This window comes from Simochromis diagramma, unplaced genomic scaffold, assembly GCF_900408965.1.
Source record: "Simochromis diagramma unplaced genomic scaffold, fSimDia1.1 OVJJ01000271.1, whole genome shotgun sequence".
NCBI classification, from domain to species: Eukaryota; Metazoa; Chordata; class Actinopteri; order Cichliformes; family Cichlidae; genus Simochromis; species Simochromis diagramma.
The window spans coordinates 1,950,397-2,080,148 of NW_024386909.1; the positions used below are offsets into that span (position 1 = coordinate 1,950,397).

Below are 129,752 nucleotides of genomic sequence, written 5' to 3' on the forward strand. Positions count from 1 at the left end.
GTTAGCAGTGTATAAATGGATGGTTTAGCATATTAGCACAGGTATCAATAAAGGACTACCGTATTAAACACTTTTACTAACCTCAGGCAGACGGACAGGCGCTCTGCAGGTGGGATTGAGCGCCTGTAATTGGTGTCTGGGCGGGCGATGCTGGGACCGACGAGGGAAAGCAGGTCCTCAAACTGGCCGACGGTGATAGCGCTGGAATCGGCGGTCATCCAGGCGCAGCTCCTGGAGCAAGTGGTGAAACTCACCAAACTGCTCACACCTCTGGAGGACCTGATGGACCCAGGTACGGCGAGGATGTCCTTTACGCCGCTACTCTGCTCTCCACAGTAAATAGCAAAGGGAGACTCTCTCTTCAAGCGCTAGCTCGACACCTGCCATCTTGCAAAGATACCTGTCTGGCAAAACTTCCTCCCACATCCCTCCCACATTTCCGGTTCACGCGCGTTAAAATATGATATTTTGGGGCGCGATGGATTTTTCTTGGACACGCGTAGAGGTGCGAATGTGCACGCGTCAAGTTAGGGGCGTTTGGGGCTTTTTTCACGCGCCCATCGCGTTCGGTGTGAACACACCGTAAGAACTGTTTTAGATGTGGTTCAAACAGTCATTTAGCAAACTGTCATCAGTGTCCCGCTGCCAAAGCTACTTGTAAACTGTATCATAAAATTGGACATTTTGCTCGTGTCTGCTGCTCATCCAAGATAAGAGATGTACGGGAAGTGCATTTACCAAAACTCACAGTCCTTTACTTAACAGATCCTTCTCATGCATCAAAAGGATTGCAATGCAGCATAAATGTGAGCACACCTACCTCATCAGCTAAGGACATTGCACTGATTGTGGACAAAGGTTCTGCAGTTTCTATCCTGCCTAACCACATCTACGAAGAGTACTTCAGTGATATGCCACTAAAACCACCTGACCTTCAACTAGTTACATACACAAAGAAAACAATCCCTGTGTCAGGCTGCCTGCAAGTCACAGTGAGCAGAGGAAATGCATCTGCCTCAGCTGTGTTCTTTGTTGTAAGAAAAGGAACTCCTCTTCTTGGAAGAGATCTGATGGAAGCGCTGAATGTCAGCATTGCAGGCAATACTGTTCTACCTCCATGTACTTATCCTACTGCTTCTGTGATGTCTACAAACCCATCACCTGCTTCTTGCATTCCTGCTGCCCGAGATATTGGCTGTGTGCGTGCCTTTGTGCATAAAGTGAAAGTTGACCCAACAGTCAAACCTGTTTGTCAGAAGCTGCGATGTCTCTCATTTGCTGTGAGGGCTTCAGTTTCAGCAGAACTGGATCGTTTACTCAAAGCTGGTGTCATTGAACGGATTGATGCATCACCATGGGTATCCCCAATTGTTGTGACAGGATGGAAAACTGGTGGAATAAGGCTGTGTACAGACCTCCGTGAACCAAACAAAGCTGTGATCACTGATTGCTACCCCTTACCACATATAGATGAATTGTTTGCCAGCTTACAGGGTGCGAAGATGTTTTCTACAATTGATCTTGCAAATACATACTACCAGCTGCCCCTGCATGAAGATAGCAGAAACTTGACAGCATTCATTACTCATGATGGACTCTTCAGATTCTGCAGAGTACCTTATGGACTGGCCTAGGCCCCCTCAGCTTTTCAGAAAATGATGGCTGAAATCCTTAAAGACCTCCCAGGTGTTCAAAACTACCTGGATGACCTAATTGTCTACAGTAAAAGTGCAGCTGAGCATGACCAAAATTTTAGCACTGTCCTGCAGAAGCTCAAAGATGCTGGACTTGTGCTTAGCGAAAACAAATGCCATTTTAGGAAGACATTGCTATGCTTCCTAGGTCATGTTGTCGCTGCTGATGGCATTCTTTCTGATGAGGAGCATATTGATGTTGTTTTAAGCGCCCCTCCCCCATCTGATGCTGTTGCTTTGAGATCCTTCCTGGGCTTGGTGTCATGGTACTCAAAGTTCTTGCCAAACTTTGCAACTGTTGTAGCCCCTATGGGTGCCTGTGCTAACGACAAGAACACCTTCACATGGACTTCAGATGAAGAAGTAAAAAAACTCCTGGTGAATAGTCCTGCACTGGCACTGTTTGACCCTGCCTTGCGTGTTGTGATCTCTACTGATGCAAGTGACTATGGGCTTGGTGCTGTATTTGCTCAAGTGCAACCTGATGGCACAGAAAAACCTGTGGCGTTTGCTTCCCGCACACTGTCTGCAACAGAACAAAAGTACTCAACTGTTGAAAAAGAAGCTGATGCTTGTGCGTGGGCTGCAGAGAAATGGAGAACGTATTTGTGGGGCCGACGTTTTACTCTGCAGACAGACCACCAAGCTCTGACAACGCTGCTGAGCACCAAAGGGATTAATAGGGCTGGCATGCGCATTGCCCGCTGGTCTGCCCGCCTCCTGTGTTTTGACTATGATGTTATTTACCGCCCAGGTTCTCAGAACTATACAGCTGACTGTCTCTCTCGCCTGCCCCTGCCTGTTTCTTCCCATCCCACATCGGATGCAGATCATGAAATGGTAGCCCAAGTTTCTGCTGCAATGTCCTCACTTCCAGTTGCGGACTTTGACTCTCCCTTTTCAACTTGCCCTGAACTGGTTGCTTCGCGTTCACAAATACAAAGTGGCTGGCCTTCCTCAATCAAAGCACTTGATGTCACACTTGCACCTTACTACAAAATCCGTAATGAACTCTCAACCCCAAGTGATTATGTTCTCAGAGGCTCGAGGCTCATTGCACCACTTTCAGTGAGACCTAAACTGATTGCACTGGCACATGAAAGTCACCAAGGGATTGTGCGCACAAAACAACGATTAAGAGATCTCTACTGGTGGCCAAAAATGGACTCACAAGTTCAGTCTGCCATAACCTCATGCCTCCTTTGCCAGTCCAATGACAAATCTGCACATACTAATCCTGCTCCTCTCCAACCCGTCCCACTGCCTGATGGACCGTGGAAAAAACTTGGTCTTGACATTGTTGGGCCTTTTGATACTGCAATACCTGCTTGTAGATACGTCATAACATTGACTGACTACTACTCCAAATGGCCTGAGCTTGCCTTTTCACCTTCTGCTACTACTGATGATGTCATTCAGTTCCTCTCATCTGTCTTTAGTCATCATGGCAACCCAGAGAACATCGTAACTGACAATGGTACACAGTTCACCTCTGTAATGTTCACCTCATTCCTTGAGAATAGAGGCATCTCTCACAGCAGAACATCTGTCTACTACCCAGCTGCAAACGGAGCAATCGAACGGTTTCATCGTGCCCTCCGCACCTGTATCCAGACAGCAATCCAGCAGTCAAAACCATGGAAGGTGACTGTGCTGGATAGGCTTCAAGTTTACCGTGCAACACCGCATGCAACTACTTCCCTCTCTCCCTATGAACTCCTGTATGGCAGGAAGATGCGTACTAAACTGGATGTCCTCCCTTTGCCTCCTGCTGTGTCTCCACTGGATGACGTTGCACGTCACTCAGTTCAGAAATATCAGTTGAAAATGCAACGTTACACTGATGGTAGGCGTCATGCACGGAAACGGAGAGAGTGTGAGGATAAGGAAACCCCATCATGTTCCCAAAGAACATCCCAGATTTACCCCTCCTGTATAGGGATGGGTATCGAAACCCGGTTCTTGTTGAGAACCGGTTCCCACTGTTTCAATTCCTTGGAATTGTTTGCCATTTTTGCAAACGATTCCCTTATCGATTCCAGTCACCCCGAATGACGTCACTGCGTTGCGGAGCGTCATTTACCTGGCAGGAAACACGGCGCCTAAGAGGCTCAAACGCTCAAAAGTTTGGTTATACTTTACGAGAACGGATGACAACAGGGCAACTTGCAATACTTGCAAAGTAGAGATTTCATTTAAGGGAGGAAACACTACGAATATGCAAAAGCATTTGCTCACAAAACACGCGATGACCTTAAATGAATGTCGTGTTTTTAAATCCGCTCCGGACTCGTGAATCTCAACACAGCAGCAGCGGTAACGTTGGCACGTCCTCTCCCGTTAATGCGGCAGGTAAATAATCAACTAACAGTGCATATTATGTTAGCGCGATCTGCCTTATTACAAAACCTGCCATTACTGTGCATTTAGGTGACCATGATGAGAGAGACAGACAGAGTCTGGCTCAGATGCTGGCAGTTCTCGCTGCAGTCTACCAGTAGCGTCTCCTTTCAGGCCAGGATAGACGAATGTCACCGAGCAGTGACTAAGTTTGTGTTAAAAGGCTGCCACAGCAGATGCCCTCGATTTCACTTTGGTAAGTGAATGTGTTTAATTGTAGGCAGGGACATTACTGGATATTCTTGTGTAATTGCTACAGAATAATTTATGTTACACTTTGTTATTGCTACAGGAGAATATTTATTTTATTATTTTACATTTACAATTTTTTTTCCTGGGGACCCTGTGACACCCCATTGAAGAACCGTAGGCTGGATCTCTTAAGATCTCACTGTTGGGTTTGTAAGGCCATGTTACTCCTAAATTTCTATCTTGTTCAAAGAGAAGATATAAAACAAAGTTCTAAGCTAATCGACTTTAGTGTTCTCCTTTTTTAAAAATAAGAATCGATGAAGAATCGAATCGTTAAACAGAATCGAAAATGGAATTGGAATCGTGAAAATCTTATCAATACCCATCCCTACTCCTGTAACAGTAACAAAAGCCAAAGGCTTGAATGCCGTCTTGCTGAGTGATGGAAAGATTTGGAATGCCACTCATCTAGCACGCTGTCGCCCAGTGACTAAAAAGAACGCTGACACTGCTAGGTTGCACCACACTCAGACTGGCTCACCTACTGCCAGAAGACTGCCAGGCGTTAAGTACAAGCCTCGCTGGCACAAAGACTATATTGTACCATAATAGGTTGCTTGGAAAAAGAACATTAGAGAAATGTTATTACTTGTTCTATCTTGAGTGTAAAAAGAACTGATTTTCTTCCACCAATGCACTAAGAAAAAATTGTCATGGAAAAACTGGAATAATAATTTCTTTTCATTTTACGTAGGTGTGCAATATAGTTTCAGGCTTATTAAGCTTTGCTAGTTGTAGTATTCTGATGTTATAACTATTGCGAAATTTAAGTTCACAAGTGTATGTGTGACTTGCTAAACAGTGAATTACTTTATTTCTGGTGAACTCTTTTCATAGAGAGGAGATGTTGTGTCCTGTAATGATTGTACCATATTGCACCACTAGAGGGTGGTGTCGTGAAATAAGAATAAAGTGGAGTTGGAAAAGTTTTAGAGTTAGAGTATAGTTAGATGACTAACTGATAACTTGTTGTGTCTCCCTGTTACCTCTACGATGTAAAGTCTATGCTGAATTCATTAAAGAGCACTGTTCCTTTATGAGGACTGGTTTATTACCAGCCACTACTACATAGACCTTAGTGCAGCGTTCGATACTGTTGACCATAATATCCTTTTTAGAGCGACAAGAACATGCTGTAGGTATTACAGGTACTGTGCTGCAGTGGTTTGTATCATATCTATCCAATAGATTTAAATTTGTACATGTAAATGGAGAGTCCTCTTCACACACTAGGGTCAATTACGGTGTTCTACAGGGTTCAGTGCTAGGACCAATTCTGTTTACATTATACATGCTTCCCCTAGGCAGTATCATTAGAAGACATAGCATACATTTTCACTGCTATGCAGATGACACCCAGCTCTATCTGTCCATGAAGCCAGATAACACACACCAATTAGCTAAACTGCAGGAATGTCTCAAAGACATAAAGACCTGGATGGCTGCTAACTTTTTGCTTCATAATTCAGATAAAACTGAGGTTATTGTACTCGGCCCTGAAAATCTTAGAAATATGGTATCTAACCAGATTCTTACCCTGGATGGCATTACCTTGGCCTCCAGTAACACTGTGAGGAACCTTGGAGTCATTTTTGACCAGGACATGTCCTTCAATGCACATATTAAACAAATATGTAAGACTACGTTCTTCCATTTGTGCAACATCTCTAAAATTAGAAATATCCTGTCTCAGAGTGACGCTGAAAAACTAGTTCATGCATTTATTACTTCCAGGCTGGACTACTGCAATTCATTATTATCAGGATGTCCAAAAAACTCACTGAAAAACCTTCAGCTAATCCAAAATGCTGCAGCAAGAGTCCTGACAGGGACTAGAAAGAGAGAGCATATTTCTCCTGTTTTGGCTTCCCTTCATTGGCTTCCTGTTAAATCCAGAATTGAATTCAAAATGCTGCTCCTCACATACAAGGTCTTAAATAATCAGACCCCATCTTATCTTAATGACCTTGTAGTACCATATCACCCTATTAGAGCACTTTGCTCTCGCACTGCAGGCCTACTTGTTGTTCCTAGAGTATTTAAAAGTAGAATGGGCGGGAGAGCCTTCAGTTTTCAGGCCCCTCTTCTGTGGAACCAGCTTCCAGTTTGGATTCGGGAGACAGACACTATCTCTACTTTCAAGATTAGGCTTAAAACTTTCCTTTTTGCTAAAGCATATAGTTAGGGCTGGATCAGGTGACCCTGAATCCTCCCTTAGACTGCCGGGGGATTCCCATGATGCATTGAGTTTTTCCTTTCCAGTCACCTTTCTCACTCACTATGTGTTAATAGACCTCTCTGCATTGAATCATATCTGTTATTAATCTCTGTCTCTCCTCCACAGCATGTCTTTATCCTGTTTTCCTTCTCTCACCCCAACCGGTCGCAGCAGTTGTTAAAAGGGAGTTTTTCCTTCCCACTGTCGCCAAAGTGCTTACTCATAGGGGGTCATATGATTGTTGGGTTTTTCTCTGTATCTACTGTACAATAAAAAGCGTCTTGAGGCGAATTTCGTTGTGATTTGGCGCTATATAAATAAAATTGAATGGAATTACAGTAAGGCGTTATGTGTTACTGCCCATATCTGGTTCTGGGAGGCTGAGGGGGGTGGCGATTTTGTTATCTGCAGCTCTGAGTGATGAACATTTATTGGAGCATAAAGATAAGGAAGGTAGATATATAACGGTAATGGGTAAGACTGAAGGTACTATGATTTCTCTCTTAAATGGGTGTATTCCCCCAGCAGAGAAGACTATACATAAAATAAAGATCCCTTTTAATAGACAAATAGGCAAGTAGAATAGAAATAGAAACTGAACTGGGGAAAATTAAACAATGCTTTCAGAATTATTATAGAAGACTCTATTCCCAACCCCAGCAGATAACAATACTGATGTCAATACCATCTTGTCAGTACTAAAGTTGCCAAAGTTGCTATTATCTGCAATAACCAAAGAAGAAATGTATTTGGCAATTAAAAGACTAAAGGGAGGGAAAATGGCAGGGCCAGATGGGTTTGGTCCAGAATGGTATACAATAATGCAGGATTGTTTGACTACCACCATGCTAAAAAATGTAATTGGGGAATGGAAAAGAAAATTATCCCTTCTTCATGGAGGGAAGCAATAATCTCCATCATACCAAATCGCCCAATTAGTGTACTGAATATTGATTATAAGTTGTTCACATCCATCATCTCTAAGAGACTAGAAACAATATTACCTGGGTTAATACATAATGATCAAACGGGTTTCATCAAACAGAGACAGGCCCAGGACAACATCAGAAAGGTTTTGCACATAATGAGGCAGGTTGATAAACAAAAACTAGAGACCTTAGTGTTAAGTCTAGATGCAGAGAAGGCATTTGATTCAGTGAGGTGGTCCTTTTTATATAAGGTGCTTGTGAATTTTGTTTTTGGTAAATCTATGATTGATATTATTTCAGGGCTATACAATAAACCAAGAGCTAAAATCAAAATCAATGGAGACCCCACCGAACCATTTATATTGAAGCGCGGGACACGACAGGACTGCTGCATTTCACCACTGCTTTTTGCTTTGATTATAGAACCATTAAGACAATGGATCAGGCAGAGACGGGATATAACTGGAGTAACAACGGCAGGAGGGAAATCGAAATTAGCACTATTTGCTGACGACCTACTATTAACTGTATCCTATCCTACACAGGCACTCCACAAAATCATGGAAATGCTACCTGAGTATGGTTCTTTTTCAGGATACAAGGTTAATGTAAACGAAACACAGACATTAACTTTAAACTATGATCCACCAGTCGAAATTAAGAATAGCTATAAATGTAAATGGGACGCAGATAGCGTAAGGTACATAGGGGTGGTAATACAACCTTATGATTTCACCAAAAATGTTCATTGCCAACTATGCCCTGTTAAATGAATCTATAAAATCTGATATACAACCCTCCAACTAAAAAAAGATAGGGAAGGTCATGGACTTCCTTGTCTATGAGAATATTACTGTGCAGCTCAGTTAAGACCATTGCTCTGTTGTCTAGATTACACCGTGGGATAGAAAGAAGGTAATCTGACAATTACAGAGGAATGTTGGAGCCACGCATGCAAGATACAGTGGGCTACCACCGGGTCTAATGTTTGGTGTGAATTTTGCTGGAAAAGCATCATGACAATTTTCATCACCCCTGCTCAGAAAAGGTATCGGGGAACTGGTGACACTTGTTGGAGATGTGGGGGAGATGGAGCCAACCATTTCCATGTCTTTTGGGATTGCAAAAAGTTATTTGCCAGTACTGGTCTCTAATCAATGAACATCTACAAAATGTTTTTTCATTTGTTTTCCTTTTAGCCTTTGAGACAATATTTTTGTGTGACACACCAGTGGATAAATTAATCTCTAATGATAGAAGACTTTTCTAAATCCTACTGGCTGCGAGTATTAAGGCCCTCATGAGGAGATGGCTTAAGCCTGAACCACCAACAATGGAAGATTGGATACATTCTATACAAAAGATCAATGGAAAAATAGATTTTTTTTTTCTTGAAGCTCAGGGGGATACCTTCTACAGAATATGTTCTAAATGGATGGAATATGTTAAGCCTGTGAGGTGTGAATGAACCATGCCACTTTTTATGTTGATGCACTGATTTAAATACCCATGTCAATAATACGAGCCTAACTTGTAGCCTCGTATTATTCAGCTTGTACATGTGTGTATACTTATGTGTTTGTATATGTATGTATTTTTTTCTTATTGTTATTGTTATCCACTTTTTTTTCCTTCTATATATATATTTTTTTTTTACAAATACAAGTTTAAAAATGTGAAAGCAAAGGTAATGTAGAAAGCCATACTACTGTTATGTTCAACGCGCTTTCTTAATACAAGAGAATGTTAAAAACACAAAATATTTGAGGATCAAGTCAAGAAAATTCTGATTTAAGGGTAGGGGACTGATATTTTATTTACAGCTTCTGATATACAGACATAATTTTTTAAACAGTCTAAATCATGTGAAATTTCACAAATACTGGAACATAAGAAAAAGTCAAAACACATTTACATCAATTCCAGTGTGATATTCCCCAGGTATGATACTGGTATCAAGTTCAAAGTTGTTTTTTTTGTTTTTTTAAGTTTCTCTTAATATTTTATACAAAATGTGTTATGTGTTCTCATTTCAAAGAATAAATTCTAATATTTCTATAATCAATGGGTTTTAAGATAAAGGGCCTAATGTTCACCCCATACCTACCATTTACTAAAAGTACAGAAAACAGAACAGATCAGAATCCTGATATCCTGTCAGCTCAGTCATTGATACTAGCTACTATTTACAATATCTGTGATATTGAACATTAACTGTTGTAAGGCTCTCCACCTTGGCTGATGTGTGAAGGAGAAAGCACACACCCACCTGTGATGAGAAACCAAACATGAGATTTCATTACACTTTTTAACACCAAATATGTTTGAGACTCAATAAAAATGACGCATGGAGAAAGTATTTTGTTTTAGCAAAGTCCTCATTTATTGGAAGAAAAATCATTACAGATTCATGTTGACTTTACAACAGTTACACCATATAAAAAGTGGACTTTATCAGTCACTGACACAAGCCTTAATCTACCCCACCAACTATGACCAAACTAATTTTTCCTTGTTTTGTAAAAGTGTAAATGACGAAGAAGTTCACTGAGTTTTATCAAACCTGCCTCTGTGTTAACTTTTAAATAACTTTACATTAAAATGAAAACATAAAAAAAAATAACATTAGCGTCCAGTATATCAGAAATACCCATCTTAAGGCTTCAGAATGATAGTTGAGAAATGAAAGAGAGATGTAACAGTAGCTACAGCCATCTTTAGCTGTTAGCAAGGCTCTCCGCTTTCTCTGTAAAAACTTGCACTGTGAAGTCCAGGGTCGTTCATATTCCATGCAGTGCTTAAGACACCAGTGTTGCAATCATAATGTCCGTTGCCTGGTGGCATCGACCAGCCAAACATCTGGGGTGAGTTGTGGAGGGTCCATTGAGGTCCAGAGACAACATTGCCCACAGCATCAGGATAGTGGGCCTGATTATTTGCACCCTTTCTCATGAAGCTGATGTCCAGTTGTTCGCTGAGTGAGGATGCTCCCTGAAACTGAATCACAGACAGATGCACAGTCAGTAAAACCACAATACAGAGTTCTTGTTTTAAATTATAATCAATACGCTTCATCTAATTAAATGAATTCCCCAGATAGTGACTGAATTAAAAACAGTTCTGTTTAATAATTGGAGATACTTACATGAAGCGGGACGCCCTGATTGAGATGCTGAGAATCTGGAATCTTCCTAAACTTTCTTCTTCGGTTTTGAAACCAAGTCTTCACCTAAAGATGGAGGGAAACAGAAGAAATTTAATGAGTACAATAGACCCAACATTCAAAACGAATTCAGTTCCTTGTGTTCTAGTAACCTTGAAAAACACTCACCTGTTTGTAGGTCAGTCCTGTCAGCTCTGACAACTCTGTCATCTCTTGTGGGTCAGGGTAAATTTTCTGATTAAAGTGATGGACAAGAATTTTTAACTGGCTGTCTGAGAACAGCCCTCGGGTCCTTCCTTTGAGCACCTTGGCCTTTTTGTCCTTCACACACGTAGTACTTGTGACAGTGTTGCTGCCCTCCTGGCTTCTTGGGTAAGCAAAAACCAGTTCCTCCTCCGTGACGGAGCTGGAAACAGCTTCAGCAGTCTCAGACATGTTGTTGCTCATCTCCTTAGCGAGAGCTGCCTCAGCCCATGCTGCAAGTTCTTCCAAGGGAAGACTCCCTTGCAGGCTGCTGCCAGAAATCCACAAGTCTGTGAGGACAGAAAGACAGAGGCTAAGTAAGCACAAATATATATGGTCCACATGGGTCACCGTGGCTACTGATATGTTTTGGCACAGTTGAGTTTTTTAACAGAAAATAATACAAAAGGGATCAACTGATGAGCCTTAATCAATTTCCCACACACAATGTCACTTGATTTTAATTGCTGAATTATTAAAATGTGCCACCAGATGTTGCCAATTAGAAAGTTTAAAAGGTGACTCAAAGCCCAGATGGTCCTGAAGTGGACTCTCTGTTCAGCTGTGGAGGGAGAAATGGTGACTTCTGCCATCAGGACTTACAACACAGAGTGAAAGGGTATTTTTGCTCAAAGATGTCTTCGAGGTTAGCCAACTCTGTTCACATTAGCTCACTAGACAACAATGCTGAGTACATACCTGGAGAAAAGTGCATCCCATAATCTTCCATCTTTGAAATCCCAGTGATTAAAACAGGAAAGCTGGAGAAAGTATATCTGCTGAAAGAGCTCCAAACCAGGCAGGAAGGTGCTATGTGTTCTAAGACTGACTTAAGAGCAATTCTGGGCTTTTAAGGAGGTTTGTGGGTGTGGGCAGGAATGTGGGGGGTTGAGCTTCTTCTTTTGTGAGTTACTTTACAAAGCAGTCAGGCAGTTTCTACCAACTGGCATCATTTACATTTCTTTAAAATACTGTTTCTCAGGTCTGAAAAAAAGAAAGTGCAGTTAGAATTTTATTATTCTACACATTGTAAACCAGAGTTGTATTTAACTCCAGTAGCATCATTAGAGTGACTTAAGAACAATACTCCTGAGTCAGAAACTGTACAGTTCTGTTTTGTTTGATGAAAAATAGATAAGAAGTTTAAAAAGTCACATTTTTTATACTCCTATGTAAGTTAGTTCCAGCAGGTAAAGGTGTGGGACTTTTATTGGCTGAATCAGTTTTGGGTTAATTCTATAGGACTAGATTGAGCTACATGAAGAGAAGAACGATTTCTTTTTTTTTTACTAAAAACTCACAGAAACCTGATATGCTGTCAGACATACAGACATACATTACATGTTATTTCTTTCGTTCTCTTTTTTTTATCCTGATCAAGTTCTAAATGTTGTGGGACAAAGATTTGTTTGTTGCTTTATAAATTGTGTGTAGAGGTCTGAGGTCAACCAAGTCTTTAAATTTAAGAGTATTTAATGAAAAGGCTAAAAAGTGGGTTTGGTGGTTCTGTTGAAGCAGTTTTATTTACGATCGTAAGTCTGTTATTTATCATCAGTTTATTAATGATAGAATTTTTACAACTCCAACATAGTATGAGTTTTGTTTTGCTCATATCCAGTGAAATATGATTGCAGAAAAACTCTTCAATTTCTTAAATTGATTTTCTAGTTCATTCAGAAGTTGTTCCATGTTACTTCCACAATAACTTTGTATCATCTGCAAACAATATGACTTCTGTGTCTTTGCAGTTACTTCAAATTAAGACATGTTAACACAAACACCTTTACCCTCACTTATCTCTCATGGCCCTGGTGCCAACTGTCTGCATTGACTTGATAATTAATCAGAGGTAGCAGGGTGTGATACAGGAACTCTACACGACACATTAGCGTATGTTTAGTGGTCACTGGGTGAACTAGGTGTGTCTCTAATTCTGAATAAGCCAGAGGGGGCCAGATGCATGTGTCTATGGGGTTTATGATGGGCGTTGGTGTGGCTCATTGGCCTTGCTATTGTTTTACAATGTAGAGGTGAAACTACCATTTGCTACCTTATAAACTCAGTAATGTTCTCTACATGATCACAAAGATCTAAATTAGATGTGTAAGTCATTGTTTGTATGTAATATTGGTTTAATTTGGCTTATTTTAAAACATTTTTATACATATCAGGTTTCAATACTCACTGAAATAATGCAGATTCCATGCAAAACATATTTAAAACTGAGCTGTATTTGCTCTGATACATTTGAAATTATAAACTATGTGTACAAATTTTCTGATAATAGAAAGTAAATCAATCATCGGTGCAAAGATCAACTTGGTTGTTTGTCTGAAACAACCAGAGCAGGAAATTAAATCAAAATCATCTAACACAGATCTAGTTGACATGAAAGCAGAACAAGCAAAACTGTTCTCAACTCACCAGTGAGAAATATCCATAAAAATCATGATATACACCAGTTTGTCCTACTGAAAACGTTAGGTCCACATGAACAGAATCAACTTTTTGGGATTTCCTTACCTGGATGATTGAGCACGCATCAAGGTATTTACAGAAGCCACAGATTCTATTGAATTCTAATATTTCTAAAATCAATGGGTTTTAAGATAAAGGGCCTAATGTTCACCCCATACCTACCATTTACTAAAAGTACAGAAAACAGAACAGATCAGAATCCTGATATCCTGTCAGCTCAGTCATTGATACTAGCTACTATTTACAATATCTGTGATATTGAACATTAACTGTTGTAAGGCTCTCCACCTTGGCTGATGTGTGAAGGAGAAAGCACACACCCACCTGTGATGAGAAACCAAACATGAGATTTCATTACACTTTTTAACACCAAATATGTTTGAGACTCAATAAAAATGACGCATGGAGAAAGTATTTTGTTTTAGCAAAGTCCTCATTTATTGGAAGAAAAATCATTACAGATTCATGTTGACTTTACAACAGTTACACCATATAAAAAGTGGACTTTATCAGTCACTGACACAAGCCTTAATCTACCCCACCAACTATGACCAAACTAATTTTTCCTTGTTTTGTAAAAGTGTAAATGACGAAGAAGTTCACTGAGTTTTATCAAACCTGCCTCTGTGTTAACTTTTAAATAACTTTACATTAAAATGAAAACATAAAAAAAATAACATTAGCGTCCAGTATATCAGAAATACCCATCTTAAGGCTTCAGAATGATAGTTGAGAAATGAAAGAGAGATGTAACAGTAGCTACAGCCATCTTTAGCTGTTAGCAAGGCTCTCCGCTTTCTCTGTAAAAACTTGCACTGTGAAGTCCAGGGTCGTTCATATTCCATGCAGTGCTTAAGACACCAGTGTTGCAATCATAATGTCCGTTGCCTGGTGGCATCGACCAGCCAAACATCTGGGGTGAGTTGTGGAGGGTCCATTGAGGTCCAGAGACAACATTGCCCACAGCATCAGGATAGTGGGCCTGATTATTTGCACCCTTTCTCATGAAGCTGATGTCCAGTTGTTCGCTGAGTGAGGACGCTCCCTGAAACTGAATCACAGACAGATGCACAGTCAGTAAAACCACAATACAGAGTTCTTGTTTTAAATTATAATCAATACGCTTCATCTAATTAAACGAATTCCCCAGATAGTGACTGAATTAAAAACAGTTCTGTTTAATAATTGGAGATACTTACATGAAGCGGGACGCCCTGATTGAGATGCTGAGAATCTGGAATCTTCCTAAACTTTCTTCTTCGGTTTTGAAACCAAGTCTTCACCTAAAGATGGAGGGAAACAGAAGAAATTTAATGAGTACAATAGACCCAACATTCAAAACGAATTCAGTTCCTTGTGTTCTAGTAACCTTGAAAAACACTCACCTGTTTGTAGGTCAGTCCTGTCAGCTCTGCCAACTCTGTCATCTCTTGTGGGTCAGGGTAAATTTTCTGATTAAAGTGATGGACAAGAATTTTTAACTGGCTGTCTGAGAACAGCCCTCGGGTCCTTCCTTTGAGCACCTTGCTGCCCTCCTGGTTTCTTGGGTAAGCAAAAACCAGTTCCTCCTCCGTGACGGAGCTGGAAACAGCTTCAGCAGCCTCAGACATGTTGTTGCTCATCTCCTTAGCGAGAGCTGCCTCAGCCCATGCTGCAAGTTCTTCCAAGGGAAGACTCCCTTGCAGGCTGCTGCCAGAAATCCACAAGTCTGTGAGGACAGAAAGACAGAGGCTAAGTAAGCACAAATATATATGGTCCACATGGGTCACCGTGGCTACTGATATGTTTTGGCACAGTTGAGTTTTTTAACAGAAAATAATACAAAAGGGATCAACTGATGAGCCTTAATCAATTTCCCACACACAATGTCACTTGATTTTACTTGCTGAATTATTAAAATGTGCCACCAGATGTTGCCAATTAGAAAGTTTAAAAAGTGACTCAAAGCCCAGATGGTCCTGAAGTGGACTCTCTGTTCAGCTGTGGAGGGAGAAATGGTGACTTCTGCCATCAGGACTTACAACACAGAGTGAAAGGGTATTTTTGCTCAAAGATGTCTTCGAGGTTAGCCAACTCTGTTCACATTAGCTCACTAGACAACAATGCTGAGTACATACCTGGAGAAAAGTGCATCCCATAATCTTCCATCTTTGAAATCCCAGTGATTAAAACAGGAAAGCTGGAGAAAGTATATCTGCTGAAAGAGCTCCAAACCAGGCAGGAAGGTGCTATGTGTTCTAAGACTGACTTAAGAGCAATTCTGGGCTTTTAAGGAGGTTTGTGGGTGTGGGCAGGAATGTGGGGGGTTGAGCTTCTTCTTTTGTGAGTTACTTTACAAAGCAGTCAGGCAGTTTCTACCAACTGGCATCATTTACATTTCTTTAAAATACTGTTTCTCAGGTCTGAAAAAAAGAAAGTGCAGTTAGAATTTTATTATTCTACACATTGTAAACCAGAGTTGTATTTAACTCCAGTAGCATCATTAGAGTGACTTAAGAACAATACTCCTGAGTCAGAAACTGTACAGTTCTGTTTTGTTTGATGAAAAATAGATAAGAAGTTTAAAAAGTCACATTTTTTTATACTCCTATGTAAGTTAGTTCCAGCAGGTAAAGGTGTGGGACTTTTATTGGCTGAATCAGTTTTGGGTTAATTCTATAGGACTAGATTGAGCTACATGAAGAGAAGAACGATTTCTTTTTTTTTTACTAAAAACTCACAGAAACCTGATATGCTGTCAGACATACAGACATACATTACATGTTATTTCTTTCGTTCTTTTTTTTTTTATCCTGATCAAGTTCTAAATGTTGTGGGACAAAGATTTGTTTGTTGCTTTATAAATTGTGTGTAGAGGTCTGAGGTCAACCAAGTCTTTAAATTTAAGAGTATTTAATGAAAAGGCTAAAAAGTGGGTTTGGTGGTTCTGTTGAAGCAGTTTTATTTACGATCGTAAGTCTGTTATTTATCATCAGTTTATTAATGATAGAATTTCTACAACTCCAACATAGTATGAGTTTTGTTTTGCTCATATCCAGTGAAATATGATTGCAGAAAAACCCTTCAATTTCTTAAATTGATTTTCTAGTTCATTCAGAAGTTGTTCCAAGTTACTTCCACAATAACTTTGTATCATCTGCAAACAATATGACTTCTGTGTCTTTGCAGTTACTTCAAATTAAGACATGTTAACACAAACACCTTTACCCTCACTTATCTCTCATGGCCCTGGTGCCAACTGTCTGCATTGACTTGATAATTAATCAGAGGTAGCAGGGTGTGATACAGGAACTCTACACGACACATTAGCGTATGTTTAGTGGTCACTGGGTGAACTAGGTGTGTCTCTAATTCTGAATAAGCCAGAGGGGGCCAGATGCATGTGTCTATGGGGTTTATGATGGGCGTTGGTGTGGCTCATTGGCCTTGCTATTGTTTTACAATGTAGAGGTGAAACTACCATTTGCTACCTTATAAACTCAGTAATGTTCTCTACATGATCACAAAGATCTAAATTAGAGGTGTAAGTCATTGTTTGTATGTAATATTGGTTTAATTTGGCTTATTTTAAAACATTTTTATACATATCAGGTTTCAATACTCACTGAAATAATGCAGATTCCATGCAAAACATATTTAAAACTGAGCTGTATTTGCTCTGATACATTTGGAATTATAAACTATGTGTACAAATTTTCTGATAATAGAAAGTAAATTAATCATCGGTGCAAAGATCAACTTGGTTGTTTGTCTGAAACAACCAGAGCAGGAAGTTAAATCAAAATCATCTAACACAGATCTAGTTGACATGAAAGCAGAACAAGCAAAACTGTTCTCAACTCACCAGTGAGAAATATCCATAAAAATCATGATATACACCAGTTTGTCCTACTGAAAACGTTAGGTCCAGATGAACAGAATCAACTTTTTGGGATTTCCTTACCTGGATGATTGAGCACGCATCAAGGTATTTACAGAAGCCACAGATTCTATTGAATTCTAATATTTCTAAAATCAATGGGTTTTAAGATAAAGGGCCTAATGTTCACCCCATACCTACCATTTACTAAAAGTACAGAAAACAGAACAGATCAGAATCCTGATATCCTGTCAGCTCAGTCATTGATACTAGCTACTATTTACAATATCTGTGATATTGAACATTAACTGTTGTAAGGCTCTCCACCTTGGCTGATGTGTGAAGGAGAAAGCACACACCCACCTGTGATGAGAAACCAAACATGAGATTTCATTACACTTTTTAACACCAAATATGTTTGAGACTCAATAAAAATGACGCATGGAGAAAGTATTTTGTTTTAGCAAAGTCCTCATTTATTGGAAGAAAAATCATTACAGATTCATGTTGACTTTACAACAGTTACACCATATAAAAAGTGGACTTTATCAGTCACTGACACAAGCCTTAATCTACCCCACCAACTATGACCAAACTAATTTTTCCTTGTTTTGTAAAAGTGTAAATGACGAAGAAGTTCACTGAGTTTTATCAAACCTGCCTCTGTGTTAACTTTTAAATAACTTTACATTAAAATGAAATCATAAAAAAATAACATTAGCGTCCAGTATATCAGAAATACCCATCTTAAGGCTTCAGAATGATAGTTGAGAAATGAAAGAGAGATGTAACAGTAGCTACAGCCATCTTTAGCTGTTAGCAAGGCTCTCCGCTTTCTCTGTAAAAACTTGCACTGTGAAGTCCAGGGTCGTTCATATTCCATGCAGTGCTTAAGACACCAGTGTTGCAATCATAATGTCCGTTGCCTGGTGGCATCGACCAGCCAAACATCTGGGGTGAGTTGTGGAGGGTCCATTGAGGTCCAGAGACAACATTGCCCACAGCATCAGGATAGTGGGCCTGATTATTTGCACCCTTTCTCATGAAGCTGATGTCCAGTTGTTCGCTGAGTGAGGATGCTCCCTGAAACTGAATCACAGACAGATGCACAGTCAGTAAAACCACAATACAGAGTTCTTGTTTTAAATTATAATCAATACGCTTCATCTAATTAAACGAATTCCCCAGATAGTGACTGAATTAAAAACAGTTCTGTTTAATAATTGGAGATACTTACATGAAGCGGGACGCCCTGATTGAGATGCTGAGAATCTGGAATCTTCCTAACCTTTCTTCTTCGGTTTTGAAACCAAGTCTTCACCTAAAGATGGAGGGAAACAGAAGAAATTTAATGAGTACAATAGACCCAACATTCAAAACGAATTCAGTTCCTTGTGTTCTAGTAACCTTGAAAAACACTCACCTGTTTGTAGGTCAGTCCTGTCAGCTCTGCCAACTCTGTCATCTCTTGTGGGTCAGGGTAAATTTTCTGATTAAAGTGATGGACAAGAGTTTTTAACTGGCTGTCTGAGAAGAGCCCTCGGGTCCTTCCTTTGAGCACCTTAGCCTTTTCTTCCATCACACACATAGTACTTGTGACAGTGTTGCTGCCCTCCTGGTTTCTTGGGTAAGCAAAAACCAGTTCCTCCTCCGTGACGGAGCTGGAAACAGCTTCAGCAGTCTCAGACATGTTGTTGCTCATCTCCTTAGCGAGAGCTGCCTCAGCCCATGCTGCAAGTTCTTCCAAGGGAAGACTCCCTTGCAGGCTGCTGCCAGAAATCCACAAGTCTGTGAGGACAGAAAGACAGAGGCTAAGTAAGCACAAATATATATGGTCCACATGGGTCACCGTGGCTACTGATATGTTTTGGCACAGTTGAGTTTTTCAACAGAAAATAATGCAAAAGGAATCAACTGATGAGCCTTAATCAATTTCCCACACACAATGTCACTTGATTTTACTTGCTGAATATTAAAATGTGCCACCAGATATTGCCAATTAGAAAGTTTAAAAAGTGACTCAAAGCCCAGATGGTCCTGAAGTGGACTCTCTGTTCAGCTGTGGAGGGAGAAATGATGACTTCTGCCATCAGGACTTACAACACAGAGTGAAAGAACATTTTTGCTCAAAGTTGTCTTAGAGGTTAACCAACTCTGTTCATATTAGCTCACCAGACAACAATGCTGAGTACATACCTGGAGAAAAGTGCATCCCATAATCTTCCATCTTTGAAATCCCAGTGATTAAAGCAGGAAAGCTGGAATAAGTATCTCTGCTGAAAGAGCTCCAAACCAGGCAGGAAGGTGCTATGTGTTCTAAGACTGACTTAAGAGCAATTCTGGGCTTTTAAGGAGGTTTGTGGGTGTGGGCAGGAATGTGGGGGGTTGAGCTTCTTCTTTTGTGAGTTACTTTACAAAGCAGTCAGGCAGTTTCTACCAACTGGCATCATTTACATTTCTTTAAAATACTGTTTCTCAGGTCTGAAAAAAAGAAAGTGCAGTTAGAATTTTATTATTCTACACATTGTAAACCAGAGTTGTATTTAACTCCAGTAGCATCATTAGAGTGACTTAAGAACAATACTCCTGAGTCAGAAACTGTACAGTTCTGTTTTGTTTGATGAAAAATAGATAAGAAGTTTAAAAAGTCACATTTTTTATACTCCTATGTAAGTTAGTTCCAGCAGGTAAAGGTGTGGGACTTTTATTGGCTGAATCAGTTTTGGGTTAATTCTATAGGACTAGATTGAGCTACATGAAGAGAAGAACGATTTCTTTTTTTTTTACTAAAAACTCACAGAAACCTGATATGCTGTCAGACATACAGACATACATTACATGTTATTTCTTTCGTTCTCTTTTTTTTATCCTGATCAAGTTCTAAATGTTGTGGGACAAAGATTTGTTTGTTGCTTTATAAATTGTGTGTAGAGGTCTGAGGTCAACCAAGTCTTTAAATTTAAGAGTATTTAATGAAAAGGCTAAAAAGTGGGTTTGGTGGTTCTGTTGAAGCAGTTTTATTTACGATCGTAAGTCTGTTATTTATCATCAGTTTATTAATGATAGAATTTCTACAACTCCAACATAGTATGAGTTTTGTTTTGCTCATATCCAGTGAAATATGATTGCAGAAAAACTCTTCAATTTCTTAAATTGATTTTCTAGTTCATTCAGAAGTTGTTCCATGTTACTTCCACAATAACTTTGTATCATCTGCAAACAATATGACTTCTGTGTCTTTGCAGTTACTTCAAATTAAGACATGTTAACACAAACACCTTTACCCTCACTTATCTCTCATGGCCCTGGTGCCAACTGTCTGCATTGACTTGATAATTAATCAGAGGTAGCAGGGTGTGATACAGGAACTCTACACGACACATTAGCGTATGTTTAGTGGTCACTGGGTGAACTAGGTGTGTCTCTAATTCTGAATAAGCCAGAGGGGGCCAGATGCATGTGTCTATGGGGTTTATGATGGGCGTTGGTGTGGCTCATTGGCCTTGCTATTGTTTTACAATGTAGAGGTGAAACTACCATTTGCTACCTTATAAACTCAGTAATGTTCTCTACATGATCACAAAGATCTAAATTAGAGGTGTAAGTCATTGTTTGTATGTAATATTGGTTTAATTTGGCTTATTTTAAAACATTTTTATACATATCAGGTTTCAATACTCACTGAAATAATGCAGATTCCATGCAAAACATATTTAAAACTGAGCTGTATTTGCTCTGATACATTTGGAATTATAAACTATGTGTACAAATTTTCTGATAATAGAAAGTAAATTAATCATCGGTGCAAAGATCAACTTGGTTGTTTGTCTGAAACAACCAGAGCAGGAAGTTAAATCAAAATCATCTAACACAGATCTAGTTGACATGAAAGCAGAACAAGCAAAACTGTTCTCAACTCACCAGTGAGAAATATCCATAAAAATCATGATATACACCAGTTTGTCCTACTGAAAACGTTAGGTCCAGATGAACAGAATCAACTTTTTGGGATTTCCTTACCTGGATGATTGAGCACGCATCAAGGTATTTACAGAAGCCACAGATTCTATTGAATTCTAATATTTCTAAAATCAATGGGTTTTAAGATAAAGGGCCTAATGTTCACCCCATACCTACCATTTACTAAAAGTACAGAAAACAGAACAGATCAGAATCCTGATATCCTGTCAGCTCAGTCATTGATACTAGCTACTATTTACAATATCTGTGATATTGAACATTAACTGTTGTAAGGCTCTCCACCTTGGCTGATGTGTGAAGGAGAAAGCACACACCCACCTGTGATGAGAAACCAAACATGAGATTTCATTACACTTTTTAACACCAAATATGTTTGAGACTCAATAAAAATGACGCATGGAGAAAGTATTTTGTTTTAGCAAAGTCCTCATTTATTGGAAGAAAAATCATTACAGATTCATGTTGACTTTACAACAGTTACACCATATAAAAAGTGGACTTTATCAGTCACTGACACAAGCCTTAATCTACCCCACCAACTATGACCAAACTAATTTTTCCTTGTTTTGTAAAAGTGTAAATGACGAAGAAGTTCACTGAGTTTTATCAAACCTGCCTCTGTGTTAACTTTTAAATAACTTTACATTAAAATGAAATCATAAAAAAATAACATTAGCGTCCAGTATATCAGAAATACCCATCTTAAGGCTTCAGAATGATAGTTGAGAAATGAAAGAGAGATGTAACAGTAGCTACAGCCATCTTTAGCTGTTAGCAAGGCTCTCCGCTTTCTCTGTAAAAACTTGCACTGTGAAGTCCAGGGTCGTTCATATTCCATGCAGTGCTTAAGACACCAGTGTTGCAATCATAATGTCCGTTGCCTGGTGGCATCGACCAGCCAAACATCTGGGGTGAGTTGTGGAGGGTCCATTGAGGTCCAGAGACAACATTGCCCACAGCATCAGGATAGTGGGCCTGATTATTTGCACCCTTTCTCATGAAGCTGATGTCCAGTTGTTCGCTGAGTGAGGATGCTCCCTGAAACTGAATCACAGACAGATGCACAGTCAGTAAAACCACAATACAGAGTTCTTGTTTTAAATTATAATCAATACGCTTCATCTAATTAAACGAATTCCCCAGATAGTGACTGAATTAAAAACAGTTCTGTTTAATAATTGGAGATACTTACATGAAGCGGGACGCCCTGATTGAGATGCTGAGAATCTGGAATCTTCCTAAACTTTCTTCTTCGGTTTTGAAACCAAGTCTTCACCTAAAGATGGAGGGAAACAGAAGAAATTTAATGAGTACAATAGACCCAACATTCAAAACGAATTCAGTTCCTTGTGTTCTAGTAACCTTGAAAAACACTCACCTGTTTGTAGGTCAGTCCTGTCAGCTCTGCCAACTCTGTCATCTCTTGTGGGTCAGGGTAAATTTTCTGATTAAAGTGATGGACAAGAATTTTTAACTGGCTGTCTGAGAACAGCCCTCGGGTCCTTCCTTTGAGCACCTTGCTGCCCTCCTGGTTTCTTGGGTAAGCAAAAACCAGTTCCTCCTCCGTGACGGAGCTGGAAACAGCTTCAGCAGCCTCAGACATGTTGTTGCTCATCTCCTTAGCGAGAGCTGCCTCAGCCCATGCTGCAAGTTCTTCCAAGGGAAGACTCCCTTGCAGGCTGCTGCCAGAAATCCACAAGTCTGTGAGGACAGAAAGACAGAGGCTAAGTAAGCACAAATATATATGGTCCACATGGGTCACCGTGGCTACTGATATGTTTTGGCACAGTTGAGTTTTTTAACAGAAAATAATACAAAAGGGATCAACTGATGAGCCTTAATCAATTTCCCACACACAATGTCACTTGATTTTACTTGCTGAATTATTAAAATGTGCCACCAGATGTTGCCAATTAGAAAGTTTAAAAAGTGACTCAAAGCCCAGATGGTCCTGAAGTGGACTCTCTGTTCAGCTGTGGAGGGAGAAATGGTGACTTCTGCCATCAGGACTTACAACACAGAGTGAAAGGGTATTTTTGCTCAAAGATGTCTTCGAGGTTAGCCAACTCTGTTCACATTAGCTCACTAGACAACAATGCTGAGTACATACCTGGAGAAAAGTGCATCCCATAATCTTCCATCTTTGAAATCCCAGTGATTAAAACAGGAAAGCTGGAGAAAGTATATCTGCTGAAAGAGCTCCAAACCAGGCAGGAAGGTGCTATGTGTTCTAAGACTGACTTAAGAGCAATTCTGGGCTTTTAAGGAGGTTTGTGGGTGTGGGCAGGAATGTGGGGGGTTGAGCTTCTTCTTTTGTGAGTTACTTTACAAAGCAGTCAGGCAGTTTCTACCAACTGGCATCATTTACATTTCTTTAAAATACTGTTTCTCAGGTCTGAAAAAAAGAAAGTGCAGTTAGAATTTTATTATTCTACACATTGTAAACCAGAGTTGTATTTAACTCCAGTAGCATCATTAGAGTGACTTAAGAACAATACTCCTGAGTCAGAAACTGTACAGTTCTGTTTTGTTTGATGAAAAATAGATAAGAAGTTTAAAAAGTCACATTTTTTTATACTCCTATGTAAGTTAGTTCCAGCAGGTAAAGGTGTGGGACTTTTATTGGCTGAATCAGTTTTGGGTTAATTCTATAGGACTAGATTGAGCTACATGAAGAGGAGAACGATTTCTTTTTTTTTACTAAAAACTCACAGAAACCTGATATGCTGTCAGACATACAGACATACATTACATGTTATTTCTTTCGTTCTCTTTTTTTTATCCTGATCAAGTTCTAAATGTTGTGGGACAAAGATTTGTTTGTTGCTTTATAAATTGTGTGTAGAGGTCTGAGGTCAACCAAGTCTTTACATTTAAGAGTATTTAATAAAAAGGCTAAAAAGTGGATTTGGTGGTTCTGTTGAAGCAGTTTTATTTATGATCCTAAGTCTGTTATTTATCATCAGTTTATTAATGATAGAATTTCTACAACTCCAACATAGTATGAGTTTTGCTTTGCTCATATCCAGTGAAATATGATTGCAGAAAAACCCTTCAATTTCTTAAATTGATTTTCTAGTTCATTCAGAAGTTGTTCCAAGTTACTTCCACAATAACTTTGTATCGTCTGCAAACAATATGACTTCTGTGTCTTTGCAGTTACTTCAAATTAAGACATGTCAATACAAACACCTTTACCCTCACTTATCTCTCATGGCCCTGGTGCCAACTGTCTGCATTGACTTGATAATTAATCAGAGGTAGCAGGGTGTGATACAGGAACTCTAAAAGACACATTAGCGTATGTTTAGTGGTCACTGGGTGAACTAGGTGCGTCTCTAATTCTGAATAAGCCAGAGGGGGCCAGATGCATGTGTCTATGGGGTTTATGATGGGCGTTGGTGTGGCTCATTGGCCTTGCTATTGTTTTACAATGTAGAGGTGAAACTACCATTTGCTACCTTATAAACTCAGTAATGTTCTCTACATGATCACAAAGATCTAAATTAGATGTGTAAGTCATTGTTTGTATGTAATATTGGTTTAATTTGGCTTATTTTAAAACATTTTTATACATATCAGGTTTCAATACTCACTGAAATAATGCAGATTCCATGCAAAACATATTTAAAACTGAGCTGTATTTGCTCTGATACATTTGAAATTATAAACTATGTGTACAAATTTTCTGATAATAGAAAGTAAATTAATCATCGGTGCAAAGATCAACTTGGTTGCCTTTTCTGAAACAACCAGAGCAGGAAGTTAAATCAAAATCATCTAACACAGATCTAGTTGACATGAAAGCAGAACAAGCAAAACTGTTCTCAACTCACCAGTGAGAAATATCCATAAAAATCATGATATACACCAGTTTGTCCTACTGAAAACGTTAGGTCCAGATGAACAGAATCAACTTTTTGGGATTTCCTTACCTGGATGATTGAGCACGCATCAAGGTATTTACAGAAGCCACAGATTCTATTGAATTCTAATATTTCTAAAATCAATGGGTTTTAAGATAAAGGGCCTAATGTTCACCCCATACCTACCATTTACTAAAAGTACAGAAAACAGAACAGAACAGAATCCTGATATCCTGTCAGCTCAGTCATTGATACTAGCTACTATTTACAATATCTGTGATATTGAACATTAACTGTTGTAAGGCTCTCCACCTTGGCTGATGTGTGAAGGAGAAAGCACACACCCACCTGTGATGAGAAACCAAACATGAGATTTCATTACACTTTTTAACACCAAATATGTTTGAGACTCAATAAAAATGACGCATGGAGAAAGTATTTTGTTTTAGCAAAGTCCTCATTTATTGGAAGAAAAATCATTACAGATTCATGTTGACTTTACAACAGTTACACCATATAAAAAGTGGACTTTATCAATCACTCACACAAGCCTTAATCTACCCCACCAACTATGACCAAACTAATTTTTCCTTGTTTTGTAAAAGTGTAAATGACGAAGAAGTTCACTGAGTTTTATCAAACCTGCCTCTGTGTTAACTTTTAAATAACTTTACATTAAAATGAAAACATAAAAAAAAATAACATTAGCGTCCAGTATATCAGAAATACCCATCTTAAGGCTTCAGAATGATAGTTGAGAAATGAAAGAGAGATGTAACAGTAGCTACAGCCATCTTTAGCTGTTAGCAAGGCTCTCCGCTTTCTCTGTAAAAACTTGCACTGTGAAGTCCAGGGTCGTTCATATTCCATGCAGTGCTTAAGACACCAGTGTTGCAATCATAATGTCCGTTGCCTGGTGGCATCGACCAGCCAAACATCTGGGGTGAGTTGTGGAGGGTCCATTGAGGTCCAGAGACAACATTGCCCACAGCATCAGGATAGTGGGCCTGATTATTTGCACCCTTTCTCATGAAGCTGATGTCCAGTTGTTCGCTGAGTGAGGACGCTCCCTGAAACTGAATCACAGACAGATGCACAGTCAGTAAAACCACAATACAGAGTTCTTGTTTTAAATTATAATCAATACGCTTCATCTAATTAAATGAATTCCCCAGGTAGTGACTGAATTAAAAACAGTTCTGTTTAATAATTGGAGATACTTACATGAAGCGGGACGCCCTGATTGAGATGCTGAGAATCTGAAATCCTCCTAAACTTTCTTCTTCGGTTTTGAAACCAAGTCTTCACCTAAAGATGGAGGGAAACAGAAGAAATTTAATGAGTACAATAGACCCAACATTCAAAACGAATTCAGTTCCTTATGTTCTAGTAACCTTGAAAAACACTCACCTGTTTGTAGGTCAGTCCTGTCAGCTCTGCCAACTCTGTCATCTCTTGTGGGTCAGGGTCAATTTTCTGATTAAAGTGATGGACCAGAGTTTTTAACTGGCTGTCTGAGAACAGCCCTCGGGTCCTTCCTTTGAGCACCTTGGCCTTTTCTTCCTTCACACACGTAGTACTTGTGACAGTGTTGCTGCCCTCTTGGTTTCTTGGGGAAGCAAAAACCAGTTCCTCCTCCGTGACGGAGCTGGAAACAGCTTCAGCATCGTGTTGATACATGCTCAGTCATCAGGTAAGTAAATCCCTAAAGGTTGATTCAGTTCACCTGGATGTAATGTTTTCAATGGAAGAAATGTTTTGTCACTCAAACGAGTGACTTCTTCAGTCTGAGACCTTTTGGGATTTAAGACTTATCAATTTAACTTTTGTTTATTATTTCTATTAGAAAGTCAGTCGTGCCAAAACATATCAGTAACTGACCCATGTGGACCATATAGACGTGTGCTTACTTGTCCTATTGTGTCTTTACCCTCACAGACTTGTGGAGATACAGTGGGGCAAAAAAGTATTTAGTCGGCCACCGATTGTGCACGTTCCCCCACTTAAAATGATGACAGAGGTCAGTAATTTGCACCAGAGGTACACTTCAACTGTGAGAGACAGAATGTGAAAAAAAAAATCCATGAATTCACATGGTAGGATTTGTAAAGAATTTATTCGTAAATTAGGGTGGAAAATAAGTATTTGGTCACCTCAAACAAGGAAAATCTCTGGCTCTCACAGACCTGTAACGTCTGCTGTAAGAAGCTTTTCTGTCCCCCACTCGTTACCTGTATGAATGGCACCTGTTTGAACTCATCATCTGTATAAAAGACACCTGTCCACAGCCTCAAACAGTCAGACTCCAAACTCCGCCATGGCCAAGACCAAAGAGCTTTCGAAGGACACTAGGAAAAGTATTGTAGACCTGCACCAGACTGGGAAGAGTGAATCTACAATAGGCAAGCAGCTTGGTGTGAAAAAATCAACTGTGGGAGCAATCATCAGAAAATGGAAGACATACAAGACCACTGATAATCTCCCTCGATCTGGGGCTCCACGCAAGATCTCATCCCGTGGGGTCAAAATGATCATGAGAATGGTGAGCAAAGATCCCAGAACCACACGGGGGGACCTGGTGAATGACCTGCAGAGAGCTGGGACCAAAGTAACAAAGGTCACCATCAGTAACACACTACAACGGCAGGGAATCAAATCCCGCAGTGCCAGACGTGTTCCGCTGCTGAAGCCAGTGCATGTCCAGGCCCGTCTGAAGTTTGCCAGAGAGCACATGGATGATACAGCAGAGGATTGGGAGAATGTCATGTGGTCAGATGAAACCAAAGTAGAACTTTTTGGTATAAACTCAACTCGTGGTGTTTGGAGGAAGAAGAATACTGAGTTGCATCCCAAGAACACCATACCTACTGTGAAGCATGGGGGTGGAAACATCATGCTATGGGGCTGTTTTTCTGCCAAGGGGACAGGACGACTGATCCGTGTTAAGGACAGAATGAATGGGGCCATGTATCGTGAGATTTTGAGCCAAAACCTCCTTCCATCAGTGAGAACTTTGAAGATGAAACGAGGCTGGGTCTTCCAACATGACAATGATCCAAAACACACCGCCCGGGCAACAAAGGAGTGGCTCCGTAAGAAGCATTTGAAAGTCCTGGAGTGGCCTAGCCAGTCTCCAGACCTCAACCCCATAGAAAATCTGTGGCGGGAGTTGAAAGTCCGTGTTGCTCGGCGACAGCCCCAAAACATCACTGCTCTCGAGAAGATCTGCATGGAGGAATGGGCCAAAATACCAGCTACTATGTGTGCAAACCTGGTAAAGACCTATAGTAAACGTTTGACCTCTGTTATTGCCAACAAAGGTTATGTTACAAAGTATTGAGTTGTATTTTTGTTATTGACCAAATACTTATTTTCCACCCTGATTTACGAATAAATTCTTTACAAATCCTACCATGTGGATTCATGGATTTTTTTTTTTTTTTTTTTTTTTTTTCACATTCTGTCTCTCACAGTTGAAGTGTACCTCTGGTGCAAATTACTGACCTCTGTCATCATTTTAGGTGGGGGAACTTGCACAATCGGTGGCTGACTAAATACTTTTTTGCCCCACTGTATGTCAGCGGCCCTGAAGGGAGTCTTTCCTTGGAAGAACTCGCTACATGGGCGGAGAGTGCTCTACAAATGGAGATGATCAACAAAACTACTGATACCTCGGAGGCTGTTTCCATCTCAGTCTCAGAGCAGAAACAAGATTTTGCTGTCCCAAGAAGCCAGGATGGCAACATCACTGCCACTCTGCACCATCCCAGCACTGCTCCAGAGAAACCTAAAGGAAAGGCCCGGGTGGTGTTCACAGAGAGACAGTTGATTATTCTTGTCCATCACTTTAATGCGAAACATTACTATGAGCCAAGGGAGATTAAACAGCTGGCAGAGATGACAGGACTGACCTACAGACAGGTGAGTGTTTTTCAACTTGTTAGAATCTAAGAAATTGAACTTTGGGTCCATTGTACTCATGAAATGTTTTCTGTTTTCTTCCATGTTTAGGTAAAAACTTGGTTTCAAAACAGACGGAGTAAGTTTAGGAGGAGGTCACATTCTCAGCATGTGAATCAGGGCGTCCCACTTCATGTAAGTATCTCCTATTATTGAAAAGCCCTGTTTCTGATTCTGTCATTATCTGGGGAATTGATTGTATTTAATGAAATGTAACGTCAATAATTTAAAAGAAGTATTCTGGTTTTACTGACAGTGTATCTGTGATTCAGTTTCAGGGAGAGGGACAGCCCCCACTCGGGGAGTCGTATACTCAGCACCTGGAGGTAAACTCAATCACAAATGGTGCAAATTATCAGGGCCCCTATCATCATCCTGTGGACAATTTTGCAGCTGGACCTCAATGGACATTCCCCACCTCGCCCCGGATGTTTGGCTGGTCAATGCCACCAGGCAACGTCAATAAAGGAGGCTGGAAGTATGACTAAACACTAAAGTTCATCTAAAGAATCTGGACCTGGATCAAAGATTTTCCCAGGAATACCTCAAATAACATCCCTAGCTCAAAGCCATAGCTTTGAATACTTCATCTTAAAAAACCCGAAATGATACATTGAAAAGTTTCTGCCTCTGTGATTATCTTCCTAAGACTCTAAATGTTGGGTTTGCTTTTAATTATTCACAAGTCTGATGTTTGGAGTAAAGCCTCCAAAAAGCATTTTATTGTCACCTTTTCTACTCTCTGCCCTATGAAACTGAAGTCTTGAAATGAAACATGCAATGTTATTAAATCTTCCCCTTACTGAACACCTGAAGTCAGCTCAATTAAAGTGTAGGATGCTGCTGATGGACATGTATGTTTGTATCAGGGCTGTGTTGGGATCTGTCAGGGGATGTTACGGATGGGGCATGGTGGCTGGAGGTTGCCAGGTTCTTGCTCACAATCCCACCGATGATCATGACTGGGAAGCGTACCAGCAACCAGGCACCTTGCAGCAGGAGCACGGTGGTGTCCAGCAGAGCCTGAGTGGAGCTGTCTTAACAGAGGAGCTGCAGGAATGAAACATCAAGTTAATAAATGAGCAGCACTGAGTCTAATAATCCATGTAATGTTGCCTTTGAGAGTTTCTGAAAAGCATTATGCCATGAGGTGTTTTTCAATCTCCTGAATGTGAGCAAAGAAATTCAAAGTGAATACAGATTAATGAATAAATCATTAACTGAATGAACGTGGATTGATATTGTACATTCAGCTATTAGATGATGATAACACCAGAGGTGCCCAACCCAATCTAACACTGTATATCTGAAACTATGACAGGCACGAAGTCATTCATGCCTGCTCAAATACTTTGAGTTTATCATCTAAATGTTACAAACAAACTTGGTGTGTTCGATTACAGTGCCGTCAACCTCTGAAGAAATTACAGCCAGAATTCCTGCTGATGATGTCACATTTTCAAGAAATGTTATAAAGAACATGGCAACTTTATTAGTCACACTTTGGTAGCACCAGGTTGGATCTTCTTTTGCCTTCAGATCTTCTTTGAGTCATGATTTACATTCAACAACAAGCTTAAAACACTCCTCAGACATTTTCGTCCTCGTTGACATGACAACATGGCACAGTTGCTGCAAATTAGATGGCTGCACATCAATCATGTGAAACTTCTGTTACACCACATCCTAAAGCTGCACCATTGTATTTGAGTTCAGTGAAGTCTATGGGCTCAAATTGTGGTCATAAATATTTTGTACTTGTAAACCAGTTTTGTACTTGGCACACACAAATTCATTTTAAACATACAAAATTGATTTACAAGTACAAAATATTTATGACCACAATTTGAGCCATAGAAGTCCTTGTGATGTTGAAGAAACCAGCTCCAGATGGTCAGAGCTTTGTGACATGACTTATCCTTCTTGAAGCATTCAGCAGAAGATGGCATACAGTCAGTTCTGACCTTTCAAATGTTACATCAGAAATTGAAACTCATCACACCAGAAAACATCTCTCCAATCTTCTGTTGTCCAACTTTCCAAGTTTTTTTGACCTGTAGCTCGAGTTTCCTGTATTTAGCTGACATGAGTGGTACTTGGTGTGGTCTTCTGCTGCATCTTGCTGATGTGCATTCAAAGATGCTCTTCTGCACACCTCAGTTGTAAAAGTAGTAATTGTAGTTTCTGTTGTCTTCTTTCAATTTAAAGCAGTCTATCATTCTCCTTCAGGGATTCTAAAGGCCCTAAATGTTCTCTCAAGATCGCACTTTGAATGTTGTTTATTGGCAAAAGAAGAGACTCACTTATATTTATCAGACTGAGACCTGGCTGCCATGGATTCATGAGTGGGCTGGCTCTCACAGGAAAACACCAAGATGGCAAATGTGACTATGGCAGCACCAATACAGTCAGAAAAATCCTGAGTGCAAAAAGTATTTCCATCAATGAAGAAAGTTGTTCAGAGAGCTTGGATCAGCTGGAGAAACTGTGTTCAACATGCACACACTTCTGAACCTGCACTGCTGCACTAAAACAAAGACAGTTACAATATCTACACAGTGCTAGTCTATATAAGACAATGGAGGGATCTGAGGCTGACTTTGTGCTTCTAGCTTGAGTCCAGCCTTTTTAATCAGAAGAAGACTGACTTGGGAAATAATGAACAGTAGTTGGCAGTAACACACCAGTGATGCATCTAGCCTGCCAAACCCAAAGAAGAAGAACATGGCAGCAAGATTTCTGAAAGATTCACTCACTTTTCAACAATCCCACCAAATCTTGTAGATCATGATTGTAAGAGGCCTGTCTGAACTTAATATACAGATTTCATGCTGTAGTTAACTGTGTGATTTCTGATGGTTATGTTTAAGAGGTTTGTATTGAAAGTATTTTGTGATAGTTTATGGTGGGTTATGTGATTTGGGCGGTATTGATTGCTTATTTTAGGCACCTGTTCATGCAGTGTCAGTTGGAGCAGAGAGGATTGCTGAGTTTTTGGTTCTCTTGCGTGCTTTGCTTTAGATTTGTTTCTCTTAGTTTTCTTCTTTTATTTATAAAGATTTAAAGTTTCTTTCTGTCTCAGTGAGTCACTGTTTTTGGAGAAGGCGGCACACAAGTATTCAGGCTCACTCTCAGCTCCTCAGCAGCCTTTTCATTTGATCCTGAAGTTGCTGAAATTTGCCAACAAAAATCCATCTATGGAAGAATCTCTACATGGAGCATGGCATTAAGGATGGAGAGGATAAAAGTCAGCAGACATGGATCCAGACACGGAGGTAGGCCCTTACTGTTAAATGATTGCTAAATGACATTAGAAGCTTCATTTACTGGTGGATGTGCACAATAAGCTGCCCTGTTAATTGAAAAGATTTGGCATGCATAGCCTGTAGGGGTGCAACGATACACAAAATTCACGGTTCGGTTCGGTTCGATACTTTGGTGTCACGGTTCGATATTTTTTCGATACAAAAAAAATGTTCATGCCTTTTTAATTTGTCATTTATTAAAATTATAAATATATATTTTAACTCAAAAGTACAGTTTTTAAATTTAACCCTAACCCTTGTGCGTGTTTTTTATTTTGACAGCGAATGCGCACCTGCGGACCACTTATGTGCACCCCTGGTTATTTAGCTCGTCATATTGCAGCCACAGAAATTCTTTTGTCCATGAAACCATAAAGCTGCACTTTCTTTTTGCCTTATAGTCTGATTTGTCATAACTTCTCCGTTTTGTGGTAAGCTTTTCTTTGGCTGTCACTTCTTCACCCTGACCTGTCTTATTTGGCTCAGCAGAACTAAAATATATATCTGTCTGTGAAGGTTCTCAGTCATCCAGGTCATCGTAGTCAAATATATATCCTGCTGCTTTTACACACGCACTCACATAAGCTCAGCGATTCTCTGCACGATCAACCTCTCACATGTTTAAGCTTGCTGCGGGAGATTTCACTTGTCATGTTTGCATAGTAAGCTAACAATTAATAAGACTATGTCAGAGGAATTGGTGCACAAATTATCATCACTCACAGATCAGTGCTGTCGCTCTCTATACACAGTTCACGCAATTGCAAAGTGAAAGCAAAAAAACAAGCGCAAATTCAAACGCGATTGCAATATGTCACATATTGACAGTGGCTCATCGATGCCAATGACATAATTACCCAGCTACATTTCTGAAAGAATGCAAAAGCATTGACATATATTTTTCCTTCCTACAATAGCCCGATGGGCAGGGCAGAGATAGATTTTGGTAAACCGACTGGAAAAAAATCGCTAGCCCCGGGACGTCGGGCTAGCGATATTGCGAGCCCTGTATCTGATTGAGGAATCACTCATCTTTGTAAAAGAGAGTTTATTACAGAGAAATGGCTCTTTCCAAAATAAAAGCTATACTACACGCTTCTTCTGGGCTATATTCTCAGCAGCATATTAAACATATCAGGTCCCCATAAGGAGAATCATGTGCTAACAGCTGTCTAAATGACTCAGCTAAAGTTAGTAGCATGCTTGCTTGTTTTTTTTCTGCTTCCACTTGTCTTTGCACTAGGATGATGTCGGCGTAAATGTGCAGTCATATTCGTTGTGTTCCCACTAGTGCTTTCAGGTTAATCTCGTTGAAATGACCTTAACGCCACAACACGGCAAATCTCCGTTAACGAGCTACCGCCGATCGCCCCGTGCATGGGGCTAGACGGCCAACACGTTAACGAGCTAACTGCGCTAACACACTAGTTCCCACCCATGTAATTGAGCATTGCGTGGCACATCCAACATACTGTTTTACTTTAGTCCATGACTCGCTTACCTTCAGGGTCATACGTCACATGAAAACCAAAATAATTCCAAACGCCATATCTGAATGAGGGTGGAGGAGGTCCATGTTACATGGAGAGCTTAACTTCTGTCTCGCTAGCTTGCCCTGCGCTCTTCCTTCTGACGATGCTGTCTGTGTTGAGCGCTCAGTGAATCTGCGTTCGACTACTCCGCCTAGGCTGCACTGTCGAGCCTAGGCGGTGTAGTCGAACGCAGATTCACTGAGCGCTCAACACAGACAGCATCGTCAGAAGGAAAGTTGATAAAATAAATTACAAATTTTGTATTGTTCGATACATATGCGTACCGAACCGAAAGCACTGTATCGAACGGTTCAATATCGATACGAATATCGTTGCACCCCTAATAGCCTGTTTGGGGCTGTTTGTCTGCAGGATTGTTTGCTGCTGATTGCTGAGAGTTGAATGTGCGTCGGCACAGATGATGGTGTTTGTACTGAAATCTTGACACTGCTTTCTCCCTCCACAATTGAACAGGGAGTACACTTCAGTCCAGTTTGAAGAAACTGGTTTATGCTGTTGGGAAGCATGAATCAGATGGTTGGGTGTAGAGCATCTGTTTAAATCTCTTTGGCACATTTCAACATCAATCTGGTATAGATCCAGTCAGATGAAGATCTTGCACATTGCACTCACTCTGGCCTCAGTTAAAAAGGCCCTCAGCAGTGAATGGTTTGGTCAAGAAGGTGTTGAGATTGACCTACATGCCTTTAAAAGAGCTTCAGCTCTCCCTACATGAACGTGGCAGAAACTCTTGGAACATTACACTGTCTTGAATTAAAGGTGGATGTTGGTTAGTTAACAGTTTGATTTTGGTCCTTTTCTCTCAGTTGAATTGATAAACTGCTTTTGTCTTAAAATCTACTACTCGTTGTCAGTTTCTTTGTCTCTCTCCACGGCATCTGACAAAGAGATGCTCTACAGTAGGGGTAGGGAACTCCAGGCCTCAAGAGCTGGTTTCCTGCAGATTTTAGATGTGTCCTTGATCCAACAAGGCTGAAATAAATGGCTAAATTAGCTGCTCAACATGTCTTGAAGTTCTCCAGAGGCTGGTAATGACCTAATCATTTGATTCAGGTGTGGTGAACCAGGATGAGATCTAAAACCTGCAGGACACTGGCTTTGGAGGACTAAGGTTCCCTACCCCTGCTCTACAGCCACAGACTCTGGTCAGGAGAAGAGATTTTCCAGTGCCTACTCTCCTGGGTTCAGGTGGGTGAAGTGGAACAGGTACATCCTAATGCAGTTTATGAACACATGACTGGTTATCATGTCTTCAACTCTCACTGAGCCTGACATCAGTGTGGTTGTTAATATTGCAAAACAGGATGGTTTAAACATATGCTTCGAAACCTCTGCAACAAACCACCTGCTCCAGCAGAGATGCTTAAACCAGTTTTGTGTTCCAGTCTGTGAAGCTGCAAAAATGGCAGACTGGAAGACTCTGATGGCTTTCATCAATCTGAATCTCAACAGGTATGTACTCAGCATTGTTGCCCAATGAGCAATGTTCAAGTGAAATCTGGTGGCAAATTTTATGAATGCAGCCAAAATGCAGAGTGTTTGTGATGCTTTTTTTTTAGGCGAAGACTTGTTTTCAGAACTGAAGGAGGAAGTTTAGGAAAACCAGCACATGATGTAGAGAAATTTCAGCACTGTGGCTCGACAGGAGCAGGTCCTGCCTTACCTGAACACCTTTATCAGTGATGGAGGTTCCTGTTTGTATCCAAACACTGGGTCAGTTAAAGAGGGTGGGGGAGTAAAGAAAGGCCACTTCCTCCCTTGTGTTGGTGTAGCTGAAGTTGTATTGCACAGTGCTGTGCCAATATTTTCTCCTCTTGCCTTTGGTGCAGTTTATCCATCTAGATTATTTTGGTATGGACAACCCACTTTTGTAGTTTTCTCTGAGCTCTGTGTCTCTGAAAAGTAATGTTTCCATCCTAAAGAAATCCAGACTGTGTTACAGATCTACTGACCTTGTAGGAATTCTTTTCTTTCCTCTGAACTACATCTGCTAACCATATCAGTGTCCTGGAGGAAGCACGTAAAGGCTTTGAACAAGAAGCTTGACTTCATGACAGGCTTCATGCTTCTTTGTAGTTGGCAGGTGTAGACACTGCACCAGATTTCTGAGTTTCAACAAATTCATGCATTTCAATAATATTTGGGACTAGAAAAGGTGGCAGTCAAGAAACAGGCAGTGCTTCATTTAACAAAGTCAATATTTACAGCAGAAAAGATGCAGGTCTAGATCATTGGCTTTAAATATTTATTAAAAACCCTAGACTAACCTCCAGCCTTAAAACATGTTTAGCATAAAAATATTAACAGGTGTAATTAAGACATGTGTGCACGAAGTCTTTCAAATAAAGCCTCTGTCATGTCAAGAAACATGAACAGAACATTTAAAATGGCTGTCAGATAAAATCCACAACAAACCTGATGCTGCCAGTGCCAGCTAGCTTCCATGTTGGAAAAACATAGATGATGTGGAAGTGCTTTAAATTTCTCTGAAAACCACCAGCATGTGGTTTCACAATCAGACCTCCACGCATCATATTTCTGCCATGTTGTTTTTGAGACCAGTATGGCAAAAATCCTCATCTTGAGGCTCCAGAATGAGAATTCACAAACAAAAGGGGCAGTAACAGCAGCTACAGCCATCTCTATGCTGTTAGCAAGGCTCTCCACTTTCTGTGTAGAAACTTACACTGTGAAGTCCGGGGTTGTTTACATTCAATGCGGTGCTGAAGACACTGGCAAGGCAAATTTATTTGTATAGCACAATTCAACAACAAGGTGATTCAAAGTGCTTTACAGAGACATTAGAAACAAAAACAAATAAAAAGCATGATTTAAAATTGATTAAAACAAGCAAACAAACTAACTAAACACACACATTTCACACCTTTTCGCGCGATCTGAACCCTTATCGTAAGGGGAGCTACCAGTCCTTCTGTGGACGAGCTACTTTCTATTTTAAATTCCGTGAATTTAAAATACTCTCTAGACCCAGCTGGGGAGCTACCCAGAGCTCTAAACAAACAAACAAACAAACAAACAAACAAACAAACAAACAAAAAAAAACAGTATATAAAATCAAAACAGTAGATAAAATCAGTAGTTAATGTAAGTTTTGAAATTTAAGCTTAAAAGTGTGGATTGGTGTTGCAATCATCATCTACATTATTTCTACAATTATTGGAAAATGAAACAACACATTTTCATCTCTTAATGTTATATAAAAAAACCTGTGCTGGTGCTCTCTCTGATTTTCCAGGATGTGTTTTGGATAGACTAAAATGTATTTACAATAGCCAGAGCCGACTGAATTCAAATATTTCTAAAATCTAATGGATTAAAAATAAAGGACCTAAAATTTACCCTGACTTTTATTTACTGAAAGAGATCAAATCTGAGACTCTGCTATGTTGAGCTACATAAAAGCAGAAATAGTAAAATTTAATACAAAAAAGCTGATATACATTACAATGTCTGTAATTAAAGGAGCATTAGCAGCTGGCAAGGCTCTCCACTTGCTCCTTCAAAACTTGTATTGTGAAGCCCAAATTTGTTTACATTCATACCAGTGTTTAAAACAACAGGGTTGAATTCATATCAGTTGTCCAGTGGCATCGACCAGCCAAACATCTGTTATGTTTTTTTTTTTTTTGTTGTTGTTTTTTTTTTTTGTTTTTTTTTTTTTGTTTGTTTTTTTTTTTGTGGAGGGTCCATTGAGGTCCAGGCACAACCTTGCCCACAGGATGATGATAGGGGCCCTGATAATTTGCACCATTTGTGATTGAGTTTACCTCCAGGTGCTGGGTGTACTCCCTGAAACTGAATCACTGAAAGATGCAGAGTCAGTTCTTGTGTAATTATAGTCAATACATTTCACCAAATGCAATTAATTCCCCAGATAGTGACTGAATTAAAAACAGTTCTGTTTAATAATTGGAGATACTTGCATGAAGTGGGACACCCTGATTGAGATGCTGAGAATCTGGACTCCTCCTAAACTTTCTCCTTCTGTTTTGAACCAAGTCTTCACTTAAAGATGGAGGGAAGCAGAAGAAATTTAATGAGTACAATAGACCCAACATTCAAAACGAATTCAGTTCCTTATATTCTAGTAACCTTGAAAAACACTCACCTGTTTGTAGGTCAGTCCTGTCAGCTCTGACAACTCTGTCATCTCTTGTGGGTCAGGGTAAATTTTCTGATTAAAGTGATGGACCAGAGTTTTTAACTGGCTGTCTGAGAACAGCCCTCGGGTCCTTCCTTTGAGCACCTTGGCCTTTTCGTCCTTCACACACGTAGTACTTGTGACAGTGTTGCTGCCCTCCTGGTTTCTTGGGGCAGCAAAAACCAGTTCCTCCTCCGTGACGGAGCTGGAAACAGCTTCAGCAGCCTCAGACATGTTGTTGCTCATCTCCTTAGCGAGAGCTGCCTCAGCCCATGCTGCAAGTTCTTCCAAGGGAAGACTCCCTTGCAGGCTGCTGCCAGAAATCCACAAGTCTGTGAGGACAGAAAGACAGAGGCTAAGTAAGCACAAATATATATGGTCCACATGGGTCACCGTGGCTACTGATATGTTTTGGCACAGTTGAGTTTTTCAACAGAAAATAATGCAAAAGGGATCAACTGATGAGCCTTAATCAATTTCCCACACACAATGTCACTTGATTTTACTTGCTGAATTATTAAAATGTGCCACCAGATGTTGCCAATTAGAAAGTTTAAAAAGTGACTTAATAATTGGAGATACTTACATGAAGTGGGACGCCCTGATTGAGATGCTGAGAATCTGGACTCCTCCTAAACTTTCTCCTTCTGTTTTGAACAAAGTCTTCACCTAAAGATGGAGGGAAGCAGAAGAAATTTAATGAGTACAATAGACCCAAAATTCAAAATGAATTCAGTTTCTCATGTTCTAGTAACCTTGAAAAACTCACCTGTTTGTAGGTCAGTCCTGTCACCTCTGTCATCTCCCGTGGGTCATGGTAACATTTTTGGTTAAAGTGATGGACCAGAGTTTTTATCTGGCTGTCTGAGAACAGCCCCTGGGTCCTTCCTTTGACCTTCCTGGGTCTTTTCTTCATTCTCACACATAGTGCTTTTTGACATTCTGGTTCTGTGGGACAGCAAAACTGTGTTCCTCTGTGACAGAGCTGGAAACAGCTTCAGCAGCCTCAAAGATGTTGTTCCTCGTCTCCTTATTGAGAGCACTCCCCACCCATGCAGTGAGCTCTGCCATGGGGAGACTTCCTTCAAGGCTGCTGCCAGAACTCCACAAGTCTATATGGTCCACATGGCTCAGCTCATCTGTGGTGCCATGACTCACTTTAGAAAAGCCAATTATACCAGGGTAAACTGCTGAGTGGATTTTAAGGCCTAGAGTTGGTGTAGGCAAGAATGCACAGGACTGAAAGAATCATTTTTCCCTCCTTGATCCGCATTCATTGATTCATTGTTTAGAAAACTTAAAAAAAAAAAAAAAAAAAAACATTTAGAAAGTGGTCAAATAAATGAGCTCTCCTAAAACTTTCCACCTTATCTTTCTGAATATTCATCTTTGTTTGCAATTTATCTTTTTAACCACCGATGTCTCAAGAACAGAAAGTGTAATCTCCCAGATAATGACCTGTTTGTAGGATTGGGTGGCAGGTTCTCCATTTCTTTATACCAGTGATGTCAAAGTGATGCTGCAAGAGGTCGTTTATAAATTTGTAATCAGCTGTGTAAGATGGTAGACTGGTATCACCTGCATATTAACTCACCTCCACATTTACTGTGGGAAATGGCCACTGATGTGTGAGTGGGTTTGTTTCACAACTGCTGTGAGCCAGTGGCTGTGATTGGGCTGGTTTCATTGAAGGCAGGTGTATTTGATTGCACTCTAGTCTAGTCTGCTTATACTCCAGACTACAAGTACTGCTGTTAGTGATGGCCAAATGAAGCTTTCTGAAGTGTTGAAGCTTGTATTGGCCAAAAGTATGAAGAGCAGCTTGAATCTACAACTTTGAAATGAACTGCTTCATTATCATTGCCCAGTCACAGCTTCTGTTTAACATCATGTGATAATTCTGTCTGATATCAGGCTAACGTTGTGGTGCTTTGAACCTGTATTTTTCTGTGACACAATTTTTGTCTGTTTCATGAATAAATTTGATGAATAAATTTGTTTAAACATGAACAATGGTGTGGTCTCCCTTTACTAGTGATTTAACATTTGTAAACATAACAGACCAAAACATACAAGAATTTGCCTCCACTTAGACTTCTTCTGTTCTTTGGATTCATCATCAAACCATAAAGTGCTCTGCTGTGAGAATAATCTCTGAAGACTTGGTTTAACTACAATTGAATATAATAAACATACAATATTTGGGCCTTTGTAAAATTCAATCGCTAGTAAACTGATGATAAATAACATGGAAAAATATTTTTCTTTAATCCCTTGAACGGTTTTTATTTATTATCAAATAATGATGATATAGGAACCACAATTGATTCAGCTAATAAAAGTGAATCTCATCCCATACCATTACCTGCTGGAATTAAGTTACACAGGAGCTTAAAAATGTGATTTATTAAAATAAATTATGGATTTTTTTAGCAAACAAAACAGAATGCAATTAAACTACATTTTGGTCCCTGTTTAACTAATATTTGCATTACTTCTAAGACTTTTGCTGTAATATCAGTGCAAAGACGACAGTGTTAAAAGTGCAGAACTGTAATTTTGATTGGACGTGATGTAATTGTCTCAAACTGTACAATTCTGTGAGCAACAGCAGTTAATGATGGTCCGTTTGAAGCTGAAGACCGCATCACTGTGCTGCAGAAGCACTGTGTCGGGGCTTGGTACGTCTGAAGTTTCATTCAGTACGTCACTGCTTTAGTCCTTGACTCAATGGTTTATAAGGAAGTGAATCACTGGTGGGATTTGTGGTGTGTGTTAGTGATTTTGTGCAAGAGATCAGTGTGCGACATATTGAAATACATTATTGGTCCAAGCCGTCATAAATGGTAAGTAGTGGGAAGAAAATGACCTTCAATGTTAAGCTTTTTGTTTACATGTACAGTGTAGTGTAAGCATTAGAAGATCTTAAATAAAACAGTAACAATTACCGTAATTGTCGGGCTATAAGCCGCTACTTTTTGTACAAGCTTTGAACCCTGCGGCTTTTAGTCAGGTGCGGCTTTTCTATGGATTGTCCATGAGCGGATTTGTTTTGTTTGTTCCGCTGTTGTACGGCACTACGTTGCCTGGCGAAAGGATCGGGGTTCAAGAGTGGTATGTTGGTCACAAGTCCATCCGCCAGGCAACGTAGTGCCATACGAAGTAGCGCGAAAAACAAACTTCAAAGTAGCACTACGCGTTCAGCTGGAGGCGTGGATGATGAGCGGCGATAAACTTGCGAAAAGCAAGTTATGCCCAACTCCACCATTGGATTCTGACAGCGTGGAAAAGTGTGAAAACATCCACGATCACCAACGGATTTCGAAGGGCTGGACTGCTGCATGATGGAGAGGAGGACACCGCCACGGCCCTTCTGAGGGTGTTCGACTCTGACACTGACAACGAGGATTTCTTTTGTTTTGAAAGTGACAACGAAGGAGAGAAGCGGAGAGTGGATGACGAAGCCATCCTGAACCTGTTCGTTTCCGACACTGGAGGAGAGGACTTTGGTGGTTTTTTGCACAGGAAGAAGAGAAGGATGGTGGTGAATGACTGAGTTTCTTCTTGTTAAAGCCGTGTCGCTGCACCTGAGCCCAAAAGGTAGGCTAAATCTATTTTTCTGGTGTGCTGTAGGTTATTGTTATGTACTACATTTGTTACTCATTTATGAAGCACAGTACATGTTTTGTACTTGTAATTACCGGTACTTGTACATATACCTAAAAAGTTATGCAAATATGTACCCATAACTTGTTTTTCAAAATATTAATAAAAGGGGTGTGTCTCCAAACAGCCGTCTCTTTCCTGACAATTCCCTTTGTGCATATTCTCTTACATACATCGTCAACATTGAAACACCTGCGGCTTTTAGTCAGGTGCGGCTAATGTATGTACAAAACAGGATTTTCCCCTGATTTTAGCTTGTGCGGCTAATATTCAGGTGCGCTCTGTAGTCCGGGAAATACGGTATGTAAAAGTCATTTTAATGAACATGAACAGGAACTTTATAGATTTTCAAAGAATATGAAAACAACACTTTTTTTTTAAAAACGGTGCTCATCAAAATAGAAAACTAAACTGAACTTTTAACTTCCATCCATCTGTTCATTTAACTTAGAAGGAAGAAATGTCCTGCTGGTTAGGTGCATGTGCTCCCCTGTTATCTTTAACTAAGTGAGTTCACTTTGTGGCTGGGTGTTGTCTCAGTGTTCTCTCATCACAAACCTGTTTTATTTGACATTTCTCTTGTGCATGAGTTTAAAGCTGGTGCTCCACCCCGCCGCTGCTCTCTTCTCCTCCAGTGTCACAAGTCGTGCACAAGGCTCCATTCTATTCCTGAGATGTGACATTGGATAATGGCCAGAAAAGAGTTTTACAGATTGTGATTTTTCCTGAGTGAAGTGAAATGGACTGGCATTTATGTAGCACTTTTCTAGTTTTGCTGTTAACTCATGACACTTTTTCATATATATTCATTCAGCACTTTCATAAATGTAAGCGCTTTAGTCGACTTAAATTAGGAGCTCTGGCACATTTTGAATAACCTTTTAACCCTTTAAAACCGGTCAGAGCGGGCACGCTCCGTTTTGCGTAACTATTTTTAAATCCCGGTAGCACTGCAACCACGTAAGCTAGCGAAAAAATTGTTTTTGCATATGAAACCAGAGGAGTTGTACTTACATCTTATGCCATCAGCTTGTCCTAAGTCACAGTTTCCTTCCACATATAGCTTTGCAAAAACTGCATAAAAAGCACTTGCAGCAACAAAAACATAATATTCCAGAAACACGCTTTGCCGATCCGATCAGCTGTTTGTAACACTTCCTACGTCCATCAGCGCGAACTATCGCATGTCCGCCATGACCTGCCCGAAACCGGAAGTGATGTCATTTTCGCGGAAATGTAGTTTTTTACCATCAAGGCCTCATGAGCCTATACTTGTGTCTTTAAAAGTTATCTTTGACTTTATGACTTTCTGTGTCGTTTCTGGAATGCTTAGGACTCATATTGCACTGCTGGAAATAGTTTATTTTGATGCACATGCTGTTTTTTTGCAAATTTGGATTATATTATTTATTTTTTGTTTTTCCTGCAGTATATAAAAATTGGTGTATTTCAAAAATAAAACTATGAAGACACTTAAAATAAATTTCCTGTGGTGGGAAACTATTTTGTGCAACTTTTTTGTATTTACAGTTTTGAGGGATAAGCCTCTTAAATTTCTCTAACTAGAAATATATGTTAAAAAGACAAAAACGATTTTATATTTCGTTGTAGTTTATTGCACTTTTTTGCAATTTATGCAATTACTATGCACTTAATGCATACATATTATTAAAGTTTAGGCTATAATGGTTGTATTGATGTATATCAACTTGAAATGCTCCCAAAAATGGCACTACAGCACGTAAAAATATAATATAAGCTCTGGCGGACTTGGTTCTATGGTAGGTCTTAAAGGGTTAATTAAAACCCAGTTAAAAACACATGAACTCATATAGCCCCTCTGACACCCTGTGTGTTTCCACACATGAACACGCATACCCCCGAGCACACCTGAACGCGCATGCGCACACGCACGAAACCTGTCAAACAGGTTGTCAAACCGGTTTGGTTGGCCGCCACACTGCAGGTCTTAATGCTCAATTCCGATTTTTTTTATCAAATCCGATTTTTTTTTTTGTCTTCGTGTTCACACTACAAATAAAATGCGACAGCAAACGTGCTCTAGTGTGAACGCGCATGCGCAAAAGAAGACTTCACACACAACACGCTCTGCTTAGACCCAGAGCAAACAGTATTGTTTGACAGATGGCCGTTAATATAAAGACTTCGGACTTTACGTTTCCCAATTTTTGCTTTAAGTTATTTTGTTATTTACATAATAATGTAAATAACCTAATAATTATCCTTATTACTGTTTAAGAGAGGAGCGGTGCTTCAAAGGATAGTTGCAGATTTCTGTCAGAATCTGCAGATTATACAGTACAAATAAAATGTTCACGTTTCTCCAACGTTGTCTTCCCAACAGTTTCACTGACATCTACACGGGATGGCCAGGAAGCGTTCGCGATGTCTTCTCGGGCGCTTCTCTGGCGCCGATAATTGGCGTCTGTCTTGTGTCGGTGACGTAAAAGGAAGGATTTAATGCGACATGACCGTTCAAACAGCAGTCGCTTTCTAAAACATCGGATATGTATCGGATTCAGTACCACATACGAAAGTGACCCAGATCGGATTTGAAAATATCGGATTTGCGCCGTTCACACTGTCATAGCATGATCGGATATGGGTCGCATAGGGTCAAAAAAATCGGATTTGATCCGCTTTCTCCTGCAGTGTGAACGTAGCCAAAATACGTCCTTAAATGTCCTTTAAGTGGCAGAACAAATGAACAAACAGTTCCTCACTTACTTGAGATAAAATCAGCTCAGCTACTTTAAAAATAGCTTCTAACTGGTTCCTCCTTTAACAGGAAGGCTTCTCGGGGGTAAGGCCATCATGCAGTCCAGCAGCCTTTATGGTTCTTCTTTGATTCAACAGGAACTGTGAGGAGAAAATTGTTTAGAAGATAAAGAAACTCACAACTCAGATATCTATTTTTTACATGCGCATGGGCGGTCCCGGTCCGATCTGCCTTGCACTGGCTTGCACAACAGATGTGACACAGAAAAACTGCCCAGGGCTTTCAGAGTATTCTTTATTTATACTTCAAGCAAGTTTCCACAGCAGTAGGAGTGGCATGTATGGAACTGATCATATCTCCTTAAAAGGAGAGACCTTTAGCTTGTCCGTTGAAACAGGAGATAACTTGGTATGTATAGAAAACAAAACATTCCCTTATAAGGAGAGAAAGAGAGAGAGAGACCGTTAACTTGTCTGTTAACACAGGAAGTAGTATCGTATGTCACAGCATTCCTCTGCACATATGTTTTCACTCCCTTTCTCTGTGGTGGTTCCAATTCACAAGCTCTTCTTCCTTTAAATGAAGCTACAAATAAACATAATCACAAAACTCAAAAATCTTTCATCAGGAACTGATAGAAAAGCCTTTCAGTGCCTCCAGCCTCCTCTGAAAGACACAGGCATAAACACAAACATGAAGCTTAAAGCTGCCTTACCTTTTCTTCAATGGCCGCTCCAGATGGTTATGGTCCTCTGTCACATCCAAAGGCGTCTCTTGGATCCTGTTTTCTCCTGTCTGGTTCCTGTTGTGGGCTGAGGTGTCCATAACCCTGCTCGCCACTGTTTTTTGCATCTTGAGAGTCGTTGAATAAACCTTTTGAATTTGTACGCATTAACGTGGGCTACACAGACAACTTCTACTCAGGCTCCAGCTCCAACAAGGGTGGCTCTGATAAATGTGAGGTTTTAGTAAATAAAGAGTTCATTATAAACAATTTTTTTTTCTTCCAGTGGATTGGATCTCCTGTTTGTGACTGAGACACAGATGAGAGTGGGTGAGCCTAGCTTTATTTCTGAACTGTTACCCTCCGACTGCTCATTTCTTAATGCTCCAAGGAGATCAGGTAGACGAGGAGGAATATTGACTGTTTTTAAGAAAAGAACTTTCACTACAAACAACTCCATGTACTGGTTTCCCCTCCAGCGTTGAACTTCTCATATCTGACCTTTGACGCTCTCAACCGGTTGTGTGTGCAGTAATCTATCAGCGCCTAACTTTAACAAAGATTTTTAAATGACTTTTCATGTTTTGGGCTGAAATTGTACCGAAACAGGATCGGATTATAATAGTTGGTGATTTTAATATTCATGTCTGTTGCCCTGATGGACTGCTTGCTCAGGAGTTTTTAAATCTTATTCAGTGTTTTGACCTTGTACAGTTTGTAGAAGGCCCTACACACCAGCAGGAGCAGACTCTTGACCTGGTGTTATCATATGGTTTATCTGTTTTATATTTGGAAATGTGGGATTCAGTGTTCTCTCATCACAAACCTGTTTTATTTGACATTTCTCTTGTGCATGAGTTTAAAGCTCGCGCTCCACCCCGCCGCTGCTGTCTTCTCCTCCACTTTTATAAAGAAAATCTTTACCGATCCCGAGATTACTTATTGGGCCCACCCCAGATGAGCTGCTTTTGCAGTTCCAGGAAACCTGTACTCAGACCCTAAACACTGTGAACCCATTAAAAACCAGGCTCTCAAAATGTGTTCCTCAGCCCTGGTTAAATGAATCCACCCGAGCAGTCAGGCGTCAGTGTAGGAGAGCAGAGTGAAAGTGGAAGAAAGACAAATTGCAGGTTTCTTTGGAAATGTTAAAAGAATGTTGGAAATTTGATCAGAATACAGTGAAAATGAGAGAAACAGATATTTTTCTCACATCATTGTGTTAAATTGTCATAATCGCCGTGTTCTCTTTAACACTATCAGCTCTACTCTAAACAACCCTGAAGCCTCTGCTGACACATGTCATCAGTTCCTTTATTTCTTTGTAAACAAGGTCGAGTCTGTCAGGTCAGCAATAGTACTTCCTACAAATGACCCATCAGTGTTTATTCTCTGCTCAGCTGTTTTACATTCGTTTGAGCCTGTTTCATTCACAGTTCTTAATGAGCTGGTTAGACAAATGAAACCCTCTGATTCTCCTGCAGATGTCAGGGCTCGCAAAATCGCTAGCCCTAGTGATATTTCCAGTCGGGCTACCAAAATCTATCTCAGCCCTGCCCGTCGGGCTATCATAGGAAGTAAAAATATATGACAATGCCTTTGCTTTCTTTCGCAAATGTAGCTGAGTAATTAGCTGAGTCCTCATCAAAGAACAGTGCTCTTTAATGAATGCAGCACATAACTTTACATCGTAGAGGTAACAGGGAGACATATCGAGTTATCATATAGCCGTCTTAACTATATTCTAACTCTACAATTTCCCGACTGCACTTTCCTCTTATTTCACGACACCACCCTCTAGTGGTGCAATATGGTATAGTCAGACAGGACACAACATCACTCACTAGCTTACTCTTCAAACGTGGCACGTGAAATCTCCCGCAGCAAGCTTAAACGTGCTAGAGGTTGACTGCGCAGAGAATTTAAAAAAAAAATAAATCTCTGGCATGTGTAAAGACAGATGGATTTACACAGGTATTTTAGTTCAGCTGAGCCAAAAAAGACAGGTCAGGATGAAGAAGGGACAGGCAAAGAAAGGCCTACCACAAAGCGGAAAAGTTATGATAAATCAGATTATGAGGCAAAAAGAAAGCGCAGTTTTTTGGATTCATGGACAAAAGAATTTCTGTGGCTGGAATATGACAAGGTAAATAACATGATGTTCTGCCGGGTGTGTCGTGAGTTTCCCTCTATTGCTGAGTCGACAAGCGCCTTTGTTACTGGGACCAGTAATTTTAGGAAAGACCCCATCAGAACTCATGAGAAATCTCTGCATCACAAGAAATGCATTGGTGCTCAGTCTGCAGCATCTGTCCCAGAACAAACACCAATTGCAAAAACCATACTAAAAATAAACCAAGCACAACAAGAAGTCCTGAAAAAGCTGTTTAGAACTGCGTACTATGTTGCAAAGAGTGAACTACCACTGGCAAAATTTAGCAGTCTTTGCAAACTTCAGAAAGCAAATGGCCTAGATCTTGATTCCACTTAACTCAATGACCATGCTTGCAGAGAGTTTATTGGAGCAATAGCACAAACTTCAAGAGACCAGATTGAAAAGGAAATTCAAGAAAGCAGGTTCTTATCCATTCTTGCAGATGGCAGTACAGACACTGGTATAATAGAACAGGAGCTGGTTCACGTCAGGTATGTGAGGGATAATGGTGACATAGCCACATACATGATCAAATGTCAGCCAGTCAAGAGTGCAAATGCTGCAGGTATTTTAGAGGCTATTGATGAAGCAGTGAACACCATGGGTATCAGAGAGGACACATGGAAAAAGAAAGTAGTTTGTGCAAATTTTGATGGTGCTGCAGTGATGATGGGTGAGAAAACAGGAGTAGCTGGGAGACTGAAACAGAGGATACCCCACATCATAACAATCCACTGTGTGGCACACAAACTAGAGCTAGCCGTGCTGGATAGCGTGAAAGGCTGTGAGTACCTGGTGAAATTTGAAGATACACTGAAAACCATCTTTAAGATGTACTACTATTCCCCAAAGAAGCGAAGAGAGCTGACAGAAATAAGTGAACTGCTAAATGAGAAGCTGGCACATTTCAGTGGGCTGAAGAGCACACGGTGGCTTCTAAGCCGGCTGAGATGTCTAAAGGATGTGGAAAAAAATTACACTCCCACTGTTGTTCATATGGAGAACATGGCAGAAGGAAGTGATGTCAAAGCCGAGGATGCAGCCAAGGCTAAGGGGGTGGTGCAGGAGATGAAGACTGAGAAATTTGTTCGCTTCCTGCATTTCATGTTGGACTACAGTACCATCTTATCCAAGTGCTCTACTGATTTTCAGCATGAAAACCTAAACATCACACGAACAAATCAGTTAGTTGAGAGCACAACATCACGCTTACTCAGCCTAAAAACAAAACCAGGAGAATATCAGAAAACCTTGGACACAAAGTTCACAGCGAACCAGGATGGTAGCATTTGCTACTGTGGAACTCAGCTAACAAAAAGTCAGTGACCTGCTAGAAGAGGTGAGGGAACAGACAAAGACACCTTTGGTGCAGAGATCCAGAAGATTATTGACAACACAGTCAAGTACATGGACAACAGATTTAAAAATCTCCATGAAAAGCCTCTCTCTTGTTTCAAGGTTTTTGACCCTTCCACTCTTCCCTACCCCAGAGAAGAACTAGCAAATTATGGGGATGAAGAGGTGGATTATCTTGTCACACATTTTGCCTGTTTGCTAGATGCAGAAGAGGAAGAGAAAATTCCACAAGAATGGATGGATCTAAAAGTGTGGCTTGCAGAACGCCGGGGTCGCAAAGTAGATTGCTTGTACAGAGATCTCCTCTCTGAGAATCCAGAACACCTCTCTCATATCTTGTTGCTGGTGAAATTAATGTTGACACTTAGTCCATCGACAGCCATCTGTGAGAGAGGATTTTCTTGCATGAACCGAGTGAAGACAACACATCGTACCTCTCTACACCCTGAAACACTGAATGACTGCATGCAACTCTCCATTAATGGGGAAACAGTTGAATCTTTTTGCCCTGACAAGTCTATTCGTTTCTGGATGTTTTCTGGAAAAGGTTCAAGACACCTGGATCATAAAACCCCAACAAAAACAAAGAGCAGTGAAATAGAGGGCAATGCACAGGAAGAGAAAGCTGATGAAGGAGATGCTATGCCCTCAACGTCGAGTGGCATTTTCTCATCCGAGACTTCAGTGGAAATTTCAGATTCAGGATCTGACACAGATTAATTCATGTTCTACACAGTTCTAACAAGTTTACAGAAAATTCTGTTCAATTAGAACCAGATATTTGAGTTGATTGTAATGTTTACACAGTTGTTGTAATTTGTGTTTTAACAATTTTTTGATTGATGTTTTGTTTCCTTTATAATATTATACAATAAAAACAATCTTTTTTTATTCGGGCTACTCAAATTTATTTCGGGCTACCAAAAACTAAAGAGTACCTGCCCGAAGGGCTACCAGGGATTTTAAAATTTTGCGAGCCCTGGATGTTATCCCTGCATGGCTCTTTAAAGAGGTTTTTCCCTCGATTGGAACCTCAGTCCTTGCTGTTATAAATAGCAGTATGACTTCCAGTGTGGTTCGCGATGGTTTTAAACATGCAATTGTACATCCTTTATTACAAAAACCTTTCCTTGAACCCTCAGTTTGCTCAAATTGTAGACCGATCTCAAAACTCCCAGAACATAGTATTTACCCAATTCAATACAATTTTGATACTAATGGTATTATGGAGGTTTTTTAATCTAGTTTTAAACATTTACATTCCACTGAAACAGCACTCTCACAGGTTTTTAATGACATTCTTATAGAAAATGAAATGATTTTTGAACTAAAGTGGACGATAGAAGATTGAAAAATGCTGCCTGGTCTGATGGGTCTCAATTTCTGCAACACTCAGATTTTAGTGCCAGAATTTGTCTTAACCCTTTAGAGCCGGTCGGAGCGGACACGCTCTGTTTTGCGTAACTATTTTTAAATCCCGGTAGCACTGCAACCACGTAAGCTAGCGAAAAAATTGTTTTTGCATATGAAACCGGAGGAGTTGTACTTACATCTTATGCCATCAGCTTGTCCTAAGTCACAGTTTCCTTCCACATATAGCTTTGCAAAAACTGCATAAAAAGCACTTGCAGCAACAAAAACACAATATTCCAGAAACACGCTTTGCCGATCCGATCAGCTGTTCGTAACACTTCCTACGTCCATCAGCGTGAACTATCACATGACCGCATGACCTGCCCGAAACCGGAAGTGACGTCATTTTGCGGAAATGTAGTTTTTTTTTGTTTTTTTACCATCGTGGCCTTATGAGCCTATACTTGTGTTTTTAAAAGTTATCTTTGACTTTATGACTTTCTGTGTCGTTTCTGGGATGCTGAGGACTCATATTGCACTGCTGGAAATATGCATATGCTGCTTTTTTGCAAATTTGCATTATAATATTTATTTTCGTTTTTCCTGCAGTACATGAAAATTGGTGTATTTCAAAAATAAAACTACGAAGACACTTAAAATAAATTTCCTGTGGTGGGAAACTAGTTTGTGCAACTTTTTTGTATTTACAGTTTTGAGTGATAAGCCTCTTAAATTTCTCTAACTATAAATATATGTTAAAAAAACAAAAACGATTTTCAATTTTTTTTGTAGTTTATTGCACTTTTTTGCAATTTATGTAATTACTATGCACCCAATGCAGACATATTATTAAAGTTTGGGCTATAATGGTTGTATTGATGTATATCAACTTGAAATGCTCCCAAAAATGGCTCCACAGCATGTAAAAATATAATATAAGCTCTGGCGGACTTGGTTCTATGGTAGGTCTTAAAGGGTTAAACAACAAAAGCATGGATCCATCCTGCCTTGTATCAGGAAACGCTGATAAATTGAGCAAGTGAAACCACAACTTTAAAAGATTATTCTCCAAAATGAATCTTTTTGACAGCTTAAACAGAAAATCAGAAGTTTTCATACCTACAGCAAGTTTGATAAAAGATAAAAGATTTTAAAGATCTTATTTTTCAGGACAGATTTTTCATAAGCTGCAGGAACCCTGTTCAGTGTGAGTAGAGAACAGCCAAGTCTCCTCCTCTGATAAACCTCCATCTGTGCCACTGAAAACAGATCATCAGACTCTGACTGTAAACATGTTTCCATTTGTCACTTCAGTCTTTACTCTGAAATACAGGAAATGACATCATGGCTCAAAATCTTTGTCATTAAACTTTTTCTTTATTTAACATTTTTTAACATTATTATTTAACAACTTTATTTAACAAAATAAATTCAATAAAAACTTGAGAACAGGGAACTGATTTTTCATTGAACTGTTGAGAAAAAAAGAAGGAAAACACGGAACACAAACCCTGCAGAAGAACAGTTTACAAAGATTCAAATGGAACTACGGGAACATTTTCATTCATAGCTGCCTCATTAGATCTTTACAGCAGAGTCTATCTGAACTCTGTGGAGCCTGATCTCCAGGGTTTTAAGTTGGACCCTGAAACCAGAAGAGGATGTTTCTCTCTCTTCAGATTCACTCTGATCCTGTGATGGGAACGATTTCAGCCCTGCGTGATCGCGCTGATGTTTGCACAGAGCAGATAATGAAGTGAATGTTTTGGCACATTGGTAACAGTGAAACAGTTTATTAGTAACGTGGGATCGTTTGTGTGCAGAGTATGAACTGAGATTTTTGAAGCTCTTGTCACACTGCTCACAGCTGTAGTTTCCTTCCATGTGTGTACGTTCATGCTCGTTACAATTATCTGAACATGAGAAGCTTTTGTCACAGTGTCTGCACTTGTATGGTTTCTCTCCTGTGTGGACTCGTTTGTGTGTTTTAAGGTGACTTGCAGTGGTGAAGGATGACCCACACTGATCACAGAGGTGCTTTTTGACATCACTGTGAAAGAGTTTGTGTCGTTTTAAGTCACCTGATGTGGGGAAGCTTCTCCCACATTCTTTGCAGTATTTCAGTTTGTCTCCAGTGTGTTTACGTTGATGTATTTTTAGGCCGGCTTGCTGACTGAAAGTTTTTCCACAGATGTCACAACGAAAGTCTTTCCCACCACCACAGCGATGACAAGGTTGAGAAGTGGATCCATCTGTTTCGCTCTGCTTCTAAACAAAGACACAAAGACAGTGTAAGTCAGTCCTTCAACACTTTTATCCTGAACGTCGCCTGAAATAAAGAGCATCTCTGCGGACGTCCAATTATATTTAATTGTTTCAATTAACACACTCAGTTTACTGGGCTACCATAACTACAATACTACCACCATAATACTACTACAAAATATCGTATTGCAATACGATATTTTGTGATTTATCACATATTTTTTTCTACTGCAGATTTTGTCCATAAAGGTAAACTTTATCAATATTCATTTTATCTAATAATAAAGTCTCACACTCAGTCTTTCTCTCATGTCAGTCAGTTTTATTGCTGACAAAGTGAACGGTTTGTATAACAGTCTAGTAACTAACTTAACTGAACGTAAATATCTGGTACAATTATAGCTTAAAACAAAATATAATTTTACATTAAATAAAAAAGGTTTAAATTTAAATAAAATAAAACATTTCTTAAATTAAAATAAGTAAACTGTCCTGTTTGTTGCTGCCCTAAAAAGTTAAACACATTTGGACAGTGAAGCAATGTCAGCATTCTTGCTCAGAAAAAGGAGCTGATCAACATGCTCTGAAGTCAGAGTGCTCCGTTTTGCTGTGATGATGTCTCCAGCGGTTGAGAAGACTCTTTCAGCCGAGACACTAGTACCTGGGATACAAAGGTATCTTTTTGCCAGCGTGGCCAGGAAAGGATAGACTTCCTCATGGGATTTCCACCAGCTTAGTGGGTCTTCTGTGAGTGCAAGTGACATGACCTCCTGGTATCTTTTCACCTCCTCCTCAGCTGTGGCAGATAATGATTTTGGTGGGGCTCCAACATCACCATAAGTCTGACCAAGCAAGTCTGTTAACCCACAAGACTTCCTCATCTTGGCTGGTATGAGAGGGGGTCTGGGATTTTGTTCAGTCTTGTCAGGTTTCTCATGATGTTCATGGGCTGCTGCCTCTTTTCTTCCTGTAGAAAACCCACACACATACAGAGAGAGGGAGAAAATAAATATTTCATATCTTTTAGTATGCAGTAATATGTTAGCAAATTATAATTAATGTATTTAATTGTTAAATAGAATATTACCAATATGACAAAAATATCACCGATCTACTAATATTGTACGTAAGTTATTTAAATTATAACACCAGAATGTTTGCTTACCTGAAGGGTTATAGCCTCAGCAACCACTCTTGCATAGGTTTCCTGTCTTTCCTCCAGTGACAGGAACGGCAGGGTTTTAAAGCGTGGGTCGAGAGCTGATGCTGTGTAGAGGGTGTTCCTCTCGACTGTGCTGGCATATCTCTTCTTAAGATCTTGACTGATACTTTGCTTGATGTTTCTGACCAGCGCTGTGTCACCAGTCTTGTCTTGGGTGTCGTGCAACAGCTGTGCTAGCAGCGGTGCTACGAGAGACAGAGTAGGATTCTTTTCCTCAGACATCACAGTAGTCGTGACTTGCATTGACTTCAAGGCCCGGACAATTTCTTCAGTGTTCCCAATATCCGTCTCGTTTAGAGTAAAGATATCTGTGCTACTCTTTCTGACTTCAGGAGACCGCAGCGCTGCACAAATCGCAGGTTGTTGTTCAAGGAAACGCTGGAGCATGTCATAAGCACTGTTCCATCTTGTGCAGACGTCGGTCTTGAGCTTGTGAGTCGGGAGCTGTAATATTTTCTGTTTTTGCTCCAGAGCGTGGTTTGCCACTGTGCTTCTATTGAAAAACCCAGTTATGCGCCGCACTCTCCCCAAGACCCTGGCTACTGCAGGCAGGTTTAAGGCTCGTTGTGATGCCAGATTAAGCGTATGGGCGAAACACTTCACATGCAGGTATCCCGCTAGCTGAGTGGCAATTGTCATATTAGAAGCATTGTCGGTGACAACCACCAGATTTTTGTCGGCAATCCCCCATTCCTGTGCTGCATTTTGCAGGAGATTTGCAATGTTCGCTCCGGTGTGACTTTCATGTAATGTTCGAGTTTGGAGAACGTAAGACAGCAGTTGCCAGTCCGCTGTGAGATAATGAGCTGTTATAGTCACATATGAATCCACAGCCCACGAGGTCCATGCGTCGCAAGTTAATGCAACCCTTTCTGCTGTGCTCAAACTTTCCTCAACTTTACGCTTCACATCTATGTAGAGATTGGGTACGGCTGTGTCCACGAAAAAACGTCGTGATGGTATCACATACCTGGGTTCCAGCGTCTTGATCATGTAAGAAAAGCCCTCGTTTTCCACAATGTTGTAAGGATGCAGGTCTTTGCAGATGAAGTACGTGATAGATTGTGTTATTTTCTTAGCTCGCTCTGAATTGGGAGATAGCTTTGCTAAGCTAAGAGTGTCCAGCGTTGGTTGATTTTTCAGTGGAGCTGATTCAGAGCTAGCTTTCCCGTCCGCGGTTAATGCTATTTTTGGATGGTGCCGTGTAAGATCGGCCCTCATGTTCGTAGTATTCCCAGAGCTTTATTTTCATACGACACACCTTGCAAATCCTGTGTGTCATATCCATCTCATTTGTTCCATCCTTGTTAGTGCTGGGCGATATATCGATTTTTAAAAAAAATATCGATATATTTTTATACAAGACATAAGCTGTGACAATATCGTTTATATCGATATAGTCTATGTTGCGTTATAATTACACTTGTGGAGCCGCTATTTTGCCTCTCTCTCGTCTGGGTTTGTTTGCCCCGCCTCTCACCCTCACTGAACACAAACCCCCTCCCCCATCGCTACACGTCCAGTTGGCAACAAGATGGACACAGGAGCTAGCGAAGAGGAGCTCGTCGGAAAAAAGAAATCCAATGGCTCAATTATTTGGAGATGGTTCGGGTTCAAAGTGTCAGATGAGCAGCAGAATACAGGGAGTGCAGAATTATTAGGCAAATGAGTATTTTGTCCACATCATCCTCTTCATGCATGTTGTCTTACTCCAAGCTGTATAGGCTCGAAAGCCTATTACCAATTAAGCATATTAGGTGATGTGCATCTCTGTAATGAGAAGGGGTGTGGTCTAATGACATCAACACCCTATATCAGGTGTGCATAATTATTAGGCAACTTCCTTTCCTTTGGCAAAACGGGTCAAAAGAAGGACTTGACAGGCTCAGAAAAGTTAAAAATAGTGAGATATCTTGCAGAGGGATGCAGCAGTCTCAAAATTGCAAAGCTTCTGAAGCGTGATCATCGAACAATCAAGCGTTTCATTCAAAATAGTCAACAGGGTCGCAAGAAGCGTGTGGAAAAACCAAGGCGCAAAATAACTGCCCATGAACTGAGAAAAGTCAAGCGTGCAGCTGCCAAGATGCCACTTGCCACCAGTTTGGCCATATTTCAGAGCTGCGACATCACTGGAGTGCCCAAAAGCACAAGGTGTGCAATACTCAGAGACATGGCCAAGGTAAGAAAGGCTGAAAGACGACCACCACTGAACAAGACACACAAGCTGAAACGTCAAGACTGGGCCAAGAAATATCTCAAGACTGGTTTTTCTAAGGTTTTATGGACTGATGAAATGAGAGTGAGTCTTGATGGGCCAGATGGATGGGCCCGTGGCTGGATTGGTAAAGGGCAGAGAGCTCCAGTCCGACTCAGATGCCAGCAAGGTGGAGGTGGAGTACTGGTCCATCATCAAATGTGAGATTTACAAGGAGGGAAAACAGTACACCTCTCTGAACAGTGTCTGGGAGGCTGTGGTTGCTGCTGCACGCAATGTTGATGGTGAACAGATCAAAACACTGACAGAATCCATGGATGGCAGGCTTTTGAGTGTCCTTGCAAAGAAAGGTGGCTATATTGGTCGCTGATTTGTTTTTGTTTTGTTTTTGAATGTCAGAAATGTATATTTGTGAATGTGGAGTTGTTATATTGGTTTCACTGGTAAAAATAAATAATTGAAATGGGTATATTTTTGTTTTTGTTTTTTGTTTTTTTGTTTTGTTTTGTTTTTTGCCTGTCCCATTTGGTTCTTTAGCCATCAGAATTGTTGTCTGAAGACCAACAAGGATACCCAATGGATTTACTTTGCCAAATGGATCATCGTGGCATTGCCGTATTGGTCCATTTGATCGACCTTTGTTTTTATTATTTATTATATTTTATTTTCAGATGTTACAGACGGGACAGACATGAGTGAGGGATAGGAAAGGGAGAGAGAAAGAGGAAGGAAAAGAAAAACAGAAGGGGAGAGGGACAGTGAGAAAGGGGGGGAGAAAAAAAATCTCCTGGATCACCTGTTGAGAGAAGAAGAATAGAAAACGAGCAAAAAAAAACCAAAAAACCAAAGCAACATACTAAACACAACACCATCGCATTAATCTAGCTAAGTGTAAACAGCAGTAAATACTAAATATTCGATGTTGTTGTGCAGCACGCAGGACAGACAGCGCACAATGTGCTTTGAAGTAGCAGCCAAGAAAGGTGTAATTTAAGTCTACGAGCAGTGAACATCCGTGTGCATACCTGTGTGGATCAGCGCGCTTGTATTCAAATGGTTTCCACATGTAATGGTCTGCAAGATGATGTAGCGAGCCATAGCCCCGTCCCCCAGGGCATGAAGCAGGCATGGAGGAGATCCAGGCCCCAGACATCCAGAGGCCTCAGAGTGCGAGAGCCCAAGGAGGACCACCGGAGGGGCATCTGTGCCACCCTCATGGGAAGGGCTGAGGATCCCCAGACGAGGCGTCACCCAGTAGCCACCAAGCAGAAGCTAGAGGGGGCTGCACCGGCGTGCCCGCCGGCTCTGCCGGCAGCCAGCTGTGCCAGAGTGAACCGAGCTGCAGGCCCAGAGGCCGGAGGCCCGAGGGCCCCCCGCACCCCGGAGGAGGCCTGACCGAGCAACAGGCGCCAGGCCCCGCCAGGTAGCCAGTACATACTTGAGTGCCCAGCCCCGGACACCAAGAACCACCAATGCACCGACCCCTGAGGGCATCAGTCACCGGCAGGGAGTGTGGTGAGGGGAGATAGGCCTTGGAGGGCCTGGGAGTTCCCAGGGAGGTGGAGTCTAAGACCCGACCTGACATATAGACACAGACAAACAGGCACACACAGACACAAACATGCATTCCCACCCTCATGCACACATATACAAACACTCAGCACTCACCCAACGTAAGGAACTCAGACCCAAGAGATGTTACCCTTCCCCCCGGGGTGGAGGCAAGCAGACCGTCCCAGGCTCCGCAGCAGCAGGGAGGCCAATCGTTTGAGTACACAGACCGTCCACTGGACGCCGTTAACGTGCCCACCCTCAAGGCCCTATATATATGTGTGTGTTATGAGAGTGTAAGTAATGTGGATGTCTAAGTTGTGAGATAAAATTGAGGCACAGGTGGCCAGAAGGGGACGGGGGGGGGGAGAATGTCTCCCCTGCACCCTCGTGACACACCCGCACCCCAAGGCCCTACCTGTGTGGGTGAGTGTGGTGGGACGGGGGGGGGGGATGTCTCCCCTGCACCCTCGTGACACACCCGCACCCCAAGGCCCTACCTGTGTGGGTGAGTGTGGTGGAGCGGGAAGAGGGAGGTAGCCGGGGATGGGGAGGAAAAGGAGGGAGGGGAGGATGCCCCTCCCTAGGGCCAGCTCCCCCGCTGACCCCAGTAGGCACCCCCGTCCTCTGGTACCCACCAAGGCAAGGGAGCCCAGGTCCATCCAGACCGGGCCTACGGTAGCACTGCCAAGCCCCACAGGACCCGGGGCAGCCCACCCTACCCCATCGCAGAGGAAACTGTACCCACCCCAACATTCAATCGTCTCCCAGACTACACAAGACAACAGACACCCAGGTTAGGTTTATTCTCCACCTCTCCTATGTCTCTCCCCCACCTGCAACGGAACAACCTCCCCGCCAGTTGAAGAGCCCCCCAGTTAGGCCGATGCACAAGAGGCCCCCTGCGTCAGGGCTGAGCCCCCGTGCACCCACCCGCTCACAACCTCGGTGACACACCGACGAGGACCGAAGCCCCCAAGGCCCAGCCAGAGCCCCAGCACGGAGGCGAAGCACCCCCGAACCCCAAACCCCCACGCCTGCCCCGGATCCACTCAAGGGCAGCCAGGCCACCAGGCCAGTGACCTACGTCCACCAGTACAGACCATCCTCCAGCCCCGCTGCACGCAGCCACGAGGAGAACAACCTCTAAGAGTGACCAGAGCCACTAACCAGGTTATGAACACAACCCCCGGGTTAAGTCCTCCAGGGATAACGTCTCTAGGGGTCCTCCAGGCACCCTAAGCCCGTCCCAACTCCATATCAACCACAGTAGCTAAGGCGGGACCAAACCACGACCCCCTACCCCCGCTAGGTGATGGAGCCAATCAAAGGAGCCCAGAGGGATTGATCTAATGTGGTGGCAGAGGCTATATCGAGACTAATGTGATCTATTAGAAGGTTTCTATATTGGCTAGAATTAAGATTTTTATTTTTCCAGTTCATGAGGACCGTTTTCTTGGCGATGCATAGGGCAGTAAAAACCATGTGGACTGTATTAGTTTCTGTAGTGACCTCATCCAGTTTTCCCAACAAGCATACTAAAGGGGAGGTTGGAATTTTACATTTCAGACACTTTGATAAGTCTTCACATATCTCGTGCCAAAACTTCTGCACTGGTGGACAGAACCAAAGAGCGTGAATGTAATTGTCTGGTGTATTGCCTTGACAGTGTGAGCAGTTGTTGGAAGATGTAAAGCCCATCTTGAACATCCGATGACCTGTATAGCGCACTCTATGTAGTATTTTGTATTGTATTAATTGCAGACTGGGATTTTTAATCAATTTAAAGGTTTTTAAGCATACCTGAGACCAGAAGTTTTGGTCTAAGCTGACTGATAAATCTGCTTCCCACTTTGCAATAGGAAGGGATATTAATTCATCTAATTTAGAAAGTGTTCTGTATATATTAGATAATAATTTGGGGGATTTAAGAGTAAGGAAATGTGCCGCACTTGGTGGTGTTTGTAATTCAACTTGACTGAGGTTAAATTTCTTTTTTACTATGGATTTAATTTGTTGATATTCTAAAAATCTTTTCATGTTGATCCCATATTGTGCAACTAGTCTGTCAAATGGAATAAATTCTGTTCCCTCTAATATATGTTCTAAGTATTTAATTCCTTTACAACTCCATTCTGGGAAATTAATCATATTATTGTTTTGTAATATGTCAGGGTTATTCCAGATAGGTGTACGTTTGCATGGGATTAATGAAGACTCCGTTATTTTTAGAAACTCCCACCATGCTGTCAGAGAAAAGCTGATGTTGATACTTTTAAAGCATTCATGTCTTTTGATGTTTGAGCTAATAAATGGTAGGTCTGAAATCTCTAGATCCTTGCATAGTGCCTGTTCAACATCTAGCCAGGGCTCATCTAAGAAGGTATGTTTTAACCATTCTGAGATGAACTGAAGCCTGTTGGCTAAGAAGTATTGGTGAAAATTAGGCAGATCTAATCCTCCTCTATCCTTGGTTCTTTGTAGCGTTTTTAAGCTGATACGCGGGGGTTTATCTTTCCAAAGGAATTTGGAAATATATGAATCCAGAGATCTTAACCAATCTTGTGATGGTTTGTTAGGGATCATCAAAAATAAGTAATTTATTTCTGGCAAGATCATCATTTTTATAGTGGCGACCCTTCCCATGAGTGATATGGGTAAAGATTTCCATCTAGTCAGATTGCCTTCTACTTTCTTTAGAAGTGGGATGTGGTTTAATTTAGTTAAGTCTGAAAGCTTAGGAGAAACATTAATACCTAAATATTTAATATTTCCGGATTGTAGTGGGGCAGAGGAAGAATTATGGAAGGAGCAGTTAATGGGGAGAACTGTAGATTTTGGTCAGTTAATTGAATAATCTGAAACTCTTGAAAACCAGTTTATTAGAGTAATTACCTCAGAGAGGTTGGTTTGTGTGTTTTGCAGAAAAAGCAACACATCATCCGCATAGAGACTGATTTTATGTTCTATGTTCTTACATTTTACATATTTGTTTTTTGTTAAGTTGCCTAATAATTATGCACAGTAATAGTCACCTGCACACACAGATATCCCCCTAAAATAGCTAAAACTACAAACAAACTAAAAACTACTTCCAAAAACATTCAGCTTTGATATTAATGAGTTTTTTGGGTTCATTGAGAACATGGTTGTTGTTCAATAATAAAATTATTCCTCAAAAATACAACTTGCCTAATAATTCTGCACTCCCTGTAATGTATTCTGTAGAGAATGTCGAAAAAGCGTCGCAACGAAAGGTTTGAGCACCACTAATCTTTTCCACCATTTACAACTGCGCCATAAAGTGCAGTATGAAGAGTGTGTGAAATTGCGTGCTGTAGCCCAGACCGCAAAGTCTTCCGAGGTTCCTGCCGTGAAACAGACCACCTTACAACACTCATATACTCGTGCTGTGCCATATGATACAAAAAGTGAGAAGTGGGGGGAAATTACTAAAGCAGTGGCCTATCATATTGCTAAAGACATGGTCCCCATCTCAACTGTGGAACAAGAGGGCTTTATACAGCTGCTAAAAACTCTTGACCGAAGATACCAGTTACCTAGCCGGAAATACTTCACCAGAGAAGCACTGCCAAAAATGTATACTGAAGTTAGACAGAGTCTCGCTGCCCAGCTCACCAAAGTGTCTCACTTCGCACTGACAACCGACATGTGGTCCAGCAGGACGTGCGAGCCATATATGAGTGTGACTATACATTTCATGGAAGACTGGGAACTGAAAACTGCCTGTCTCCAGACCAGCTACTTTCCTCAAGACCACACCGGAGAGCGTATAGCTGAAGCCCTGCAGGATGTGCTCAAAACCTGGAAGCTCAACCCGACGGGACTGGTTGCTATAACAGCTGACAACGGGGCTAATATTGTCAAGGCGGTTCAACTGAACAAGTGGCCGAGGATCCAGTGTTTTGGTCACAGGCTTCATCTGGCCATTGGTAAGTGCAATACTGAATTTGTTGATTTGAAAAAAAAAAACGCTAATAAATGAAAAGTGTATAGAGTCTCTTGTAGAGCTAAACATGCCTATGGACCACAAGACAAATATTTTTATAAGTCATAGCCAGCATATACATCTATCACTTAGAAATCGAAAGTTAGTTGAATAAATAAATAAACTATCCCTATTAAATCCAATAAACGTATTGGGGTGTATTTGTCTTTGTATTAGATTGAGTTGTGACACTAAATGAGGACCACAGCTGGGACAAGACAGGGATACATTTTTAAATACATAGTGAGATTAAAAGGTGTTTAAAAAAAACAAAAAAAAACAAAAAAAAACATGTTCTAATCATTTGGTGATCTGGTGATTTTACCAAGATAGTTTAACTAGAACCATTTCTAGGTTATACAATACACGACACATTTTGCAAATATTGTTAAGTCTTATGCATCCCATTCTATACAACTGAGATGGATGTTAATTTGCCTTTGAGTGATTTGCATCTTAACATAACAATTAAAGTGATTTTAAAAGTTTGTATTTTGTGTGTCACAGGACATGCTATGGATGATGCTCACATTACCCGGGCTATTTCTCTGTGTAAGAAAGTCGTCAGCAGCTTCTCCTACAGCTGGAGGAAGAGAAGAGAGCTGGCTGAAGTGCAAATACAGCTGGGTCTTCCAAGTCACCAGCTACTCACAGAGGCAACAACTCGCTGGGGATCAAGGCTTCTCATGATAGAGAGAGTTCTGGAGCAGCAAAGAGCACTTTCTAAAGTCCTCTCTGTCGACATGAAAACCAGACCTCTAGTCCCTACTTGGCAGGGCATAGAGGTCCTGGATGCAGTTCAGAAAGCTCTCAAACCCTGTCAGGACTTCACTGATGCACTTTCAGGAGAGAAGTATGTGACACTGTCCTATGTCAGACCTGTGCTACACCTGTTTAACACTAGTCTCCTGGCACCTGGAGAGGAGGATAGTGAGCTGTGTAAATCCATCAAGACCCGCATTGTGGATTACCTCAACAATAAATATGCAGATCCATCCACCAGTGACCTGTTGGACATGGCTTCTTTTGTGGATCCACGGTTCAGGGCGAAATACATCCCTAGTGAGAAGATTAATGCACTAAAACATAAACTCATCTTGGAGGCAGAGTCTCTGCTCAGCTATCAGGGTACGTGTTTGTCTGAGCTGACTGATCCAGCCGTGCCTGAGTCTGCAGACCGAGAAGAAGCAGCAGTAGGACACACAGCTAAAAAAAAGAGATCACTGGCAAGCTTCTTCCAGCACAGCACAGCCACCAACACTGGTTTCACAAAAAGGGAAGCAATCGAATATTCTAGCTACCTGTTGTCAGTTTGTGTAGAGAGTGATGCTGACCCTCTCAAATGGTGGGAACATGAAGTTGCTTTTCCAGCACTGAGCCTCCTGGCCAAGAAATATCTTTGTGCGCCAGCTACCAGCTCCGAACATTATTAGCAAACAAAATATCGTGATACTACGCAGTATCGATTTTTTTTCCCCCCACCCCTAGTACCCACATAGGCAAGGCAAGGCAAATGTATTTGTATAGCACAATTCAACAACAAGGTGATTCAAAGTGCTTTACAGAGACATTAGAAACAAAAACAAATAAAAAGCATGATTTAAAATTGATTAAAACAAGCAAACAAACAAACTAACTAAACACACACATTTCACACCTGTTCGCGCGACCTGTTCGACCCTTATCGTAAGGGGAGCTACCAGTCCTTCTGTGGACGAGCTACTTTCTATTTTAAATTCCCTGAATTTAAAATACTCTCTAGACCCAGTCTAGACCCAGTTGGGGAGCTACCCAGAGCTCTAATCCCACACCTGTTCGCGCGATCTGAACCCTTATCGTAAGGGGAGCTACCAGTCCTTCTGTGGACGAGCTACTTTCTATTTTAAATTCCCTGAATTTAAAATACTCTCTAGACCCAGTCTAGACCCAGTTGGGGAGCTACCCAGAGCTCTAATCCCACACCTGTTCGCGCGATCTGAACCCTTATCGTAAGGGGAGCTACCAGTCCTTCTATGGACGAGCTACTTTCTATTTTAAATTCCCTGAATTTAAAATACTCTCTAGACCCAGTCTAGACCCAGCTGGGGAGCTACCCAGAGCTCTAATCCCACTTAACAAACAAACAAACAAACAAAACAGTATATAAAATCAAAACAGATAAAATCAGAACAGTAGATAAAATCAGTAGTTAATGTAAGTTTTGAAATTTAAGCTTAACTAATTAACAAACAAACAAAACAGTATATAAAATCAAAACAGATAAAATCAGAAATAGATAAGATCAGTAGTTAGTGTAAGTTTTGAAATTTAAGCTTAAAAGTGTGGATTTGGTGCTTTATTCAAATGCAGCTGAGAATAGGTGAGTCTTCAACCTGGATTTAAATAAACTGAGTGTTTCAGCTGATCTGAGGCTTTCTGGGAGTTTGTTCCAGATATAAGGAGCATAAAAGCTGAATGCAGCTTCTCCGTGTCTGGTTCTGACTCTGGGAACTGATAAAAGACTGGATCCAGATGACCTGAGGGATCTGGAAGGTTCATACTGGGTTAGGAGGTCACTGATGTATTTTGGTCCTAAACCATTCAGAGCTTTATAGGCCAGCATCAGAACTTTAAAGTATATCCTCTGACGGACAGGCAGCCAGTGTAAAGACCTCAGAGCTGGACTGATGTGGTCCACTTTTTTGGTCTTAGTGAGGACTCGAGCAGCAGAGTTCTGAATGAGCTGTAGTTGTCTGACTGATTTTTTAGGTAGACCTGTAAAGATGCTGTTACAGTAATCAAGCCTGCTAAAAATGAATGCATGGACTAGTTTTTCCAGGTCCTGTTGAGACATCAGATCTTTTATCCTTGAAATATTCTTGAGGTGATAGTAAGCTGATTTTGTTATTGTCTTAATGTGTTTAGGTCTGCATCCATCACTACACCCAAATTTCTCGCCTGGTTTGTGGTTTTTAGATGTATAGATTGAAGTTCTCTGGTGACCTGTAATTGTTTTTCTTTGGCGCCAAAGACTATTACTTCAGTTTTGTTTTTGTTTAGTTAGAGAAAATTGTGGCACAACCAGTCATTAATTTCCTCAATGCATTTACCAAGAGCCTGTACAGGGCCTCGGTCTCCTGGTGACATTGTGATATATATTTGTGTGTCATCTGCATAGCTGTGGTAGTTTATTTTGTTGTTCTTTATAATCTGTGCCAGTGGGAGCATGTAAATGTTAAACAGAGGGGGTCCCAAGATGGAACATAGTGCTAAACTACTGTAACACTGCAATAATACTAATTTAATACTGCATTAAAAACACTGTAATTGTGCAGTTATAACACTCAGCTGACTGGGACACAAAAAAACACTATTACCCCCAATGACACTGCAATTATAACATTAAATGGTAGGGGTGCAACGATACACAAAATTCACAGGTTCGGTTCGGTTCGATACTTTGGTGTCACGGTTCGATATTTTTTCGATACAAAAAAATGTTCATGCATTTTTAATTTGTCATTTATTAAAATTATAAATATATATTTTAACTCAAAAGTACAGTTTTTAAATTTAACCCTAACCCTTGTGCGTGTTTTTTATTTTGACAGCGAATGCACACCTGCGGACCACTTATGTGCACCCCTGGTTATTTAGCTCATCATATTGCAGCCACAGAAATTCTTTTGTCCATGAAACCATAAAGCTGCACTTTCTTTTTGCCTTATAGTCTGATTTGTCATAACTTCTCCGTTTTATGGTAAGCTTTTCTTTGGCTGTCACTTCTTCACCCTGACCTGTCTTATTTGGCTCAGCAGAACTGAAATGCTTTTACACATGCACTCACATAAGCTCAGCGATTCTCTGAGCGATCAACCTCTCACATGTTTAAGCTTGCTGCGGGAGATTTCACTTGTCATGTTTGCATAGTAAGCTAACGATTAATAAGACGATGTCAGAGGAATTGGTGCACAAATTATCATCACTCACCAATCAGTACTGTCCGAGCGATTGCAAAGTGAAAGCAAAAAAACAAGCGCAAATTCAAACGCGACTTCAATATGTCACATATTGACAGTGGCTCACCGATGCCAATGACATAATTACCCAGCTACATTTCTGAAAGAATGCAAAAGCATTGACATATATTTTTCCTACAATAGCCCGACGGGCAGGGAAGAGATAGATTTTGGTAGCCCGACTGAAAAAATCGCTAGCTCCGGGACGTCGGGCTAGCGATATTGCAAGCCCTGTATCTGATTGAGGAATCACTCATCTTTGGAAAAGAGAGTTTATTACAGAGAAATGGCTCTTTCCAAAATAAAAGCTATACTATCCGCTTCTTCTGGGCTATATTCTCAGCAGCATAAGGAGAATCATGTGCTAACAGCTGTCTAAATGACTCTGCTAAAGTTAGTAGCATGCTTGCTTTTTTTTGTCTGCTTCCACTTGTCTTTGCACTAGGATGATGTCGGCGTAAATGTGCAGTCATATTCGTTGTGTTCCCATTAGTGCTTTCAGGTTAATCTCGTTGAAATGACCTTACAACACGGCAAATCTCCGTTAACGAGCTACCGCCGATCGCTCCGTGCATGGGGCTAGACGGCCAACACGTTAACGAGCTAACTGCGCTAACACACTAGTTCACACCAATGTAATTGAGCATTGCATGGCACATCCAACATACTGTTTTACTTTAGTCCATGACTCGCTTACCTTCAGGGTCATACGTCACATGAAAACCAAAATAATTCCAAACGCCAGATCTGAATGAGGTTCAATTTGCCTGTTGCAAGGAGAGCTTAACTTCTGTCTCGCTAGCTTGCCCTGCGCTCTTCCTTCTGACTATGCTGTCTGTGTTGAGCGCTCAGTGGATCTGCGCTCGACAGTGCAGCCTAGGCGGAGTAGTCGAACACAGATTCACTGAGCGCTCCACACAGACAGCATCGTCAGAAGGAAAATTGATAAAATAAATTACAAATGTTGTATTGTTCGATACATATGTGTACCGAACCGAAAGCACTGTATCGAACGGTTCAATATCGATACGAATATCGTTGCACCCCTATTAAATGGCTATTTTAACACTAAAAGTACTAAAGCTATATGAAAGCAATAATACTACAGCTACAATACTACGAAACATTACGTAACGATACAACTTTGTTAACCATATCAGAAGATTACTGAATGGTTTGGTTTTGTACTTAATTTATGTTTTATTTTATTCCATTTACACCTGACAGAGGAATGAGCTGCTGTAAACCAAAGGCCATTTATACAGAAATAATACCATGATATATCACGAAGCTGCCTGAAGATTAAATAACAGCAACATATCAATTTTCAGCATTTTTAGTTTTTCATGATCGTGTAAACAAAAATCATAAGTGAAATGAAACTCTGAATAATGGCTCAGAGCTACTCTTCGGTGCAGTAGCAGTGCTAACATGCTAACACAATTTAATGAGCAGACTTGTTCCAAACAGTCAGACTGAACTTACAAGAATAAAATAAAAATACATACCTCACAGTAACTGCACTTGTAGAGTCTCTTTCTGGTGTGGATCTGTTGGTGTTTTCTCAGGTACTGTGGACTTTTAAAAGTCTTCTCACACAGGTCACATTGATAAGGTCTCTCTCCTCAGTGTGGGTAAACATGTGGCTTTGTAAGTGTGTGTCTGTTGTAAAGTATTTGCCACACTGATCACACCAGTACACATCTTCTCCGGTGTGAATGCGTAGGTGTATATTTCGGCTCCGTAGCTGGCTGAAGGTTTTTCCACAGAAGTCACAGCTGTATGCCTTAATTCCAGAGTGGGTAACTAGATGTCTCTGTAAGCTGATCTTTTGAGTAAAAGCTTTGCCGCACTGATCACAGCTGTACGCTTTAACTCCACTGTGGACGATTTGGTGTCTTTTTAGGGCTTTCTTCCAGGAAAACGACTTTCCACACAAGTCACAGCTGAACGGTCTCTCTCCAGTGTGGATGAGCTGATGTTGTTTTAGTTTAAACTTCAAAGTAAAACCATTCCCACACTCGTTACAGGTGTATTTTTTCTCTCTCTTTCTTCTGTGAGGTTTGTCGGCCTCCTGAGAGCGCTGACTTCTCGGTCCACGTTGGTCCTGCAGTGACAGAGATACAAACAGAGGCAGTAAGTGAAATGCAGTCATTAAACAAACTGAAGCTTCAAACTCCCTCCATTAACACTAGTTTTAATCCTGAAGGTGGAGTGTGGCACCAAACACCTTAAAGGTCTCTTATCCCCACCTACTGGTAGTAGTAACACATTACATCCAACCTGGTGTTAAAGATAATTAATGACTGCAAACACTCTAAAATCATGCCCATCCCTCCTGCTTGTACACAAATATTAATGCTAACAAACTCAGAATAGTAATAAATGTTTACCAGGTCTATACTTTTTTATATTTCCTGTTGCTGATTCTTATTATATAATTCTGTAATTGTCTAATTTATTCAATGATAATGAATCAAATGTAACAGTTACTAGCTTGGTTCAGTGCAGGATGATGTCAGTCTGATTGTAACCTGAGGGTTTTTTTTTTTTACTTTTACTCTCTACATTAAAAAAATTATATCTGTATTTTCTACTCCTTACTTTTTCAAAATAGGCTTGTTACTTCTGGTTTAAGGCATTTGAGGGGAGTTATTTCATCACTGCAGGTATCAAAGATCAAATTGATTTGAACCTAAACAGTAACACATGAAATCCAATCATGATCATGTACTAATCATGAGAGATGAAAGAGGCAAAACTGTGTGCTTTAGTCAGGGGTTAAATTGGGCCGGTGTTTGTTTTTTGGCACAAAACCTGAACGACTGCAGGTGCTGATAAAATGCAGTCGCGGTATTTCAACATCTAGCAATACAAAGACAACAAAGAAAAAATGGAGTAATATTTTTTATGTGGCAGCGTTTCTATCAGCTCAACAAATATCAGCAAACACAAAACTCTTTATGTGCATTTTGTCTCAGTGTGATTTAAAGACTGCTGTAAAAATCCTCTGCAGGTTAGTGCGGGATAAGCAGGTAAGTTTACTGTTTACTGCATTGTATTATTACATTATTATTACATTACATTAATATAGCACAAGGTAGGGCTGCACGATTAATCGTTAGAAAATCGCGATCTCGATTCATACTTATGTGCGATCTCATTTCCAAATGACAACGATTTAAAAAAAAAAAAAAAAAAAAAAAAAAAAGATGACGACGACGATTGTACCGCATTTTGATCCGGGACGTAATCTGCATGAAAACAAGCGCTCACTCTTCCTGCTCAACAAATGACAAGGGCGGAGCCTTATACCACGTGATACAGAAGCTGTGCCGTGTGATGCTAAAATTAGCAGGGAAAAAACAACGGAGAGCACGTCAGGGATGACGAGAAAGTGACAGGAGAAAATCCGTCCCAGTCAACCACCCAAACATCAATAACGGGAACCTTATACAGCGCTTCCCTATACACGTCGAACTTCCGCAGGCACAAAGAAATTACGGAGGCTATTACTTATCACCTGACCAAAGATATGGCTCCCATCAACACTGTGCAAAACGAGGGATTTAGGAAAATGATCAACACCCTAGACAAACGCTACACAGTGCCGTCCCGCAACTATTTTTCTATTGTTGCACTGCCTGCTCTATACACGCAGTGTCGAGCAACGGTGGAGATGGAATTTCAAGCAGTACAACATTTTGTGGCAACGACAAAATGTGAGACATTTGTTGTTTTTATGTTTATTTATTGTTTTTATGTTCAGTCTCAACTGTTACGAAGTTGATGTGCAGTTAATAAGCGCAATAAATATTTATACTGGAAAAGAGAATCGTGAGAGAATCGTGATCTCAATTCTAAGCCAAAAAATCGTGCAGCCCTAGCACAAGGTTCAGTTAGTTTAGCATAAAACATATATCGGTACTTCAGCTTTTAATGGAGTATTTCTTAACACTAGTTTCTGTCACCTTCTGTGTTGAGCTCATTGTTTTCTCTGCAGTGGCTGAGCTGAGTCCAAGTAGCTGTTGTTCCTCTGCTGCTCCGTCAGACTCTTCTCCTCCTGCTGATCAGCTGGGACACAAAACAGATCTTTGTTAGACTCCACACTGCACTGAAGTGTCTCATATGTTCATTTGAGAACACAAAGAACAAATATTTAGCTTCCCTGGGTGGGCAACTTGGTTGAAATAAACACAAAAGGTTTGAGCACCGATACCAAATTTAGCAGTATGGCACACCAGTACCAGGAGAGCAATTCCTGTTTAAAGAATGTCCTGGCCAAAAACAAACACAAAACAATCAATGGAGCTGCAAAAACTAGTACAGTGTTTCCAAACCACTGTGCCGTGGGGCACATACGTGTGCCATGAGAAATGATCAGGTGTGCCGTACAAGATTATCCTGTCTGAGTGGGTGTAGAAATCTGAGCCATGATCTGAATAACCCTCATCACAGTGGGGTCCACTCACACTTGGATTCTATACATGGATCAAGTCCACTGCACTACTTTCAAGTATTCTGAAACCTGTCCTCTAATGTGTGCCTTCCTCCTCTTTGTATTTACTCCTCCTCTCTGTCATTTATTCTAGCTGTCTTACTATTTATGTTTTCCAAGCACAGTTGGTATGGAGCACCCACAATTTAGTTAAATATGTACAATGAAAATAACAAAAACTATTCTATTGTATTCTATTCTATTTATCTTTGTTCCTCCATTTCAGTTTTGTTTGCAAACATGAAAATTATCTCACCCTCCAAAAAATTATGGAGCTTAAAAAAATCAGCAGTACTTCTAAATGTGATAAAATTAGAGCACAGATCCCCTCTTAGGGGCCGAGGCTGTATTTGTTTTAAAAATGCATCTCTGGTATCTCTGGCCTATCATTATTATTTTGCTAACAGTTAAGCAGACTCACTCGCTGAATACTGATCAGTATATATCAAATAATCTTTGAAATGATTCTAATAACAGGCCTCTCACAATGAGGCCAGTTTTTACAATCACATGCCCTGTGGGCCAACACAACTTTGCCCTGATAAGAAAAAGGCAGCTGTGTTTTAGCCTGGAATACATTTATTTTTATATTTCTCATAAATGTATTTTATTATAACGCTTTTAATGCCAACATGTCAGAATTTTTGGAATTTAAGTTACCTTAAATGGATGAAGGGTGGCGCTAGCTAGCTTGGTTAGCTAGCTGCATTCAAAAACTGTGCAGGTGCCACAGAGATGCTAACTAGCGCTTAGTAACAAACCAAAAAAATAATAGAAGCTTAGCTCATTTTAAAGATTTTTTCTAATATTACCACTGTTTTCTTCTCTGTGTTTCATTAGCATTTGTTGATATTTTCTTGTAAATTAGTTTATAGCAGCTTGACTTGATGTAGAGGCTTTTTCTTTCACAGGGTTCACAAATAACTGACAACAGAGACTGAGGAGAGCAACAGAAAACTTCACTCAGGAGCTAAACTCAAGATTGACTGAACTCACATCAAAGTTACCTTAGTGCTTCTCTTTAGATGAGCCAGAACAATAAACTAAAACACAAACGCAATCAAGCGGGAACTGTGTGGCTTCTTCTTCTTCTTCTTTTGGGTTTTTCTTTGGCGGTTAAAGCTTTAAGGTGCATTACCGCCACCTGCTGGACTAGATGGTTAATATCCTAAATGTCATCATTCCTTTTTTATGGCTTAAATTGTTTCTCATGAAAGAAAAAAACTAATTGAGTCTCACTCTTTGTGAGCTAAAACTAGAGATTTAAAAGTATTTTAATAAACAATAAAAACTAGGACAAAATGTTTCAGTGTGTTTTATTCATTAACATAAACATCAGATGTCTTCAGCTTACCATTAGCTCCATTTCTTTAAGAGGTTTTGCTTTCTGCAGGCCGCCACAGCATACATGTTGTTTTTCCTGATTTAATAAAGGTTACACTGACTCACTTCTCTATCATCAGATCCAAGTGTGACATTAGCCTTAATTTCCCAGGAGGGTACTTGGGTTTGGAGTCACAGCACAGTTTTCAGGTTTAATTAATGGGTTTGAGTACAGCCTGATAATTACAGGCATTCAAACTGTTTGCTGATGAACTTTGGAGGTAAAATTATAGACAGCTTTAGAAGGTTTTTCATAGGAGAAGTATAGATAGATACTTGTTCCCACTGAATGAGGTTAGATCTTTAACTGGTTGATTGATGAACCTCACAATAACTTGTGTTGCTTTGCAGATAAACTCGGCCTGGTTGGTGCAAAAAGTCATTCATCAGCACCACGAAGCCATGAAATCTCTGAATAACAAAGACACACGAGACAGGAACATTTCTTTTGTCTTCCATGTAACAATCCCTAACTCTGTAATTAACCAATGTGACATTTTATCTTGGATGTCTAAAATGGCTCATCCCAGTGTGGCTGTTGCTCAACATTTAGCACAAGTCACCTTCTGATCAGAAGCTTTGTGGTTTGATCCCTGGCTGCTCCAGTCTGCAAGCCACATATCCTTGGCCAAGATACTAATTCCGAGTTGCTTTCTGATGCATCCACTGGAGCGTGAATGTTTTATGGAATTTGTCAAACAGTTTTACGTGTGGTCACACTGTTTTGTTTTTGTGTTCGGATTGAAGCGCACGCTTGTGAGTCCTCAGAAGTTACACAACATTCACTGAAGATGAATACTTTTTAAAATCTTAGTTTGCACTTGTGGATCATACTGTGTGCATTTGTAACACTTTTGAAACAGATTTCTAAATGAGCAGTGTTCCCTGAATGCGTCTCATACAGCTGCAGGACATTCAGTCAGCTTTCAACACAATCTTTCATACATTCTTCTCCCGTGTTGCATTTTGCTCTACGGGAATGATTCTTGCTTCAGGTGTGAGAGGTCCCGGGTTCAATTCCCGGACGAGCCCATGTGGTGTTATATAAACTCTATGAACATTAGATCTTACATATTTCTTGGTCAGGTGCCATTTGAACCACATTCAACTCTTTAACAATAAGTCTGCACCTGCTTTGTGGAGGCAACTAATTGATTTGATAAGAACTTTCCAAAAATCTCATCCAATTAATTCTCCTTTACAGATTGTATAACTGTCACTTTTTACAATAAGAATTCTCCAACAAACTTTTGGAAGAAAATTATTTTTCTTTCATTTGTTTTGACCCCAAACTAACCAAATGTAAGGCTTCTTTTCATCAGCACAATAGTTTTCAATTTCACGTTGGTCTATATTCCCCACATCCTGTTATGTCCTTGTTCTCTTTGGGAATCACAGATATGAATATAATCAATTGATTAATTAACCATTGAATTCCACTGATGTGTTCATTCACAGCCTCAGGTCTTTGTTACTGTTGGAGGTGCTGGATGGCCCGGTTCTTCTGGATCCATCTGTGTCTGCCGCTGGCTCCTGGGGGCCATTATTGCAGCTTCCCACCCTCATCATCAAGTACAATGGCGACAAAGAAACACACATACTCTCTCTCTCTCCAACAGACACACCACAAGATGATTGCTGGTTTATGTATCTGTGGATTTATCTTCATGTGCAGCGGTTATTTGAAAAAAAAATTAATAGTAGTCAGTAATAGACGTAGTGAGACGTAGACTGTGACAACACGAGCTTGACACGGGGTCTCATACTGTGATTGTGAATATAGAGGATTGTAGCTCAAGTTAACGTGGAAAGATAGACGTCTAAGGTCTCTAAAACTTTCGGATGTTCATTCTCTGAAGAAGGTTTGGAGACATGTAGAAAGTTCAGTTTTGAATTGGTGAAACAAATATTTTATTTATAGTTTCTCATACACAAGGCAGATAATATTCTTCATGGACATTATTTTTACAAATACTGGAAGATACAACAAAATCAAACAAAACACAATTTCATGAATTCATCTCTTATTATATAGAAAACGTCGATGGTGTTCTGTCTCCCAGTAAGTATTTTGGATCGAACAAACTGTATTTACAATAGCCAGAGTCGACTGAATTCAAATATTTCTAAAATCAATGGGTTAAAATTAAAGGGCCAAAAATTCACCCAGTTCCTTTTATTTACTGGAAGAGATCAAATCTGAGACTCTGGTATGTTGAGCTACATGAAGACAAGAAGATTAAAACTTAATACAAAAAAGCTGATATACATTAAAACATTTGTAATTAAAGGAACATTAGCTGCTGGCAAGGCTCTAATTTGCTCCTTCAAAACTTGTATTGTCAACTTTGGAGTTGTTTACATTCATACCAGTGTTTAAAACAACAGTGTTGCAATCATAATGTCAGTTGCCTGGTGGCATCGACCAGCCAAACATCTGGGGTGAGGTGGGGAAGGCCCATTGAACATTGAAATAAACCTACACTAAACACAAGGGCACAAGACACAAAACCTGAGAACAAAACCATAAACTGAAACACAGGATTCTAAAATTCAAAACAGGATAACTAAAGAACCAGAACATAAACCATAATACAGATAATACCAAAATACAAGAAACTGAAGATGCTGGGAGAAATGAAGAGAGGATGTTCTGCCTATTCCCAAATAAAATAGAATAACTTCATATGCTTTGTTCACATGTCAACAGTTCATACAAATTTTCACTATATTATAAGTAATTCAGTCTCTAAAATATACATAAGGAATATATCATAACATATAAAGTGTATTTTGTATACTGGGTTGTAACTGGTCCATTGGTGAATTAAATAAGCACGTGGGGAAGCAGCCTCACAGCAGAAGCATACTCCCAACCTATAATACGATTGTGTCATTCACTATTATATATAATGTATTTTATGTTTATGTTTGTATCAGGGCTGTGTTGGGATCTGTCAGGGGATGTTACGGATGGATGGTGGCTGGAGGTTGCCAGGTTTTTGTTCACAATGCCACCGATGATCATGACTGGGAAGCGTACCAGCAACCGGGTGCCTTGCAGCAGGAGCACGGTGGTGTCCAGCAGAGCCTGAGTGGAGCTGTCCGAACAGAGGAGCTGCAGAAATCAAAAATCAATAAATGAGCAGCACTGAGTCTAATAATCCATGTAATGTTGCCTTTGAGAGTTTCTGAAAAGCATTATGCCATGAGGTGTTTTTCAATCTCCTGAATGTGAGCAAAGAAATTCAAAGTGAATACAGATTAATGAATAAATCATTAACTGAATGAACGTGGATTGATATTGTACATTCAGCTATTAGATGATGATAATACACCAGAGGTGCCCAACCCAATCTAACACTGTGTATCTGAAACTATGACAGACAGGAAGTCATTCACGCCTGCTCAAATACTTTGAGTTTATCATCTGAATGTTACAAATAAACTTGGTGTGTTCGACTACAGAGCCGTCAACCTCTGAAGAAATTACAGCCAAACTTTCTGCTGATGATGTCACATTTTTAAGAAAATAACTTTTATACAGAACATGGTCTTTCAACTTTATTAGTCACACTTTGGTAGCACCAGGTTGGATCTTCTTTTGCCTTCAGATCTTCTTTGAGTCATGATTTACATTCAACAACAAGCTGAAAACACTCCTCAGACATTTTGATCCTCGTTGACATGACAACATGGCACAGTTGCGGCAAATTATTTGGCTGCACATCAATCATGTGAAACTTACACCACATCCTAAAGCTGCACCGTTGTACTTGAGTGCAGTGAAGTCATTGTGTTATTGAAGAAACCAGCTCCAGATGGTCAAAGCTTTGTGACATGACTTATCCTTCTTGAAGGAAATTCATCAGAAGATGGTACACAGAAACTGTGTTCAACATGCACACACTTCTGAACCTGCACTGCTGCACTAAAACAAATACACAGTTACAATATCTACACAGTGCTAGTCTATATAAGACAATTTAGGGATCTGAGGCTGACTTTGTGCTTCTAGCTGGAGTCCAGCCTGATTAATCAGAAGAAGACTGACTTGGGAAATAATGAACAGTAGATGGCAGTAACACACCACTGATGCATCTAGCCTGCCAAACCCAAAGAAGAAGAACATGGCAGCAAGATTTCGGAAAGATTCACTCACTTTTTAACAATCCCACCAAATATTGTAGATCATGATTGTAAGAGGCCTGTCTGAACTTATTATACAGATTGCATGCTGTTGTTAACTGTGTGATTTCTGATGGTTATGTTTAAGAGGTTTGTATTGAAAGTATTTTGTGATAGTTTATGGTGGGTCATGTGATTTGGGCGGTATTGATTGCTTATTTTAGGCACCTGTTCATGCAGTGTCAGTTGGAGTGCTGCGGAAATCTAAATTGTCAGCGCCGGGAAATGATCAGGTATGCTATACCATGTTGAACCAACTCAGTGAGTCAGCTAAAGAACTTTTGTTAGGGTTGTATAACAGAGTTTGGGAGGGTGGGAAACTGCCGCGAAGCTGGGGTGGTACCCATACGGAAACCTGGAAAGGATGTAACAAATCCAGGAAATTTTAGACCTATAGCGTTAACATCGCACGTTTGAAAAGTGATGGAGCGTATGATAACTGAAAGATTGACGTACTATTTGGAAACTAGAGGATTTATCTCTAAATTTCAAAGTGGGTTTAGAAGAGGGAGGAATACTATGGATCCAGTTTTATGTTTGGAACATAAAGTTCGGAAAGCACAAACAAACAGTGAGAGTGTAGTTGCGGTGTTTTTTGATATAGAAAAGGCTTATGATATAATGTGGAGAGATGGCCTACTAATTCAACTCTGTAAATTGGGTGTTAGGGGGAGGATGTACGGGTGGATAATGGATTTTTTTAAGGGGGCGACATATTCAAGTGAGGGTTGGGAAGGTTCTTTCTGAAAGGTTTTTGGTGGAAAATGGTACACCTCAAGGGAGCATAGTGAGCCCTATGGTTTTTTTCTTTGATGACAGATGATGTGTTTAATGATATGGAGGCAGGGGTGGGGTGTTCACTTTTTGCTGATGATGGAGCAATATGGAAGAGAGGGAAAAATATAGAGTATGTTGTGAAGAAACTGCAGGGAACGATTAACAGAGTCGAAGAGTGGTCTTATAAGTGGGGTTTTAAATTTTCGGTTGATAAAACCAAGGTGATGTTTTTTTACGAAGAAGAGAGTTGGCAAAGACATCAAGCTTAAGTTGTATGATCACGAATTAGAAAGGGTGAGTAAATTTAAGTTTCTTGGATTGTGGTTTGATGAAAGGTTGACATGGGCTGCGCATATTCAGGTGGTGGACAAGTGTAAGAAAGTGTTGAATGTAATGAGATGTTTAGTTGGGAGGGACTGGGGAGCGGATAGAATGTCTTTGAGGGCCATATACACTGGGTTGGTCAGATCACTGTTGGATTATGGGTGTGTAGCATATAACTCAGCAGCAGACACAACTCTGGTAAAGTTAGACCATATTCAGTATCAGGCACTACGAATTTGCACAGGTGTATTTAAAACAACTCCAACAGCAGCTTTACAGGTGGAGATGGGAGAGATGCCGTTCGGACTGAGAAGGGAGCAGCTCACACTTAATTATTGGGCTAATTTACAGGGCCACAGGCAGGATCATCCCACGCATGAAGTACTTAAGCCTTGCTGGGAGAAAGAAAGGAGGGAAAAGAAGAGCTTTGGATGGATTGTGGGGAGACAAGCGACAGCAGTTAATCTGGATCAGTTCGACATTAGTCACAGAGTGCCGTCACCGGCAGTACCTCCATGGCTACTTCCTGGTGCTACGGTAGACTTAACATTGTTGACCAAGAAGAATGAGGATAGGACATTTCCTTTGAACTCTCATGCAGTACAGGTTTACATTGACCAATATTATAGTTATGTTCAAATATATACAGACGCCTCGAAGAACACAACTGGTCAAACTGGTGTTGCAGTTGTGGTCCCAGAGTTTTCGGTGGAAATGGGTAGAAGGATTAGTGATGGGCTTTCTGTGTACACTGGGGAAATGATCGCAATATTATCGGCTGTTCAGTGGGTGGAGGACGTGAGACCTTTACATGCTGTCATTTGTTCGGATTCAAGTTCATCGTTGGTCAGTCTACAGCATAATCACTCAGACAGTAGAGCAGATATTTTGGCGGAAATTCAGCAGTCACTTTTCCGGATACGAATGATGGGACTTGCTGTCGTGTTTTTGTGGGTGCCAGCACACTTTGGTGTGTGGACGAATGAAAAGGCAGAGTAGCAAAGGAGGCCGTAACTCAACATGGAGCATGGCATCAAGGATGCAGAGGAATAAAGTCAGCAGATATGGATCCAGACACGGAGGTAGGCCCTGACTGTTAGATGATTGCTGAAGTGAAGTTAGAAGCTTCATTTACTGGTGGATGTGCACAATAAGCTGCCCTGTTGTTAACTGAAAGGATTTGGTATGCACGGCCTGTTTGGGGCTGTTTGTCTGCATGAGGATTCTTTGCTGCTGATTGCTGAGAGTTGAATGTGCGTTTGCACAGATGATTGTGTTTATACTGAAATCTTGACACTGCTTTCTCCCTCCACTGTTTAACAGGGAGTCCACTTCAGTCAAGTTTGAAGAAACTTGTTTAAGCTTTTGGGAAGCGTGAAGCAGATGGTTGGGTGTAGAGCATCTGTTCAAATCTCTTTACAATATTGATGTTGAAATGTGCTATAGATCCAGTCAGATGAAGTTGAAACAGTCCTCAGCAGTCACACTGGTTTGGTCAAGAAAGTGTTGAGATTGACCCACAGGCCTTTAAAAGAGAGCTTCAGCTCTCCCTGCAAGGACCTGGTGGAAACTCTTAAAACGGAGGCAAAAATGTCCTTAATATTTTGGGAAATTTATTCCACATCAACACGCGGCAAAACTTTTTTTTCCTCATGGGTGCCATTTTGTTGTGGTATACTTTTTCTTTTAGGGTCGTGATGATGCAGCATACGTGCCCTTACAATGAAACGGTGCCTCCTTGTGGTGACAACTAAAATACTCTCTCTCTGTTAAACAACAGTAACCATAATGCTGTTAAACACACTGTACAACCTGAGCAATGTTCCCTCTAAACTGCGCGCGTGTGCAATTGTGCAGTTGTGCACTGCTGGCACAGTCTCTGCACAGAAAAAAAATCTGCGTTGCGCACAAAAAATCTAACCTGAATTGAAATTGAAATTAAAACTTTTACAATTCTGTTTTGCAGTGTTAGTCAGTAAGTTACTGGCTGCTCCCATATGGGATTAGAATGATGACACCTTATCCCATAGTCCAGCCAATCACGCGATTCACATTCGTATATACGCAGCTAATCAACGTCGTTGACAGGCTATGACAGCGTCCTTATGTGCCGACGCCGGTGTTTTAGATGGCAAAGCGGCGTGGCTGATGTGGAGTGAAGCCACGTTAATGACAACGTAAACAACCATTAGAGATGTGAGCAGGACAGACGGAACAATTTTGGGTTAGTAAAGTGGACTTTATACCACCTTTTAAATTGTGTTGATAGGCCACGTAAAACTAGAGTTGTGATTAAAAAATATCTGCAATGTTTGGTTTTCTTCCTGAATACTATCGTTGTTTATCAAAGGAGCTTGCAAAGAAAAGCGTCTGGACTTCTTTAAGTTACTTGAAGACGTTTCACCTCTCATCCGAGAAGCTTCTTCCTGAAGTTTAGCACAAATCTTGTTTAGTTAGTGTGTAGTGTAGTCAATAGTTTTGTTGTGTCAGAACAATGAGGCGACTGCTGAGTGTTACAGGTGTTACAGGAGTGATGAATCTCCTGTTGTCAGGCCTGCAGGTATCAGGCTGTTGTTCTCCTTTATCTCATAGTCTCATAGAAATTATTTTTTGGAGTGGCGCAAATAATTTGTGTGACGTTAAATTTGATGCAGAACAGCTGATTGTTCTGTAAATAGTTTAAAATGTTTAAAAAAAAAAAAAACGCCTTGGCTGCGTTTTTAGGTAAACGGCTGCAAAAAACTTTGTTTGCAAAACTCAGTTACTTTTTCAAATAAGTAATTATATAATTAATTGCCCAACACTGGTATTTATACACTGTATTTTGCAGACAGAGTTACAAGACTCTCTCCCAGACAACAGACTCATAATACAAGTCAGAGCTTTATTTAAAAAAAAAAAAAAAAAAAACAAAGTTGTGTTTTCAAAATTGGAGTTAAACTTATTTTTACTTCCAATAGTGTTTACATACTACACAGGTCATGAGCAAGATTGTTTTTTCATTTTCATTGTATGTGGGCTAAAGCAGTATTGAAAGTAGTCTAACATAAATGTAAATGCTGTAATTTGATTATTTTAATAAACCATGTAACTTGTATGTAACTTAATGCTTACATATACACACACAGTTACTGTCCCTCCACACATAGGACTCAGTTCTGCTTCTATGCGCCATCTTTGTTTACTCTTTCCCACCCAGGCTTACAGACTTCTGATAGGCCAACATTTCTACACTGTTAGGAATATATCGCCCCCTGCTGCTTTGACATGTTCCTAGCAGCGTTTTCCTTCGTTTTTGGCTTTTATGTGTGGACTGGATGTTTTGTCTGTTTTTTGTTTTTTGTTTTTTTTGTTTTTTTTTATTATAAACGAAAACAGAAAATCTCAGTTTTCAAAAATACTTGTGTACGTGTAGATGTAGCCTAGAGTGCAATCAAATACACCTGCCTTCAATGAAACCAGCCCGATCACAGCCACTGGCTCACAGCAGTTGTGAAACAAACCCACTCACACATCAGTGGCCATTTCCCACAGTATATGTGGAGGTGAGTTAATATGCAGGTGATACCAGTCTACCATCTTACACAGCTGATTACAAATGTATAAATGACCTCTTGCAGCCTCACTTTGATATCGCTGGTATAAAGAAATGGAAAACCTGCCAGGCAAGACTACAAACAGGTCATTGTCTGTGAGATTACACTTTCTTTTCTTCAGACATCAGTGGTTAAAATGATAAATTCCATCATCCAGTGAACCGTGGTTTACTTGGCTACTTGCTAAGTGCTTTCTTTTTTTTCTTTTTTCTTTTTTTTAAGTTTTCTAAATGATGAATCAATGAATGAAGATCAATGAGAGATCAATGATTCTTTCAGTCCTGTGCATTCTTACCTACACCACTGTAATCAAACACACCAATATTTACTGTAATGTTTAGGTTATAAACTCAAAGTATTTCAGCAGGCATGAATGACTTCCTGCCTGTCATAGTTTCAGATATAGAGTATTAATATGTGTCGGGCATATCTGGTGTATTATTGTTTTATCCAATAGCTGAATGTTCACTCAGTTAACGATTTATTCATTAAGCTGTATTCAGTTTGTATTTGCTTGCTGAAAGTCTTAGGAAGATAATCACAGAGGCAGAAACTTTCCACGGTATCATCTCAGGTTTCTTAAAATGAAGTTTGAGGTAGGGTTGTTATTTGAGGTATTCCTGGAAAATCTTTTTGTCCATTTGAAAGCTCCGGATTCTTTAGATTGACTGTCTCATACTTTAATTGTGAATATAGAGGATTGTAGCTCAAGTTAACATGGAAAGATAGAGGTCTAAAGTCTCTAAAACATTTGGGTATTCAATCTCTGACAGAAGGTTTGGAGACATGTAGAAAGTTCAGTTTTGAATGGGTGAAACTAATATTTTATTTACAATTTCTCAAACACAAGGCAGATAATATTCTTCATGTACATTATTTTTTACAAATATTGGAACAACAAAATTAAACAAAACACAATTTCATGAATTCATCTCTTAATGTTATATCCAAAACTCTGATGATGTTCTCTTTCATGACTTTTTAAACTACATCAATTCATCAACGTCAAAGACTTTATATGTTACATTAGTCCTTACTACCAGCTTGCTGAACATAAACATTCCTTTCAGGTCTTGTTCTGATCAAGTCCTAAATGTTATGTGTCAAAGATTTGTGTGTTTCTTTATAAATTATGTGTGTAGAGGTCTGAGGTCAACCAAGTCTTTACATTTAGGTGTATTTAATAAAAAGGCTAAAAAGTGGATTTGGTGGTTCATTTGAAGTGGTTTTATTTAGGAACCTAATTGCGCTTTTTTTTTTTTTTTTTTTCAGTTCATTCAGAAGTTGTTCCAAGTTACTTCCACAATAACTTTGTGTTATTCTGCAAACAATATGACTTCTGTGTCTTTGAAATTACTTCAAATCAAGACATGTTAACACAAACACATTTACCCTCATTTATCTCTCATGGCCCTGGTGACATCTGTCTGCATTGACTTGATAATTAATCAGAGGTAGCAGGGTGTGATACAGGAACTCTAAACGACACATTAGCGTATGTTTAGTGGTCACTGGCTGAACTGGGTGCGTCTCTAATTCTGAATGAGCCAGAGGAGGCCAGATGCATGTGTCTATGGGTTTATGACGAGCGTTGATGTGGATCGTTAGCCTCGCTTTTGTCGACCTTGGCTTATGTGGTTGTTTTAATTTCACTTCTCACACTTTTACAATGTAGAGGTGAAACTACCATTTGCTACCTTATAAACTCAGTAATGTTCTCCACATGATCACAAATATCTAAATTAGAGGTGTAAGTCATTATTTGTATGTAATATTGGTTTAATTTGGCTTATTTTGAAACATTTATGCAACATCAACACTCATTGAAATAATTCAGATTTCATGCAAAAATATATTTAAAGAGCAGCTGTATTTGCTCTGAAACATTTGAAATTATAAACTATGTGCACAAATCTTCTGATAATAGAAAGTAAATTAATCATCGATGCAAACTGGTTTCTTGTCTGAAACAACCAGAGCAGGAAGTTAAATCAAAATCATCTAACACAGATCTAGTTGACATGAAAGCAGAACAAGCTAAACTTTTCTCAACTCATCAGTGAGAAATATCCATAAAAATCATGATTTACACCAGCTGCAGCTCTCAGTCAACAACTCATCAGTTTTGGTTTTCTTTACTAGATGAGAATTTTTCACATCATAATGTCCACCATGTATTTCAAACACACGAATAAAGATGCAGAGTTTATTTAATTGATTGAATTTCAGTTGCCACTTTCAAAATGTTTCACTTAATAAAGTTAATAAAGACAAAACGAGTGGTCAGCGGTCTTCCTGATATTCAGTGTCAGATTTATTTTAATGGTTTGTCCGAGTATGAAAACATTGTTTTGACCTCAACAAGCTGCTGTGGGGGTTTACACAGAGGTGCAACTGAACGCCTGCAGGTCAAATTAACATGAGGATGCATTTGCAAAAATGCTCGATGTGAGTGGAAAGTTCTTTGGGTGATCTAATACTGCGTTAATTGATGCAAACGTGGAGTGAGTTCATTTCAGTAATTAGCTGCTAAGTGCTGCTCAAACATGAGCACACCAGTGAGGGAGCCACTGATGTCCTCACAAAATAATTCTTGTGAGCAGTTTTAACATTTTTATGTGTGAAAACAGTGTGGCAGTTTAGGTCAATTAAAGGAGGCTGAAGAGGAATCAGTGTGGTTTTCTGAGGGTGGTGTGGTAGAGGACTTCATGTGTAGCTGACTGATAAAGTCCACTTCATATATATGTTGTTATAACTTTCAAAGTCAGCAACACATTTATCTGCAATGACTTTTCCTCCAATGAGGACACTGGTAGAATGAAATAAAGCTTCTGTTAAATACTGTTAAAAAAAAGACTCAGAAATCTCGCTGTGTCATGTCACACCCACCAACTAAAGAAGAGTTTGACCTGTTTTGAGCTCAGGCCTCTCATCACAGGCTGATGTGTGCTTCCTCCTGCACACTGACACAGCTGGTGGATGTAGTTCAGTGGAAAGAAAACAGTTCCTACATTAAAATGTTAATAAAAGTTTGTGGATTTGCATTTGAGTCAGGCATGATTTCTAAAAATTTTGCAACTTTGCAGCTGAGGAAAACCTTTGTTACTCTGAGAAATACATCAAGTCCATCTCGTTCCAATTTACTGTAGAGACTTATTTACAAGGAATCACCAGCCCCTCACCCCACACTTCAAGCCCGCTTGAGTAGAAATTCTGTACCCAGGTTGGAGTTCACACTGTGTCATTTCTTGAAGCATCAGGGATTAAAACGATAAAATAATTTTAGGCATTAAGTGTTTCATATTTTATAAAGTGTGAGATGGAAAGATTTGGTAAAGCTCATTTGTATGGCTGCTTTCTAACTGTACTTTCTTTTTTCAGACCTGAGAAACAGCATTTTAAAGAAATGTAAATGATGCCAGTTGGTAGAAACAGCCTGACTGGTTGTAAAGATGACTCACAAAAGAAGAAGCTCAACCCCCCCCCCACATTCCTGCCCACACCCACAAACCACCTTAAAAGCCCAGGACAATTGCTCTTAAGTCAGTCTTAGCAGTCTTAGGACAAATAGCACCTTCCTGCTTGGTTTGGAGCTCTTTCAGCAGAGATACTTATTCAATTTTTCCTGTTTTAATCACTGGGATTTCAAAAACGGAAGATTATGGGATGCACTTTTCTCCAGGTATGTACTCAGCATTGTTGCCTGGTGAGCTAATATGAACAGAGTTGGCTAACCTCTAAGACAACTTGCAAAAATACTCTTTTACTCTGTGTTGTAAGTCCTGATGGCAGAAGTCACCATTTCTCCCTCCACAGCTGAACAGAGTCCACTTTAAATCATTTTTGGTTTTAAAAAAATGTACAAATATTTTTTTCTACTTTGTGGGAACCTTTTGTGTTTAATATTCATTGTGTTGATGCTCAGTCATCAGGTAAGTAAATCCCTGAAGGTTGATTCAGTTCACCTGGATGTAATGTTTTCAATGGAAGAAATGTTTTGTGACTTCTTCAGTCTGAGACCTTTTGGGATTTAAGACTCATCAATTTAACCTTTGTTTATTTTTTCTGTTAGAAAGTCAGTCGTGCCAAAACATATCAGCAGCTGACCCATGTGGACCATATAGACTTGTGCTTACTTGTCCTCTTGTCTCTTTACCCTCACAGACTCGTGGAGTTCAGGCAGCGGTCCTGAAGGGAGTCTATCCTTGGAAGAACTCGCTACATGGGCAGAGACTGCTCTAAAAATGGAGATGATCAACAAAACTACTGATACCTCGGAGGCTGTTTCCAGTTCAGTCTCAGAGCAGAAACAAGATTTTGCTCTCCCAAGAAGCCAGGATGGCAACATCACTGCCACTCTGCACCATCCCAGCACTGCTCCAGAGAAACCTAAAGGAAAGGCCCGGGTGGTGTTCACGGAGAGGCAGTTGAATATTCTTGTCCATCACTTTAATGTGAAACATTACTATGAGCCAAGGGAGATGAAACAGTTGGCAGAGATGACAGGACTGACCTACAAACAGGTGAGTGTTTTTCAACTTGTTAGAATCTAAGAAATTGAACTTTGGGTCCATTGTACTCATGAAATGTTTTCTGTTTTCTTCCATGTTTAGGTAAAAACTTGGTTTCAAAACAGACGGAGTAAGTTTAGGAGGAGGTCACATCCTCAGCATGTGAATCAGGGCGTCCCACTTCATGTAAGTATCTCCAATTATTGAAAAGCCCTGTTTGTGATTCTGTCATTATCTGGGGAATTGATTGTATTTAATGAAATGTAATGCCAATAATTTAAAAGAAGTATTCTGGTTTTACTGACAGTGAATCTGTGGTTCAATTTCAGGGAGAGGGACAGCCCCCACTCAGGGAGTTGTATACCCAGCACCTGGAGGTAAACTCAATCACAAATGGTGCAAATTATCATCATGCTGTGGACCATTTTGCAGCTGGACCTCAATGGACCTTCCCCACCTCGCCCCAGATGTTTGGCTGGTCAATGCCACCAGGCAACGTCAATAAAGGAGGCTGGAAGTATGACTAAACACTAAAGTTCATCTAAAGAATCTGGACCTGAAAGATTTTCCCAGGAATACCTCAAATAACATCCCTAGCTCAAAGCTATAGCTTTGAATACTTCATCTTAAAAAACCCGAGATGATACGTTGAAAAGTTTCTGCCTCTGTGATTATCTTCCTAAGACTCTAAATGTTGGGTTTGCTTTTAATTATTCACAAGTCTGATGTTTGGAGTAAAGCCTCCAAAAAGCATTTTATTGTCACCTTTTCTACTCTCTGCCCTATGAAACTGAAGTCTTGAAATGAAACGTGCAATGTTATTAAATCTTCCCCTTACTGAACACCTGAAGTCAGCTCAGTTAAAGTGTAGGATGCTGCTGATGGACATGTATGTTTGTATCAGGGCTGTGTTGGGATCTGTCAGGGGATGTTACGGATGGGGCATGGTGGCTGGAGGTTGCCAGGTTCTTGCTCACAATCCCACCGATGATCATGACTGGGAAGCGTACCAGCAACCAGGCGCCTTGCAGCAGGAGCACGGTGGTGTCCAGCAGAGCCTGAGTGGAGCTGTCCGAACAGAGGAGCTGCAGGAATGAAACATCAAGTTAATAAATGAGCAGCACTGAGTCTAATAATCCATGTAATGTTGCCTTTTGAGAGTTTCTGAAAAGCATTATGCCATGAGGTGTTTTTCAATTTCCTGAATGTGAGCAAAGAAATTCAAAGTGAATACAGATTAATGAATAAATCATTAACTGAATGAACGTGGATTGATATTGTACATTCAGCTATTAGATGATGATAATACACCAGAGGTGCCCAACCCAATCTAACACTGTATATCTGAAACTATGACAGACAGGAAGTCATTTGTGCCTGTCATATATCATCCACCTGGTCCTTACACACAGTTTCTCTCTTGATTTCTCAGACTTTTTATCTGATTTAGTTCTGAGCTCAGATAAAATAATTATTGTGGGTGATTTTAACATCCATGTAGATGCTAAAAATGACAGCCTCAACATGGCATTTAATCTGTTATTAGACTCAATTGGCTTCTCTCAAAATGTAAAAGAACCCACCCACCACTTTAATCACACTCTAGATCAGTGGTTCTTAACCTTGTTGGAGGTACCGAACCCCACCAGTTTCATATGTGCAGTCACTGAACCCCTCTTTAGTGAAAAATAAAATATGATTTTTTTATTTTTTTTCAAATTCAAGACACAGATATGTTTTTTACTGGTGCACAAAATGAGCCGTGCATGTCAAGGCGGAGGCTCTGCCGAACCCCTGAGACTGACTCACCGAAACCCTAGGCTTCAATCGAACCCAGGTTAAGAACCACTGCTCTCGATCTTGTTTTAACATATGGCATAGAAACTGAACATTTAACAGTGTTTCCTGAAAACCCTCTCCTGTCTGATCATTTCATGATAGCATTTACATTTACAATAATTGATTACACAGATACTCTGGATACTGTAGCTCCTGTGAAAACTAAGGTCTCAAATCAGAAGTACCTGACTCCGTGGTGTAATTATCAAACACGTAGCCTAAAGCAGGTAACTCGTAAGCTGGAGAGGAAATGGCGAGTCACAAATTTAGAGGATCATCATTTAGCCTGGAGAAATAGTTTGCTGCTTTATAAGAAAGCCCTCCGCAAAGCCAGAAAATCTTACTATTCGTCACTGATTGAAGAAAATAAGAACAACCCCAGGTTTCTCTTCAGCACTGTAGCCAGGCTGACAAAAAGTCAGAGCTCTTTTGAGCCAACCATCCCTTTAACGTTAACTAGTAATGACTTCATGAACTTCTTCACAAATAAAATTTTTATCATTAGAGAAAAAATTGATCTTTCTGAGTTAACTTCAATAATTACTTCCTCCAAACCTCCGTGTCTTTTAGACCCCATTCCTACAAAACTGCTCAAAGAAGTCCTGCCATTAATTAATTATTCGATCTTAAATATGATCAACCTATCTCTAATAATCGGCTATGTACCACAGGCCTTCAAGCTGGCTGTAGTTAAACCTTTACTCAAAAAGCCATCTCTAGACCCAGCAGTCTTAGCTAATTATAGGCCAATCTACAACCTTCCTTTCATATCAAAAATCCTTGAAAGAGTAGTTGTCAAACAGCTAACAGATCATCTGCAGAGGAATGGTTTATTTGAAGAGTTTCAGTCAGGTTTCAGAGCTCATCACAGCACAGAAACAGCTTTAGTGAAGGTTACAAATGATCTTCTTATGGCCTCTGACAGTGGACTCATCTCTGTGCTTGTCCTGCTAGACCTTAGTGCAGCGTTCGATACTGTTGACCATAATCAAATCAATCAATCAATCAAAATTTATTTATATAGCACATTTTTAAAGACCGAAGTACACCAAAGTGCTTTCCAGTAAAATCATGATACAGATAAAAATCACAATATAAAATATAAATTACAGATATAAATAAAATATAAAATAATTACATAATCTAAATGCAAAGCCAGATGTAAATTACCCTAATTCGCCTTGAATGCCAGGTTAAACAAATACGTTTTTAAACGTGATTTAAAAGACTGAATGGAATCTGATGCACGAATATGAAAAGGAAGAGTATTCCATAACCTGGGTGCAGCAACGGCAAAGGCACGGTCTCCTCTGGTCTTCAGCCGAGACCTAGGTTGCACTAAGAGCAGTTGGCCCGATGATCTTAGTGCTCTCTGAGGGCTATACAGACAGAGGAGATCAGCTAGGTAGTCAGGTGCCATATTGTTTAGAATTTTATAAGTAAACAATAAAATTTTAAAATCAATTCGGTATTTAATAGGAAGCCAGTGTAAATTTGCCAGAACAGGGGTGATAGAATCGTACTTTCTAGTGCCGGTCAAGAGACGTGCTGCGGCATTTTGGACCAGCTGCAAACGCTGAAGAAGAGAAGATTGTAGGCCCAAGTAGAGAGAATTACAATAATCCAGTCTTGGAGTGATGAAAGCATGAATGAGTTTCTCCAGATCTTTGTGTGGTATGTAAGGTTTAGCCTTAGAAATTAGGCGTAGTTGGTGAAAGCTGGTTTTTACCACAGTAGAGACCTGTTTATCTAGTTTGAAGGAACTATCCATGAAAACTCCAAGATTCCTAGCAGCATCAGTGAGGTGGTTAGCAACAGGCCCGAATGTGCCAGTCAGTTGTCCCAGAGGCATATTTCTATCAAAAACAATAATTTCTGTCTTCTTTTCATTTAAAGTAAGAAAGTTACGTGATAACCAGTCTTTGACATCGCTCAGACAATCAAACAGAGGATGTAGTGAAGATGAAACATCCCCAGTCAGGTGGAATCAGAATCAGAATCAGAAAGGGTTTTATTGCCAAATGTTGAGCGGGTTTACAACATTAGGAAATTGCTGCGGTGCTTCAGTGCAAACATACTGTTATAAATACTGTTATAAATTAAGCTTAAATAGACATGAAAATAAAAATGAGAATAAGAATTAAAAGTGCTAAGTAGATAGATAGATATATACATGATATATACATGAGTGCAGGTGGTGATCAGTGCCAAACATGGAATGATGCAGTGAACACAGCGTAGGGTCATGTGTTAGTGGTGGGAACAGTCATACGGTTATTGTTCATGTGTTCAACAGCAGAGGGGAAGAAACTGTTCTTATGGCGAGAGGTTCTGGTGCGAATGGACCGGAGCCTCCTGCCTGAGGGGAGCAGGTCAAACAGACTGTGTCCAGGGTGAGAAGGGTCAGCTGAGATCCGAGCTGCACGCCCCAGTGTCCTGGAGGTGTACAGGTCCTGCAGAGATGGGAGTCTGCAGCCAATCACCTTCTCAGCAGAGCGCACAACACGCTGCAGTCTCTGTTTGTCCCTGATAGTGGCTCCAGCGTACCACACGGTGATGGAGGAGGTGAGGATGGACTTGATGATTGCAGTGTAGAATTGCATCATCGTCCGTGTTGGCAGGTTGAATTTCTTCAGCTGCCTCAGGAAGTACATCCTCTGCTGGGCTTTCTTAATGACGGAGGTGATGGTGGGCTCCCACTTCAGGTCCTGGGTGATGGTGGTACCCAGGAAGCGGAATGAGTCCACAGAGGTGATGGGGGTGTCAGTCAGGATGATGGGGGGGAGTGGGGCTGTGTGCTTCCTGAAGTCCACAATAATCTCCACTGTCTTCTGGGCATTCAGCACCAGGTTGTTGTGGCTGCACCAGGACAGCAAACGTTCAACCTCCCTCCTGTAGGCAGACTCATCCCCGTCCGAGATGAGTCCAATAACGGTGGTGTCATCTGCAAACTTGATTAGCTTGACAGACTGGTGGGTGGAGGTGCAGCAGTTAGTATACAGGGAGAAGAGCAGGGGAGAAAGAACACAGCCCTGAGGGGAGCCGGTGCTGATGGTCCGGGAGTCCGAGACATTCTTTCCCAGCCTCACATGCTGTTTCCTGTCCGTCAGGAAGTCAGTGATCCACCGGCAGATGGGATCAGGCACATTCATCTGGGAAAGCTTGCCTCGGAGATGGTCTGGAAGGATGGTATTGAAGGCAGAGCTGAAGTCCACAAACAGGATCCTGGCGTAGGTTCCTGGGGAGTCCAGATGGAGGTAGATTTATATCCTATTAGAGCGATTAGAACATGCTGTAGGTATTACAGGTACTGCGCTGCAGTGGTTTGTATCATATCTATCTAATAGACTCCAATTTGTGCATGTAAATGGAGAGTCCTCTTCACACACTGAGGTTAATTATGGAGTTCCACAGGGTTCAGTGCTAGGACCAATTCTGTTTACATTATACCTGCTTCCCCTAGGCAGCATCATTAGAAGACATAGCATAAATATTCACTGCTATGCTGATGACACCCAGCTCTATCTGTCCATGAAGCCAGATAACACACACCAATTAGTTAAACTGCAGGAATGTCTTAAAGACATAAAGACCTGGATGGCCGCTAACTTTCTGTTTCTTAATTCAGATAAAACTGAGGTTATTGTACTCGGCCCTGAAAAGCCTATAAATATGGTATCTAACCAGATTCTTACTCTGGATGGCATTACCTTGGCCTCCAGTAATGCTGTGAGGAACCTTGGAGTCATTTTTTACCAGGACATGTCCTTCAATGCACATATTAAACAAATATGTAAGACTGCTTTCTTCCATTTGTGCAACATCTCTAAAGTTAGAAATATCCTCTCTCTTAGTGACGCTGAAAAACTAGCTCATGCATTTATTACTTCCAGGCTGGACTACTGTAATTCATTATTATCAGGATGTTCTAAAAACTCACTGAAAAACCTTCAGCTAATCCAAAATGCTGCAGCAAGAGTACTGACAGGGACTAGAAAGAGAGAGCATATTTCTCCTGTTTTGGCTTTGCTTCATTGGCTTCCTGTTAAATCCAGAATTGAATTCAAAATGCTGCTCCTCACATACAAGGTCTTAAATAATCAGACCCCATCTTATCTTAATGACCTTGTAGTACCATATCACCCTATTAGAGCACTTTGCTCTCGCTCTGCAGGCCTACTTGTTGTTCCTAGAGTATTTAAAAGTAGAATGGGAGGGAGAGCCTTCAGTTTTCAGGCCCCTCTTCTGTGGAACCAGCTTCCAGTTTGGATTCGGGAGACAGACACTATCTCTACTTTTAAGATTAGGCTTAAAACTTTCCTTTTTGCTAAAGCATATAGTTAGGGCTGGACCAGGTGACCCTGAATCCTCCCTTAGTTATGCTGCAATAGACGTAGGCTGCCGGGGATTCCCATGATGCATTGAGTTTTTCCTTTCCAGTCACCTTTCTCACTCAGTATGTGTTAATAGACCTCTCTGCATTGAATCATATCTGTTATTAATCTCTGTCTCTCCTCCACAGCATGTCTTTCATCCTGTTTTCCTTCTCTCACCCCAACCGGTCGCAGCAGATGGCCCCACCCCTCCCTGAGCCTGGTTCTGCCGGAGGTTTCTTCCTGTTAAAAGGGAGTTTTTCCTTCCCACTAATGAGTCACTGGGTCCTGCCTTGGTGAAAGAAAGGACTCAGTGGAGTTTCTAATGCGCATGGTGTCGAAGATACAAGCTCTGCAGGAGTACTTCAATGTCCATCAGGAGTTCACTTTGGACTGGCAGGATCCCCTCTGCAGCAAAAAATGGACAAAGTTTGATCAGTGCTTGAGCACAATGCACAGAAATGAACAAAACGTGCTGCCAAAAACAGATCTAATGATAAATGATTTCTTAAGTGTAAAATATACAGTTCTTAAAGGATAACTATTGTCAAAATGCAACCTGGGCTGTTTTTTTGGGGGGTTTTTTACTGTAAACGAGACAAACATATATCTAAAAGCATAATTACGACAAACGAGCCGTTTTTGAGATTGACCGTGATTTTGTTTTGTGGTCAATAGCCAGTGAATGGGAATACTAGGGGGCCAGGGCATAAATTTGAGCGCATCAAAATCGATACAGTAAAAAAAACAGCCCAGGTTGCGTTTTGGCAATAGTTATCCTTTAAATCTACTTATGTAAAAGTGATACATAGACAACGCAGCCCTAATCACAATCATAATTTGTTGGAAAACGTATTTAAGTTTCCTATTGATTTATCATAGAACTTGAACTTAATGGCAGAATGCTTGGTGATGAGACCTATCATTCAATCTACATTTTATAGCGTATGAAACTGCTCACCTGGACATGAACCTGAACTTGAATAATACCACTGCTTACCTCTTATTGAAACTTTGGGTGCAGACTTAATTGAAGAGCCTCGTATAAACAGGCAGGGTGTGATGTTTAGGGAAACCAAAGAATACAGGCGCCATCATTTCTGCCAGAAGATTCATGGGGTGCAACGAAGCTTTCATTGTGGACTGGCTAGATACCTTCTGCATTCAGAAAGAAAACAAGAAGGGCATACACCATAAACAATAATAACTGACAAAAATAATGAGACAAGAAATTAAAGTAACAAAATAAGTGCAAATCAAGTTTCCCTGTGTTGCAGTGTAGCTGAATGTTTTTCAACAATTTGATTTACGGTAAAACACATACCAAATATTTTCAGCCAAGGTTTGTTTCAATCTTCAGCATGTTTTTCCTGCCATTGTCTTGAAACTGTTTCATCTGTCCCTCTCATTTGATGCTGTTTACAAAAACAAAACAGCAATATTGTAAAGGGAAAAAGGAAAATTAATTTAATGGGGGAAAAAAAGAAAAAAAGATTATGACCTGAAATCTCACCATTTCCTGAGAGTCACAGGTCCTTTGAGTATCCTTATGGTTTCTGCTCAAATTCAGTGTCTGAAAAGGGCAGGAACAAAACAAACCTTTTTAATCATAATAAAGACAAAATAAGATTTAGAGACAGACAACAAAGAAATGTGTAAAATATCTTCTTGAATCTGTTTACTTTACTAACCTTGAAAGAGACTCTTGGGTCTTAGCTGTGCCACCACCCTTAAGCCTTAAAACACATGCATCAGAAAACCAATGCAACAAAATTTCAGATGTCCTTCACTGACATTTTTATTGTCTTGAACATATTTTGACCTCCACACACTTGCTGCTAGTCAAATATATTGCTTTAAACAAATAAAGGCAAAACAAGCATCTAAAGCTTCTCCTGGCATTATGAAAAGAAGAAAGCCAAAACTGCTTAAGCTCTACACTTAAAGTCAACTAACAAATGTGTATTAACCATTGTCAGGAAAAGATGAATTTGACCAAGCACATAAGCTTGTGACATCACTTTTGCAGAAACGTACACCTACAAAATGCTATAATAACAGTTAAAGTCAAGTAATGTTTGTAACAGACAGTGCTGTTTAAATTTCAATGTTAACAGTTCAGTGCAACACTTAACTTGTTTGCTAATTAGGGCAATACAAAATTCAAATAGTTTAAACTCTGTTGTATAGAATATAGAACATCTCTGAAACATCAAAAGTACAGTTCTCAGTAACAATCCCTAGTTAGAGGGATTGTTTAAAGATATATGGTCAAAACCTCTGAAAAGCATGCCTGTGATAACAGAAATCAGGTAAGAGCACAGTACTCAATATCAGCTGGGATAACTGAAAACATAAACAACACAGTAGTTCCCAGTCAAGGTACAGTTAAGCTGACTGTACCGATCTGTTCAAAATGTCTTTAAACGGTCTCTCGCCACTCGTGATCAGAGAGCTCGGCGATGAGGGTGAGTACTCTTGGGTTCACATGAGTGTGTCTTCTTCTTAGTTTTTTCAACTTTTGTTCCCTTCTCTGGGTTAATGTTGAAGAAACACCTTGATAAACACAATAATCCATAATAAAACACTATACAATGAAAAAAAAAAAGGGAAAGGCAAGGGAAAAGTAAAAGAATTACCTCTGAAGAAATTCAAGTGTGGAGCCAAGTTCCAGGGGATAGTGGATATTCAGGCAGTAGTAGCTACCAAGCATAAGACAGATTGCAGAGATGAAGTCAGTATTTGGTCATTTACAACTTTGTGGTCAATGCTGAGCATGAACAGTCTCGATGCAAAGCAGGAGGATCCTTGGAATGAAATACAAGTGTAAAAGAATTAACTGTAAAACCCCCTTTACCATTCAAATGTGTCTTAAAATAGTGAAAGTGCAGACATTTAATATAGCGTATCCTTGCATTAGCTTAGGTTCTGTGCACTTCTGTGCACACTGTACTGATTTTCAACTCACCACAAACAATGATACATGGTGTCACAGGCAGGCTTTCCACTTGGACTTCTTTTGCCAGACATGTTTCATCAACATAGTGGAAGAGGGTCTCCTCTTTTTCATCGAAATAGGAGAGGAGGAGGAGCATCATATCTTTCACGTCTTCTGAGCAGCCCTTCAGCTGTCCCCTCTGCATTCGAAGCTTTATGACAGCCTCCAAGACACGCTTGCTCTTGTCTGCACAAGTGGCTTTCAGAAAGTCCAGAAGCCATTTTCCCTTCTTTTCCAGAAAGTTTCTTTCAGCGGTACCCCAGTAAGTTCTTCAAAATGGACTGTCATTCCAATCGCCTGAAACAAAAAAGGCTACTCTTCTTTGAGGGTTTGCATGTCTGCTCCGCTATTTATTGCTTTGCGCTGAGAGTAGTAGGTGCATTTCATTAGAGTTTTTGCTTCTTCATGACTGAAGCTTGTCTGTTCACTGAGAATCTTCATACGTTCTTTCTTCTCCTGCTGGGTTTCCAGTGTCTCACTGACTGGCAAAAACTTCATGTCCCACTTTATGCAGCCATATGTGTCTTGAACAGATGCTCGCTTTTCAGGTGTCACTTCATCGGTGTCATCTGATCCTCCCTGTTTGCGCTTCTGTAACACTGGTGAAGTAGACCTCTTCACATTTTCAATTCGTGCCTGAATCTGTTTTACCAAAGAGTGGTACCCCTGTCCTACCACATCCCCCTCTATGACATCCTGCAGTGACTTGGGATACATCGCAACCAGTTTTTTTGCAATTTCAGTCGAGGCTCTTCTACTTGGAGAGGCACAGGCTTTCATCATCTCCTTCACAATGATGCGGATCATCTCCCTCCGCAATCGAGGCTTTGGTCTTTTCTCTCTCTGAAGACACTGGATCAAGTCTTCTGGAAAATCTTCACTTGGAATTCTAAAGTTATCTACCCAGTCTAGAGAATATATTGGACTGGGTGAGGGGGAGGCAGAAAATGAGGAGCAAGAAGATGGAGACGATATGCTGGCCTGGCTTGAAATTTCCATATTTGGTGCTGTAAAACAATATCACAAACAATAGATTAATTGTACTTTTTGGACCTTGGCCAAAGCATAATAGAAAAAACAGGAAGCCCTTCATGGCTATTGTGCAATGAAATCATAATACTTACTGGTTTGTTTCCAGGCAGCCAGCAGTTTTCTTGCCTGAACTGGTCTCAGGACAGAGTTCAGATCAGTCTCACTGATGAACTGCAAGTCCTCAGATGTCTCCACTCCTAATGATTGTAGTGCCTCCAGTACAATTTCAAGGATTAAGGCCGACAGGTCCGGCAGCACCTTAGTAATGGAACTCCTTATGCTGTCCCCCATTTCCGAGATGTCTGACAAAAGAATGTGAATAAAGGTCAATTTACACCAAGTGGTACCTTTGGTCTTAAAACATGAAGCTGATCTTGCTTGATACTACACTTTTATACAGTGTTTCGTAAGTACCAAACTAACAGCACCATTATTGTGACAGCACACTGTGTTTCAATGGAACCATTTGGTACCCATACTTCATGTAAGATGTTAATGGATAGAAATCAATTAAGTCAATGATGTTCACACACTTCTCCCACCCCCATTCTCTGCGGCCTGCTGGAGCGGGGGGGCTAGGAGGAGGAGTTGGCCGTCCGACTGCGGTCTGGGGTGTGGGGCCTCCCTGCTGCTGCGGAGTCGGGGTGGTCTGCCTCTCCCCACCGCAGGGAAAAGGGTAACACCACCTGGGTCTGGGTGCAATTCCCCCCTCCAGGGGCAAGGGTACCTAGACCCGGTTTGTAGAGTACGCTTGGGGAGTGTGATTGTGTGTACAGCGTCTCTTTATGTCTGTCTCCATGTTGGTTGAGTGTGGAGTAAGTGCCTATGAGAGCATGAGGGTGGGAATGGATGTTTGTGTCTGTGTGTGCCTGTATGTCTGTGTCTATATGTCAGGTTGGGTATCAGACGCCACCTCTCTGGGGACATCTCAGGCCCTCCAAGGTTTGGAGGCCTATCTCCACCCACCACCACTTCCCCTGCCAGTGGCGGACTCCCTCAGGTGTCGGTGCGTTGGTGGTTCTTTGTGTCTGGGGGTGGGCGTCCGGGTACACACCGGCTCACTCCTTGGCGGCCGCTTATCGGGGCCTGGAGCCTGGGGCTCGCTCGGGCCACTCCGGAGGTGGGGTGCCCCCGGCCTCTCGGCCTGGGGCTCGGTCACTCAGGCACAGCTGGCTGCCGGCGGAGCTCACGGGCGCGTCACTGCAACTCCCCCTGGCTTCTGCTCCGCGGCTGCTGAGTGAGCCCTCATCTGGGACTCTCCTCAGCTCTTACTGGGACAGTGGCGCGGCTGCCCCTCTGTTGGTCTTCCTTGGTCTCTTGTGTTCTGGGGGCCTCTGGATGTCTGGAGTCTTGATCTCCTCCATACCTGCTTCATGCCCTGGAGGACGGGGCTGTGGCTCCCCACACTCCCTAGCAGATCGTTACATGGAGAAACCTTTGGAATGCAAGCATGCTGATCCACACAGGTATGCACACAGGTGTACACATGGGTATTCACAGACGCGGACTACAGCTTTCTTGGCTGCTGCCTCAAAGCACATTGTGCGCTGTCTATCTTGCGTGCTGCACAATATCGTTTATTATTTAGTAACTATTGATATCTATGACTAGCTAGTTTATTGTGATGGTGCTTCGTTTTCTCTATTATTATGTTGCTCTTTGTTGTTTGCTGTCTCCTCTGTTTGTTTGTTTTTTGTTTGTTTTTTCTTTCTCCATACAGGTGACCCAGGAGTTTTTTTTTTGTTTTTGTTTTTTTTCTCTCTCTTCCCCCCCCTTCTCACCGTCTCTTCTCCCCTTTGGTTTTCTCTCTTTCTCTCATTCATTCCCCCTGTCCTATTTATTAAAAAAAAAAAAAAAAAAAAATGACAAAGGATGAACTGAAGCTCTGCCATCACGTAATGTCGCATACTGCTGTTTCTGATGTCATTTAAAAAAAAAAAAAAAAAAAAAAAAAAAAAAAAAGATGTTCACACACTGCATCTTTTCTTTTTCCTTTCTCACTGAGTGCAGATGATACTGAGAATGGTATTCTGTCACGTGCACCGACACCAGAAAATAAACACTGTCATTCTTAATCAAAATGAGAACTACTTCACCAAACTCAACAGAGTCAGAGCCCCCTGTGACAAGGAAGTGTCCTTTCTTGTACTGTGTTCCCTTGTACATCATTTCTACTGTGACCTTTGTATTGGTTTCAGTAAAGTCCAACATTTGAACTGCTTCTTGAATGGCTTTACTGTACAGCACTGAGTAAAATGGAGAACCATCTTTGACTTTCAAGACAGATTGACACAATGACCCTGCTGCAAGATAGACTTGAAACATCTGATGTCTTTCAGAGAGTGTATGGCAGAGGTTTTTGAAATTTTTCAGATTTCTGGCACACCTCTTGAAATAACTGTGCTTACTTTCAAAGCGCATTGTCCATAATCTTATCAGTGGGCCAAATTTCAGAATCAGTGCTGGGTAATGGCGTAGAAAATGGTGTTTTGGTCTCAGGTTGCATTCTGGGAACAGAGCTTTTCTTGACTCTAAATATTCTTGAATAAGAATATCAAGATATGCTACCTGAGCCACTGAAATTTTCTGAGCACACACCATGTCTACAATATCTTTCAGCTGCAGAGTTAAGTTCCACACATCATCTGTGGGGTCTGTCACTATGTCACCAACTATGAGAGGCAGCAATCGGAGGAAGTTCCAGTTCTGTATAGCCTGTCCTGAGAGTTTAGCTGCTTGAGGACTGACCTCAGATGGCTTTGTAGAAGCATCAGAGGCATGGTAACTAAACTGTTTGATGCGTCGGTTCAGAGTGGAGTAAGTGAACCATGCTTTTTTCTTTATGAAGTATTTCAGATACAGTGCCACATCATAAGCCAAAACTCCCTCAAAGATATCATGACCTAGACATGGTGGCAAGCCTGGCATACAAACTCTGACCTTAACTTCACTCCTTCGACGTCTGGTGTATTGTCAATCTGGAGGCGATCAACAGCAGAGTTGTAGTTCTCTTTGGTACGTTCTGGTCCACACAGATTTGGGTCAGCACCCTGAAATTCAGATTTCGTTATCAGGCAGTACCTGCAGAAGTACTTTGAAGAACTAAAGTTTTCAGTGAAGCCACCAATACAGTGAGAACCCAGATTATCACCAGCAATGCAAAACAAAGTTCCTTTGACTCTAGTTTCATCTGATGCAACAATCCCACTGTCCTCCAATTCTTTCAAGTCTGCCAGTAATTCAGAGAACACATTAGCATGACCAAACTCTTTAAAATCTTTCTCCCTGCACAGTAAGACAAGAGACATGTGATCTGTGTCTGAGCGTACATGAAGTGGCAAGTTTGCCACTGATGCATATACAGCTAATACCTTGTGTTTTGTCCTTGCAGAGCCTAAAGGGTTAACGACTTCAAAGGCATCCTGGTAGAGTACTAGCTTGAGACATGATGGGTTTTGACCAAAAAAATCATTTGATTTAAACAGCTTACTATCACTTATGTCACACAGAAAATCAGCAGGAGGCTCAGTAGAGGGCTCTTCTGATTTCTGCCACAGATCAGACTCTAGCAGACATCTCAAAGTCTCTCTTAAAGGCACATAATAGGCAAACCTATCTTTTCTGTTTTCATCTCTCCCTAAAAATATTTTCTTTGGTTCCACATAGTTGAAGGCTTTTTTAAAGGTCTGAGTTCTGGAGTGCACTGTCCTCAATGGCCCGGTATGACATGCAGAAAAAAGATCATAGCTTTTGACAGACTCGCAGACTTTGTTGATGTCCTCCTCTGATAATGATGTGTCATCTTTTAACAGTGATGCAAGTTTACCCAAACTGTATGTCTGTCCCAACTCATGTATGTCCTGCATTTCCTCCACAATGTTCTGTATGGTTGAAGCAGGCAGTAGAAACTGACCCTGCAATTTTAAGTAGAATAGTGAAACGTTTCTCAGAAAAAGATCACAGAATTCAGGGGGCATTTCCATGTTATCTTCATCTGTAATAGACTGTGCAGCAGGCTCGGAAATCAAGGGTACAAAGTCATCTGATGTGGTTGAAACAGATGATGATTGACATGCAGACTCTCTATATAAATCACCAATGCTGCTGTCTGAAAACTCTGTGTTTACGTGACGTGAGCAGTAAACGATGATTTAACTATTTATTTGTTTTCACAGAAAATATTTATAATTTCAACATTTTATTACAGTAAAAAACAAAGTTTTATCCAGTCTCACAATTAACGGTTATTCAATCTATTTAATACAGTAAAAGGAAGTTTTTGGTTTTAAGCTCCATTACCGTTGGAATTTGACGGTGTTTTGCTGTATATTTTACTGACTTTTGTTACAGTGTGGTCTGGTAACTTTATTAGTCACACTTTGGTAGCACCAGGTTGGATCTTCTTTTGCCTTCAGATCTTCTTTGAGTCATGATTTACATTCAGCAACAAGCTGAACTCCTCAGACATTTTGGTCCTTGTTGACATGACAACATGGCACAGTTGCGGCAAATTATTTGGCTGCACATCAATCATGTGAAACTTACACCACATCCTAAAGCTGCACCGTTGTACTTGAGTGCAGTGAAGTCATTGTGATGTTGAAGAAACCAGCTCCAGATGGTCAAAGCTTTGTGACATGACTTATCCTTCTTGAAGGAAATTCATCAGAAGATGGTACACAGAAACTGTGTTCAACATGCACACACTTCTGAACCTGCACTGCTGCACTAAAACAAATACACAGTTACAATATCTACACAGTGCTAGTCTATATAAGACAATTTAGGGATCTGAGGCTGACTTTGTGCTTCTAGCTGGAGTCCAGCCTGATTAATCAGAAGAAGGCTAACTTGGGAAATAATGAACAGTAGATGGCAGTAACACACCACTGATGCATCTAGCCTGCCAAACCCAAAGAAGAAGAACATGGCAGCAAGATTTCGGAAAGATTCACTCACTTTTTAACAATCCCATCAAATATTGTAGATCATGATTGTAAGAGGCCTGTCTGAACTTAATATACAGATTTCATGCTGTTGTTAACTGTGTGATTTCTGATGGTTATGTTTAAGAGGTTTGTATTGAAAGTATTTTGTGATAGTTTATGGTGGGTCATGTGATTTGGGCGGTATTGATTGCTTATTTTAGGCACCTGTTCATGCAGTGTCAGTTGGAGCAGAGAGGATTGCTGAGTTTTTGGTTCTCTTGCGTGCTTTGCTTTAGTTTGTTTCTCTTAGTTTTCTTTTATTTATAAAGATTTAAGTTTCTTTTCTGTCTCAGTGAGTCACTGTTTTGGGGGGAAGGTGTCAAAAAAAGTATTCAGGTCCAGTCTCACCTTCTCAGCAACTTTTCATTTGATTCTGAAGTTGCTGAAATTTGCCAACAAAAATCCATCTATGGAAGAATCTCTACATGGAGCATGGCATTAAGGATGGAGAGGATTAAAGTCAGCAGACATGGATCCAGACACGGAGGTAGGCCCTGGCTGTTAAATAATTGCTGAAGTGGAGTTAGAAGCTTCATTTACTGGTGGATGTGCACAATAAGCTGCTGTTGTTAATTGAAAGGATTTGGCATGCATAGCCTGTTTGGGGCTGTTTGTCTGCAGTAGGATTGAATAAGTGTGGGCACAGGTGATTGTGTTTGTACTGAAATCTTGACACTGCTTTCTCCCACCACAGTTGAACAGGGAGTCCAGTTTGAAGAAACTGGTTTAAGCTGTTAGGAAGCATGAAGCAGATGGTTGGGTGTAGAGCATCTGTTCAAATCTCTTTGGCACATTTCAACATCAGTCTGGTATAGATCAGGCCACATGAAGATCTTGCACATTGCACTCACTCTGACCTCAGTTAAAAAGGCCCTCAGCATTGGGTCAAGAAGATGTTGAGTTTGACCCACAGGCCTTTAAAAGAGAGCTTCATCTCTCCCTGCAAGGACGTGGTGGAAACTCTTAAAACATTACACTGATGTCTTGAATTAAAGGTGGATGTTGGTTAGTTAAGTTTGATTTTGGTCCTTTTCTCTCAGTTGAATTGATAAATGGCTTTTGTGAAAACTGTTGCTGTGGGCTCTGCTTAGTTTATGTCATTAATTAGTTGGGTATTTCATTCTTCTAACTAACATAAGTGATGAGCAGATGGAATTTTCTGGTGTGGGCTTCCCTGGCAGACACTCTCCTTTGGTTGAAGCTGGTGTTCAGTGCACATTGATTTGAATCACTGTGCAGTGGATGGAAGTGTCCTTTTGTTTCTGGTCCCTGAAGAAACACAATATCATTTATACCAAAGCAGGGAGATGCTAATTGGTGTATCTGATTCTGATGCCCTTTCTTTCCCAAAGGGTGGAATGATTGTGTGTGTGTGTGTGTGGGGGGGGGGTGTATGCTGTGCAGTGTTGGGACTAACGCGTTATTAAGTAACGTGTTACAGTAACTACGTTATTATTGTGGTAACGAGCACGGTAACTAGTTATTATGCCAAAATCAGGAACGCGTTGGTCGTTACTGGGATTTAGATAGGCTCGTTACTTCGTGTGGTGGCTATCGCGGAGCTTCCACAGATTCAGTAACATTAGCAAGTGGTGGAGGCCAGCAGGTGGATGAAGGAAAAGGGACGCAGAAGGAAAAGAGACCCGAGGCGGCCGCCGGTCCAAGTGTGAACTGAACTTCAGGTAAGAAGTTATGACCTGCAGTCTCTCTGGGTCAGATATAAACCAAGTTTAGGTGGAGTTTATTTTCGTTATTCTGACTTTTTCCGTACTGCGTGCTAGCTAGCATGACAGAGTTTCTATACAGCTGGGTGGTGCTATGAAGTTAATGATGTTGAACTTTATTTTGTTCATAAGTTATTAGAGTTGCCAACTATCCCGTCTGGTATTCAGAGAAAATATTACGCGTTTCTTATTGAGGTGAAAAGGAACAGTTTGTCCCGTAATTCAGCTACAATGAAAAAGGCACAAAGCTGGAGTTATTCTGTTTACGCTGCACAGCTGCCTCTTCTTCTTTCATTCTCCCCCCTCCCTCTCCCGTTTCTACTTCAATCATGAAACTGATCAATGATCAGCTGATCGGCTCTCTTGTTTGTTTATCGCTCACTTTGCGCCGAAAGAGGAAACCAGCGGATGTCGCGGTAAACAACAGCAGCACGTTTAAGCTTGATCAGCTGTTGTTAGAATTTATTTAATATTAATTTCTAGTATCAGCTGATGTTTGCTGGAGCCACAGCTGTAAAGCTGCTGGTCATGATATGGTTTGGTTATCTGGTGAGAGGGAAACATGAAGATGAAACCAGGAGATGTCCTTACTGAATCATCAGAGCTGTGATGGAGAAACAGGTTTACCTTTTAGGTGACATGAATGAGTTGAAGGGAAGTTATGAACTGTTTCTGAGAGACAAATAACACCAGGATCCTTTTTTATGTAGCTGACAGCTGGTAACTGTGCAGGGGCGGGTCTAGCAAAGTGTTGCCAGGGGGGCCAGGTAGGGCATTAACAGGGAGAGGGGGGCACAAAGAAATACTTTTCTTTCTTATTCTCATTTAAAATGTGTAGCTTTTAAAAAATAATTATCTGAATCTTACAACAAACGATTGATAGATTGATGCATATATACCATCAAAACAGTGTATATCACTGTCAAAACAGTGTTTATTTTCATTCAAAGGCTTTATGATTTTTTTTTTTTTTTTTTTTTTTCCCTATAATGGTGGGCCGGTCTCTAGTCAAAATGCCCGGGCCAATTTTCTGTCCCAGTCCAGCCCTGTATGCAGCTCATCTGCAGTCTGGTGTTACCTACATCTTCCTATTCAGAAGGCAGAATTTCTGAGTTCTGAGTACAATCAAAAGCACCACGACTGCAGTTTTTGTGTTGGATGTAAAAGGCGCGCATGACGCTGTGACGTAGGCTAGAATCATGGCAGTGGTCAATGACGGTCCAGGCGTGGGATTTCTCTCGTGGAAATATGCACATTATCTTTTCCTTTCTATTGGTAGGTGGCACAGTGCACTGTGGCAAGTAAGCAAGCTAGAAGACTGGCAAAGTTATGGAAGCAACACATTAACAAGAGAATTCTGAGTAAAACCAAAGTTACTTTCAAAGTAACTAGTTACTAGGGAAAGTAACGAGTAACTTGAAGTAACTGAGTTACTTTTGAGAGAAGTAACTAGTAATGTAACTAAGTTACTATTTTAAAGTAACTTACCCAACACTGATGCTGTGCCACATCTGCCTGCTGAGTGGGGAGGTAAATGCATATTAGTTTTTTGTGGGGGAGAGTTGTTGTTGTTTTTGTGGGTTTTTTCTTTTTTTAAATCTACTACTTGTTGTCAGTTTCTCTCCACAGCACCTCACAAAGAAGAGCTGCTCTACAGCCAAAGACTCTGGTCAGGAGAAGAGATTTTCCAGTGCCTACTCTCCTGGGTTCAGTGGGTGAAGTTGAACAGGTACATCCTAATGCAGTTTATGAACACATGACTGGTTATCATGTCTTCAACTCTCACTGAGCCTGACATCAGTGTGGTTGTTGATGCTGCAAAACAGGATGGTTTAAACAGATGCTTCGAATCCTCAGCGACAAACCACCTGCTCCAGCAGAGATGCTTAAACCAGTTTTGTGTTCCAGTCTGTGAAGCTGCAAAAATGGCAGACTGGAAGACTCTGATGGCTTTCATCAATTTGAATCTCTCAGAATCTCAACAGGTATGTACTCAGCATTGTTGCCCAGTGAGCAATGTTCAAGTGAAATCTGGTGGCAAATTGTAGGAATGCAGCCAACGTGCAGAGTGTTTGTGTGATGCTATTCTGTATAAGAGTGAGCAATTTAGCCATTATTTAATTACTGTTTTGGTATAATTTTCTGTTCTAAAGTGACTTGTGCCAAAGCATAACAGTAAATATGCTGGCCCATGTGGACCATATAGTTATAATCATTCCTTTTTTCAGTTGAAGACTTGTTGTCAGAACTGAAGGAGGAAGTTTAGGAAAACCAGCACATGATGCAGATAAATTTCAGCACTGTGGCTCGACAGGAGCAGGTCCTGTCTTACCTGAACACCTTTGTCAGTGATGGAGCTTCCTATTTGTATCCAAACACTGGGTCAGTTAAAGAGGGTGGGGGGGGGGGGTAAAGAAAGGCCACTTCCTCCCTTGTGTTGGTGTAGCTGAAGTTGTATTGCACAGTGCTGTGCCAATATTTTCTCCTCTTGCCTTTGGTGCAGTTTATCCATCTAGATTATTTTGGTATGGACAACCCACTTTTGTAGTTTTCTCTGAGCTCTGTGTCTCTGAAAAGTAATGTTTCCATCCTAAAGAAATCCAGACTGTGTTACAGATCTACTGACCTTGTAGGAATTCTTTTCTTTCCTCTGAACTACATCTGCTAACCATATCAGTGTCCTGGAGGAAGCACGTAAAGGCTTTGAACAAGAAGCTTGACTTCATGACAGGCTTCATGCTTCTTTGTAGTTGGCAGGTGTAGACACTGCACCAGATTTCTGAGTTTCAACAAATTCATGCATTTCAATAATATTTGGGACTAGAAAAGGTGGCAGTCAAGAAACAGACAGTGCTTCATTTAACAAAGTCAATATTTACAGCAGAAAAGATGCAGGTCTAGATCATTGGCTTTAAATATTTATTAAAAACCCTAGACTAACCTCCAGCCTTAAAGTCTGTCATTTCAAGAAACATGAACAGAACATTTAAAATGGCTGTCAGATAAAATCCACAGCAAACCTGATGCTGCCAGTGCCAGCTAGCTTCCATGTTGGAAAAACACAGATGATGTGGAAGTGCTTTAAATTTCTCTGGAAACCACCAGCATGTGGTTTCACAATCAGACCTCCACGCATCATATTTCTGCCATGTTGTTTTTGAGACCAGTATGGCAAAAATCCTCATCTTGAGGCTCCAGAATGAGAATTCCCAAATAAAAGGGGCAGTAACAGCAGCTACAGCCATCTCTATGCTGTTAGCAAGGCTCTCCACTTTCTGTGTAGAAACTTGCACTGTGAAGTCCGGGGTTGTTTACATTCAATGCAATGCTGAAGACACTGGTGTTGCAATCATTGGAAGATGCAACAAAATGAAACAAAACACATTTTCATCTCTTAATGTTATATACAAATCTCTGATGGTGCTCTCTCTGATTTTTCATTAGACTTGTTAACAATTAAAAGGAAACCCAACATTGAGAGTCTTAGGAAGATAATCACAGAGGCAGAAACTTTCCACGGTATCATCTCAGGTTTCTTAAAATGAAGTATTCAAAGTCTGAGGTAGGGTTGTTATTTGAGGTATTCCTGGAAAATCTTTGAGGTCCATTTGAAAGCTCCAGATTCTTTAGATTTTCTGTCTCATACTTTGATTGCAAATATAGAGGATTGTAGCTCAAGTTAACATGGAAAGATAGAGGTCTAAAGTCTCTAAAACATTTGGATGTTCAGTCTCTGACAGAAGGTTTGGAGACATGTAGAAAGTTCAGTTTTGAATGGGTGAAACTAATATTTTATTCAGTTTCTCAAACACAAGGCAGATAATATTCTTCATGTACATTATTTTTTTTACAAATATTGGAACAACAAAATTAAACAAAACATTTTCATGAATTCATCTTTTAATGTTCTACACAACTTCGCATGGTGCTCTCTTATTTTCCAGTTTGTGTTTTGGATAGACTAAAATGTATTTACAATAGCCAGAGTTGACTGATTTCAAATATTTCTAAAATCCAATGGTTAAAAATAAAGGTCCGAAAATTCACCCCGTTCCTCTTATTTACTGAAAGAGATCAAATCTGACACTGTTATGTTGAGCTATAAAAGCAAGAATAGTAAAAGATTTAATACAAAAAAGCTGATATACATTACAGTGTCTGTAATTAAAGGAGCATTAGCAGCTGGCAAGGCTCTCTGCTTGCTCCTTCAAAACTTGTATTGTGAAGCCCGAATTTGTTTACATTCATACCAGTGTTTAAAACAACAGGGTTGAATTCATGTCTGTTGCCTGATGGCATCGACCAGCCAAACATCTGGTGTGAGTTGTGGAGGGTCCATTGAGGTCCAGGCACAACCTTGCCCACAGGATGATGATAGGGGCCCTCATAATTTGCACCATTTGTGATTGAGTTTACCTCCAGGTGCTGGGTGTACTCCCTGAAACCGAATCACAGACACAAAGTCAGTTCTTGTTTTAAATTGAAATCTGTACATTTCACCAAATGAAATTAATTCCCAAGATAGTGACTGAATTAAAAACAGTTCTGTTTAATAATTGGAGATACTTACGTGAAGTGGGACACCCTGATTGAGATGCTGAGAATCTGGACTCCTCCTAAACTTTCTCCTTCTGTTTTGAACCAAGTCTTCACCTAAAGATGGAAGAAAACAGAAAATATTTAATGAGTACAATAGACCCAAAATTCAAAATGATTTCAGTTTCTTATGTTCTAGTAACCTTGGAAAACACTTTTGTAGGTCAGTCCTGTCACCTCTGTCATCTCCCGTGGGTCATGGTAACGTTTTTGATTAAAGTGATGGACAAGAGTTTTTATCTGGCTGTCTGAGAACAGCCCCCGGGTCCTTCCTTTGGTCTTTGGTCCCTGGTCTTTTCTTCATTCTCACACATAGTGCTTTTGACATTCTGGTTCTGTGGGACAGCAAAACTGTGTTCCTCTGTGACAGAGCTGGAAACAGCTTCAGCAGCCTCAAAGATGTTGTTCCTCGTCTCCTTATTGAGAGCACTCCCCACCCATGCAGTGAGCTCTGCCATGGGGAGACTTCCTTCAAGGCTGCTGCCAGAACTCCACAAGTCTATATGGTCCACATGGCTCAGCTCATCTGTGGTGCCATGAGTGACTTTAGAAAAGCCAATTATACCAGGGTAAACTGCTGAGTGGATTTTAAGACCTAGAGTTGGTGTAGGCAAGAATGCACAGGACTGAAAGAATCATTTTTCCCTTGTTGATCCACATTCATTGATTCATCGTTTAGAAAACTGGGGGGGGGAGAAACACTTAAAGTGTTCAAATAAATGAGCTCTCCTAAAACTTTCCACCTTATTTTACTGAATATTCATCTTTGTCTGCAATTTATCATTTTAACCACTAATGTCTGAAAAAAAGAGTGTAATCTCACAGACCTGTTTGTAGTATTGGGCGGCAGGTTCTCCATTTCTTTATACCAGTGATGTCAAAGTGAGGCTGCAAGAGGTCGTTTATAAATTTGTAATCAGCTGTGTAAGATGGTAGACTGGTATCATCTGCATATTAACTCACCTCCACATTTACTGTGGGAAATGGCCACTGATGTGTGAATGGGTTTGTTTCACAACTGCTGTGAGCCAGTGGCTGTGATTGGGCTGGGTTCATTGAAGGCAGGTGTATTTGATTGCACTCTAGTCTAGTCTGCTTATACTCCAGACTACAAGTACTGCTGTTAGTGATGGCCAAATGAAGCTTTCTGAAGTGTTGAAGCTTGTATTGGCCTAAAGTATGAAGAGCAGCTTGAATCTACAACTTTGAAATGAACTGCTTCATTATCATTGCCCAGTCACAGCTTCTGTTTAATATCATGTGATAATTCTCTGATATCAGGCTAACGTTGTGGTGCTTTGAACCTGTATTTTTCTGTGTGACACAATTTTGTCTGTTTCATGAATAAATGTGATGAATAAATTTGTTTAAACATGAACAATGGTGTGGTCTCCCTTTACTTGTGATTTAACATTTGTAAACATAACAGACCAAAACATACAAGAATTTGCCTCCACTTAGACTTCTTCTGTTCTTTGGATTCATCATCAAACCATAAAGTGCTCTGCTGTGAGAATAATCTCTGAAGACTTGGTTTAACTATAATTAAATATAATAAACGCACAATATTTGGGCCTTTGTAAAAATTCCATCAGTAGTAAACTGATGATAAATAACATGAAAAAATATTTTTCTTTAATCCCTTGAACTGTTTTTATTTATTATTAAATAATGATAATATAGGAACCTCAATTGATTCAGCTAATAAAAGCGAGTCTCATCTCAAACCATTACCTGCTGGAAGGTGTACAGGACCTTAAAGATGCAATTTCTAAAAATGTATATTTTTCACCAAACAAAACAGAATGCAATTCAATTATTTTGATTCCTGTTCAACTAATATTTGCATCACCTCTAAGAGTTTTCCTGTAATAGAAGTTCAAAGACGACAGTATTAAAAGTACAGAACTGTAATTTTGGTTGGACGTTGCTGTAATTGTCTCACAGACTAGAATTGTGTGAGCTGTGGGAAACAGCAGTTAATGATGGTCCATTTGAAGCTGAAGCTCCAGCACATGGATAGCATCACGGTGCTGCAGAAATACTGTGTCGGGGCTTGGTACGTCTGAAGTTTCTTTCAGTACGTCACTACTTCAGTCCTTGACTCAGTGGTTTATAAGGAAGTGAATCACTGGTGGAATTTGTGGTGTGTGTTAGTGATTTTTTTTTTTTTTTTTTTTTTTTTTTTTTTGCAAGAGATCAGTGTGCAACATATTGACATACATTATTGGTCAATGACAAGTATTTTTATTGTCAATTGGGAAGAAATTGACCTCGGTGTGTTAAGGGTTTTTTTTCTTTGTTGCTTCTTTTTGCTCTGTTTGTCTTTTCCTTTTCTTTTATAATAGAAACTGTGATCAAACCCACTCATGTTAACCGCATGTAACAATAACTGACAGTCCAGGGCATTGTTGTTTGTTGACGTGTACAGTGTAGTGTAAGCATTAGAAGATTATAAATAAAACAACAACATTTGTGTAAAAGTTCTCTGTGTTCTCTCATCACAAACCTGTTTTATTTGACATTTCTCTTGTGCATGAGTTTAAAGCTGGTGCTCCACCCCGCCGCTGCTCTCTTCTCCTCCAGTGTCACAAGTCGTGCCACAGGCTCCATTCTAGTCCTGAGATGTGACATTGGATAATGGCCAGAAAAGTGTTTTACAGATTGTGATTTTTCCTGAGTGCAGTGAAATTGCATTTATGTAGCACTTTTCTAGTTTTGCTGATAACTCATGACACTTTTTCATATATATTCATTCAGCACGTTCATAAATTTAAGAGTTTTATTCAACTTAAATTAGGAGCTCTGGCACATTTTGAATAACCTTTAAATTTATCATTCTTTTCTTTGACTTGGGAGGAATCTGGTGGAACATGCAAACTCTAAAGACCCCCAGCACACTGAGAGCCTTAAACCAAGAATCGCTGTGATTCATCAGTAGAAAGGGTGCAGCATCACGCCCAGAATCAATCTTTGACATCTAGCATAAAAACTGCTCTTGCTTAATTATTTTGACATTTTTATTGTTTTCACTTTTATTTAAATTCTGAAGAAAGTGACCTACCTGAGGTCACAGAGATCTTAACCATTGACTCTAACTTCCAAAATCTAGTCAGTTGTTCTTTGAGGCCCTGCACATGTTTTTACCAAATTTGAAAAAATTCTCAGTGGCGTTCAAGAAAGCTTATTTTCCAAAACATGCACCAGAATCATAATGTTACAGAGGTCTGATACATAATCCCATCAGTCAGGGAGTAACAAGAGTTTGTTTGTTGTTTAAAATTGCTGCCTTTCTCCACTCTAACCCTGCTGCTGTTCTCCGCACTATAATCACTTCTTAACCTTCTCTGTGCTGCTGGTTCTTGGAACCATTTTGCTGGATCCTGACAGTATGCTGGCATGTTGATACACCTCTCCTGTTTTGAGAGGAGAGGTTTTAGTTCCAAAAGATGAAGAGCAAACTCCAGATGTATCACAATGTGCAAATAAAGCAGCACCCTTTGTCTTCCTCCTGCTGTTGTTTATTAGGTTGGTCCTGACATCGTGTTTTAAGTCTTATTTGTTTTTTGTTTGTTCTTTTCATCAGTTTGGAAACTTTTCCCTTCAACATTGTTATATCCTGCTGCCGTTTGGTTTTACTACGTCTCTTCCTAAATAGAAGTTGCATCAGTGATAGCAGAGATATCTAAACAACCTCTGCATGTTCCATGGAAATTTCTAAGCCTGCACTTATTCCAGTGTTGAATACTCAAGTGTCAATTTAAAATCTTTGGTTTGGTGGTTCCTTTGAAGTGGTTTTATTTAGGATCCTTATTACTCTTTTTTTTTTTTTGCTCAAAACATGGGTGTGTGTATTATAGGTGACTGATATATCCATAATGTGGAGTATCCACAATAGTTTGTGATGTATTATCACCCCACTAAGTTTTATTTCAGATATTTTATTTTAATTCTGTTATTTGTCATCAGGAGTTTTGTTTTGCTCAGATTGAGTGTTAATTGATTATAGAAAAAACAAGTCTTCAATTTTTTTAAACCCTTTTTTCAGTTCATTCAGAAGTTGTTCCAAGTTACTTCCACAATAACTTTGTATCATCTGCAAACAATATCACTTCTGTGTCTTTGAAATTACTTCAAATTAAGACATGTTAACACAAACACATTTAAAAAAATAAAAACCTTACCCATTTTTCTCTCATGGCCCTGGTGCCATCTGTCTGCATTGACTTGATAATTAATCAGAGGTAGCAGGGTGTGATACAGGAACTCTAAAAGACACATTAGCGTATGTTTGGTGGTCACTGGGTGAACTGGGTACGTCTCTAACTCTGAATGAGCCAAAGGGGGCCAGATGCATGTGTCTGTGGGTTTATGATGGGCGTTGGTGTAGATCGTTAGCCTTGCTATTGTTGACGTTGACTTATGGCTCCGAAAGACTCGGTCGTTGTGTCCTTGGCAAGACACTTCACCCGTTGCCTACTGATGGTGGTCAGTGGCGCCAGTGTCCGGCAGCCTCGCCTCTGTCAGTGCGCCCCAGGCCAGCTGTGGCTACAATGTAGCTTGCCATCACCAGTGTGTGAACGTGTGTGTGTGTGAACGTGTGGATGACTGGATGTATAAAGCGCTTTGGGGTCCTTAGGAACTAAGTAAAGTGCTATACAAATACAGTCCATTTATGTGGGTGTTTTAATTTCAGAGACTTTTACAATGTAGAGCTGCATTTCAAAGAAGGTGAAACTAATATCATTGTGATATTCAGTGTCATATTTTTTAATGGTTTGTCAGAGTATGAAAACCTTGGTTTGGCCTCTAAAAGCTGCTGTGGGGGTTTACACAGAGGCGCAACTGAACACCTGCAGGTCAAATTAGTGTGAGGATGCATTTGCAAAAATGCTCTGTGAGTGGAAAGTTCTCTGGGTGATCTAATACTGCGTTAATTGATGCAAACATGGAATCAGTTCAATTCAGTAATTAGCTGCTAAGTGCTGCTCAAACATGAGCACACCAGTGAGGGAAACAATTCCTACATTAAAATGTTAATAAAAGTAATAAAATATACTTTGCAGCTGAGGAAAACCTTTGTTACTCTGAGAAATACATCAAGTCCATCTTGTTCCAATTTACTGTAGAGACTTATTTACACGGAGTCATCAGCCCCTCACCCCACACTTCAAGCCAGCTTGAGTAGAAATTCTGTACCCAGGTTGGAGATCATACTTTGTCATTTCTTGAAGTATCAGTGATTAAAATATAAAATAATTTTAGGCATTAAGTGTTTCATATTTTATAAAGTGTGAGCTGGAAGGATTTGGTAAAGCTCATTTGTATGGCTGCTTTCTAACTGTACTTTCTTTTTTCAGACCTGAGAAACAGCATTTTAAAGAAATGTAAATGATGCCAGTTGGTAGAAACAGCCTGACTGGTTGTAAAGCGAAGAAGAAGCTCAACCCCCCCCCCCCCCCCCCCCCCAACATTCCTGCCCACACCCACAAGCCTCCTTAAAAGCCCAGGAGAATTGCTCTTAAGTCTTAAGTCCGTCAGTCTTAAGTCACCTTCCTGCTTGGTTTGGAGCTCTTTCAGCAGAGATACTTATTCCAGCTTTCCTGTTTTAATCACTGGGATTTCAAAGATGGAAGATTATGGGATGCACTTTTCTCCAGGTATGTACTCAGCATTGTTGCCTGGTGAGCTAATATGAACAGAGTTGGCTAACCTCTAAGACAACGTGCAAAAATACTCTTTTATTCTGTGTTGTAAGTCCTGATGGCAAAAGTCACCATTTCTCCCTCCACAGCTGAACAGAGTCCACTTTAAATCCTTTTTGGTTTTAAAGAATCTACAAATATCCGACTTCTTTTTTTTTTTTCTACTTTGTGGGAAACTTTTGTGTTTAAGATTCATTGTGTTGATGCTCAGTCATCAGGTAAGTAAATCCCTGAAGGTTGATTCAGTTCACCTGGATGTAATGTTTTCAATGGGAGAAATGTTTTGTGACTTCTTCAGTCTGAGACCTTTTGGGATTTAAGACTCATATAATTTAACCTTTGTTTATTATTTCTGTTACAAAGTCAGTCGTGCCAAAACATATCAGCAACTGACTCATGTGGACCATATAGACTTGTTCTTAATTGTTCTTGTTCTTAAAATAATTACCCCCAGGGATCAATAAAGTATTCTGATTCTTACTTTGCCTCTGTCTCTTTACCCTCACAGACTCGTGGAGTTCAGGCAGCAGCCCTGAAGGGAGTCTTTCCTTGGAAGAACTCGCTACATGGGCAGAGAGTGCTCTAAAAATGGAGATGAGCAACAAAACTACCTCTGAGGCTGTTTTCATCTGTGGTTCAGTTTCAGGGAGAGGGACAGACCCCACGCAGGGAGTCGTATACCCAGCACCTAGAGATGATCACAAATGGTCCAAATTACCACGCCCCCTATCATCATTCTGTGGGCAATTTTGCAGCTGGACGTCAATGGACCTTCCCCACCTCACCCCAGATGTTTGGCTGGTCAATGCCACCAGGCAACTGACATTATGATTGCAACACCAGTGTCTTCAGCACTGCATGGAATATGAACAACCCCGGACTTCAGTTTTTACAGAGAAAGCGGAGAGCCTTGCTAACAGCTAAAGATGGCTGTAGCTACTGTTACATCTCTTTCATTTCTCAACTATCATTCTGAAGCCTTAAGATGGGTATTTCTGATATACTGGATGCTAATTTTATTTTTTATGGTTTCATTTTAATGTAAAGTTATTTAAAAGTTAACACAGAGGCAGGTTTGATAAAACTCAGTGAACTTCTTCGTCATTTACACTTTTACAAAACAAGGAAAAATTAGCTTGGTCATAGTTGGTGGGGTAGATTAAGGCTTGTGTGAGTGATTGATAAAGTCCACTTTTTATATGGTGTAACTGTTGTAAAGTCAACATGAATCTGTAATGATTTTTCTTCCAATAAACGAGGACTTTGCTAAAACAAAATACTTTCTCCATGCGTCATTTTTATTGAGTCTCAAACATATTTTTTGTTAAAAAGTGTAAAAATCTTGTGTTTGGTTTCTCATCACAGGTGGGTGTGTGCTTTATCCTACACACGTCAGCCAAGGTGGAGAGCCTTACAACAGCTAATGTTCAATATCACAGATATTGTAAATAGTAGCTAGTATCAATGACTGAGCTGACAGGATATCAGGATTCTGATCTGTTCTGTTTTCTGTACTTTTAGTAAATGATGGGCATGGGGTGAATATTAGGCAGTGTTGGGCAAGTTACTTTGAAAAAGTAATTCAATTATAGTTACTAGTTACTACTTCAAAAAAGTAATTGAGTTAGTAACTGAGTTACAATATTCTAAAAGTAATTAATTACTTGAAAAGTAACTATTGCGTTACTTAAAAAAAAAAAAAAAAAAAGTTTAACCCTCTGGGGTCCAGGGTATAATTGACCATTTAAAAACTATTTACTTTGCCTTGTTTGGTATCATTCTTTTCAGCACAACCTCACGTGCCTGAATTTACAGTCATGTTTTCATTTTGACATACTGTATTAACACAATTGATCCAAAATCAGACAAAAAACATAATAGAGTAGAAAAGTTATATTTTTTACTGTAACAACCACAAACATCTTTAATGAATCATATTTCATAACTTTAAATGCAAATATTAATTGTCAATTTTAAAATCCTTTGAACAAGTTTTGCAAACAACAAAGTTATTTGCATCCATTTACCTTTTACCCTTTTTTTTTTTTTTTTTTTTAAATAACCATTTCAAACTATTTACAGAACAATCAGCTGTTCTGCCTTCAATAAGATGCCACACAAATTATTTGTGCCACTCCAAAATATAATTTCTGTCCACATAAAGGAGAACATCACAGCCTGATACCTGCAGGTCTGACAGCAGCAGGTGTATCACTCCTTTTTCCACCTGGAGACAGCAGTCGCCTCATTGTTCTGACACACAACACAAAACTATCCACAACACTACACACTGGTCATGTCCAAATTCATGGGCTGCATCCTCCTGAGGACCCGGCCTTCGCTGTCTACGTGAGCCGGATCCTCAGAAGGTCGGGTAGGCCGGAAGTAAACGGCTGGGGAAATTGGACGGTCTAGCCTTCTGATTAGCGTCACCGCTATCTCGGTGGAGTTTAATAAACTCAGCCGTCTGCTCCTTGCTATCTAAAATATAACCGGACACTGGCGTAAATTCTCGACCATCTCATACTTCTGTTTAATCAGTTTTCTGTTTGACGTTTATTCAGCTGTGTAAAAACCAAGGAGGAACCCACCCGGGGGATTATAAAGTTTTATTTTATCTAATTTAATTTACTTTAATCTCAGCCAAACCGATTGACTCACGAACAAATAAAACACTGAAAAAAGCCCAACAATAACATTTTTAGGTTGTCTAAGTGACTCAGTTTAACCTGAGTAGCGAAACTCCGATCTGAAACTGATGTGCCGTTCTCGGCGGCTTCAGTGACCCTCGAGCTCCCGGCTAGCTGTCGAGCTGGTGGGTAGCAGACGTCTCCGAAAATGTCGAAGCACTTTTGCAAATATGCGATATCTTGATAAACCGAGCAGATATTTGATGTTTACACAGCTACTGTCTCGCCTGAAAATATGTTACAAGTTTATTTTGTGACCCAGAAAGATTAGTAAGAGTAATTTTAAAACCTAGTAGCGGCCGCCATTGTTGAAAACTGGAGTTTGGCTGGGCCGCGCTATGAATTCTGGGATATGGTAGGCCACGAAGGACACACCCGACCCATCCTTCAAATTCGGGGAAAAGGAGGACGCATTTGTCGGCTGCATTCGGAGGAGTCTACGAATTTGGACAGCCTTCGGCGCGTCGCTGTGACGTAATCGGTCTACAAATGCGGCCTCAGGAGGATGCAGCAATTTCCTAATGTTGTAAACCTGCTCAACATTTGGCAATAAAACCCATTCTGATTCTGATTCTGATGCAGCCCATGAATTTGGACACGACCACTAACTACACAAGACAACACATTAACTGCACACTCCAAACACGCTAAATGTCACAAATCTCTCACATCTCAAAACTCGTGCTCTCTCTTTTTCTGCTGTCTCTCTCTGTCTCTCTCTCGCCATCACTCATAAAACTTCCCCTGGTTTTTTGGGGGTTTTTTGCTCATAAGCAGAGAGTGCTTGCTAGCGCTAACATGACGAAACTATTGAGAAAAAAAACGCCGCGTATATATTGTTTATCATGACTCTGGTTTTACGTGGCCTATCAACACAATTTAAAACTGGTATATATCACCTTGTTGCTTTGTCTTTAAGTGGTCATGTGATTGACTTACCACGACTACTTTATTCTTCCTCAGTCAAACAGCAGCACTCATGCGATTGTTTTGCCCCCTTAGCTCCAGGTGTTGTGCTAGACAGTAGGGGTGGGTTTTTATAATCGATTTATCAATTAAAATCGATTCTGGCTTGGATAACGTAAAATCGATTCATTAAAATCCTGAATCGATTTTTTAATATTAATTTATTTTGCCCGAAATGCCAGAATCTCAGGTGAAATCTCACAAACTTTCAACAACCACCAAACAGCTAAGACAGTAAATGAGAGCAGGAACACGGATTCTGCACAAAGACTTAAACACACAGCGCAACCCGCGGATCAGAATCAGTTAGATGTCGCTTTTCTCACAGTCGGGGCTGAAAGCCGACAGCTCGCTGACTCTGATCTGTCGGCGGGTCCGCGCTTTGTGTTCACGCCCTTTATGCGCTGATTCTAAAGCTGTTACCGTATTTTCACGACCATAAGGCGCACTGTGCTAAAAGGCGCAGTCTCAGTTATGTGTGCCATTACTGTATTTAACACACACATAAGGCGCACTGGACCATAGGGCGCATACAAGTACCGTATGCGTATTTAAAAATAAAGCGGGAGCAAACCTGAATTCGGTACCTTACTCACATTTCTATTGCCGGTAATCGTCATCATCAACAACACACAAGCATACAAGTGTGCGTATTTAAAAATAAAGCAGGAGCAAAACAAAGTTTGGTACTCACATTTTTATCATCAATCAAACCCATCGAAGTCCTCATCCTCTGTGTCTGAATTAAACAGCTGCGCTAAATCTCCATCAAACATGCCAGGTTCACTGTCTTCACCGTCAGAGTCACTTTCCGTGCCGTGCGGCTCCTCGGAAACGATGCCGGCTTTTGCGAAAGCTCGAACAACAGTGCCAGCAGACATGTTAGCCCAAGCATCTACAATCCATTGGCAAATTGTGGCGTAACTCGCCCGGCGCTGCCTTCCACTCTTGGTGAAACTGTGGTCTCCATTGGTTATCCATCGCTCCCAGGCCGCTCGCAGCCTTACTTTGAACGGGCGGTTCACACTGATGTCCAGCGGTTGGAGTTCCTTTGTCAGGCCTCCCGGAATGACAGCAAGCTCACAGTTCATTTGCTTCACAAGTTTTTTCACATCGGCTGTGAGATGGGCACGCATAGAGTCACAGATCAACAGCGATGGTGATGCGTGGAAAAAACCACCTGGTCTCCTTACATACACCTCCCTCAGCCACTCTTTCATCATTTCCTCATCCATCCAGCCCTTTTCATTTGCCTTAATGATGATTTCTGCTGGAAACTTCTCTTTAGGCAAAGTCTTTCGCTTAAAAATCACCATAGGCGGCAGTTTCTGTCCATTAGCATGGCAGCCAAGCACAACAGTAAAAGAAGACTTTTCATACCCCGTTGTGCGTATCGCTACCGTGCTGGTCCCCTTCTTCTCCACAGTGTGACTCACCGGGATGTCAAAAGTGAGCGGGACCTCGTCCATGTTTGTGATGTGGCTGGGCTGGATGTTTTTGTCGCCAATGTGTTTGCTGCAGTAGGAGCGGAAGATGGCCAGCTTTTCCTTATAATCCGCTGGAAGTTGCTGCGCTACCGTAGTCCTGGTCCGGATGGAAAAATGGCACCGTTTCATAAAACGAAAGCACCAAGACGGACCTCCTTGGAAATGTTCAATGTTCATCTCTTCAGCTAGTGAAACTGCTTTTAGCCGAATGGTGACCGTCGAAACGCTTCTCCCGCTCGCTCTTTGCTCGATGATCCACCGCTCGAGTCTTTCCTCCAACTCGAGCCACCTCGCCTTATGTCCGCGGAAACTCAGCTGCGTTTTCTTGACCTGCCGGAGCTTGTTTTCCAGCTTCCTCCATTTGCGAACCATCGATTCGTTAATCTTAAATTCTCTCGCCGCTGCTCGATTTCCATGTTCCTCCGCGTAGCTGATGGCCTTCAGTTTAAACTGTGCTTCGTAAGCGTGTCTCTTTGCCATTTTCAGGGTTGTTAAAACAACGATGTCCTGCATAATGCACATACCTGTTCTTTATACAGGTATGTGCGATTGTCCCGGTATATACGATCAACGCCCACACTTCACCCTTAACGTTCTCATGGTGTTCTCTACTACGTCCTCCTTACAACACATAGGGCGCACCGCGCTATAGGGCGCGCCGCACTTTTTGAAGAAAATCTAAGACTTTTAAGTGCGCCTTATGGTCGTGAAAATACGGTAGTTTGATCTCTCTCCAAACAATATTGACCGAACCAGCAGCGAAAGAAGATCCAAACTACGCTTCACATAAACATCGTCATGTATTCACTATGACTTTTACTGTTTTGCTTCCACCACTATCTGCAGCTCTCTCTCTCTCTCTCTCTCTCTGTACTTCAAGAACAGTTTCCCTTTCTTCATTATTCGCTTGCTTGTTACGCACAAGTCTACCGTTGTTTACAGCGCTGTCGGCCTACGTTTTTTTTTTCGTTTTATATACTTCCGAAAAGAAAACCTCATTTCTGCTGTTCAATACTGAACAAATTTAAACTTTTTAAAATTATGCAAAATGCAAAACGCTCAGCTGTGTCTCTAATAAAACCGCTGTAACTTCAGAGGTAATGTTCATATGTTGATTAATGGTTTTCTTTCGTTTTTGATGTACTGCAGAATATTTTTATAAAATCCCAGGCCAGGAAAATCACCTTCGTGTTTTTCTGTGTTTTATCTTCAGCTACTTTGACACAAAGGCCTCTGCTGTGATGCTCACACCTTTGATAAAGTCTTGCGTGTGTCAGCTTCCTTTTAGTGATACAAAAATATGTAAATGTACTGATCTGAATTATAATATTTCTGACTTTCAAAATTTCCCAGATTCAAATCGAATTGAATCGAATTCAATCGAATCGTGATCGAATCGATTCGGGACCTTGTGAATCGGAATTGAATCGATTCTAGAAATCAGTGACGATACCCAGCCCTACTAGACAGTGATCGTGATTGCCGTCCGCGGGAGCGCGCAGCTGCTTAAAAGCTGTAGCGTCCAGATTAGGCTGCTTCCGTGCAACTGATATAAGATGCGGTAAGATGAACACAGCTTCAACCGTCTGTTTGATGAAAAATAGTAACGGACCGCATTTTCTTGTTAGTAGCTGTAACGGCGTTGTAACGATAGGAATAGTAATTAGTTAGATTACTCGTTACTTGAAAAAAGTAACGCCGTTACTTGTAACGCCGTCATTCCCATCACTGATATTAGGCCCTTTATCTTAAAACCTGTTGATTTGAGAAATATTAGAATTCAATAGAATCTGTGGCTTCTGGAAATACCTTCATGTGTGCTCAATCATCCAGGTAAGGACATCCCAAAAAGTCAATTCTGTTCATCTAAACGTAGCATTTTCAGTACAACAAACGTTTACAGAAACACGTACAGGTCAGTGGCCACTCTTTCAGTGATGAGGACGTACACATTAATGGTCATTGAGCTCTTGTGTCAGGGAACTCCAGTGTGGGTACTGGTGGCTTTTATGATTTGATCTTTGTAGTCATTTAACTTCCTGTCCCCTCTTAGTTTCTCCATGACCAGAGCTTCTAGCTCTTCTAGCACATCAGTGGCCCTGCAGGCTGCCAGTTTCTTGGTTGCTGTTTTTACCCCACTGGTTGTGAGTGTGTAAATGCCCCCACTAGTTAGCTTTGACTGCAGTTAACTTGGGAGGAAGGAGTGGGTCTCCCAGGACAAGATGAAAACCAATTATCTGGGATACATACGTTTAATGATGCATGCAAATATCTCTCTCAATTAAATCTGGCTTGAGGTCTGCCATTTTTTAAATTCAGTTAATTCTCTCAGAAATGTTGGATCTGAATTACAAACGTGTTACAGTTACTGTCACTGGTTAGTATAAATGGCTCATTGGGACATATATTCAATCCCATCACCTCATATCTGGTGTCAAAGAATATCAAAGCTGTACAAGCTGTAACAGTCAGAATTTATAAAAACTGTAATCGTAAACAAATTCAAACGTGTGAGCTTTCTCTTTGTGTTGAATATCAACACTGTGACTTTCAGAGTGTAAACTTTACTTCAGCACAACCAAAAACTGAGTTGTAGAAGCATCACTCCAAATGTCTTCAGATAACAAGAAAAAATATCTTTTCAGTACACGGCCTAAATTTCTTCCCCGACTTCTTCTTCCATCGGCTTTGTCTGCTGGTTTGAAGACAAGAAAAAAAGACAATTTAGTCACTTTATCTGCATCATGCAGCTTGAACGTGTCGTGTAATGGTGTTATAGCCATAGTTATCCCTCTCCTGTGTCAGTATGACTTTACTGTACAGCATATGGCTGACATGTGAGGAATACTTATCTAATATGATGACAGACATTTGGTTTTATGTCATTAAAATGTAAACAGCAGGTGATTTTTATATTTTTATTATGTTTATAATTTCAGATATTGAAATTACTAATTAGCTCGATGAACATGAAAAATATGTCCATCACTGCAAATCTTCTTGAGAGTCACTAGAATAAATTCAACTAGACACACAAGACAAAATACGTCCTTAAATGTCCTTTAAGTGGCAGAACAAATGAACAAACATTTCCTCACTTACTTGAGATGAAATCAGCTCAGCTACTTTAAAAATAGCTTCTAACTGGTTCCTCCTTTAACAGGAAGGCTTCTCGGGGGTAAGGCCATCATGCAGTCCAGCAGCCTTTATGGTTCTTCTTTGATTCAACAGGAACTGATAGAAAAGCCTTTCAGTGCCTCCAGCCTCCTCTGAAAGACACAGGCATAAACACAAACATGAAGCTTAAAGCTGCCTTACCTTTTCTTCAATGGCCGGCCAGCTGGTTATGGTCCGTTCTGTCTATGGGATGAGTATTGATAAGATTGTCACGATTCCGATTCCATTTTCGATTCTGTTTAACGATTCGATTCTTTATCGATTCTCTTATCGATTCTTTTTTTCTTTTTTTTTTAAAGGAGAACACTAAGGTTGATTAGCTTAGAACTTTGTTTTACATCTACATTTACATCTTTTACAAATTTAGGAGTAACATGGCCCTACAAACCCAACAGTGAGACTTCAATGGGGTGTCACAGGGTCCCCGGGAAAAAAATTGTAAATGTAAAATAAAATAAATATTCTTCTGTAGCAATAACAAAGTATAATATAAATTATTCTGTAGCAATTACACAAGAATATCCAGTAATGAAACCTGCCTACAATTAAACACATTCACTTACCAAAAATCGGGGGCATCTGCTGTGGCAAATGGGTGCAAGGCTTTGACCACAAACTTAGTCACTGCTCGGTGACATTCGTCTATCCTGGCCTGAAAGGAGACGCTACCGGTAGACTGTAGTGAGAACTGCCAGCGTCTGAGCCAGCCAGACTCTGTCTGTCTCTCTCATCATGGTCACCTAAATGCACAGCAATGGCAGGTTTTGTAATAAGGCAGATCGCGCTAACATAATATGCACTGTTAGTTGATGATTTACCTGCCGCATTAACGGGAGAGGACGTGCAAACGTTACCGCTGCTGCTGGGTTGAGATTCACGAGTCCGGAGCGGAATTAAAAACACGACATTCATTTAAGGTCATCGCGTGTTTTGTGAGCAAATGCTTTTGCATATTCGTAGTGTTTCCTCCCTTAAATGAAATATCTACTTGGCAAGTATTGCAAGTTGCCCTGTTGTCATCCGTTCTCGTAAAGTATAACCAAACTTTTTAGCGTTTGAGCCGCCATGTTTCCTGCCAGGTAAATGACGCTCCGCAACGTGGTGACGTCATTCGGGGCGACTGGAATCATTAAGGGAATCGTTTGCAAAAATGGAAAACAATTCCAAGGAATTGAAACAGTGGGAACCGGTTCTCAACAAGAACCAGTTTTCGATACCCATCCCTAGTTCTGTCACATCCAAAGGCGTCTCTTGGATCCTGTTTTCTCCGGTCTGGTTCCTGTTGTGGGCTGAGGTGTCCATAACCCTGCTTGCCACTGTTTTTTTTGTCTTGGGAGTCGTGGAATAAACTTTTTGAATTTGTACGCATTAACGTGGGCTACACAGACAGCTTCTACTCAGGCTCCAGCTCCAACAAGGATGGCTCTGATAAATGTGAGGTTTTAGCAAATAAAACGTTCATTATAAACAATTTTTTTTCTTCCAGTGGATTGGATCTGCTGTTTGTGACTGAGACACAGATGAGAGTGGGTGAGCCTAGCTTTATTTCTGAACTGTTACCCTCCGACTGCTCATTTCTTAATGCTCCAAGGAGATCAGGTAGAGGAGGAGGAATATTGACTGTTTTTAAGAAAAACACTTTCACTACAAACAACTCCATGTACTGGTTTCCCCTCCAGCGTTGAACTTCTCATATCTGACTTTGACGCTCTCAACCGGTTGTGTGTGCAGTAATCTATCAGCGCCTAACTTTAACAAAGATTTTTAAATGACTTTTCATGTTTTGGGCTGAAATTGTGCCGAAACAGGATCGGATATAATAGTTGGTGATTTTAATATTCATGTCTGTTGCCCTGATGGACTGCTTGCTCAGGAGTTTTTAAATCTTATTCAGTGTTTTGACCCTGTACAGTTTGTAGAAGGCCCTACACACCAGCAGGAGCAGACTCTTGACCTGGTGTTATCATATGGTTTATCTGTTTTATATTTGGAAATGTGGGATTCAGTGTTCTCTCATCACAAACCTGTTTTATTTGACATTTCTCTTGTGCATGACTTTAAAGCTCGCGCTCCACCCCGCCGCTGCTGTCTTCTCCTCCACTTTTATAAAGAAAATCTTTACCGATCCCGAGATTACTTATTGGGCCCACCCCAGATGAGCTGCTTTTGCAGTTCCAGGAAACCTGTACTCAGACCCTAAACACTGTGAACCCATTAAAAACCAGGCGCCCAAAATGTGTTCCTCAGCCCTGGTTAAATGAATCCACCCGAGCAGTCAGGCGTCAGTGTAGGAGAGCAGAGTGAAAGTGGAAGAAAGACAAATTGCAGGTTTCTTTTGAAATGTTAAAAGAATGTTGGAAATTTGATCAGAATACAGTGAAAATGAGAGAAACAGATATTTTTCTCAGATCATTGTGTTAAATTGTCATAATCCCCGTGTTCTCTTTAACACTATCAGCTCTACTCTAAACAACCCTGAAAGCCTCTGCTGACACATGTAATCAGTTCCTTTATTTCTTTGTAAACAAGGTCGAGTCTGTCAGGTCAGCAATAGTACTTCCTACAAATGACCCATCAGTGTTTATTCTCTGCTCAGCTGTTTTACATTCGTTTGAGCCTGTTTCATTCACAGTTCTTAATGAGCTGGTTAGACAAATGAAACCCTCTGATTCTCCTGCGGATGTTATCCCTGCATGGCTCTTTAAAGAGGTTTTTCCCTCGATTGGAACCTCAGTCCTTGCCGTTATAAATAACAGTATGACTTCTAGTGTGGTTCGCGATGGTTTTAAACATGCAATTGTACATCCTTTATTTAAAAAACTGGCCTTGAACCCTCAGTTTTCTCAAATTATAGACCGATCTCAAAACTCCCAGAACATAGTATTTACCCAATTCAATACAATTTTGATACTGATGGTATTATGGAGGTTTTTTAGTCTGGTGTTAAACATTTACATTCCACTGAAACAGCACTCTCACAGGTTTTTAATGACGTTCTTATAGAAAATGAAATGATTTTTGAACTAAAGTGGACGATAGAAGATTGAAAAATGCTGCCTGGTCTGATGGGTCTCAATTTCTGCAACACTCAGATTTTAGTGTCAGAATTTGTCTTAAACAACAAAAGCATGGATCCATCCTGCCTTGTATCAGGAAACGCTGATAAATTGAGCAAGTGAAACCACAACTTTAAAAGATTATTCTCCAAAATGAATCTTTTTGACAGCTTAACCCTTAGATGCACACGGGGTATCAAAAATGACCCCACGGGTTGTTTTTCTTCAAAATCTTTAAAATGCAAAGTTGTAATATATTCATATTCCAGGTATTCCTCATAAAATATGTTTGTAACATGAGGCCATTTGCATTTTTATTTATTTTTTCATTAATTTTTTAAAAAATGCAGTTTTTGTATCACTACCCCACTCTTCCACAAGTGGTGTCAAAAATGACCCCAAGCAGTTCCTATGGAATTTTCTATGAAACTTTCATTCTTAGCAACTCTGACTGTCCCACTTACACTTCTGATGGATCAAGAATTAATTTTTACACAGTAACATACACGATTTAAAGTCAGGGCTGCACATAAGTGGTCTTCAGGTGTGCATTCGCGGTCAAAATAAAAGTATTCCCGGAAATTCAGAGAATACGCGCTTCTTTTGCGGTGGAGGAATACCAAAGTAATTGCTTACGGAGCTTGCTTCTTCGACATCTTTAAGAGTTCTGAACAAATGTCTGTCCTCCTCCAGAACATCTAATGTACGCAAACGAACGTTCCAACTTCTTATCTGGTGCGCGTCTTTTATTTTGACAGCAAATGCGCACCTACAGATACAGAGGAGTCCTCTGAAGAGGAAATGGATATTGAGTCTAACACAATGAGTCCCTCTTACTGCTTTAGCCACAATATCCTGAATTAGTCAGCCAGGGCTTGCACCTGGGTTTAGTACTTTCTCCCCAGTAAATGCATGGAAGATGTTCATGTCTGATAATATAATAGAAGAGGTGCTGACATGCACAAACATGGAGGCACAAAGAGTAGCCACAGACAGGGGAAAAGAGTGGAAAAATGTAATCAAATAAAAGCTCCTGGCCTTCATTTGATTGACCACTTTTGCAGGAAGTGAGAAGAACTGGGATGTACAAGTTGGTGTGTTTTTTGGGAGTCCTCTGCATAACCCATTGTACAAGGCCACTATGTCAATTCAAAGATTTAAAGATATTGACCGTTTCTTGCACTTTGATGACAAGAGGACCAGAGCCTACCGACTGAAAACAAACCACATGGCAGCTTTCTGCTACATATGGGGCCTGTTCCTGGTCAAGTGCAGGCAGAAATTCATCCCTAGTGATTGTGTTACAGTGGATGAACAACTTGTGCCTTTCAGAGGGAAGACCCAGCTTCTGCAGTATATGCAGAGCAAGCATACAAAAGTGATACAAGCGATAGAAAAACTGCAATTTCTTAAAATTAATGAAAAAATAAATAAAAATGCAAAGTGCCTCATGTCACAAACATGTTTTATGAGGAATACCTCAAATATGAGAATGTTACAATTCTTTGTTTTAAAGATTTTGAAGAATAACAACCAAGTTTGTAGCAAAATGCATTATTTCTATTTGGGGTCATTTTTGACCCCACTCGTGGAAGAGTGTAGGTACTGGTAGGTTGTGCATCCAAGGGTTAAACAGAAAATCAGAAGTTTTCATACCTACAGCAAGTTTGATAAAAGATAAAAGATTTTAAAGATCTTATTTTTCATAACTTTCAGGACAGATTTTTAATAAGCTGCAGGAACCCTGTTCAGTGTGAGTAGAGAACAGCCAAGTCTCCTCCTCTGATAAACCTCCATCTGTGCCACTGAAAACAGATCATCAGACTCTGACTGTAAACATGTTTCCATTTGTCACTTCAGTCTTTACTCTGAAATACAGGAAATGACATCATGGCTCAAAATCTTTGTCATTAAACTTTTTCTTTATTTAACATTTTTTAACATTATTTAACAACTTTATTTAACAAAATAAATTCAATAAAAACTTGAGAACAGGGAACTGATTTTTCATTGAACTGTTGAGAAAAAAAGAAGGAAAACACGGAACACAAACCCTGCAGATGAACAGTTTACAAAGATTCAAATGGAACTACAGGAACATTTTCATTCATAGCTGCCTCATTAGATCTTTACAGCAGAGTCTATCTGAACTCTGTGGAGCCTGATCTCCAGGGTTTTAACCCTTTAAGACCTACCATAGAACCAAGTCCGGCAGAGCTCACTTTATATTTTTACATGCTGTGGAGCCATTTTTGGGAGCATTTCAAGTTGCTATACATCAATACAACCATTATAGCCCAGATTTTAATAATATGTATTCATTAAGTGCATAGTAATTACATAAATTGCGAAAAAGTGCAATAAACTACAAAAATATTGAAAATCATTTTTGTTTTTTTAACATATATTTCTAGTTAGAGAAATTTAAGAGGCTTATCCCTCAAAACTGTAAATACAAAAAAGTTGCACAAAATAGTTTCCCACCACAGGAAATTTATTTTGAGTGTCTTCGTAGTTTTATTTTTGAAATACACCAATTTTTATATACTGCAGGAAAAACGAAAATAAATATTATAATGCAAATTTGCAAAATAACAGCATGTGCATCAAAATAAACTATTTCCAGCAGTGCAATATGAGTTCTGAGCATCCCAGAAACGACACAGAAAGTCATAGAGTCAAACATAACTTTTAAAAACACCAGTATAAGCTCATAAGGCCCCGATCGTAAAAAACTACATTTCCGCAAAATGACGTCACTTCCGGTTTCGGGCAGCTCATGGCGGACATGCGACAGTTCACGCTGATGGACGTAGGACGTGTTACGAACAGCTGATCGGATCCGGCAAAGCGTGTTTCTGGAATATTATGTTTTTGTTGCTGCAAGTGCTTTTTATGCAGTTTTTGCAAAGCTATATGTGGAAGGAAACTGTGACCGAGGACAAGCTGATGGCATAAGATGTAAGTACAACTCCTCCGGTTTCATATGCAAAAAAATTATTGCGCTAGCTTACGTGGTTGCAGTGCTACCGGGATTTAAAAAATAGTTACGCAAAACAGAGCGTGTCCGCTCCGACCGGCTCTAAAGGGTTAAGTTGGACCCTGAAACCAGAAGAGGATGTTTCTCTCTCTTCAGATTCACTCTGATCCTGTGATGGGAACGATTTCAGCCCTGCGTGATCCCGCTGATGTTTGCACAGAGCAGATAATGAAGTGAATGTTTTGGCACATTGGTAACAGTGAAACAGTTTATTAGTAACGTGGGATCGTTTGTGTGCAGAGTATGAACTGAGATTTTTGAAGCTCTTGTCACACTGCTCACAGCTGTAGTTTCCTTCCATGTGTGTACGTTCATGCTCGTTACAATTATCTGAACGTGAGAAGCTTTTGTCACAGTGTCTGCACTTGTATGGTTTCTCTCTCCTGTGTGGACTCGTTTGTGTGTTTTTAAGGTGACTTTGCAGTGGTGAAGGATGACCCACACTGATCACAGAGGTGCTTTTTGACACCACTGTGAAGAGTTTGTGTCGTTTTAAGTCACCTGATGTGGGGAAGCTTCTCCCACATTCTTTGCAGTATTTCAGTTTGTCTCCAGTGTGTTTATGTTGATGTATTTTTAGGCCGGCTTGCTGACTGAAAGTTTTTCCACAGATGTCACAACGAAAGTCTTTCCCACCACCACAGCGATGACAGGGTTGAGAAGTGGATCCATCTGTGTCGCTCTGCTTCTAAACAAAGACACAAAGACCGTGTAAGTCAGTCCTTCAACACTTTTATCCTGAAAGTCGCCTGAAATAAAGAGCATCTCAGCAGACGTCCAATTATATTTTAATTGTTTCAATTAACACACTCAGTTTACTGGGCTACAATAACTACAATACTACCACCATAATACTACAGTAATACTTCTTTAATATTATAGTAACATCTGACTTACACTTAAGTACTACCACACTAATGTTTTTAGGGTACCCACATAGTGCTAAACTACTGTAACACTGCAATAATACTGATTTAATACTGCATTAAAAACACTGTAATTGTGCAGTTATAACACTCAGCTGACTGGGACACAAAAAAACACTATTACCCCCAATGACACTGAAATTATAACATTAAATGGCTATTTTAACACTAAAAGTACTAAAGTTATATGAAAGCAATGATACTACAGCTGCAATACTACGAAACATTACGTAACGATACAACTTTGTTAACCATATCAGAAGATTACTGAATGGTTTGGTTTTGTACTTAATTTAAGTTTTATATTATTCCATGTATACCTGACAGAGGAATGAGCTGCTGTAAACCAAAGGCCATTTATACAGAAATAATAACAACACTATGATATACCATGAAACTGCCTGAAGATTCAATAACAGCATCATATCAGTTTTCAGGACTTTTTGTTTTTCTTATGATCGTGTAAACAAAAATCATAAGTGAAATGAAACTCTGAATAATGGCTCAGAGCTACTCTTCGGTGCAGTAGCAGTGCTAACATGCTAACACAATTTAATGAGCAGACTTTGTTACAAACATGTTTCAGAATGAAACTTGAAACTTTACAAGAATTTTAAAATAAAAAATACTATACAAACCTCAAACAGTAACTGGCACTTGTAGAGTCATTTATGGTGTTGCATCTGTTCGTTGTTCTTCTTTCTCACTGTCTTTTATGTTGGAGTTTTAAAAGTCTTCTCACACCTAGCGTCACCATTTGATAACCTCGGTCTCTCTCTTTACTGTTTTGTGCGGTCACACTTCCCCGTTGGCCTTTGTAAAGTGCCAGCCTTTTGTTGTACAAGTATTTGGTCCCCCTCACACACTGATCACACCCAGTACACATCTTATCAGCTGTGTCGTGTAATGCGCTTAGGTGTACATTTCATTGGATTAAGTAGATTGCCGCCCCATGAAGGTTTTTAAACAGACCATCTATGTCACTATGATTGTTTCCATCGCACATCTTAATTCAAGAGTGTCTTTTTTCGGGTCACCAATACCTTGAGCTCCTCTCGTTAAAGCTCGATGTTTGGAGAAAAAGCATTTCCAGATCACTCTGATAATACCTCCAGCTCGTAATCCGTTTCCCCCTTAACATCAAAATTGTTGGTATTGGGCGGCGGGGGGGGTGGGTCGTTCGGGGGGGGTGGTGGGGCTGGGGGGGGGTGTGGTGGGTGGGCCGACCGCAGGCTGGGTTGTTTTCGTCCCCCCGGTGGTGTGGGGGTGCCGCTGAGACACTCAACTCCATTCTCCCTTCTCTTCTTTTCCCGTTCTTCCCCCTCCCTCTTTCCTCCCCCCATCTTTTTTTTTTTCCTTTCCCCCTCCCCCTCCCTCCGCCGCCTTTTCCTTCCTTTCCCCCCCCCCTTCCCTTTTCGTGTCCGGACTTTTTCTTTTTCCTCCCGTCGTGGCCCCCTCACCACTGCCCACCACCCCCCCTTTATCCAACCCCCCTCTTCCTGTTCCCCATCCCTCCCCCCCGGCGCTGTGCGTTTAGGGCATTTCTTCCAGGAAAACGACTTCCACACTAAGTCACAGCCCCCTCCCTCTCACCCCCCCCTCTTCTATGAAACCGTTCTCCTCTCCAGTGTGGATGAGTCTCGATCGTTTTGTTTTTAGCTTCAGACTTCAAAGTACAAATTCCTTCCCACACTTCGTCACAGGCGGATTTTTTTTATCTCTCTTCTTCTGTGCATGGTTGTCGGCCCTCCTCTCTTGAGAGCGCTGGATCTTCTCGGTCCACGTGGGACTGCAGGACAGAGTATACAAAAAGATTCCCCCCGCAGTGCTGTCGCAATGAAGTCATTGAAACAACTGAAGCTTTCAAACTCCCCTCACTTAACAACTAGTTTGAAACCATGCGGTGGAGTGGTTGCACCAATACACTATTTATAAGGTATCTTATCCCCTATCACTTACTGGGACGTTAGTAACACTTCTTTACACTCACTAACCTCGGTGTAATCGATATATTACTGCTTGAAACACTCTAAAATCCATGCCCCTCAATCCTGATTGTTACAAAAATTAATGCTAAACAACACCTCAACTCGTAATAAATGTTACCATTGGTCTATACTTTCTCTATTCTACGTTGCTGCTTTTATATATAATTATGTAATTGTATTGATTTCAATGATAATGAACCAAATGTAACATTTCACTTAGCTTGTGTTTCACTTGACGGCTGAGGAAAGTATGATCGTTAATCATGAGGGGTTTTTTTTTAATGTCCCACTCTATCGGACACATTAAAAAATAGTATATATCGTATTTCTCTATATATAATCTTAATTTCTAAAAATAGCGAATTTAATTTGGCTGAAGGATCAGTTGAGTAGGGATGTTCATTTAACTAATGCAAGGCGGGTATAAACTCAGCATCCACAATTACGAAAATAAAAACGTAAAAAAAATGAATAAAACTACATGAAATGAAAATCAATGAGAGGAGAGATGAAGAGGAAAAAGCACTGTTGTGATTGCCTTTAGCGGCGGTTAAAATTGGGGGCATTTGTTTGTTT

The 129,752-nt window shown here is 40.5% G+C and overlaps 4 protein-coding genes and 2 long non-coding RNA genes across 8 annotated transcripts; 5 read left to right on the forward strand and 1 right to left on the reverse strand.

Moving 5' to 3' along the window:
• The first annotated feature begins 28,645 nt into the window (after positions 1 to 28,645).
• On the forward strand, positions 28,646 to 30,105 carry LOC120736234 (homeobox protein NANOG-like). The gene is made up of 4 exons (XM_040036225.1): positions 28,646 to 29,004; positions 29,095 to 29,178; positions 29,322 to 29,521; positions 29,934 to 30,105. The coding sequence occupies exons 1-4, from the start codon at positions 28,726 to 28,728 to the stop codon at positions 30,103 to 30,105; spliced, it is 735 nt and encodes a 244-aa protein (XP_039892159.1). The 5' UTR covers positions 28,646 to 28,725.
• Positions 30,106 to 31,800: 1,695 nt separating this feature from the next.
• Positions 31,801 to 36,658, forward strand: LOC120736174. Its single transcript, XR_005696430.1, has 4 exons — positions 31,801 to 32,318; positions 34,955 to 35,089; positions 35,287 to 35,353; positions 35,461 to 36,658. It is a non-coding gene; the product is annotated as an uncharacterized LOC120736174 (long non-coding RNA).
• A 23,789-nt stretch (positions 36,659 to 60,447) lies between these two features.
• LOC120736235 (E3 SUMO-protein ligase ZBED1-like) lies at positions 60,448 to 62,749 on the forward strand. Its single transcript, XM_040036226.1, has 2 exons — positions 60,448 to 61,260; positions 61,824 to 62,749. The coding sequence occupies exons 1-2, from the start codon at positions 60,792 to 60,794 to the stop codon at positions 62,747 to 62,749; spliced, it is 1,395 nt and encodes a 464-aa protein (XP_039892160.1). The 5' UTR covers positions 60,448 to 60,791.
• Positions 62,750 to 74,750: 12,001 nt separating this feature from the next.
• On the forward strand, positions 74,751 to 85,725 carry LOC120736237 (homeobox protein NANOG-like). Its single transcript, XM_040036230.1, has 6 exons — positions 74,751 to 75,616; positions 83,462 to 83,762; positions 84,245 to 84,603; positions 84,694 to 84,777; positions 84,921 to 85,108; positions 85,496 to 85,725. Exons 2-6 carry the CDS (start codon positions 83,747 to 83,749, stop codon positions 85,686 to 85,688), a joined length of 840 nt encoding a protein of 279 aa, XP_039892164.1. The 5' UTR covers positions 74,751 to 75,616; positions 83,462 to 83,746; the 3' UTR covers positions 85,689 to 85,725.
• A 5,297-nt stretch (positions 85,726 to 91,022) lies between these two features.
• LOC120736236 lies at positions 91,023 to 99,292 on the reverse strand. 3 transcript variants are annotated; one of them, XR_005696438.1, is made up of 7 exons: positions 93,772 to 94,856; positions 93,443 to 93,505; positions 92,495 to 93,359; positions 92,317 to 92,376; positions 92,128 to 92,218; positions 91,804 to 91,961; positions 91,023 to 91,211 (listed from the first exon to the last, which is right to left on the reverse strand). XR_005696438.1 is itself a non-coding variant. In XM_040036228.1 (6 exons), exons 1-2 carry the CDS (start codon positions 98,814 to 98,816, stop codon positions 95,093 to 95,095), a joined length of 1,086 nt encoding a protein of 361 aa, XP_039892162.1. In that variant the 5' UTR covers positions 98,817 to 99,292; the 3' UTR covers positions 91,026 to 91,211; positions 91,804 to 91,961; positions 92,128 to 92,218; positions 92,317 to 92,376; positions 94,926 to 95,092. The 3 variants fall into 3 exon arrangements, 2 of the variants coding, with proteins under 2 accessions (XP_039892162.1, XP_039892161.1); XM_040036228.1 differs by lacking the exons at positions 92,495 to 93,359; positions 93,443 to 93,505; positions 93,772 to 94,856 and adding exons at positions 94,926 to 95,135; positions 97,774 to 99,292 and having other exon boundaries at positions 91,026 to 91,211; XM_040036227.1 differs by lacking the exons at positions 91,023 to 91,211; positions 91,804 to 91,961; positions 92,128 to 92,218; ... (1 more) ...; positions 92,495 to 93,359; positions 93,443 to 93,505 and adding exons at positions 94,926 to 95,135; positions 97,774 to 99,292 and having other exon boundaries at positions 94,159 to 94,808.
• A 537-nt stretch (positions 99,293 to 99,829) lies between these two features.
• On the forward strand, positions 99,830 to 103,882 carry LOC120736238. Its single transcript, XR_005696439.1, has 4 exons — positions 99,830 to 100,308; positions 103,162 to 103,274; positions 103,454 to 103,530; positions 103,774 to 103,882. It is a non-coding gene; the product is annotated as an uncharacterized LOC120736238 (long non-coding RNA).
• The last annotated feature ends 25,870 nt before the right edge of the window (positions 103,883 to 129,752 follow it).

Bases quoted from the DNA above. Each gene is read 5' to 3' on its own strand.
- LOC120736237 (XM_040036230.1), top strand. The intron at 84,778-84,920 runs GTAAGTATCTCC...GTTCAATTTCAG, and splicing joins ATCAGGGCGTCCCACTTCAT to GGAGAGGGACAGCCCCCACT. The intron at 85,109-85,495 runs GTATGACTAAAC...TGTTTGTATCAG, and splicing joins GTCAATAAAGGAGGCTGGAA to GGCTGTGTTGGGATCTGTCA.
- LOC120736235 (XM_040036226.1), top strand. From the start codon at position 60,792: ATGGTCCCCATCTCAACTGTGGAACAAGAGGGCTTTATACAGCTGCTA. The intron at 61,261-61,823 runs GTAAGTGCAATA...TGTGTGTCACAG, and splicing joins CAGGCTTCATCTGGCCATTG to GACATGCTATGGATGATGCT.
- LOC120736234 (XM_040036225.1), top strand. From the start codon at position 28,726: ATGGAGATGATCAACAAAACTACTGATACCTCGGAGGCTGTTTCCATC. The intron at 29,179-29,321 runs GTAAGTATCTCC...ATTCAGTTTCAG, and splicing joins ATCAGGGCGTCCCACTTCAT to GGAGAGGGACAGCCCCCACT. The intron at 29,522-29,933 runs GTATGACTAAAC...GGGATCTGTCAG, and splicing joins GTCAATAAAGGAGGCTGGAA to GGGATGTTACGGATGGGGCA.
- LOC120736236 (XM_040036228.1), bottom strand. From the start codon at position 98,816: ATGGAAATGCCCCCTGAATTCTGTGATCTTTTTCTGAGAAACGTTTCA. The intron at 95,136-97,773 runs GTCAGAGTTTGT...TTCTTTTGTCAG, and splicing joins GTCGAAGGAGTGAAGTTAAG to ACATCTCGGAAATGGGGGAC.